This window comes from Thamnophis sirtalis, unplaced genomic scaffold (assembly GCF_051295495.1).
Source record: "Thamnophis sirtalis isolate CommonGarterSnake01/CBP01778 unplaced genomic scaffold, rThaSir2_p1.2 scaffold_7, whole genome shotgun sequence".
In the NCBI taxonomy this organism is placed as follows: Eukaryota; Metazoa; Chordata; class Lepidosauria; order Squamata; family Natricidae; genus Thamnophis; species Thamnophis sirtalis.
The window spans coordinates 64,394,642-64,515,881 of NW_028261387.1; the positions used below are offsets into that span (position 1 = coordinate 64,394,642).

General features: G+C 37.7%; 3 protein-coding genes across 8 annotated transcripts; 2 read left to right on the forward strand and 1 right to left on the reverse strand.

Moving 5' to 3' along the window:
• The first annotated feature begins 11,145 nt into the window (after positions 1–11,145).
• Positions 11,146–73,547, forward strand: ACSS2 (acyl-CoA synthetase short chain family member 2). Of its 2 annotated transcripts, XM_087720308.1 has the most exons (19): positions 11,146–11,376; positions 14,770–14,965; positions 34,005–34,096; positions 40,483–40,586; positions 41,569–41,641; positions 43,194–43,269; positions 44,372–44,486; positions 49,270–49,308; positions 55,499–55,636; positions 57,234–57,404; positions 58,188–58,321; positions 61,320–61,452; positions 61,948–62,004; positions 63,528–63,608; positions 64,889–64,997; positions 65,920–65,988; positions 68,890–69,066; positions 70,952–71,026; positions 71,647–73,547. In XM_087720308.1, exons 1-19 carry the CDS (start codon positions 11,247–11,249, stop codon positions 71,772–71,774), a joined length of 2,097 nt encoding a protein of 698 aa, XP_087576434.1. In that variant the 5' UTR covers positions 11,146–11,246; the 3' UTR covers positions 71,775–73,547. The 2 variants fall into 2 exon arrangements, with proteins under 2 accessions (XP_087576434.1, XP_087576435.1); XM_087720309.1 differs by lacking the exon at positions 49,270–49,308 and having other exon boundaries at positions 11,147–11,376.
• A 2,256-nt stretch (positions 73,548–75,803) lies between these two features.
• On the reverse strand, positions 75,804–94,536 carry GSS (glutathione synthetase). 4 transcript variants are annotated; one of them, XM_014073333.2, is made up of 13 exons: positions 94,439–94,536; positions 91,479–91,615; positions 90,621–90,766; positions 89,321–89,396; positions 87,132–87,271; positions 85,708–85,824; positions 84,064–84,144; positions 82,362–82,439; positions 81,296–81,362; positions 80,255–80,449; positions 79,916–79,997; positions 78,645–78,834; positions 75,804–76,428 (listed from the first exon to the last, which is right to left on the reverse strand). In XM_014073333.2, exons 2-13 carry the CDS (start codon positions 91,605–91,607, stop codon positions 76,305–76,307), a joined length of 1,425 nt encoding a protein of 474 aa, XP_013928808.2. In that variant the 5' UTR covers positions 91,608–91,615; positions 94,439–94,536; the 3' UTR covers positions 75,804–76,304. The 4 variants fall into 4 exon arrangements, with proteins under 4 accessions (XP_013928808.2, XP_087576437.1, XP_013928807.2 ...); XM_087720311.1 differs by having other exon boundaries at positions 94,335–94,439; XM_014073332.2 differs by lacking the exon at positions 94,439–94,536 and adding an exon at positions 94,223–94,432.
• A 148-nt stretch (positions 94,537–94,684) lies between these two features.
• On the forward strand, positions 94,685–102,026 carry LOC106554620 (uncharacterized). Of its 2 annotated transcripts, none has more exons than XM_014073335.2 (4): positions 94,685–95,171; positions 98,240–98,335; positions 98,501–101,265; positions 101,873–102,026. In XM_014073335.2, exons 2-4 carry the CDS (start codon positions 98,245–98,247, stop codon positions 101,957–101,959), a joined length of 2,943 nt encoding a protein of 980 aa, XP_013928810.2. In that variant the 5' UTR covers positions 94,685–95,171; positions 98,240–98,244; the 3' UTR covers positions 101,960–102,026. The 2 variants fall into 2 exon arrangements, with proteins under 2 accessions (XP_013928810.2, XP_013928809.2); XM_014073334.2 differs by having other exon boundaries at positions 94,685–95,060.
• The last annotated feature ends 19,214 nt before the right edge of the window (positions 102,027–121,240 follow it).

Consider the following 121,240-nt stretch of genomic DNA (forward strand, 5'->3'; position numbering starts at 1 on the left):
TAAACAGGATCTCATTTAGCTAACTGCTTGTGCAGGTCACCTCTCCCATTGGCTAATTTTCAAATCCCCCAACTCTATCCCAACAGTCATGCCAATGATAGTTTAATTTGGGGGTGCATTTCACCATTAGCATTGCAAGAGCTTTAATTTATGCATAACAGAAACTAGAGAAACAAATGGCACTAACAGTAAATATTTCAGAAGAGCACTTGCTCCTCCTTGGAGTCATTTTTGCCTCAAAATCACCCTTTCTATTTAACATGATGTAGTCCTAAAAAAAAACCCTTCCAGTTCCCGATCTTGCCTGAAATATGATTCATTTCTTTAATAGTCATAACACACAGCTATACAATCTTTATGTAAAAAATGACTCGCTGATCATCTTTCATGAGCTCGTGTCCTCTAAACCTGTTGACTACAACAATTCAAAGTGTCATCACATTGTTGGAACAGGAATCCAGAAGCCATGCAAGACTATATCATACTGGGAGGAGGATCATCTACAACTTGCTGGGTAGATGCTTACTGTATGTTTTGGCTTTTAGTCAACAGCCTGGCGTCTGCTAAAGTCCATGGATCATTTCATTCATTTATTTCACTTATTTTCATTTGTATTTTCCCCGAGGGGGACTCAGGGCGGCTCACAAGTTAAGCAAGGGAAAGGGGATACAAACAGTTTGACACCAACACAAAACAATACATAATTTAAAAGCGCAACAATCATACCATTTGAGATAGGGGCAACGGTTGTTTAGCCCCAGGCCTGTCGGAACAGCCAGGTTTTAAGGGCTTTGCGGAAGGCCTGGAGGGTGGTGAGGGTATGAATCTCCACGGGGAGTTCGTTCCACAGGGTCGGAGCAGCCACAGAGAAGGCCCTCCTCCGGGTAGTCGCCAGTCGACACTGGGCGGCTGATGGAATTCAGAGGAGGCCTAGTCTGTGGGAACTTATCGGTCTAGTGGAGGTAATTGGCAGTAGGCGGTCTCTCAAGTATAATCTTTCATGAGCTCGTGTCCTCTAAATCTGTTGACTACAACAATTCAAAGTGTCATCACATTGTTGGAACAGGAATCCAGAAGCCATGCAAGACTATATCATCTACAATTTGCTGGGTAGATGCTTACTGTATGTTTTGGCTTTTAGTCAACAACCTCTGCTAAGGTCCATGGATCAACAGAAGAGTAAACCACAACTGCCCAGCTGACAATACAGTAGTGACCCTTCTGAACTGATGGCCTCCCATACTATCCTTTTCTTCTTCAAGAACCCAAAAGTTGAAAAAGAACACGACCACTGATGGAATACAGTATAAATGGATCTGGAGGGCAGGGCAGTGCTAAGTTATATTCTGTATTATGCAAAGATTGAATGGGCTACTCTTACCTTATGGGCAACATGCTGTTCCCCCTTTTTCTGGTTCCCTAAGGCTGTAATACTAATCTTTGGTAGCAATGATTTAGTATGTGCAATGTAGTTTTTCGCTGAGTCCCAACAGGAAATAAAACAAATCAGTGTGTTCTGTTCTGGATCAGCTTAAGACAAATAGAGCAGATGTATGCGAGCAGAAATACAATCACCCAGAACTAGGAACATATTGATTTATCTCTCAATAGACATAATTATGTCACCATCATGGCAATTTCATTCCTTGCCCTCTAAAAGAGTGTTAAAATGATAATTCTGTCATCCAAAAGGTGTCTCTTCTCAGTGTGTAATGAACATTGTTAGACCGAAAGAGTTCCAAAATTAAAAATATTTATTTTCATTTAATGTGAACAGTCTGATCAACGTGCTATTCATTAGTTAATTTATACTAACTGCTATTCAGAGCTGACTAAATGCATCGTTTCACTTATAACCATATACAGAAAAAGAATATAGATTTGCACATGCCGGAGTCTGTCTGAGTTGCCTTCTCTGCCTTTTAGGAGGGAGACAAGGCATGGATAATGATGAAAGGATGCTCAGAATACAGAATGCTCAGAGCATTCACGCCAAAGTAGAAATCCAGGATGCAGTATAAGGAGGTATAACGTAATGGATATTTGGATAATGACAGTAAGCCAACATTTCTAGCACTTATTGGCCCTTTTCAGATACAGCCATGCAAAATGTACAGCCAAGGATATACATTCGCAACTGTTGTTGGACTGTAATGCCCTTAGATAAACAGGTCATCTTATATTGCTTATTAGTGGTATCTGGCATCACAGATTAGTGGTATCCGGCAGCAGTTCATCAATTCATTCAGAGTTGTTGTCTTCACTGTGGGTGGGAGCTATTCCAAAAGCTGCAACTCTGCAGGGCTTCCTCCTTCACGTCTGTTTCCATAGGAGCCACTAAATCTGTTTCCATGGAGATTGTGATGATTGTTTTGAGTTCAACTGTAGTGAAAACAAATGAGGAAAGGAACCGAATTGAAAAGCCTTGTGAATGGGAAGCATGTAGCAGAGGCAAAACATTGGAAAAACCCAGGCCAGCCTGAGATAATAGTACCACACTGGAGAGGTGCAAAAAAAGCCAAGGGAGCAGGGCCAATATCTATCCTGTTCCTTGATCTCCTTCCATTATGCCTAAGGGTTAAAAACTGAACGGTAATTTGCGCATTTGTTACGACTTCTTTGCAGCATGATTTTAATCTGAAAAACAAAATAAACCTCCAGGCAATTGGGTAAAAGGGAAAAAAGTGGTCCCACTCAGACAAAGAATACGCACTGAGAATCCGCAAGGACAAAATAGCCACAAGCCTTCTAGAGAAATATGATTTGGCAATAGAGGGGGCAAATCAACCCAACATGGATCTTGGAGGCACCTCTTTTATTTACTTCCTTCCTTCCTTGTTTTATAATTCTGGCTACTGACCTCTGGGGGTTTCAAGTGCAAAAAAATACAGAAACAGAATAAAGCTCGAAATGTGCCCTTGACATTAAACCAAAGGCCACAAACAAGATAAGAATACAGACAGGAGGAGGACAGATTCTGCCAAAGTGTAATCCAGAAAAGGGCAGAAAGGGGTAACCAATCCAGATGCTATGACTTGGTGACAAGGCGGATAGCTATTTCCTTGGGCAGCTGTCTTTTTGCTCTTCCTATTAGGTTGATGGGCATTTCGGTTGCTTGAATTGTTAGGGTATAATTTTGCAGCCGACTAAAAATCTGTCTGCATTTAGAAGTGGGTATTTTGACTTGCAGCCACTATGTTTATTCTTCATAGTAAGGACACAGTCTGACAAAGAATGGAGCAGCTGCAACCTGCAGCCTTGTGCACATCGGCTGCAGTGTCCTAAGAAACCACACTCCACAATATTATCTTAACAGAAGTTGTTTTTAACTAATTCACCAGTTTAATAGATCTTGAAAGAAATATTAAAGAGAAATATTAGAGGTTTGACTTGAGATAAGGCTTGGATGGAAATAGAAATATACATGTAAATCAGGGGTGTCAAACTCAAGGCCCAGGGGCCAGATCCGGCCCGCAGGGTGCTTAGATCTGGCCCATGGGGCCACCCTGGGAACAGTGAAGGACAGGCCCACGGTGCCTCTGCCAGAGAAAACAGAGCTCACAAGGGCCACATAAGGCCCTCCCAGGCTCTTTTTTCTGTGGCAAAGGGTTGCAGGAGGCCATCACAGCCAGAAACGGAGCTCGCGAGCCTGTTTTCTTTGGCAGAGCTGGCTACGCCCACCCTGGCCCCCCTGGTGAGGCCCTCAATGAAATCGAGTTTGACACCCGTGATGTAAATACTGACAGATAAAAAGGCTAATTGTGTTTTCATCTTAGTTTCTTTTTAAGACATCCATTTGAAAAGAGCTACATACAAACCTCATCTCTAGCTCTATACTGCCCCCTGGTGCCCAAAATTATTTTGTGTTTTGGTTTTCTGAAGGTTTGGCTAAATACTGTGAAGCTCTGTAATGTACATGTGACCTCATGGGAAACACCTTGTTTATATTAACATCCACTCTTGCAGTGAGCAGGCACAGACATACTATTTTTACCATTACCAAAGACAACACATTTGCTTCAAGCAACATTTTTCTGCATCTAATTTCTATTTTCTTAAAAATAAAAAAGCTATCCAGAGGAATGGATGTTTATCATTTTGCTTTTAAAATGTCTTTTTAAATATTTGACCATTTTTAGACTATAGGGAGACAAAATTATTAAAGAAATGGAAGACAATAAAAATCTTCCATCTATGCTGAGAACATTCTTTCCTTTGTTCAGGTTTGACCCAAACCACTATTATTGTTGCTTCAGCAACATATGTTTGAATAATCATACCTGATTTGCCAGAGAATATACAGATGTCACAATTATTGCTTTGGAGAGACAATATAGGTAAGGGAGAGTGTCACTGCAGGAGAAGTGAAATAATCTTATTCCGGCTTATTTCAAACTGGTGGTCTCTGGATGCATTTGTCTGAAATTGTATACGTTTTCCCTTTTGAGCAGGGGGTTGGACTAGAAGACCTCCAAGGTCCCTTCCAACTCTTTTATTCTGTTATTCACTGGAAGAGGCCATATAAAGTATAAGTTCTGGGACCAGTCATCCAGCATATCTGGAAGCAGCTGAGGAAGGCAAGCTGGGGCAGTTGCCAACTTGAGATTTAATGGCTAATTCAGGTTGATATTATGGATGCATAACATGCACCAAGCACAATTACTTTCTTTTGCATTCCTCTTTAAATTTCAGCCACATCTAAATAGCACAGAATAAATCTGAACTAATGTAGGCTTCATTCTGGAGTGGGTCCAGGGCTCATATTAATCTAATTGCTAATTAATCATTTTTGTTGCCCCATCAGAAAGCAGGAGAACATATTTTTGAATCAACTGAATCAGCTTGACTCTTCTCACAGAAATGTTATCTTTGCACACAACCTCTTTTGAGAGTCACTCTGCTTCCAGGATAGCCATTCTATGATTATACACACTCTTTAAAGTATTTTAGGGCCTCAATGTTCAGGATTTCATTCTAGAGACATCTACCAAATTAAGATCACAAGATGTTTTCTCAAATGCTTTTCTGTGAAAGAATGGAAATTGACTAGAAGGGAGAGAAGGGAAGAGTTACATTTAACTAACCTTGGCAGTGTCCTTTTATCTTCACTATCCCAATGGTAAGTTGATATCATCTCAGAGAGGCTCAGCTTGGCCTTTCAGTAGCTCATAACTGCCTAGTGTGCCAAGCATTGCTAATGTCAGCCTGAAGTCTTTCCTCTTCCTTGGATATTTTTCATTTACTCATGCGTGCTGCGTTCCCTGTGGTATTTGGGTTCAAAGTAGTGTATTTCTTCATAACATGCTGCAGTTTGTAGAGGTTTTTGTAAGCATCTCATAGGCAGGTAGAGGTCTACAGCAGATGTTCTGCTTCTATTAAATAGTCATCTTTAAATAGTGTTTGCTACTATCCAACATATTAAGTGACAGTTGTTAGTGCAGGTTTTGCAGAAGAAAAAATATAAGTGAAATGACAAGCAGAAGCTTTCACATCCACAGAGACTGAAGACTCTGAAGCAGTGATGAAATTCAATTTTTTTTACTATTTGTTCGGTGGGCATGGCTTGGTAGGCGTGGTATGGCTTGGTGGGTATGGCAGGGGAAGGATACTGCAAAATCTCCATTCCTACCCCACTCCTGTGGGAAGGATATTACAAAATCCCCATTCCCTCCCCACTCCTGGGGGGAAGGATACTACAAAATCCCCATTCCCTCCCCACTCCTGGGGAAAGGATACTGCAAAATCCCCATTTCCTCTCCACTCCTGGGGAAAGGATACTGCAAAATCCCCATTCCCTCCCCACTCCTGGGGAAAGGATACTACAAAATCCCCATTCCCTCCCCACTCCCGGGGAAAGGATACTGCAAAATCCCCATTCCCTCCCCATTCCACGGGAAGGATACTGCAAAATCCCCATTCCCTCCCCACTCCTGGGGGAGGAAAGGATACTGCAAAATCCCCATTCCCACCCCACTTGGGGGCCAGCAAGAGGTGGCATTTGCCGATTCTCTGAATTATTCAAAATTTCCGCTACCGGTTCCAGAACCTGTCACAACCTGCTGGATTTCACCCTTGCTCTGAAGATTACCTATTACAGAAAACCAAGGTATTTTCATTTGAAATTTTTAAAAAACAATTTAGTTTATATTCTCCATAACAGCAATGTTGATGAAATAGCTTGCCAAAAATTTAAAATATTATAAAGGAATTGAGATGTCAGCGTTTATCAAAGATCAGCGCACAGGATTTTAGATCGCACACCTGCTCCCTCAGGACCAATTGTGCCACCTTTCTGAGAGTAAAAGTGACACTAATAGAGAATCAGGGTATTCACACAGCATTCTTTCTTTGCTTCTGTCTCTGCATGTTTTGTCCCCCCTCCTAAAAGCCACTAGAGGGCAGGACAAGATTGGTAGCATCTCCAGTTGAGCCTGTGATAGCAATATAAAGCTCAGTATCAGTCTGCTGGTGGTATCACACCTTTAATGATTGGGTAAAGTCTCCTAGGTATTTCATATACTTTTGAAACAGTAAAGGGGAAAGGACTGACCACCATGGCACTTCAAAAAGGAATAGCTGACGGGGAAACCTTTCCTCTCCTATTAGAATACAGTACAGTAATAATGGAACAATTATAGAGCAATACCTCTGAATCAGGGGTTGGCTTCAAAACTTTTAGCAAGGGGTTCTCCAACCTGTTGTTGGGTGGGCGTGGCCATGGTGGGCGTGGCCTAGTCAGCCTCCTGCGCCATGGCAGGGGGAGGGGCTTTTTGCCCTCCCTGGACTCCAGAGGCTTTTCCCGAGCCTCTGGGAGGGCGAAAACAGCCTCCTCAGGCTCTGGAGGCTGTCTGGGGGACCAGAAATGGCCCCGTTTCCAGCCTTCCCAAACTTCCAGTAGGCCCATTTTTCATCCTCCCCAAGCCTCTGTGCATGCTCTGCATTTACCTGCATCCAAAATGGGCCGCGTGGGGACTCTTTGGAGGGGCAGGGCAGGTGAGTGGGGCCAGCCAGGAGTGGGATTTGGGGGTTTTCCAAACTGCACAGAATCTAAGCTAGAGGTTCTCCCAAACCCCTGCGAACCCCCAGTGGCCCACCCCTCGTCTGAATCTTCAACGCGCATGGGCAACCTAGAAAGATAACACAGTCCATTGTATCTAAACCTACTAAGATAGCTGATAGGACCAAGAGAGGTAGACTAACCTCATTTAATTCCCAATACAAGTCATTCATTGCAGCACCTAATGCTACATTCATACCATGCCCAGGCAAAAGTTTGTCTTATAAAGGCCTTGGACAGCCGTTCTTAACTGGATCAGGCTACAGCTAGATATAATACCTCTATGTTAAGATCACCACGGTATTTATCTAAGACAAACACAGGGTCTTACACAGAGTTGTCAAACTCACATCATCACGTCATTGTCACATGATGTATTGGGACTCCCCCCCTTAGCTATACTGGGGTGGGCGTTGCCAGCACATGACGCATCCGGCCCACAGGCCGTGAATTTGACACTGTGGTCTAACATATGATTAGCAGGATGTACTAAGCCAGAGAGGTTGACAAAAAGGCTGTGAACACATTAGCTTTCTCTGACTGACCTCCATGGACTCTTATCACCAGCTGGAAACTAGCTGGTAAGCAGGTGGCCATAAAAATTGAATAAATAATAAAGAGTTCCAGACAAGTTCAGGAAGCCTGAAGAAGCATACAAATGTGTAGCAGGGCTGTTACTACACTAGAAAGATACTCCACTTGTCCCTAAAGCCCAACTTAACAAAAGAGATATTCATATCCTGCCCCCTTAGAAGTAGTGCCCCTGATAAGTACCACTTGCCCCTCTGGCTTTAAGTCTATGATTGATCCAAGATCCAAAACCCTGGAAAGAAAGATCTCCAGAAGGTAACATCACTACTTTCACCCAACTAGATATTGGTAATATTTGATATAGATCATTAGGAAGAGATCCAGTTGTCAGGGTTCCAAATAACATCCAGAAGTAAACCAGAGTCCGAGGATGCCATCTTTTCTTTTGGACTCTGGGTCTGCCCCTAGTATTGCCGCCACCAGTCTGAAAATAAGAGTTCAACACTATGTTGCTGATCTCCCATCCTCTAGAATGTCCCCTCTATCCTGTGACCAGATTTTGCCATTAATATAAACAGGAGCCAAGGTGGCGCAGTGGTTAAATGCAGCACTGCAGGCTACTGCTAGATCAGCAGGTCAGCGGTTCAAATCTCACCGGCTCAGGGTTGACTCAGCCTTCCATCCTTCCGAGGTGGGTAAAATGAGGACCCAGATTGTTGGGGGCAATATGCTGACTCTCTGTAAACCGCTTAGAGAGGCCTGAAAGGCCTATGAAGCGGTATATAAGTCTACTGCTATAAACAGTCACAGTGTCAACAGCAAAACCTTCCGTTTGGCCTGTATCCAATCCAGTGGTTTTAAACTTAAGGAATAAATCTGCTAAATAAGATCATAAATTCAGACACATTTATGGGCTGATGCAAACTTTATGGCAGAAAGGTCATTATATCACTTGATTACAGCAACTTCAAATGATGACTCATATGTATTAATGGACCATGGCTGATTAAATCATTTTCTGATCACCTGATACTGTGAGATGTAATGCTTGCTAATTAACTCTGTTCACATGTTCAGTTTTCAGATAGCAACTGCTGAGCTGAGACTTGGGAACATTATGTGGTCTACTATGTTTGCATATATGCATGATTAATTATGCCTGTACTAGTGAAACTCGATTGTACAAATATTTGGTAGCTCCTTTTATGCTATTCCAGTCTTTTTTGAGCTACCATTAACAAATCCCTATTTGTATTTCTATCTGGAACTTTAGACAAGAAGAGATGATTATGCAAATAGGACAAGGAAGTTTTTAGTTATTGCATTCCTTCCCCATCACAATTTTTCAAGTTGATTTTTTTTCATTGTAGCTTGATTTATTTTCCTGGGGGAAAATCCTCAGCAGAATAATACGGAGTTTAAAGTAATGTTTTTTTAAACTATTGTTATGAATGTATTTTTCAGCTTGGCATTTATGAGCTGTGGTTTTTTATTGGCCGTGAATTGTAAATGTGTTATGGTGATTAATATCTTATACTTGAACCAGGAAGACCTAAAGTCTGTTTCTATTACTCACTGAGTGATTTTGTGCCAGTCACTTCCTCATAGCCCAAGGATTCCGGGGGAGACCCCATTAAAGCCCATTGGGCACACAGAGAAAGGCAGGATATAATTGCAATGAAGAAATAATCAAAGTAATAGTTTGGTGATGGAAATTTTTTATATAGTTTAGCGTCATGAAGAACCATTTTTCTCTGCCCAACCCTGTTAAAATTCTGCAACATTTAGATCTATTTAGGAGGAAGTACAGACTGTTCATTCTGGTATTAAATTTCAGTCCTTATCCTAAGTGGCATGATTTACAATTTCTTTTCACAAATGACCCATGCAGCTGCTGAATCATATAGTCAAGGAAGACTGATTGTAGGTGGCACATTGCTTATATAAGCCAAGTCCTTATGGCAGCTACAAGAATATGATATGCATTGGATAGATGAAACACTTCACTATAACATGGTTTGTTTGGTTTTGATTTAGCATGTTGTGTGAAGCCTGACATTGTAGTATATAAGCTATAGTTTATAGACCATTATGTGAACCTTAGCTTTGTAGTATGCAAACCATGTTTATAGCAGCAACTATAGTTTATTCTCTACCTCGTGGTTACACAAATTAGGGCTTAGGACAATGTATGAACTTATTATTTCAAAGCTGTACTCTGTTAGATTAGATTTCTTGTTCTTAGATCCTATTGAAACAAAACATTAATTATAACTTATTTATAACCAATTTATTTCAGCGAGAACCAAGTGCAGATAATACATGGCACTTCCAAACTATCAGACTTTCAGATTCCCAACTTTTCTATTTTAACTTGAAAAAGTAGATTCAACTGATTTTTAATTGTTTCCTATCATGAGCAATAGACTGAAACAACGGACACTATCAAATTAATATTTCTCAATGTCAGCAACTTTAACTTGTGGCCTTCAAGTCCCAGAATTCCCCAGCCAGGAGATTCTGGCAGTTGAAGTTCACAGGTCTTAAAGTTGCCAAGGTTGACAAGAAACACTGAGAAAAACTAAGCGTAGTACACAAAATTGTCTGCTGCAACGTACTACCTGTCAATGACAATGACTACTTCAGCTTCAACTGCAATAATACACGGGCAAAAAATAGATACAAAATCAAGGTAAACCGCTCCAAACTTGATTCCAGAAAATACGACTTCAGCAACAGAATGGTCAACGCCTGGAATGCATTAGCCGACTCCGTTGTTATGTCCTCAAACCCCCATAACTTTAATCTTAAACTGTCTAGCGTGGACCTCACCCCTTTCCTAAGAGGTCTGTAAGGGGGCGTACATAAGCGTGCCTACCATTCCTGTCCTACTGTCCCCATTTATTCGTACTTATTTCCTGTGTCCATGTCCATGTTTATACTTATACCTGTTATCTGGTAGGTTTGACAAACTAAAATAAATACATAAGTAAAATAAAATAAATAAAAAACCAGACAAGATTCCAGCTCAGAAAGAAGGGTCTACTAATTTTGCATCCATTTCGCAGAGCATGACCCCTGAGTCAGGGAAAATCAAATCAGCCTCTAAGGCAAATGAACAGGATCGGGCTGAATAACGAAACTAGATCGAGATAAGCTCAAGTGTGACTTTTTCTCGATTTGAGGCCAAGGACTTCATGGGCATAAATCCAGGGCTCCGTGGAGCTGAAAGACCAAGAGGGGACGTCAAATGCCGTCAGTTCAGTGAAGCAAGTGTGAAGTAACACGCGTTGCCACCTAAAGGGGACGGAGCTACTACCACCCCATTAAGTCCAGAGTCTAAAATTACCCAATTGAACCACCCATTAGGAGGAAAGAATAGGTGGCCGCGATGTGCTCGCGATGTGCTCGCAAGGGAGAAGAGGCGGTCGGGTCAGCCCAGCTCAAGCAATCGCCCTTCCTCGTATCTCGGGCCAATTCCCCCAGCAGCAGCCTTAGGCTTGGGCGGAGCTTTCCCCCGCCCCGGCTCCTCCCAGAAGCCGGAGCCTGGTAAAGACAGCTCCGCCGGGGTGTTTCCTAGTTCAGCGCTCGCCACTCGTTCGCTGCCTGCCAGCCGCGGCTTGCCGTTCCGCTCCTTCTCTTGCTTGGAGCCCGGAGGATGGTGCTGCCCAAAGCAGAGCACGCCGCCAGGCTTTACCGGGCGCCGCCGGAGCCAGCGCGGGAGGCGCATGTGTCTTCCTTGGAAAAATACCGCGAGCTTTACCGCCGCTCGGTGGAGGAGCCGCAGGGTGAGTGCCAGGCCGCGGTGGGCGAGGTTGGCGCGCCTTTCCCTGTCAGCTTCGGGGCAAGCTTCCAGGCCGCTCGCGGTTGCCTGACTTCCTGACCGTGGCAGGCGGGATGGGAGGCGCACCGTGGCTGGGGCCGGAGGGCGAGAGAAGGACGCTGGCAAGCAAGACGCCTCCGTCCCAAGGGCGCCACGATCCAGCTCCTCTCCTCTCGTCTGCTACCATGTGCTCGCATAGCTGTCCTCTTCCTCCTCCTCCTGTAATACTGGTAGTTGCCGATCCTTTGGATCGGATGCATCAAGGTCCCGAAGGCGAACCAGCCGCTGCCCCGGAACCCACCCGTTAGTCTGAGGTGGGCAGTCCGGGCTGCGAAGCGGGTTTCTCTGCTCTCCTGTGTGTGAGCAACAAGTGTCTCCTAGCATCTCTGCTGGAATTACTTTGCTGGGTTGTTTCAAGGAGCGGTGTGTGTAGGAAGGGGACGGTGCTTCCCTTGTTTGGCTCCAAGTTTCTGAAGTTACAACCAGCCACATGTTAATTATTTCTCCCAATAGAAGAAAAATAATCTCTTGTTGATTATAAAGTAAACACTACCTCACCAACCTCGACCATAAAAAACCCCTCCCTATTGTTTAACTTGTTATGCTAAAACAAAGAGCAGTTGAGCAGTTTCAAAGTTAGACATGTATAAATGTGGGCATACTGTAATCCACAAATATGTTTTCTTTTGGAAATTAGTTGTATCAGATTATGAATGGGACCAGCAGTTTGGAAGCTTCTATATTTGCACATAGGTTTTCCATGCACAATACTCAATACTAATCTCATCAGACTCCCCCTCCCCTAATTTATAACAATATGTAGTTATGGGTCATTTGCTTCCTTACACAGTTGTTTACCTAAATGAGCACGAGTGTATTTATGTGCTAAAATCACAAAACTGGTTAGGAGGGGGATAATGTAGTTAGATGGTGTTGCATATTGAAATAACATCCAAATGAAAGATGACAATACACTTCCAGCTGAGCAGCAGAAAAGGGGAAAGGACTTCAGTCAATCTACAGTGTATACCCTGAGTTCATGTTTATGTGGATCTTGAATCCTGCAATAACTATTGCCAGAAAAAAGACTTATTCACATTAGTCCTCCAGTATTTGGCTCAAAACTGTGCCTAGGTTATATGTTGTCAGTTCTAGGCTGTCAAAGATTTGGCTGAGGTTAGTAACATTCACCTGGTTATAGCAAGTTTTGTGGGGGTGTCTTTGAGTAAGTTTTTGATTCCTGGTTGCTGTTTGGAGTTCTTTCCGTTTTCTTGACAAGGTTTTTTTTGGAAGTGGTTTGCCATTGCTTGCTTCCTATGTCTGAGAAAAAGAATGTTCAAGGTCACCCAAAAGGCTGTGTGCCTAAGATGGGACTAGAACTGACAATCTCCAGTTTCTGCCTGAAGCTTTAATCACTATGCTAAAGTGGCTCTTGTAGCCAGATACTGATTACAATTGGGTGCCAACCTTTTAGCAATAGGTAAGCAGAGAAACGAAGCAGTCAGATTTTAATATCTAGGCCAGTGTTTTTCAACCTTGGCAACCTTTAAGATTTGTGGGTTTTAACTGGAGGAGTTCCCCTGATCTATGGAAGCCCCCTCCCCCAATATATTTTGTTACAATGTTTCTACCATATTGTCTATGAGGGCAGTGTTTGCAACAGGTAGTCCTTGTTTAGTGGCTGCTTCATGTAGCACCACTCACAGTTTGTATGGTTTTGGACAAACATAAAGGGATGAACACAAGTGAAGCTCATTGAGATTTGTAAGAGCTATATGTCTGTAAAGCTATGTTTCTAGGTATGACAGATATTTAAAGAAGATGACACATTCTTTTATTATTTTATTATAACATATACACTCATAATATGCTGTTCTATACCTCATTGGTACATAAGGAAGAGATTATATTAGACTTTTCTGCTACCACGAGAAGTGGTAGAATATAGGTTCACTGAATTCAACACTCATTATGCAGAAGAAAATAAGTAGTATCCAGAGAGAAATACAAGTGAAATACTCATTCATATCATATATAACTCATTGTGCCAAAAGAAATATGCAAAACTACAAACACACACTTTTAACAAAGGACAAAAAAAAAGCAGTAGATAAACACATTTGGTAGAAAATACTCTATTTCTCCCCTTTCAACCTCCCATTCTACCATGGTCTCCTGAACCTTTTCCCCTTCTCTGGCCCTGCTTTTTAATTTCCAAAAATGTCTTTGGGATTCATTTGAAGCCCAGTGGCATGCTTGAAAATCAAGATGACTTTAGAGACCACCTTTCTTCATTTTCAGCATGTCAGCCTTTCAGTTGATTTGATTATAGTAATATATTTTTATAGTCAGGAAGGGGCAGGGAGTTTGATGAGCTTCAAGGAAAAAATTGTAGTAAGGCTCCAAAATATATTGACGTTAACACTAGAATTGACAGAACTGAAAACAAAGCATGCAATTAAGAATTAAATGAACATGATTTTGCCAACATGTTTATTGATATTAAACAGTCAACTTGTCGATTGGTTTGGATTTGAAAGTAAAAAGTTGCATCGGACTGTTTAAAGACCCAGACATAGAATCACAGAATGCAGGATTATTGACCGCTGTGGGGAAAGGCATGGCTACTTTAAGGAGTTGCCAACAAGTACCAGGTTGGCTCCCCTACAGTTTGAATCTAAAACACCACAGAGCCAATACAAATTCCAGAACTAAGTATATAAAGTATAGCTAGCCCTCAACTTATGACCACAATATTTTTATTTATAAAACTGAGTAACGTTTAATATTGTGATAGATAAAAGGAAATTATTTAAACAGTTTTAGTAATATTTCAAATTGGGAGAAAAGATAATTGGCTGTGATTATATAATCGGTGCATTTATGAACATATAATGTAGGTTCTACTCAATATATTGGCAATATATATTTTCAGTTATAATGATAGTATGTAGTTAAATAGTAAATTATGACTGAATTCAAAATATTAACTTTCTGCTTTGTCCTGCTTGTGAATGTACCCAGAAACATCAGATTAGTTGCTATGGAAAACAGGATGTTAGCTAAAAGGATTTTAATCTGCCAAATTCTCTTATCTTGCCTCTAAATAAATGGCACGTGAATGAAATTCTATCATCATGAAAAAAAATCTTGCTTGTGGATCTTTTTTTTTGTGTGTGCCAAGAATGACTGTTAATATAAGCTTCAGAATATATCCAATATTTAGCAAAATTTAGACCTGCCTCCTTATTCCTTAGTAGGGGTTCATAAGATTGCAAGGTTGGTCTTTAGATACTGATATCTGATAGTATTTACGAATACTTTGTGTTTGAAACATTTTTTAAAAACTTTTTTGCAGAATTTTGGGGTGATACAGCCAAAGAATTTTACTGGAGGAACCAACACACTGGACCATTCCTGCAGTACAATTTTGATGTTACCAAAGGGAAAATCTTTATTGAATGGATGAAAGGAGCTACAACCAACATTTGCTACAATGTTTTGGACAGAAATGTTTACGAGAATAAACTTGGAGACAAGATAGCATTTTATTGGTAATGTTCTGCTTCTTACTTTGTTCTAGAGAGTTGCGATATAAATTTAACATTAAATTGTGGTTGTGGGATAAAATATTGGAGATGATGGTAAATGATGAATAAGTATTGTGTCATTAGAAACTCTCTTGAAAGGTGCATGAGAAAGGAGGGGGGATTATCCTCAGTTATTATAGATTTCTCAATTTTCATGATCTGTCTACAATGCAAATTGCAAAAAACCCGCTCTTTGTCTAGTGATTACCTGGTAACCATTCACTAATACAACAGTAATGCAAAATTCATTTTCTGACGTATGCATGCATTTGCAACCATATTTTACTAAACAACAAATGGGTATACTCTCTAAAGTATTTTTTTAAATCTTTGTGGTGCTGCTCTTATTTATCTTATTATTTCTGTTTAACAGGCTTCAGTTCGTTAAAGCAATGCTTTATAGCAGGACTGTCAAACCCAGGGCCCGTGGGCCAGACACGTTATGTACTGGCAATGTCTATGCCCAGTTTAGCAAGGGGAGGGGGACTTGCGATACGTCACGCTGTGACGCCATGAGTTAAATACCCCTGCGTTATAGTACTTTCAAAATGTCACATTTCTTCTAGCTGTGGCCTAATATCTTAGTCAAATAATAGAGCTTGAGAAGAACAGTAAACTATAGTTTGGCTGTGTGTAGTAGTCATAAAAGCAAATATTTTGCATAATAGATACTTGCTGAAAAAACGTTTATTACTATTTATACATTAGCATGTATTCCTTTTTCACAATGATTTACATATGCACTTTTTATTTTTTTGCACATTTATCTATTTAAACCTATGTCCATCTCCTTGCTTCTATAACCCTGAGTGACAATCAATAAATTAAAACTATAACACTGAAAACCTAACATTTTAAAAAAGTAACTGCCATGTAATAGCTTCATTGTTTCTTGTATTCAAGGATATTAATATCACTTATTTCCTCTTTCTGATAGTTCTAGTTTTTAGTTCCCTTTTGCTTTACTGAGCAAAAGAAGAATCAGGAAATGTGACACGAATCCTGTCAACATTTAGTAGGACGTAAGTCCAACTGATTTCACTCAGGTTATACTCCTGAATATTTCCATTTTTTGCAGCTATGATAGTATTGGTGTTTATAAAGCTTATGATTAACATTTATTTAGCCAATTGTTATAATTAAAAATAATTCCTACAGCAATGCAAATCAATAAAACTATATAAAGCTGCAAAAAATTAAAACCATAAAACAACAGCAAATAAATTGTGGCAATGCTGTTACAATTCAGTAACTGGCACACCAATGCAAAGTAACTTAAAGGTTATAAAAATAACAGGGTCTTCAGGTGATAATAAAAGTAAACTACAACAACCATAAAGGATTGTAAAACGAATTCCACAAGTATTCCACCTGGAAGCTCTTTCTTTTGGGTGGCCATATAGAGAAAATGTGGAAAATATGATAATCGAGAGGGTATCCCTTCTTGATCCTTTGCTAGAGAAAACTGCCCAGATATCCAAATCCTAAACCATATAATGCTTTGTATGCCAGCACAAGTATTTAGCCTTAACTTTTTAGCATGATGGCAGCTATCACAATTTTTTCAGATGATTTAACTTTATCCTAAAAGGTGGTCCCTGTTCTGATCCCCCTCATCCCACACCAAAGCACGCCAAGCCAAAGATACTTTAAGGAATTTATTAGCAGACAGTCAGGTCCTTGGCAGCAAACCAGCACAGAAAAGCCTTGGCAGCAATCCAGCCTGCCAAGCTAGCCACAAAAGTTCTCCAACTTTTAGTCAATGCGTTGACTCCTGCAACGGGGCGTGTGCACAAGCAGTCCTCTTATAGTCTTGAGAGGAGCCTAATTACCACCAGCTGAGTGCAATTATCTCCGCGCAACTATTCCTTACGCCTATCAGCTCTTCGGTGCCGGGCATCCAGGAACAACTCCCTTGGCTCCTCCCCACTGCTCCAATGCTCAAGTGTCTCCTGGTAGCCAACCAGCCTCTCTGCGCTCTGCTCGGAGTCGGAACCCTGTCCAGGGTCCTTCACATCCTTCAGAGCCAACTCATAGGGCCCCTCGCTGTCGGAGTCTGGTGGCAGCTCCAACGGCTCTTGCTGGGCCACAACAGTCCCTTTCAGTATCTTAGTTGCAGCGTTTCATACTAACGGTAGTTGTAGCTATTACTCTATCAGAGGCAAATCCATACTATGCATATTGAAATATTTTCTAAGCAGACTTCAGATTTCAAATTATTTCCTAAGTCAGATTTATCAGCCTATCTGAGGAAAAAGTACAGGAAATACAAATAAGTTGCATTTTTTCAATTCACATTTCAGAATCTGAATTTTACAGCTGTTCCAATATTGATTAAAGATGGTCTGGTAGCCAGTCATTTCTTTGTGAGGCAATGTTGCATCCTTTGGTGCTAGATATGATAGCAAACTATGGAAAGAAATTTCAATGTAATCCTTTTTGCCTTGAATATGCCTCCTGTTTCAAATTATATTGGATATACTCAAGGAAACAGATTTTTCGGGCAAAACTACAAGGGTGTGAAAAAACAGGTTCACTAAATGCAAGCTGGAAGTGATATGCCAATGCATCATTTTGAGGCCATAAATTTCTTTTAGTTTTTCTGGAACATTCTGGAACATTCTAGAACATTCTAGTTTGCCTCAATGCATGAACTTAATGGTATATTGTAATCTTTTTAAGTGGCATTGAGAAGGAGACATCTCCTCACAAAGGAGACATCTCTCCCTTCAAATTGCTCTTTTGCAACTCATACACAGATACCCTTTGTCTTTATATGGTCAATTTAATTATTATAGTTAATGCTTAATGGTAATATCCACAACCTGTCTAAGTTAGTGGCAATCACCCGTAGCAATGACAATACATTTAATAAATGTATTTGTTTATTTGTTATATGAATTGTATACCACTGAACTTCAAAATGACTTGATGATTTACTTTATAGACATGAAAATAGAAATTAAAACTACATCATCATAAAAGCATAAAAATAATAAGATGGTTAAATAATAACACATTGAATTAGATTTGCGTGATTAAGTACTTTTGCTTGTGTGAAATATGTTGGTAAATATATTTGAATTATTGTTAGTCTTATTATGAGGTTGCTTCTTTGTGCAAACTTTCTTCGCTTGCTCTCTTCCATGTGTAAATCTTATAATTTTTATAGCAAATCCCTAGTTTTAGTTAGGTATAAAAATGTGTCATAACTGGTACTGCTAAACATCAGCTGCATTGATCTCTCATCAGTGGCTATTCTTGCCAAGGTTGCTAGGAATTGGTGTTTGATAAACATCTGGAGGATTATCTTCTTCCAGACTAAAGCATTAAGGACATTTTAAGAGGATTATTTTTTTCTTCAGCTAATTAACAAAGCCATCTAGAGACACAGGGGTGATGGATGGCATAAAAATTCAATAAAATAAATTTAAAAAAATTCTTACTCTATGAAATGGAAAGTTACTCTGCGCACAGCTCCTGATTTAGAAAGTCATTGGGTATTCTAGCTCAGCAAAGTGACTTTATCTATTTTCTCTGATCTGGTTTTAGGGCTTGATGTTTGCTCTGCAAACATGAAAAAATATATTGCATACCTTTAAAGTAGAGTTTCCTTATGCCAAAGTTAGAAAATAGTATGTGCTGTGGTATGGACCAACCTCTCCCTTTCTGGACCTTAGAAATTCAGAGCTATCCTCCCTAAATTGCTTCCCTGCAGATGGGAGAAAAGATACGGTGTCCATGAAGCAGTCTTTCTGGTATAACAAAAGCAGATTGAGAAAGGCCACTTTGATAAAGAGTGAGAAGGAAGTAATCTATGGTATTTTTTTTCTCATGTTTTTCCTCTGGGAAAAGTAGAACCCGCTCTTTTGCCTTGACTCCTTTCCCCATGGATCTTTTAGTATACTTTTGGAGATAGCATTGGTGGTAATTTAATAAAGGGTTGAGGAAAGAGAGGAAAGAGAAAGAATATTTTATTGAGCATGTCTAATGTAGAGTCAGTCTTTTTATAATTCTCCTCCTTCCTCCTGTAATCTTTCTGTTCTTTGTTGAAGTATGCATATTTGAAACTATTCTCTAAAATACATATGGATTCTATGTAAAATGATGGGTGTGTAGGATTCCTTTATGTAGGTTTTTTTCGTAAGTTTGTTGGTGTCCCTCCATATGCTACACATACACCAGAGGTGGTATTCAGCAGGTTCGGACCAGTTCTGGAGAACCAGTACCGGTTCAAGAACCGGTAAATACCACTTCTGACTGGCCCCGCCCCCATCTATTCTCTGCCTCCAGAGTCCTAGCTGATCCGGAGGAAATGGGAATTTTGCAATAACCTTCCCCTGGAGTGGGGAGGGAATGGAGATTTTGCAGTATCCTTCCCCTGCCATGCCCACCAAGCCATGCCACACCCACAAAGCCATGCCCACAGAACCGGTAGTAAAAAAAAATTGAATCCCACCACTGACATACACATAGGATTATTGCATTTTGTTTTACAAGTTTGTTAATGAATGAATGAATGAATGAATGAATGAATGAATGAATGAATGTTGCATTTTTGTGAGGTACAAAACAGACAATACAGTGTTGATCCAAGCTGTTAAACCAGAAATTGGCAATATGGATACGTTCCAGCTGCTTTGGATTGCATCTCCAATAATCTTTTCCAATTGGCTAGATAGCTGGGATTGATCAAAGGTAAAATCCAGGCATCAGATTATCACTTTGTGAAAACTGTCTGTCTATCATATACATATACATATACATATACATATACATATACATATACATATACATATACATATACATATACATACACATACACATACACATACACATACACATACACATACACATACACATACACATACACATATACATGTCTTGTTTGTCCTATTTTCCCCACGACAACCCTGTGAGGTGAGTTGGGCTTGAGAGAGAGAGTGAATGGCTAAAGGTCACCCAATTGCTTTCATGTCTAAGGTAGGACATCAATCTACAACTGTTCAATTAGTAACCGAAGTTACAACGGTACTGAAAAAATGGACATGACCATTTTTTCACACAACCGTAGCAGCATCTCCATAGTCACATGATCAAAATTAAATTCTTGGAAACTGACTCATATTTATGACAGTTACAGTGACCCAGAGTTATGTAACTCTGTAACCTTCTGACAAACAAAGTCAATGGGGAAGCCATGTTTCTAACTTAACAACTGCAGTACTCCACTCAACAGCTGTGGCAGGAAAGGTCTTAAAGGTTATAAAATGGGGCAAAAGTCAATAACAATTGTCTTGTTTAGCAACAGAAATTGTGATCGTAAGTTGAAGACCACCTGTATACTCATTCAGACTGCTTTTATGCTTTGTAGATAGCTTTGCCTATTGCTCAGTGATTTGATGGTTTGGATTTAGTATAGGGGATAAATTTAGCCTTGTGATTTGTATACCATATTTTGTGGCTTGGCATAATCTATGAACCTCACCAATTGGGGCTTTATAGTAATTTATGCTAAGGTAACCATGATTTAACGTGATAGGTAAAGTAGATTCTTCTTTTGATTTTTAAAGAGATGAAATAGTGTTGATATTGGGCTACTACCAAAGATCACAAAGAATGGTGAATTGTAAATTTGTGTCATTTTCAAATGTTAAGGGCTACGCTGAGGCCTCAGTCACCAGGTCTACGGGGCAAATAAAGGTTGTGCTTCTTTTGTTGCCATGGGGACATTGCAGAAGTTCATTGGAAAACGTCATATTGACCCTTCTTTTTCTAATCACTCTGTCAAAAGTCTCAAAAGGGTTCATTAACACTCTTCAACTGCTTTTCATATAAGAATTTTTAATGAATCATTTTTTCTGTATTAAGAATTAAGCGCCCTTTGGGAGAAGGGCGGCATATAAATCCAATAAACAAACAAACAAACAAAAGTGTGCGCACACAGATACAAATTACAATATTTCTGTCTTAAAATAACATTTCTAATATATGTGCCATTGAGAATTTTCTCTTTCTACTTGGCTGTGGTTATAGTTTTGCAAGACTTCATTTCAGAAATTGCATTTCAACAATGCTGGTACCTTGCCAGGATGGTAATTGAGTAAGAAAAACGGATGGACAGATACCATAATCTCTGAAAAATGATTGCTCATACTCTATAATTACACAAGAGTGCTTGCTTAATGACTAGAAATAAGTACTGCTGTGTGTAAGAGACATGCTATTGAACAATTTTCCTTAAATATACATGACAATAATTTAAAACAACAGTGACCGGATTTTTGATAATTCTGTTAATTCTATTAAAATGGTATCTGCTGCATGCTCGGGCTGTAGTTTGCTTCAGATTCAGAGTCAGAAAAGATGCTTTAGCATCTGATTCTTGAAACTCCTTAAAGCAAAACTGCTTTAAACTCTAAACAAAACTTTTAAGGAGATGCAAAAAGATGACACAATTACTGCAGACGTTCTGATTTGAATGGTGTATATTCAAAACTGAAAGTGGTAGTGCTTAACAATGTTATCTATTTTTTGCATGTTCTTGGGATTGTCTCTTTAAGCTATGCTTAAAGAATCTGAATCTTACCTAAACTAAAAGTATTAAAAGTAGGAACACATAGTAGGTTTTTCAAAGATTATGCAAATCCCATGTTATTTTTAAAATTTAGAATATGAAAGAAAGCAGACTCATAATGCTACTTTAAAGAAACACTTTTGAGAGGAGATAGAGGGATATAAAGCTATCCACTGTCACTGCTGCTTTTTGTCACAGTTGTTTTTGCATTAATCAGTACATTCAACAGTTCGTATGCGGTGGCACAGTGGTTAGAGGGCAGTACTGCAGGCTACTTCTGCTACACTGGCTGCCATCGGCTGCCAGCAGATAAAAATCTCACCAGGCTCAAGGTTGACTCAGCCTTCCGAGGTGGGTAAAATGAGGACCCAGATTGTTGTGGGCAATATGTTGACTCTGTAAACTGCTTAGAGAGGGCTGTAAATATAAGTCTAAGTGCTATTGCTATTTTTTAAATGTCAAAACACATAACCTCTAGGATTTAAGTTTGAGTTATTCTATATTGGATGCAAGTTCACAGTTGCCAATAAATGAACTCAATTGTGAGAATTGCTACTCAGAAACATTATATCAACCCCAGAATATATACCAGGCCAAGAAATCAATTCCACCAGAAGACTTAAACTATTTTTTAATTAAAATTGGCTTTAATATAGAATCTTTCAAATCTGACTGATTTATCTCCACGCCTTCTTACACTCCTGAAAATTAGGGAGATGGCTTTCCGAGAGATTTTTACATACCTTCTGCATGACTTGAGTTTAGGCCATGTTTTTCACCTTGTTGTTTTGATAACAAATTCTGCTTTTCTGTGCTAAGATCATCTTCTTTACTCTCTACTTACCTGGAGTATCAGAAATGGTTTTATCTCATGTAGAGGAACTCTTAGGAAGAATTTCCTTGTCTATGTATTGACTATCAGCAATTCTACTGGTATGGTGTAATATCTGCTGTAGTTAACAAGAGACATCATCAGGAAAATCTTATTTTCAAGGAACTTAATTGACAGTGTATATTGCTTGCTTAAGCTATTTTGAAATAAAATTTGGAATTGCATAAGAATGAATTTAACCCTTAGATAACTAACATTATTCATTTCTAAAGCTGCATAGGAAAGATTCTTAGTGTGATAGTTACTAGGTAGGTAAGAACCATTAATTGCAGATAAAATAGAGGATTTCTTCCGGAACTATACAGTAAAAATCAATAATATGTCAATTAGATAAATAATACTTTTTATTATAAAAAAAATAAAGATAAAATATTACTTTTCACTGTATGGTTACGATTGTGGAGGAAAGAGACCTACAGCTTTTCAAATGCTGGTGAGTTGCAACTCCCACATTCTTTGCTATTAATTATAGTTGCTGAACTGTAACCTGACAGTAGCTGAATAATCATAGTTTTTCCACCTCAGATTTAGATGCTTAGATTAGAGCACACTTTTTTGTGAATTGTTTGTCTATCCTGAAAAGTGCATTCAGAATTCCATATGATAAACAATATTTCAAAATCAACATGTAGGGTAAGGTGACCAGATTTTCAGATTGGAAAAGAGGGACACCCTTGACCGGGGGGGGGGGGGGGGGGCTTGATTTAAAAAAAAAAAATTGTCAAAAGGTCACCCCAGGACACTGAAACCAGCATAAATACGAATCTGTTGCCAAACAAAATTTGGATCACGTGACCATGAGGATGCTGCAACGGTCGCTAAGTGTGAAAAATGATCACAACGGTCGCTAAGTGTGAAAAATGGTCTCAACGGTCGCTAAGTGTGAAAAATGGTCATCAGTCACTTTTTTCAATGCCATTGTAACTTTGGTCACTAAATGTTTTCCCCCTCCTCGAGACTCCTCACTTCTTCCTTCATTCCTCTTGCTTATCTACCTTCACCTTATCTGTCTTCTGCTCTTTCCCTCTCTTCCTTCCTTCCTCCCTCCTTCCATCCTCTTCTTTCCTCACTGACTCCCTTCCTCCTTTTTTCTCTTCCTTCCTCCTTCCATTCTTTATACGATATAAAATTCAATGAGGGTGAAACACACCAAATCTGGCAAAGCTGCCTTGCACCAACCTGGCCTGCCCATAGAATAGTAGCCACTTTGAGACACATAAACCTGGTCTGAACATATTGCATCACAAAGATTTGCAAAGATCACATTTGCAAAAAGGAACATTTCTTGTAGTAAATACATTTTATAAACAATTTAAAAGTAAAAATCCCCCCCAAATAATAAAAAAGGTATTCTATAAATAAAAGAAATCCTTAAAAACCATTGTTAAGTATTACACCAGCAATAATTTATACTGTCACCATTTCAAACTATCATCAGAAATACGAATCTGTTGCCAAACATCAACATTTTGATCGCGTAACCATGAGGATGCCACAACGGTCGCTAAGTGTGAAAATGGTCGCTAAGTGTGAAAAATGGTCATCAGTCACTTTTTTCAATGCCATTGTATCTTCCTGATTATTAAAAGTGCAAATTCACTCAGTGTCAATCATGACTCCTGAGTCCATTTCAAAGTATTGTGCATAGAAATTTTAAAAATGGCTTGTTTCAATTTATTTTGGATAGAATCTTTTTTTAAATAGTCTAAGACAATTTAAAAAAAGAATCAACACAGAATACCACTATTTTAAAAAATCATATGCACAATAAATAAAATATTATTTTAAAATACATTGAGCCTATACTCCTTACAGTAAATGACTCATCTGGAAACAAGCCAATAGCATTTTTTGTGCTTTCAAATTTACAGATGTTCCAAAATCAGCTTAAAGTCCAAATATTTAAAGACCACCCCCCTCAAAGCTATCTTACCAGAGCTTTAAATATCTTCTGGGGAGGCCCTGTAATCCCATTCATGACAAAGGTAGGGCTTTCTCAGGAGGAAGGTTTCAGTGCCCATCCTTTGGAAACCTCCTCCAGAGCAGGGAGCCCTAACCTGCTGTCCATTCAGGAAGGCTGTACAAATTATTCTGTCTTCTAGAGCCATTGGGATTTAATATGGTTTTATCACTGGATTTTCTTTTTATTGTTTTTGTGGAATTGTTACAATGATTTTATAATAATATAATTTTATTTGGCATTTTTGTTGCTGTAAACTGCTGAAAGCCCCTGATAGAATACAAATTATTTAATAATAAATTTAAAAAGCTGGGTGCAAGATATGAAAACACTGCAAACTATTGTTCAAGATAATTTGATACCTGTTGCTCTGGTCTTTAATGCAATTCTTGCTTAAGGCAAAGCCCTCCCCCGAAAAAATGCTTCTGCCGGGCTGCGAGAGCCACGTGGAAGTTGTCTGCACAGCTGAAAAAAGGACTGTTTGCTGGGCTGGGAGGAGGAGACAGCCCCCTGCCTTCTCCCCCTTTGGCTTTGCGGAGTTCACAGCCAGCACGGGCGGCAAGTCTGGATGGAAGTTCTCTGCACGACCGGCAGCCGCTTTTTACTCCTGAGTAAAATTTTTACTCGGGAGTAAATTTTACTCCCGAGTAAAATTTTTACTCAGGAGTAAGTAAAATTTACTCCCGAGTAAATTTTTTTACAAAACATGATTTATTTTACTCACCACCAGTAAGCGCAGCTGCAACCCCAACAAGAAAGACAAAATAAAATGGAGACTCCATGCGTGCTCAGCTAAGGAGTCCAGCCAATCAGTGAGCTGGTTGGCCAGCTCACTGATTGGCTGGAGTCCAGCCAATCAACTCAGTGAGCGGCAGGCTGGGCTGGCTTAAATTTGTAGGTAGCATAGAACAGAACGATGAGCCAGCCCAGCAGCTGATGGGCGGGAGCTGCCAGCGCCAAAAAAAGCGTGCCTTTTAAAAAAGCGGGCGGGATGCGGGAAAATGCATCAAAAAGAGGGGGTGTCCCGCCAAAAGCGTTATGTCTGGTCACCTTAATGTAGGGTTACATGAGGAAATTGAAGAATAGGATTTGGTGGAAGGAGAACATGTCTATGCTTGTATCCTAGTTTAATTTCAGAAAATACCATATGAACATGGTCACTGATGTTTAAGACAGCATTATGGTGATATATACATTTATACCTGTGCCATACTGCAGTTAATGAGATTTTATAATGCACAAATGAGGCCTTTTAGTATTCCCAACTCTCTTTATGACCTTGTGTGCATTTTTGAAGAGAAACTATAGAAAAAGCCTTTAGTTCTCTTTCAGTGATTAAATCAAATTTATGTTGCAGATAATGCTTGAATTGCAAATTAATGAAAGGGAGGGAACTGTAATTTGCTTAAAAGCTTTAGGCGGCCTTTCCTGCCTGTAAGCTGTTACATTAATCCAGAATTGTTTTTAATTAAGCTAACTGTGCGGGACTAATGGTGATGTCCTAAATCTTGATGCACAAAATGGATATTCATGCACACAGAGAAGCAGTGGCTACTTTAAATTCCATTTTGATGATATTGTACAACATGGTAAAAAGTGTTGCTGAGAAATGGCAACATCACTAGGCCATTGAAATACCGATAAAGACTGTATGAAAACTTGTGTGCAATCTTGTGTGATGCTTTCTGATCAATGTGGAATTGTAAAGAAATGGACTTTTCAACATATGTTTCCAGTCTGTTCAAATTAAACAATTCTAGATTCAATAGTCATGTGCTTGCAACACTAGATGACTTTAAAAAGTAAGTACATGAACATTATTTACGTTAGGTAAATAGGTATGTTCATATATTTGCTTAATACGTCTACATGGGAGAGTCCATATACCAGCTGGATATACTGAAATAGCCTTCTAATGACCTGCAGATTTAACAGCCATAAAGTTTATAGCTACCTGGAGATCAAAAACAGGTCTTTCTTCTACAACCGGGAAGAACTTTTTTCTAAAGATATGTTGCAAAATTCCTTTTGTCTAATGAAAAATGATTGTCTATGGCATGTTGTTGCCTTTTAAACTGAGTTAAATTTCTACTAAATATTATTGGGTTCATTCTATGAAAGCATGTAACTCTGGAAACTGAAAGCATATATTTATTAATATTACATTTTTTTTCATTATGGAAATTGAACTGGATTCTGAACCTTAGTTTAACATTGAGCAAAATAGTTTTCTGCATACCATCAGAAAATTGGTACATCCAAGAAGAATTTCATACTTAATATTTTTAGTGGATCTCTATGCTAGAGGAAAAAAATTGGTAGCAGCTTGTAGACATTTACAGTATGTTCTTAACTCTTGGGGAAGATGGAAATTTCTACTAATGAGAAAATATGTTCCCTTGATAAAAGTCAAACCTGCTTGAAGTTTGATTTTTTTGATGACTCCATAGACTATCCACACACCATTCCCTTCTTTGGGGATATTTAATCAGCTTTCCAGCCTACATGAGAACTTAGGATTTCTTGATGGTCTCCTATCCAAATACTAATCCTATCCAAGTGCTGAGGGCAGGTCTGTCAATTAAACAATGCCATCTATCAGGACCCTGGAAACATGCCTTCTCTGTTGTAGCACCTGCTCCCTGGAATGGGATTCTACCTGAGATTCGAATAGCTCCCGCCCTACCTGTATAGAGAAAGGTGCCCTGAAGATGTGGCTATAGTAAGCTCGGACCTTTGGCAAGAGTGATTGAAGCCTGTTTTCTTCTTTTTCTGTGTTTCTATCTGAATCTGTTTTCTCTGCCCTTTGTGTTCTTTTATTTATGTTATTTTTGGGTTTTTGTATTTTTCCTTTTTAAAATATTTTTATTGTAAACATTATTATGATTGATTGCACATTCAGCTAGATGTTCAGACTGGATTTTGAATTTTTATCCACTTACCGAGTCCTACCCATGGACCTGGGATAGGCAGATTTTGTTTGACAGTGTTAGAGTTACATCACAGGAAGTAAGCTGTTCTGAGTAAAGCTGCCTTTTGCAATTGACTAATGTGAATTTTTCAATGCTGCTGATGTTCGATTGATGCTCCAGGTGTACTTTGTGATATCCTCCAGTTCTTTTTCTTCTGTTCTGCTGTTTCTAGGTATTGCCACCTACACAATTTATACTTTTTTGTCTTTCTTAGTGACAATTAAGTAATACAATACAATAGCAGAGTTGGAAGGGACCTTAGAGGTCTTCTAGTCCAACCCTCTGCCTAGGCAGGAAACCCTATACTGTTCCAGACAAATGGCTGTCCAATATCTTCTTAAAGACTTCCAGTGTTGGGGCATTCACAACTTCTGGAGGCAAGTTGTTCCACTGATTAATTGTTCTAACTGTCAGGAAATTTTTCCTCAGTTCTAAGTTGCTTCTCTCCTTGATTAGTTTCCACCCATTGCTTCTTGTTCTACCCTCAGGTGCCTTGGAGAATAGTTTGACTCCCTCTTCTTTGCGGCAACCCCTGAGATATTGGAACACTGCTATTATGTCTCCCCTAGTCCTTCTTTCTCTTAAACTAGACATACCCAGTTCCTGCAACCATTCTTCAGGTTTTAGTCTCCAGTACCCTAATCATCTTTGTTGCTCTTCTCTGCACTCTTTCTAGAGTCTCCACATCTTTTTTACATCATGGTGACCAAAACTGAATGCAGTATTCCAAGTGTGGCCTTACCAAGGCATTATAAAGTGGTATCAACAAAGTCTGGGGATGTTATGTGGCAGTTCTTGTCTGTCTGAATTCTAAAGTTCCAGAATAATTTGGTTTCTTCAATTTTTATGACTTTTTCTATTTTATGGTCCCACCAGTTCTTGTTTGCAAACAAATGGCATTTCTTGCAGATTTTCCAATGCACCATTGTTGCTACTTGTCGTGCTGTTATTTGTAGTCCGCCTCTGCTGTCTTATTACAGCATCTGACCAGGTTTATGATTACAGTATTGACCACATTTGATCCCGTCTAGTTTCTAGGGTGCAGCCAAGGTTGGCTAGGTGCTGTCCCATCACTGGGCCCTCAGAGCAACAAGTAAACCTTCAATGACTTATTATAGAGCTGGTTGAATACCAGCCAATGCTTGCAAGTGAACTGTTGTGAGATTGGAAGAGGCTGACACAAAGACCTCATGCGGAAGTGCTACAGATTTAATTTAATGGTCCTCATATAACAGTATCCTAAGATAATAATCTCAGTTCTAATTCTCATTTGGCAGTCTGATGCCCTTTTTTCCAGGTTAGGTTCAGCTTTCAGTTGAAAAGTATCATCAGTTTTCATTGAAGTTTCATACTTTAACATTGGTTTATAGATTTGAGCTTGAAATTGACTGGAGATGTTTCCTGTTTCTCATTTGTTTGTTGTTGTTTATATCAGTAATTGTGTTGCGCTTAGTTCTGTGGGGAAGGCTGAAGGTCAGAATGGATACTGCAGTGAGACAAATTAGGTGCTGCTGAATATATTTGTTGGCAGCTCTACAATTTTTAAAAATTAGTTTGAGGAGGAATTTTTAGAGGGATATTATGATCAATCTCCTTTGATTAAGGTGACCAGATGTCCCGCTTTTGGCGGGACAGTCCCGATTTTTAATAATTTGTCCCGCGTCATTTTAAAAAAGTCCCGATTTTTGTAGAAAGGGTGCCCCGCCGCTTTTTTGGCTCCACCACGTGGCTTCCTCTTGCAAACATTTTCACTCATTTTTCCAGGTCTATCTTTGTCTATAGTGGCTGCGTGCCAGGAGGGCGGCCTGTGGGGCTGGAGGCTGCACGGCGGCTGCCCGCTGCCGAGCACTAACAGGAGTTGTGGGGCGGGCTGGCCGAGCGGATTTGCACGCAGCTCGCCTCGCCGCCCGATGGAGGCTGCCCGGCTGCTGGCGCTGCTGCTGCTGGCGCTACTGTGCGTCTGCTCCGCCGCCGAAGATGCTACCGCCACCCCCTCGCCGGCTTTTCCCGCCCAGACGCCCGCTGCCCAGGAGCTGCCCGAAGCCTTCCAGCCCACCCGCGGCGAATTGGCTGCGGTGCAGCCGATGGTGGGCATCAGCCAGAGGGCAAAGATGAGGCCAGGCAAGAAGAAGGACCTGGGCACGCTGGGCTATGTGTTGGGCACCCCTATGATTCCCCCTCCCACTTTTCTCCTTGAGTATTGAACTAGATAGTGAGTATTTTAACTTGTTGGGCCTAGAATGTCCTATCAACTTCCATAGACCAAATTTTTAATCAAGAACACCCCCCCCCATCAATGGTGTCCTGCTTTACCAATTTTAAAATCTGATCACTTTACCTTTGATCAATCTCCCATTTCTAAGTGTTTTTCTTAAAATATTGTTTTCAACAATTAGAATAAATGGGTCCTTAAGGTCCCATAAAAAGATTTGTGGTTGCTTGTAGCCCTGGGATAGGCTTCAGGTTATCTTTCCTCTAATTAACTTGTTCAAATAACTACTGTATCAAGAACCTGCATTAATTTGCCTTCAATATTTAATTTTAGCTTGCAGATGAAAAAAAAATGAAAGCAATTGTAGTAATTGGGCTGACACTAAAACCTAAAGCCAAACAATTTCTTCTTTATTTGCTTGTTCAATTAAAACTGGTTTTTCTTGGGTCCTTGTTTTTCTACTTCCTTCTTTGCCTCCTCTTTTCATTGCTTCTAAACTCCATTACATCTTTTCATTCAAAAGGTGGAGCCTATATATGTCTGCAGGTTTTGTACTTCTTTTTAATAAAAATCTACAATACGACCCCTACTTAATTAAAAAATAATGTTGACTTCGCATTTAAAAAAATATGCAGTTTTTAAGGTGAGGGACATGGAGATCATTGTAGAATTTTTTGAAACTTTTTTGTCCAGGACCATTTACTAAGAGCATGTGTATGCTTCAAAATGATCTGGAAGAAGTGCTTTGGATGATAGATAAATGTAGCACATCTCTGTTGTTTATAAAAGCAGCCTGACTCCCCTCCCCCCCCCCAGAGTTTGGCACAAGACTGAGAAAAATACTCAGCTGCTTTAACAACCACTGCTGCTTTAAGTTTAATGAGTCAACTCATTTTTGAATTCTACATAGTGCTTGTGATTATTGTGTAATGCACACATAATATGCTGCCTTGAACATTGTTTTTTTTCCAATTCACCTTTTAGTTTGTAACAATTGTGAATAAATAAGAACAGGTGTACAAGTTCCAGTTCTGATAATACCTGATTGCAGTTCTAAAGATTACTTTAGTACAGAAAGTAACCAGTCTTGTTCATGGGATATGTTGAAAACTTCTTGCAAAAGATTTTTGAGTCAAATACCCTTTCAACATCGCTAACATAATTGTTGTAACTTTTTAAAAGCAAAGATATTGGCATTCACATTTAATCATGTCTAGAATTTCAAATTATTATTTAAATTTATTAGCCACCCAGCTATAGAGCAGTGGACTCTGAATGGTTGATGAATGTGTTTTGGTATTTATAGATCCAAACATCAGAAATAGTATATGTTTTTGTAAACCCATCCTATTATATTTATAAGCAACCTCCCCCCCACCCTCTCTATATATATTCATACTCTATATATATTGATACTATAATATGCTATCTATATCTGGTTAATATAGTTTTGTGGGAAAGAAAATTTACAGATAATACATTTGTGAAAGGCATAATTGCTTCTTCCTTAACTGAGCTTGCAGTGGCTGCTAGTACCACAACTGCTTTTATTTGATTTTTTTGGTCTTCGGATTACTTTTGCTATTTGTTGAGAATGGTGGGATCAATTTTTCATGGTCTGTCTTCATTTGTGAGCTTGTCTTGTATTTTACTATCTGTCACCTTAGCTTTAAGTAAATACGTAAATGAACTTGCTAATATGATATTGCAACCGTTATCCTTTGTCCATCTTGCCAACAGAGAATGTAGTAACCTCCAATTACTATTTAGTAAAGAGTCAGATTTGTGACATCATGTTCTGATTATTGTGCCATCACCTTTCACAACAGATGAAAGGTTGTTGGCTTCTAATAAATGATAGCTAAGCTAATTTTACATTTTACAAGTTGACTAGTTTTGGTCACCTTATAAAACTAAATCAATGGTTCTGTTTAAGTGAATAAAACACATCATTTAGATTTGAGTTTTGTTTTTTCTTGTTCAAATTCATTTTGTGAATTCCATATTTGAAAGACTATAATTTTAATTTGTGCTCAGCTCAAGAGAACAGTTTGTATCATCGTAATTTTGAAATACCCTTCAGTATCCTTAATAATTTATATCATGTGCCAAGTCTTTATCCGTGGGCAAGAAAGAATGAATACCTTTCTCAATTACATTCTACAATGCCCATATTATGCCAAATGATTTTAGTGCTTTCCAATGAAGGTGAACTTTTTAAATGTTATGCAGTTATAAATCTCTTGAGAAAAAAATTGCTGTGGACGATCATTTTGAGCAAGTTCTCAATTAGGATGGAATTTGTGTCGATTTTAAGTAATTGTGGAGATACATTTAAGCATTGAAACCATGGAACATATGTTGCTATTATGTAAAAAAAAAATATCAATTGCAATTAGGACGATAGTGTCATTCTCTGCACATACATATATATATATATATATATATATATATATATATATATATATATATATATATATATATATATATATATATATATATATATATATATATATATATGTAATAAATTTGATTTGGAGATGGGTAAGCTGTGAAAGGAAATTTCACTGTATGGTATTGAAAAATACATTTGTCTGACCAATACTCTATGACTGCTCTGCCTCCTCCAGCTATTTCTTATTTCTGTTAAGAATTATAGGAAGATAAAGACCTAATGCAGACAGGACATTAGCAGTTGATGAAGGGGTTTGACTTGGTCAAGAGTTAATGAGTGATACCTATGATTACTAGTAATATTAATGGAATAGTCTAAAAGCCCTAAATTTATGCATTAACAATCTGGCTGCATTCCCATGTTTTGCCAATTGGCATGATCTTAGCTGAATCTGCAAAGCAGAAATATATGCCAGTTTTAATTGCTGACTGATTGCTGATCCCTCTCTTCAGCACTTCATAAGAGTCTGTATTCTTTGCTCAAGCAACTATGGCTATATTTGTTATTGTAGGAGCACTTGATATTTAGATTGAGCATGGGTAGAAAGCTTAATGCCATCTTTCATCTAAATTTATAAAAATCGCAAAGGTTCATACTGCATGTGGGCAATCTGGAACAAAGGAATTGTGCTTGGCTGATAAATATTTTCTGCCATTCATTTAGAAAGCAGTGCTATTTTTCCACAGAACAATGGCAGAAATTGCTTGGAAGGCTAAGCTAACATCTGCTACTATATAGGGCAGAATTATGCCTTTCCCATATGTTTTAAGGTGCCAGCTTCCTATTCCCAAATTAATGGCAGATACCTTTACACAAAAATAGCAAAATAATCTTTTCACACATTCCTATAGGACTGTTTGTTTCCTTAAGAAATGTGCTTGCAAATTCTGTGCATGGCTATTTGGAAGTTCCCTCTTTGGTTTACACAGGATTCCAGGTAAATATGTATAGGATTGCATTTATTCACATTCAAATTGGTGTAATGTTAAAATATTCCTAGTCCTTTATCCAGGCATATATTTCATCATTACCAACACATTCTTTGCACAAACTTTGAACATGAAAAGAAAGGGAAAAAAAGACAAAGACATTTTTCCTAAACATTTGACTTCTCGTATTTAGGAATTTGCCATTTGAAATTGGTGAATTAACATTTTGATAAATTGCAACCAATAGCAATAGCAATAGCAGTAGACTTATATACCGCTTCATAGGCCTTTCAGGTCTCTCTAAGCGGTTTACAGAGAGTCAGCATATTGCCCCCAACAATCTGGGTCCTCATTTTACCCACCTCGGAAGGATGGAAGGCTGAGTCAACCCTGAGCCGGTGAGATTTGAACCGCTGACCTGCTGATCTAGCAGTAGCCTGCAGTGCTGCTCTTAACCACTGCGCCAACCAGTCAGAAAGCAGTAGCAAATCTTACTATATCAGTGCAAATGCATACTTTGGAAATTGGAACGTATGGTTCCCTAATTGTCTATTGTTTTGAGGTCTTCTTCTATTTGCTTTGTGTATTTGTTAACTGTATTTCAGAGCTGTGGTTTTTCCAAGGTGGCATAAACTATTCACTCGCTATTTTCATGTAAAGAACACCAAGCTGCTTTAAGCTATTTTATTAGTTTTTAGTTATAGTAAAACATGTGAAGCAGGGGTGGTATTCACTTACCTTTGCAAATGTGAGCGCGCATGTGTATGCTTGCTTTGCTCACAATGCCACATCCGTGCATGTGCTCAGCCTTCCGCTCATGCACTTTGGCTAAAAAAAACTGCCTAAATGGGATGCCATAGAACCGGGGTCGGTGGGTGGGACCACCCACGATTTCCAAGGTTTGGGATAACTGATCCGAGCCGGTAGAATACCACCTCTGATGGGAAGTTTACATTTGAAATACAATTTTTTTTGCATTTATATATCTCTTTTTCTTTTCTTATAGGGAAGGAAATGAGCCAGGAGATTCCATGAAAATTACATACAGTGAATTGCTGAGCAAAGTCTGCCAATTTGCCAATGTTCTTCGGGAACAAGGTATCTGATGTTGTAGGAATTCACATGCTTTTTGTTGAGTGTTGCTCCGGATCTTGACCAGAATGGTAGTCACTTGTCCCCAACTATGAATTAATGGTTTTCCTTCCAAGCTATAAGACACAACCTTTAAATAGCTATCATGATTTTTTGTTTATATTTATATGTTCCCCATAAATCAGAAAATGGTTAAAATGTAACCATAAATTAAAGCAATATTATTAATAAAAGCACCAGGGTGAAGGAAAACAAATCAAGTCTATTAATCCAACATTCTTACAGAGATGACTTGAGAGAAATGATAAATCCTCAGTGCAACCAAAGGTATAGACACTTCTCTGGTTTTGGTGGGTTAGGAAGATTTCAGAGTACCGGTACTAGAGAAAATGGTTGCCTATGAAAAACATGAATGATGACACACTGTCAGCTTTGGCACAAATCCTTTCGTGGTAATCTTAGTGAATGAAGAAGTGAAGACAATCTCTTAGGTAACTTGAACCCATGTTTTTGTCCATATTTTCAGACCTGGAAAACAGAGAATTACCCCTTGAATTGTGTCCTCAAAATGCCCAACAAATTTGTCACAGCATGCCTCCAAGGGCTTTAAAGTAAAAGTTTCCAGAGCAAATGGTAGTAGTTCTTAACTGTTTTAAAAACTGTGCTACTTAAAGATACAATGGACATTAAAAAATAGCAGCTCACCTTCTAACTTTTGCTGCAGAGTCAGCAATTTGTGAACTAATGTGTATTGTATCAGCATGTGCTGAACCTTACACCATTTGCACTCATTTAATCTCTTGACTGGTTTCATCATCCAGAACTCTCCATAAAGCCAGGAAAAAACCTAATTTCACAATGGTGATTAGGACACTTAAGTATAATCATGCCAGTGGCCAGTTTAGTTTCTTTTCATAGGGGAGCTTTGATTGGATCAATGGTTATGGATTCTCTAGTGCATTTCTATAGCTCATTTGAAGAACTCATCATATTCTATACATGTCAGAATATTCATGAACTGGCAGAGACATGGTAAAGATCAGCCAATGTATAGACATGGCAACTGGGTCAACCAATGGGAACTATTTGGTGACTGAGAGCCATGCCAGACGTCTCAGAGCTTCGGCGTGACTTACTTATCTAGCTCAGAGTCTGTGCTCAGAATTAAACTGGTCTGCTGCTCTGATTTGAAACTGAAGAACCACTTGTTGGTATTGCATATTTACTTATGTATTATATTATACATAAAGAGAAGTTAATGAATCCTGCTGAATCAGATAGCTGTCTGTGCTTTCTGGATTTGATTTCTGCAACAAACTCTGACAATACATTTTAGGAGATAACTTTTTTTAGGACCCTCACTTGTTCCCGAGAGAGGTGATGACAAGAGTTTAACAAGTGATGGTTTGACCAGTAAAGCAGAGTGACCCCAGTATCTAGGTTGTCATCCTTCTCATGTTGCAAAGCAAAAGTTAAATTGAGAATATGTGCTTGCCTAAGTTGTTATTTGTTTCTGATGGAAGAGAGTACCATGATTGTCATGGAGGCTATGAAATCCCAGACTTGTCTTACTAGAGTGGCAACAGTCTCAATGTTGAAGTCCCATGATTAGAGTCCCATGATTAGAGTTCTGGAGTTTTCCAATCCCTTTCAGAGGCCATCTCAGAGCGTATCAAGGAGAACTCCAGTATGGCAATGTGGTATATCAAGCAGCATTTGAATCTGTCTTGTTAATTTAACACCAGTAGAAGCCCTTCCAGCAAAAGCCCCTCTGCTCTAATTTGGAGAGAGGCAATTGGTATTCTTATCTTTTGGGTTAATATTACAGTGAAAAAGATGGCTCTGTTAGGGACATATTAGGGTAAAATCTATGTCATCCAGATTATTTACCATGATCTAAGTCAGGGTGTCAAACTTAAGGCCCATGGACTGTATGTGGCCCATAGGGTGCTTAGATTTGGCCTGCGGGGCCATCCTGGAAACAGCGAAGGACCGGCCCATGGTGCCTCTGCCAGTAAAAATGGGCTCCCAAGCTCCGTTTTTGCTGGCAGAGCACTCGGGCCACCATAGGTGCCTCCCAACTCAAATGATGTTGAGCTGGTCATGCCTCCCCCCCCCCGGCCACCTCTCTCCCCGAGGTCAAACACAACCCTGATGCGGCCCTCAATGAAATCAAGTTTGACACCTGTAGTCTAAGCATTCAGCAGAGATCAGATTAGATGACTTCTGAGATTTACTGCAATTCCATTATTCTACATGTTAGGTCAGTTCTTTCATCCACAATGAAATTATTAAGTGTGACCTTGTTGTACACTCAAAATTAACAATATTACCTGGGAAGAAAAATCAGAAGCTTTGCCACTAGGTTCCTGATCATATGAGAATGGACTAAAGGAGGTTATGTCCCTTAAATGTTATCTTCTAATCCTCACCATCCATAACTGATGATCATCTGAATTTGAATTGTATTTAACTTATACTCTATAAGGTGATTTTGTGAGTGTACTGGAAATGTCCTATGTTTAACAATCCAGATCATAATTTTTATTATGATGATTAGCCTTATTTTGATGGTTTTACAGCCATAATTAAGACTGTAATTTTTATAACCACCAGTAGCTCTTTAAGAACCCAGATTGTGCTCTGCTTTTGATATATTGTTAAGTTACAAAAAGTTTAGTATTAACTTCAAGTTTGCTACATTGTCTCAATTCTTTTGAGTCCACATTTGAAACAGGATTAACACTTCTTTTTGAATTTAGTCAGATAAGATTTTCCACATCTTTGCAAGATACGTAGGTTAAGGAAAGGGTCCATTTTAAAAAATGAAGATGGCTAAGCATATCCTATTCCATATGCATATTTTAGTTTAGTTTTATTCTGTCATTATTTATCCTTAATGTCAATAATATTTATATTATATTATATTATATTATACTATACTATACTATACTATACTATACTATACTATACTATACTATACTATACTATACTATATACTATACTATACTATATACTATACTATACTATACTATACTATACTATACTATACTATACTATACTATACTATACTTATTATACTATGTTTATTATGTTTATTATATTATGTTTATTATATTATATTATCATGCCTGTGGATCTTTATAGAAAGTTCCACTCCTGAGATCAGCTGGTTCCCTGCATGCTCTTAATAAATTTATGCCATGAACTATTTTCTGTATTTGTTGAGATGCTCCATTCCTGGTGTTTAGCTTGAAACATTTAAGAACCAGGAGTGTAATTTTGACAGCAGTGTTTGAAGGGGAAATACCCGGATAGAGCATCTTGTCATCCATCTCTTCTGATTTTGTACACTTGTATATTTTGTATGTTTGTACATATTTTATAAACCAGAGTGTCTTCCCCTTCTGAGGAATGCTAAATATCACAGCTTACTATGAAAACATTATACACGTTGATAACTTTCCACCCTAAATGAAGCCTAAAATTTCTCAAGCAGTACGTTCCTAACCAGTTATACCGAAGTTTTCCTGAGTAATAGAATAGAAATATACTGATGAGTAAGGCAGTATGCATGAAGGCAGTAACTGTGTTTGAAATTATTACTGTCACCTGTAGTCTTCTTGCTATCTGGCACAGAGCTAGCAAATATATTTTCATGTTGGTAGTCCAAACAATTATTTTTCAAACTACAAGTGATTATAGGAATATCACTAGCTGTACTGATGCATGTAGCCATTATAAAATAAAATTATGTAGCATAAAATTTAAAAATTTAAGATTTTATCCTCATTTATTCTCTCAGTATGATCATTCCTCTTTCATGTTGGTCTCTCATTGTTAAATTCAGTCCACATTCTTTCAACATTCATTGATTCTTGATGCTGCCTATTTTTGTTTTATCCCATAAACTTCTGGTTTCTCCTTGAGTTACTCAGCCCTCACTTTCATATAACATAGTAGGTAGAAAAACACTCATTATAGTTTTACTTCTTTCAGCATTCATTCCACATAGAAGATCATTTTACTATCCATTACTGCCAGTATTTGCATATCAAAATTTCTCTATCTTCAATAAATTCGTTGTGAAGGCAGACACTTTCATCTACATGCTCTGTTTTTTTCATTTATGTAAAATATACAATAAAGGCAAAGGTTCCCCTTGCACATATGTACTAGCCATTTCCTACAATGGTTTACTCCATTTTCCTTTTCAAACACAATTAACTTGGTTTGTGCACATCCATTTTCAGAGTCATACTTTTTATTGCATCACACAACCTAACATTCATTGCATACAAAAATACAAATACATTCATTTCTCCAAGCAACACATCTCTCATATTACCATAAACACATCTTACACATTTATCCATAAATCTGATCCTTGTCCTACCATACAAAACATTCCATAAATCAAATTTATTATTTCCTTATTACTTATTCCTTATTACTTTCTTTAAATCAATATATGTACAATAAACTGCCTCATTTATTTCTCAATGACAAGTTGAAAAGCAAAGTTGAAAATCTAATCTATAAATTGCTTAGTATAAAAGCCACAATCTCTTCCTGAGTTTCACTCATTATCACCTTTCAGGCAGAATTCTGCCAACATTCTCAGGCATGTTTAACAAACAAATCCTCCTGTGCATTTACATTAATTGTTGCTACATTTCTCTTTTTATAAAGCAGTAATAACAGAATTCTTTCAATTTTCAGGTATAGATCTAGTCTTCACACATGTTAAAGAAGTCACAGAGCCACTCCATAAGCAAAACACACTGATATTTTAACACGTCTCTGTTATACCAACTGCTTCTGTAGCCCAGCATTTCTCAATATTTTCACAGCAATTACAATTTTGATTTTGCCATTTTTTTCCTTGGCTGTAATATTTATAGCATTAATTTCATTTTCACTGTTTGTCATATCACATGGCATATAAGTGCTGTTTGACCAGGGTCCACAGTATTGTCAGGGATGCTACACATCCTCTCCCTGACCGATTTGCTTGTTATCTTCAGGTGGTATCCAAAGCAGAACAGCTAGATTCTGTAATAGCTTTGAACAATATAGTATCAACCTTGTTAACTCTCAAGACTCTTTATACACACACACACACACCCCAGTGGAGGATTTCAATTTTTTTAGAACCTATTCTGTAGGTATGGCCTATTTTGTGGGAGTGGCTTGGCGGTCATGTGACCAGGTGGGCATGGCCAACTTGGAAAATGTGAAACTCATTTAATAACGCTCTTGCTTAGCAACCAAAATTTTGGGCTCAATTGTGGTTATAAGTTTTCTTTCTTTCTTTCTTTCTTTCTTTCTTTCTTTCTTTCTTTCTTTCTTTCTTTCTTTCTTTCTTTCCTTCTTTCACCTCTCTCTTCCACTTTCTTTTTCTTTCTTTTCTTTCTTTTCTTTCTTTTCTTTCTTTTCTTTCTTTTCTTTCTTTTCTTTCTTTTCTTTCTTTTCTTTCTTTTCCTTCTTTCTTCCTTTCTCTTTCTGTGTCTGTCTGTCTGTCTCTCCCTCCCTTCCTCCCCCTCTCTCTCTCTTTCTCTTTCTGTGTGTCTGTCTGTCTGTCTCTGGTTCCCTCCCTCTCTCTCTCTGTCTCTCTCTCTCTGTGTGCCTCTGTCTGTCTGTCTGTCTCTCTCTCACTCACACATACACACACAGACATACTGTGGTGACCTTGTTGAGTGTTCCAATCACATTTGAAACACTCAACAACCGGCCTACATTTATGGGTTTTTGCAGCATTCTGCAGTCATGTGACCAAAATATATGGTTAAAAGTACCTGGCAGTGGCGTTCTTTGCGGAGCAGGGCTCCGGAGTCATTGCCAGCTGCGCAGAGCCTCACTGTGGCTCCACTCCGTGGAAAACATAGGTGCACGCGCACACCCTGTACAATTATAGCCTCGGAGAACAGTGGGAACTTGTTCTCACTCACCTGGGCTTCTGCAGAAGTTCCCTCTGAAGCCCTTCAAGGGAGAAAGGGCCAGTTGGGAGAGGGGCTTTGGTCCTGCTCCGGGCTGTAATTGTGCGGGGTGTGCACGCACCTATGTTTTCCACGGCGTGGGGCCGTGGCCTGAAGATGAGGAATGTGAGGGGGACCAGCGGGGCCTCGTTCTTCTGAAGAAGTGTGTGTGTGTGTGTGTGTGTGTGTGTGTGTGTGTGTGTGTATGTTGAACATTTCTTTATTTCATCCTGATGCTGGCTTAAATCAAATCAGAGCGAAGATGCCTTCTCTAGCTCTGGGATCCTTAATTTAGCCAATGTCTATATGCTCAATAAGTTCATTTGATTTTTCAGGTATTATTATGATGTTTTGTGCGGTTGTCTAAAAAATTGTTTTAGTTGGCTGATCTGAGATATATTTTTTCCTTCACAGGCGTGAAGAAAGGAGACCGAGTTTCCATCTACATGCCAATGATAATTGAGCTGGTGGTTGCTATGCTAGCTTGTGCCAGAATTGGAGCACTTCATTCTATTGTGGTAGGAATATTTATTCAACAAACACATTTATTGGATTATAGCCTTAAAGGTTATGAGTTACTAACTAAAATTAGGGCTATTGTGTGTGGTCTGCAAATCCAAATGTACAGCAAATGATACAATTTATTGCTGCCAACTAATGGTTGTTTGTATTTTGCAGATCAGGTACTGTACAATAAAACCTAATTGAAATGAACTATGACATAGGTAGCAATTTAAACTAAGCTAGCTTTTTTGCCCCTGTGATTTTGAGTCACTTTCGAGTAGGTGAGTATGCCACTATGCCCTTTTTGACTAAGCAGAGGCTGCTTTATCACTTTGTTTTACAAAGATGACCTCAGGCTTAAATAATTTAATTTAAAAAAAAATCTCCCTAGATTTTTAAGGAGTTTAACCCAAAACATTGCATTAAATACTTCAACAGAATATGACAGATATGGACTTATGCAAAGCATGTTTATTTCCTGTGATGCTTTGAGTTAAAGGTTTGCAGTATTTGAACCTGAATTAGGCAAAGGTCTTCTAATCTAGCATGACTGCTGTTGCTATACTTGTTGGCTTCTTCTGAAAGGAGCCTTGCCTTTTTCTGGACTCATTCAGTAGCCAGACAGGGACCTACTTTCCTTAATTCAAGAGGGACTTTGTAAGCACATATCCTTAAACCTTCTTAACTCAACAGTATGTTTATACATTAGGAAAAAGGCAGCATTTTTGATCAAGCTAGGTTTCAATGAAACATGCCTATAATTTGTGATTATAATTATCTGTAATGCATTTCTCACTGATTGTAACAAAGGTTTTCTTCTAAGGAGTTCTGCTGTATTGTGAAACAGAGTTTTCAACTGCCTTTTAACTAATTAGCTAAAAACATTTATAGCTGCATTATTCCTACTCACAGTCAGGGATCCTATTCAAAATAGTTCCAGTTGGCATTGTTGCGGCTACTGCTGTTCGGTAGTTATATTTGTGATTATGATTTCAGTTTGCAGGCTTTTCAGCAGAATCTCTTTGTGAGAGGATTCTAGATTCCAACTGCTCGCTTCTCATAACTGCAGGTAAATATCTTTTTGATAACCTGTAGGTTCTTTAGTATATAATTAGCATAATCTAACTGGGTTTATAATTAATGATAACTTTATACTCTTCATCTTTGAAATAAAAACTAGCTGCAGTTCAGCAGTTCAAATCTCACCAGGCTCATGGTTGACTCAGCCTTCCATCCTTCCAAGGTCGGTAAAATGAGGACCCAGATTGTTGAGGGAAATATGCTGACTCTGTAAACCGCTTAGACAGTGCTGTAAAAGCACTATGAAGTGATATATAAGTCTAAGTGCTATTGCTATTGCTAAAGGAAGGAGCTATTTCCAGGTTAAAGCATGCAGGAATATGTTTCATCAATCATATTACAATATAACAATGTTCTGGTAATATGGAATTATAAACATTTTTAATTCATAACTTTTCATTGCTATGATCTAATGTCCAAAGTATTTTTTTTTAAATAATTTAGTTTTCTTAGCTGTCATAAAGCAGAAACATGCTCTAGTAAAAAAAGCAGGCCGTGGCTTGCTCAATTAATGCTTTTTATTAGATGATCCTTCTCTAATAAAATACATTGATTTCAGATTTGTAAGACCTACATTCATTTAATTGTTAGACCCATTATGTTTTACAAATATACATGTCCCAGGATAATATACATGGCAAATATACATGTCCCAGGATAATGTTGCAGGAGCCAATCGGAATTGATCATCCGGATCAGAGATTTAGTCTTCCAAGCCTTGGACTCATGCTGGAGCCCATCCTGTGGAAACTTATGTGCACTGGGCTGTTCTGTGTGTAGTATTTGTACTATTTATGTGTTGCCCGGTTGTGTGTGGCTTTTAGTTGCTGTTTGAGGGGTTGGTGACCAGCTATTAAGTCATTGGTTGTTTCTTTGTGCTACAGCATAACATCCCAATTAACAATTGAAAAACCACACATAACCAGACACCACATAAATATTACATATAGAACACCCCAGTGGACACATTTTGGAGAGAGAAACGTTCCCTGAGGATGAGCTCCAGCACAAGTCTGAAAGCTTAGAAGACTAAACCTCTGGTCTCAGTGTCCAACTCAGAATGGATCCTACAACATTATGATTTAATGTGCAACAACAGCAAAAAAAATTCAGCTATTCAGGTTGTTCAAGCTATTCAAGAAACTTATAAGACAAGTTTGGACAGCCACTTGTCTGGAATGGTACAAACAGGTTTTCCTGCTGGAGCAGGGAATTGGACTAAAAGACTTCCAACTTTGTTATTCTGTTAAGTTCTGTTAATTCTGTCATGAAATAATGAGGATGCCAATACCAGAACTAAGATATGACAAAGGACATCTAGTTTCTTCTGATTGTTCTCTAATCTAACCCTAACCTATATCCTTTCAAATTCCCTGAATTTTGAAGAAACTGCTGCTGTTACTGCATTGGCCTTTCCCTTAAATCCATTGTTCTCTCTTTCTTTTACTTTAAACTATTCTGTCCCTCCTTTGCGATGGACAACCTTCCAAGGACCTGGCCTATTCTGATGAGCCACTTTAATGATTTACTTGTTGTTTTAGATGCCTTTTATAGAGGTGATAAGCTGATTAACTTGAAGCAGATAGCTGATGAAGCCTTACAGAAGTGTAAAGCTAAGTAAGTAAGTTCAACGGTTCTTTTCAATGAAGGGAATTTGTGATATATTTGTTTCCTTGGGAATAAGAAAAGCATGTACTGTAGCTTTAAAAATACCCTAGCGTTCCAGACAGAAGGTCAAAGAAGCAAGCATTGCACAGATTTCAGTAGGACAGTTTTAATGTTAGCTTTGGGTAGATACAGAATCTTGAAAACTTGTAAAAGAATTTCCAACCTCATTTATTGTGAGTTCATTAAGGAAGAGTCTTGTGGAATGATTGGGATGCTTCTTCCAGGTTTCTTGGAATCTGAGTTGAAATGGCATTTATAAGAAGCTCCCCTGCTTTCCTTTCAATTACCTTCTCAGCCTCTCCATAATTTCTTACATCATGTATGAGGAAATATATAGATATATGTGTGTATGTAAAAATATATTCCCAAAGTAATAGTTTGAAATGACAATAAAAGTCAGTCATGATCTTGTCATGTTATGGGTTGACTTCATAGCAGAGGTGAAATGCTCTGAAGTCTGCTACCGGTTCGCTTCATGCGCAATCGTACCGCAGGCGCTAAGAAGCCTTTTCTGAGTCTGCAAAGGTAAGTAGAACAGTGAGGGGAGGGAATAGTTTTGCCACATGAATTAGATTCATTAGAAAGCAGGATTTCTTGCTTTCTAGCAAATATAAATTGCGTGGCACAGCTGATTGTTCCACAGCTGATCGTTGGAACTTTTTTAAAAACCTTTTTAAAGCATTTTTTACTACTGGTTTGGGCAAACCGGTAGCATTTTTTACTACCGGTTCGGGTGAACTGGCTCAAACCAGTAGCATTTCATCCCTGCTTCATAGGGTAACCACCCCAAAGATGATTTGGAATCTGTGAAAGGTCACTCGAGGGGATTAAGACCTTTTATTAAAATTCATTTATTCTGCTCGTTAATATGAGACTGGATACAATTTTAACCATGATTCAAGTATTTGGTGTTCTTTTAAATATTGTTGTTATCCATATAAACTGTCCTACCTGTTGAATTTAGCTTGTTTACTGAACTAAAATATCAGGGATATTCGAGATTTTCTTCAAGTGATTCATGTTTCATGGATTCATCTTTCTTCTATTTTAGGGGGAACCCTCTGGAAAGGTGTATTGTGGTTAAGCATCTAGGAAGAGAAGAACTAGTTCAAGATGGGTCAAGCAGCAAGTCTCCACCTCTGAAAAGGATCTGTCAGAGTGTGCAAGTGAGTTATTGTGTAAACATGGTGGATCTGTGGGGCTTGAGCAGACATTTTTGTTGTAAAGAAAAAGGAAAAAAAGTGATTGCATATCCTGTCATGCTGGAGGGAGTTTAGATTTTTGCCCTCAAGGTTGTGCTTCATTATACTGGGCAATTAAGGAGTAATTCAGTATTGCAGGTAGCTGGGATGGGAAGATAATCTGTCTGTTGCCAGTAGGATACTTTTGTGATAATAAATGTGTTGTGCTGTTATTGATCACAGAAGATGATATTTGTCTTTTCATTTTTATATAATCTTTTCAAGGTAAGTACATGTGGTCTATAACATACAACAAAAATGGTTAACAGAAATTAAAGTTACATTTTGTTTTTCCTCTCCTCTCCTCTCGTCTCTGTCAAGTTCTGGAATTCTTTAAAATTCAGAAACTCTTTAAAATTCATTTATCACCATAGCATATATAGAAAACCATATTTGCTAAAGATCAAAAAATATGTTACATTTATTTCCTTTTTTTTTTTGAAAACAGCAAGAATTCACCAACTAATTTGTACAATAAAATTAAGTCTGAATTTTCTCCAAGATCTAGACTGGGAGATGGGCTATTTTCATCAACACACTTAGGCTTGCAGGTGGCAAGCTGCAATTATGTGCTTTATTCCTTTTAGGGTATTTCCCTTTTTAATCAAGGAAAGTCATTTTTCCCAGTTTTAGCAAAAAGAGTACAACGGTATGTGAATGGTAATTCAGAATCTCTTCTGTTTGCATGGAGTTTTTGCTACTACTGGAAATAAGACATATTTTAAAATCAGCATCAAAAAATCCATTAAACCAAGCATTCCCCCAATCTAGTCCTACAACTCCCCAAATTGCCATGCTGGCTGGGAACCCTGGGGTTAAAATTCCACCATATCTGTCAAATATATTAGTATAAACATTGACACAATAATTCTTTACTTGTCTTTTTGATATCTTTGAGGACTTACCTCTGTTTGCTCTCAACATATATTATAGAAATATATTCTATGTCTTCCTTGAAGAGCCAAGGTGGCGCAGTAGTTAAATGCAGCACTGCAGGCTACTGCTAGATCAGCAGTTCAGCGGTTCAAATCTCACCAGCTCAGGGTTGACTCAGCCTTCCATCCTTCCGAGGTGGGTAAAATGAGGACCCAGATTGTTGGGGGCAATATGCTGACTCTCTGTAAACCGCTTAGAGAGGGCTGAAAGCCCTATGAAGCGGTATATAAGTCTACTGCTATTGCTATTGCTATTGCTTCCTATAAACTAATCAATTTATCTGTTTACTACCGTTCCTGATCTTGTGCTGCTTTATTAATAAATAGTAACTAGTTGCTCCTGTTACATCTCCAAAGTAGTAAAAGAGTTTTCTGTTTCATGGAAAGTTTCTATGAATTAAAAGCTACTTTCTCTGTTGCAGACATTTCTTACCCAATTAAATAACCACAATCTTTTACAATATTCATACAAGCCAAAGAACCCTAGTCTTGCAATCAGTGTCTTATTTTAAACATGCAATTATGTACCTTTATATTTTAGTCACAGTTTAATGAGAAGTTTGGTTGTTGACTTTTACCTAGTTCTCACTAAGCTAATAAGTATTTGGGTTGTATTGTTTCACAATTAATTAGTGGTGGAGGAGATCACATAACTGAATATTCCTCAAACCTAAATGTTGAAGTAGTAAAGAGGACTGTGTAATTTTCTCCTCAATGCATTGGTTTCATAAATGCAGGAATGGAAGATGCCTTCTATTATGTGAGCCCCAGCTTTCAGACTGAAGTATATTGGGTAGATATGGATGTACCATCTCACTGAGTTTTTGCTGTTCATCAAATATAGACCCTATTTTTAGCAAATTACAAGTCTTGTATCCATTAATAGCAACACTATAGCAAGTGCTTGTCATTGGCTTTATCACAACAGACTTCCGTGTCTTTTTACATGGACTTGTAACCAGAAGAGATCACAATTGGCAGCCAGGTGGGAAGTATGCATTTATTCACCATGCCAAACTAGTACCAGTTTTTAAAGGTCAGAACAGTAGAAACATAAGAAGCATTCCTGAGCTTTGACTGTACATTCTGACAGACACCGTTGATAGAAATGTAAGTCTGCTATATTAGGTTCTTCAGATAAGCTGTTGGTCACAACCCTTTGCCAATATCCTCTCCCTTATTGGACAGAGAATATTTATCTGTGACAAATAAATAAGCTGTTTCCCTGAACTCTTTAAAGATTGCATACTTCTTATATTAATGTATCTGTTGTTAACAGGAAAATTAAGTGACTGACCATCTGCTGTCCTTAAGAATTCCTAAAATATCCATTTTTCACATAATGCTTGATTTTTAAAATTGAGCCATCAACACATCACACAGTCTTTAATGAAACCCTTAGTGCCCCTCTTTAATTTTATAGATTCATTTTAGGTACACTATATTCCAGACTGTGAAATTACATGAATATTCCAATATGGTGATGCTTAACTTTGGTTGTAGCTATTGAATTGTATATAGCCTAATTGGATGTCTTCCAGATTAATTAGATAAATTTCCCATAATCTTTCAAAAGTTATAAGAAACATTGTCTGGTGCATCAGAAGAATACAGGAGATGGCTGGTAAGGGGTGTATATCCAATAGATAAAGCTTTTGCCATTCTGTAGCCATTTTAACTCTTGTAGAATAGATTGTTGCATCAGTTCTGATGATAAAGCAAATGAAGAAATATAAACAAGATTCAGATGTTTGCTACCTATTTCTTCAGATGGTTCTGGTGAGAAGGAAGCTAAACTATAATTGCAGAATCACTTTCTAGTTTTGTGTACTAGAAAGGATTTTACAATCTAAATCACTTTAGAATCTTGTACCAGAAAGGATTTTACAATCTAAATCACTTTAGAATCTTGATGTATTTTCTCTGAAAATACATCAAGATTCTAAAGTGATTTGGATTGTAAAATCCTACTGGTTAGTATCACTTTATGGTAAGACCACCTTTGGAATACTGCTACCAGTTTGGATCACCATGATAAAAAAAAGATGGTGAGACTCTAGAAAGAGTGCAGAGAAGAGCAACAAAGATGATTAGGAACTGGAGGGTAAAACATACGAAGAATGGTTGCAGGAATTTGTTATGCCTAGCCTAGTGAAAAGAAGGACATGGGGTGATAGGATAGCAGTGTTTCAATATCTAAGGGACTACCATAAAAAGAGGGGGTCAACCTATTCGCCAAAGCATCTGAAAGCAAGACAAGTAACAATTGATGGAAACTTATCAAGATGACAAATATAGAAATAAGGAGAAATTTCCTGATCGTTAGAACAATTAATCAGTGGAACGGCTTGTATTCAGAAGTTGTGGGTGCTCTATCACTGGTGGTTTTTAAGAAGAGATTGGACAATCATTTGTCTGAAATGATATACGATCTCCTGCCTGAGCAGGGGGTTGGACTAGAAGACCTCCAAGATCCCTTCCAACTCTGTTATTCTGTTATTAGCACCACTCTTTCCCTTAGAATGGCAAACTTTCCTTATTGTATTTATTAGAACATTGAGGTTCATCAGATTAGGAAAAAAATAGTGAAAAATGGGTATGTGTTTGCCTAGGAGAGACATTTGCTTTCACTTCTCAGACTAATCTCACTATCCTTTATACATGGCGATTTATATGAAAAAAATAATACCAACCACTGGATAATGTTTTTATTTTAAAGAAGAAAAGTTTCCTTCAAGTTTAACTCATGCTGACTAACTATGTAGTTTTCTTAGCAAAAAAAATATATGTAGTAGTGGTTTGCCATTAACCTTACTCCAGGATTTATTTTACTTTCTTGTCCAAGCCCACAGCTCTGAAATTTCTTGGTGGCTTTCTATCCAAGTGCTAACCAGCTTACATTCTTGTCAAGTCTTTCAAGATTAGTAGTATCAGCCAAAATGACAAAAAACATCAACTCCTCCAACATTCTTCATCAAGAAGTTGTTAACAAAATTCAGAAGACAGGGAGGAAACAAGACACATACACCCCACCACTGCTAGCCAGGAAGTATGCACGTCAAAACCATACATTTCAATTTTCTAACTTTTTTATTTTATTTCATATACAACTAAAAAAAAAGAGGGGAAGGGGACAAAAAGCTTTATTGTTGCTGTCAAACAATTGGAAAATCAGAAATCCTTGCAGATCCATTTCAGGATCCTCAGGAATCTATCAATCTCATGACTTGATCCTGTGGCTTGGATTTAATCAAGAGCCACCAAACTATGGCAAAGTGATTGCCTTGGCATGACAACACATTAGTTGGCTGTTTAGCTTTTTTTGGAGAAAGGAATAGTGGGAACTTTGACAGCTTAATTGATGGAGCCTGTAATATACACCTTAAATAAATAGGAATAACGCTTCATGGATCTTTACATTCCTTGCCAACTAGCAGTTTTGCTCTAGCATAGGAATTACCATTTAGGAATGGATGGCCTTTACACAAAACACAGACTCTGGATTAGAGGGTCAACCAGTCACATAGAAGAGACTGGTGGGAAAAATACTTTTTGAAATGGAATTGGCTAAGCAGATATTGATAGGTTATCAGATCCCTTGTGTGCAATTTTTCCTTTATGTTCTTTTTTTTTGTAAAGCACTTTATATCATGGTATTCAGCTTTCTAATTATACAACCCATCTTTGCTATCATGGCATTTACAGATAATAAGTGCCCAAGTTCAGTTTGATTGGTTCTCAAACATTATATCTTCTTTGTGAATTTTTGGCAGGAAAAAAAGACTGAGAGTTCAAAGAAAGTCCAGCCAAAGGTATTTACTGTGTGTAGCAGAAGTTTTTTTCACAGCATCCGTCTGCTCTGCTTACCACGTCCAGCACACCTCTTCTCTTGTCTGCTCTTTTGCTCTCTCACTGCAATGTGTGGCCTTTTAACCTCATTCCAGCACCTGCATGGTTCTTGGGGGTGTCACTGTTGCAACAGGTTGAAGGGAACTTGGAACCACATTTCAACAACCTGGATTAGGAGGGGTAGGGAAAATAAGCACTTTGTAGTCCTATTGTTATTGTATATCTATTGCTATTGTAAATGGGATTTATTTTTGTATTGAGACCACGAGGGAATCTGTATCCTTAAAGGTTGAATGCTTCCTTGGAAATAAGTTCAGTTGCAACTGCCAACTCATTTCCTGGATTCAATTATACTGAGATTGTGCAGAATGATTACATTCAGATTACCTCCATCACTCAGTTTTGCTTTCACAAACAACATACAAACTGTACATTCCTGTTTGAAAGAGGTTGAAAATTGACCCTGAAATTTTTGATTGCATTATTTTTTGTCGCTGACTAGCAAAACTTAATTGTGTGAAAGATCATTTCACATTTGTGATCAAACACAAACTCACATCAGCTGTGAAAAAGTATTGTTTTCTAAAGAACAATTCTGGAAAACTAACTGGGTCTGAATAATGGAAGTAGTATTGATAATGGAATTTATAATTACAGAACTCTGTGATATCAGTGCTAGTAAGTGAAGCAACTAGTTGATTACAAACTGATAACAGGCATAATTTACTACTGTATTGCAGCCTAGGGTTTATAGATTATAGTCAATTGGCATTGATTATACATCTGAAGATAATTGTTCTGAAACAGCCTTTAACCAAATTCCTTGAAATCTTCTATTTTTAGGTATGTGGCCTCTAAAATATTTTTAGAATATTTTCATATTCTATGCAATCATTTTCAACAAATCATCAGGGTAGTTATAAAGTGCAATGAGGCAGAGAGGGTGATAAAAACGGAGAGGAAAGCTTTGAAGAAATTCAGCATTTTTGCAGAAGAGGCAACATGAAAGTCATCTTCATTGATTTGAAGAGTTGCCATATAGATAGTGGGGAAGTGGGGAAGAGAGGGAATCTATCATTTGGAAAACATAGGGAAGCTTTCTAATAATGCAAACATATCAAACAATTTAAAAAAAGATTTATTGTTTACCTGATGGGTTATTCTACTAATAGATTTCCTGCATTAGGAGTTTAGATGAGTGAGATTATTTCTGAAATATTTTCCAATGGTGTTTAGATTCTCATGTTCCACTAAGCCATGGTTAGACTGACATGGTTTCGGCAGAGCATATTTGCGGAAATCAGCCATTACAGTTTGCAAAGGGTGATTTTAGCAATGTGATGTGTCATTGTGGCTTGCATAACAAGCCATGATTAGAAAATAAAATGGATTGATGAAAAGGGTAAACTCAGGCTATGATTATATTCTCAAGTTAGAAAAAGCATTGCCAATTAGGGGTTGCAAATTTATAGGAGAGGGTGGGAATATATATGAGGAAGGGATAATACAAAGTTTTCTCATTCTTTGGTATTAATTAGCATCATGATATTGTTATAGAAGGATTTGCTTTGATATTGGCAAACTATTTTTTTTCAGGAATTCAGTATCTCTGAAATAGCTTTCTGATCCCAATTTGAAGGTGCTTGTGCAAACTGTTTTTTTAAACCTGATATTGGATATTGGGATTATGTGGTGGAATGGGATAATTCATAAAGAAATTGTACATAGAGTGAAAAAGCTACATTATATCTATGAAATTGCTTCCTTTCTATTATAGTAGTTTTATTTATGCCTTATTTCAGTGAATCTTAGGCTTAGTGTAAAGAAGGTGAAATAATATTGCATAAGGATATTCAGTTTCTGGTATTGCTGCTTATATAAGTTTTCCATACCAGCCTTTTTGAATAGCCAATGTTTTATTTTTTATTTTTTTCAGCTACCTGAATTACAATGTTCAGAGACCAATTTTTAAGTTCAGTTGGAATTGGTTATATAATCCTGCATTTGTTTCCTTTTGACAAGGCTACAATTTACTTTAATCTTTTAAATGAATATGGCTGCTTTAAATAAAACCCAGCGTCAAAAATAAAGCTGGCATGAATAAGCCAAACAAATCAAGTTTGTTTTCACTTAAAAAATCTTTAGAATTTTTAATTAATTCAGATGTAATTAGAATACTTTCAACTTAAATACATCCTCTTATGTTCAATTTGCTTGTCCGGCTGTGTTGGTTGCCTTATTATCTGTTGGACTAATATATAATCTGTTATGTAGTACAATTATTACAGTAAAGTATTTCAGACAAGCCTATGCATCCTAAAACTTTGAATATCCAGCTGAGTCTCATTTGACTTACAGCTTCTACTACGAATGTTTGTTTCTGCTAATTTTTTGCAGGGGGGGTAGGAGGATTGGATTATTCAGAGTTATCCAGTTTGGGCTGCACGTTGAATCTCTCCTAGGGCAAAGCCATATCTGACAGCCATGCAAAAACAGAACAATTCTTTTGGAAGTTTTTTTTTCTTTTATACCTCCAAGTTTACATTTTGAATCGGTAGAAAGACAGTGCTTCCATTTTTGAAATGTTTTAGCTCTGGAAAATACTGGTTTGATTCTTTTGTGAAATGATAATGAATGTCTTGATCATGAATTGTTGCCAAGCAGTGACAGTTTGCTTAGCTCAATACTGCCTTCTGCCTGAGCATCTCCATCCAAAACTTTTGCTAATTGATATTATAACACTCAGTGGTTGTTCATTCAAAACACTATGTTTAGGATCAAAAAAGCTAATGTTATTAAAAACAGTTTTACACTTTTTAATACAAGAACTTCACCCAGAACTATGTTGGGCATTTCTTGTGTAGTTAAAGATGGTGGTTTTTTTCTTATTATATATAAATTAAAAAAACTAACAACATGGAGTTTTGTTGATAAAGTAACGTCTTGAAGCGGAGACTTCAGCTAGTACAGAACGCGGCCGCGCGAGTGATTGTGGGCGCACCGCGGTTCGCCCACATTACACCTATCCTCCGCGAGCTGCGCTGGCTGCCTGTGGATCTCCGGGTGCAATTCAAGGTCTTACTTACCACCCATAAAGCGCTCCATGGTAGTGGATCTGACTATTTGAGAGACCGCCTTCTGCCAATAACCTCCCTGCGTCCCATCAGATCGCATAGAGTGGGCCTCCTCCGTATTCCATCCGCCAGTCAGTGCCGACTGGCGACTACCCGGAGGAGAGCCTTCTCAGTTGCTGCTCCGACGCTATGGAACAATCTCCCCGTGGAGATTCGTACCCTGACCACAGTCCAGGCCTTCCGTACAGCCCTCAAGATCTGGCTAGCCCGTCAGGCCTGGGGATAAACTCTTCCGCCCCTCCCGAATGCTGAGAGAATGTTGTGTTTTTAGTATTTTTCAGTTATTGCACATTTCTTTTTATGTTTTGTCTTCACTCCCCTTCCTTGTTATTGTAAGCCGCCCTGAGTCCCCTCAGGGAAAAGGGCGGCCTATAAATGCTATTAAAATCCAAAATCCAAATCCAAATTCTTCTTCTTCAAAGACGTTACCTTTTGAGATGCTGCCAGCCATTTTCATAAGGGGGAATAGATTATCAGAGTTAAATAATTTATCTGACTATGGGGAATTACAGTGGAAATATACGGTAATAGAGAGATTTAATTTACATGACTGAATTGCATAGAAAAAACCCAAACCCAAAGATTAGTGTAATTTGCTAGAACTACTAATAAACCTACTGCATGGATTGTCAATTTTTTGCGGCTTAACTTTTGTTGGCTGTTCTTGGAATGGCTGTACCTTGAATGTTGGATCAGGATTATGTTGCAAATCCCTAGCCTCTGGTTTTGTCAGAAATGTTGGATTGCAGACTTTTCTCAGGGTGCATAGGCATTCTGAAAATTGTATTTCAACATATTTGGAGGGAGCTGATTTCCAAAGGGCTGCTCATATCCATGCAAAATGCTGTCTTTTAGCCTCAGCATCAGAGGTGGTATTCAGCAGTTCTGGCCAGTTCTGGAGAACTGGTAGCGGAAATTTTGAGTAGTTCAGAGAACTGGTAAATACCACCTCTGATTGTCCCCACCCCTATCTATTCTCTGCCTCTTGAGTCCCAGCTGATCCGGAAGAAATGGGGATTTCCTCCCCCTGCCACCCCCATCAAGCCATGCCACGCCCACCAAACCACACCCACAGAACCGGTAGTAAAAACTTTTGAATCCTACCACTGTGCAGCATGCTCTTCTCTCAGTAGAAAGATGGGACACTGTGACATGCTGCTTAGTTTGTTCTGTTTGTTTCAAATATTTATATCACTTTTATGCCACAGGTGGCTCCTTGAAACAAAGCAGAACTAATAGACAATCTTTCATTATGTGTAACATTGACAGAAATATTCTTCATGCAAAGTTCTTCTGACTCTTTTTAAAATTGTGTTGTCTTCTGATACCTACTGTGTGGTGAAGATTTTTCTACTTAAATGTGCACATTGCTAGAGAAAGGAGTTAAAATGCATGTTGTGTCAGATTTGCATGTTTTCAAAGTGGTTTTTTAAGCTTTTCTTGACTACCATAATGCATAATTGGAGGCTTATATGAATATAGTAGAAAAAGAGATCCGAAGAATCATTCAAAGGACCAATATTAAAATTGAAATTAATTCTGCCCTTAAAAAAACTAAAAACCAATTCTACATTTAATATGGAATTGGATACAAACTTAAACATAATTCAAATGGTCGAAAAGAAACAACAAAAACATGATTGTTACAGTGGTGGGTTTAAAAATTTTTTAGAACCTCTTCTGTAGGTGTGGCCTGCTTTGTGGGAGTGGCTTGCTGGCCATGTGACCAGGTGGGAGTCGTCTCTCTTATACTGATGTTGGCCAACTTGTAAAATGTGGTGAAACTCACTTAACAACGCTCTTGCTTAGCAACCAAAATGTTAGCTCAGAAACTCTGGCATTTGAAGCACGCAAGTCTTAAAGCTGTCAAGTTACAAGATCCTTGCACCCCATAACCTTTAGGGGAAAAAACTCCAGGGGTGTTCAAACTTGACAGCTTTAAGACTTGTGGACTTCAACTCCCAGAATTCCTCCTCCAGTCATGTTGACTCAGGAACTCTGGCATTGAAGCACGCAAGTCTTAAAGCTGTCAAGTTACAAGACCCTTGCACTCCTAACCCTTTAGAAAAAACAACCCCAGGGGTGTTCAAACAGCTTTAAGACTTGTGGACTTCAACTCCCAGAATTCTTCCTCTTGCTCTTCATCTTGATGATGTGGGGACGGGCAGGGGGAGGGAGCTGGAACCAGTTCTAAACGACACTGTAGATTTGTGGAACTTTTTCTAAGAGGTTAGAACTGGCAGGAACCCCTGGATTATTATAATGTTATAATGATTGTAGTGAAACCACTTGTGAGTAGTGTGCATCAAAATGTTTGGATGCTCACAAGATGACAAGAAAGGTGCCACCTAGTGGATGTCTGGATTTTTGGTACAGTGTGGTAATCCCTGGCTATCTGATTTTTCTAGTATATCTTAATTCCATTATGTTCACTAAAGACAAATGACAAGTCCAATGAGGAATATCATTAATATAATCTTAAATTTTCACTTCCAATGCTAACTCTTTAATCTTAAACAGATTTGTATGTCAGCCCCATTCTACATTTATACACCCACATTTTAAAAATACTGGCTCACCTCACTGGATTAATATGATGGGTACAGAGCTTGCAAAGCATGTTTTGAGAAATAGTGGCTTCTAGAGTAGTATATGTCTTTCTCTTTTATCAATATCTTATGTTCTGATTCCAGTAATACATTAATTTTAATAATAAAGCTAGTAGCTTCCCTTACATTTGGGGAAAAAAACCCATTATTTTCAAGAAAAACGAATGTAGTATTAAAGAGTCTCTCAGTAGCTATAGGAAATATGTTAAATTCAAGTAGGAAATAAAATTGTCCACAGGTTTAAGCAAGTGTTATTGTGTTATGAAGGTTTGTAGCAAATAATAAGGATTAGAAATAGTAAAACAGGACTTCTCAGCTACTGTGGAATAATTTTTCATTCAAAAATGCAAGAGTGCATTTTTTTCCTGGTTAGACTGCATTTAAGTATTATGGTGTGTGGTTTCCTTCAGACTCCTTGGGATCCAGAAGTTGATCTTTGGTGGCATGACATCATGAAAAATGCCAGCAAGGAGTGTGAGCCTGTCTGGTGTGATGCAGAAGATGAATTGTTTATTCTCTACACCAGTGGATCAACAGGGAAACCAAAGGTATGTTAACATTTTCCTGGAGTGGTATTAAATAGAAAGTTATAATACTGCTTTTGTCAAATTGTACTCTTTTACTGCTCTTGTAAAAAAAAGTGTTATGTCTACATTTCGTTTTTAAACTTCATTTGTTTATAGTTCTACTAGAGATAGATTGTTCATAGTTCTGTTTGAGATAGAGTACTGAATAAAGGATAATTATAATAATAAAATCAAATAACACCATGCTTTCTGCCCATTCTGTTCAATTAATTTGCAGAGCTCCAAAAACTCTGGAGCTGACACCCTAACACAGTGTTTCCCAAACTTTTGACATATGTGTACCGCTTCTATAATTTTCGTAACGCTGAGTACCCCTCATAACTACATAAAAAAATGTAGTTAATGATTTTCACGCTTTCATCCAGAACTTTCTGTAGATCAGCGGGCATCTTACGTGTTGCCAAAGCCTCTCTGTGTATGCAACAATGTGTGGATATGACATTTGGAGCAACATTTTGAATTCTTGCAATGAGTCCTTTATTAATTCCGACCATACTTTTTGCTCCATCTGTGCTTATTCCAACACATCTATTCCAATCAATTTTGTTCTCTTGCATAAATGTATTCGTAACATTAAAGATATCTTCTCCTGTTGTGATATTCCCACGTGATCCCCACCAAACTCCGGTGTAACGCGTACCCCCACCAAACTCTTCCCGTACCCCTGGGGGTACACGTACCACACTTTGGGAAACACTGTTCTAACACAATAGAAGAGCATGTATCTCAAGGTTGAACTGTGGGATCTTTAGTGCTTAATCCCTAAAAGGGAGTGAGGATTTTGCAAACTTCACTCTCTTATACTGATGTTGTTAACAAGTTTGGTAATGAAATGTCTGCAAGAAAACAACCAAGCGGAGAGAACACCAAGGACTCCACCTTCTACATTGCTCAAGAATGGTATATTGAATATTGGGGCTGGATTTGTCTTGGTTTTCTTACAATAAAACCTGCAGAGGATGCTATAATTCTAAATGTACTGTATTGGGGAGGAAAATCAGTAGCGTGATTTGTGTACTGTGGAATTCTGTGGAAGGTGGCAGAGTACAAATAAGAAGCTTGTATGGGCCACAAGTTATAGATACATGCACTTTTTCACCAAGAATTAATTGTGGAGTGATTGATAAAACTAAAGGGAACATTCCAGAATAATTATTTATTTATTTGAAAACTTTATAGAGTAGCTTATCATAAGCAAATAACCCTGGGCAAAAACAATACAAAATCAAAATAAAATACACATATGCAGTTAAAAATAAATAAGTACAAAAGACAAGGTGGCTAATATAAAACTCAGTATTCCAAATGAACATGTATGCTGTATTGCTAACAATATAGCCCTAACATCTGAAAGAAATACCAGGTTTTCATGCCTTCACTTCATATTTTTCTGAAAAATCTGATCATACCTTGCAGACGTGCACTGGAATATGATAAATTCAGCAAATTAAAAGTAATTTCCTGCTGGCTATTGGCAATGCTGCAATTCCTGGCCAATGAGAACTAATTTATATTTAAAATGTTCCTTTGCATGGATATTCTGTGTTCTGTATTTCAGGGTGTTGTACACACAATAGCTGGATACATGCTTTTCACGGCTGCTACTTTTAAATATGTGTTTGATCATCATCCTGAGGATATTTACTGGTGCACAGCTGACATTGGGTGGATAACTGGCCATTCCTATCTCACGTATGGACCCTTGGCAAATGGGGCAACCAGTGTCTTAGTAAGTTCTATGATAAAGTCTGACTGTATGGAAATATCTAGATTTAATTCCTTTGTAGAGTGAATAGCATCAGTCTATCTTACAACTTTCTTAACAGCAACGAGCAGAGGATGTGATTAAGCTAATTGAAAAATATAGCTCTCTAAATCATATTTTGACCTATATTCTGATCTGATACTGATTTTAAAAAAAGAAAGAGTTATTCCTTGTTTTGACAGGCTTAAAAGAAAGTTTCATGGAATTTCTTCTCCACTCTGTGTCAGGGTTCTGACAGATGCCCTAATTAAATCATGAGCTTTGAGCCAAGCTTCAAAAGAAATCCAGTTGTTTATTAGGAGCTCCATGTCAGCACTACCCAAGTGAAGCCAACTCTGACCCTACGTAATTTACGCCCCAATCATGCTCCTGTTTCCCGCCTCCCCCCAGGGTGTGTCATAAATCACATTCACCAACAGAGAAGTTTTGCCGGTTGTAGAGATCTCTCCCCTCCCACTGCTGTGGGTAGCCCTGGGAGACAGCCTTGAAGGAGATAAGGATGGAATGTACTTCTGTGTTTGGCTGCCATGCTGCTCCAGCTGTTTCCCTTCCCCCTTGCTTATGGCAACTCGAGAGCAGGCCAGGGATGCTTTGTAAGTTGACACTCTGTGCTTTAGTGTTGTGGAGGTTCTCCTCTGCTAAGCAATATTTCCTGAACTTTGGGAGCATAATAGGCTGTAAAATGTAGGTCCAAGTGCTGAAATTAGCAGTCAATATGGTGCACTGTTAATTGCTATCTCTTTTCAGTTTGAAGGGCTCCCTATTTACCCAGATGTTAGCCGTATGTGGAATATCATTGACAAGTACAAAGTGACCAAGTTCTACACAGCACCCACTGCCATTCGCCTCCTCATGAAATATGGAGATGAACCTGTCAAGAAGTAAGTATGACTTTAAGGAAAACAGTAAGGCTGATTGCCTGTGATTTCCAGGAAAATCCTTTGGAAATACATATGTAGCACTGGTTTAGAGCACTAGAGCAAAGTAGACTGCTCCAGTCAAATCCCTAGGCATCTGTGTTTTGTGTACATGTTTATACTTAACTTTTGTCCTGCATGTTAAAGCCAGGGGAAAGGGGAATACATGTGAGTAGGCTTGCTTTTAGCTGGAGCTCTAGTGACTGCTAGAGAATGCCTGCCTGAACCTCCTTCAAATTAAAAAAAGGTACATTGAAATGTCTTGGAAACATGGAAGAAAATGGGCACATGGCACTGCAGATCCCAGCTTCTCTGGAAATAGGACTAGAAAATATCCAGATTAGGGCCTCATGATATTTTTTCAGGCCAGTTGCGATGCCTGCATTCATATCAGGGCTGAACTCCAAGGGATATTTCATGGCAGGATAAAGGACTACGTATGATCAAGAAAAAAGCTAAATTTAAATAATGTATTTCACTATTGTTGCAATAAAAAATATGGTCTGGTTTTAAGAGAACCTGGGGATTGCTTGTAAGACACTGGGGACTAAATGTAATCTGAGACCTCAAATTGTGCATACTGCATCTAGACTAGATTAAATGTGCTAAACATCTTTATTTTTAATAAGCTTTGTTGAATGTTGTGGTAGCTGCTTCATACATAAACTAATTCATGATTTTAAAAAAGCCACAATGGCTAGGTTCATGTTAACACATTAAACCAGGCTCCATCATGTATTAGTGCAATTTGTGAACTCTGCCAGCTTTTATTATTCAATCATCTGATATAATATTCAGGATAGATACTGATCAGATCATTGAAACTGTCTAAAAGTTTTGGATTTCAGTTTTTCTTAATCTCAGGCAGCATGTCATTAGCACACAATTATAGGAAATTACAAGACATTGGAATTACTGTATTTTTCAGAGTATAAGACGCACCTTTTTTCCTCTAAAAAGAGGCTGAAATTCTGGGTGCTTCTTATACACCGAATACAGCAGTTTTTGCCTCACGAAGCCCCGCCCCTTCACCAAAATGGCTGTGCATAGCCTTATGGAAGCTTTCAGAGAGCTCTTGGGGGCTGGGGAGGGCAGAAATGAGCAAAAGAAAGGCCGTTTTTTGCTCTATTCTGTCTCCCCACCCCCCAGCCCCCAGGAGTACTCTATAAGCCTCCATAAGGCTATGCATGCAATTTGTTTGACAAAAAAGGGCCTGTTTTTGCAAAAAATGGGCTGGGTTTTTTTCCTCATTTTTGGCCCTCCCAACCCCCCAGGAGCACTCTGCAAGTCCCGCCCCCCCCAGGCTATTCATGCCTTTTTTTAAAAAAAATGGGCCAATTTTTGCAATTCTTGTTTTGGGGAGGTTTGCAAAGTGCAAAAACTTTTTTTTCCTCCCTTCAGAAAGCTGTTTAGTTAGAGGGATTGATGAGAATTACATTGGTCAAGTGCTGTGCCAGCAGAAACCAAGTTTGCTACAGGTTGTCAGCGATTTCCTTCTCCAGCACATGGATAAATGCACCTGGAAACATCTACCTACCTACCTACCTACCTACCTACCTACCTACCTACCTACCTACCTACCTACCTACCTACCTACCTACCTACTCCCTCTCTCTCCCTACCTTTTGCTGTATTTCTCTCTATTTTTCTCTTTCTATCCCTCTACCTAACAACTTACCGTATATACTCGAGTATAGGCCGACCCGAATATAAGCCGAGGCACCTAATTTTACCACAAAAAACTGGAAAAGTTATTGACTCGAGTATAAGCCTAGGGTGGGAAATGCAGCAGCTACCGGTAAATTTCAAAAATAAAAATAGATACCAATAATGCCATTGCCCATTGAATAACATATACAGCCTGCCTGTGCCCATTAAATATACAGTAGCCATTGTAAAAATTTGCTCTGGATAACAAATTATTATCACACAATACCGGTGTATTCAATGAAATACTTCACTCACCTCATGATGCTGATGTCCCACTGTGATGATGATGTCCCGTGCAGCCGCGGGAGCGATGTCCCGCCTCCTATGACACACGGCATAGTGATTCCTATCATTGGATCACTGTACCAGAGGAGGTGGGACATCGCTATGTGGCTGCTTGCCATAACAAGGAGGAGGTGGGACATCATTGCAGAGCGGCAGGAGGGGGAGGAAGGGGAATCGTAAGACAGCCCTGCATTACATTAGAACGTGAGGAGGGGGGATGGTGCGGTGCGCGCTGCGCGGCAAACTGACACAGAGGGAGGGGAAACTCACAGGGGCGCCGGGCCATTCACGAGCGTCACCCAGCGGCATGGCCCCGCCCCTTTTTCTCCTCCATTTCGGGCAAATTTTTCACTGACTCGAGTATAAGCCGAGGCGGCTTTTTTCAGCCCAAAAAGTGAGCTGAAAAACTCGGCTTATACTTGAGTATATACGGTACCTAATTTCTCTCTCTCTCTCTCCCTCCCTCCCTCCCTCCCTCCCTATCTACTGTATTTTTATCTCTATTTCTCTCTCTCTTTCCCTCTACCTACCTACCTATCTACACTCTCTCTCTCCCCCTACCTACCTACTGTATTTCTCTCTCTATTTCTCTCTCTCTCTCTCTATCCCTTTATCTACCTACCTACCTATCTACTCTCTCTCCCTAGCTACCTACTGTATTTTTCTCTCTTTCTCTCCCTCACTATCCCTCTATCTACCTACCTATTTTTTTTTTAAAAAAATTGCCTCTTCAAAACCTGGGTGCATCTTATACTCCAAAAAATATGGTAAATTGTTTATGTAAAGAATAGTTAATGTGTTTCTGCTTTACTTAAATCCACTTTTGACTAGGTAAAGGCATTGTGGATTTCTGAAAATGTTCTTGTTTATTCAGTAATGGTAAATGGCTAGCTTTGAAATCAAATTGTAAAATAAGTTTTCCTTCTGGAACAATTTTCTTTTTAAAACCTATACCCTGTTGATTCAGATACAGCAGGAAATCCCTGAAAGTGCTGGGAACAGTTGGAGAACCCATAAATCCAGAAGCTTGGTTGTGGTTTTATAGGGTAGTTGGTGAAGAACGATGCCCTATAGTGGATACCTTCTGGCAAACAGAAACTGTGAGTTCTTCATATTCAGCTTTCTTATTATTCCTTGTTCTCCAAGGCCTGGATTTCAAACTTGCCTACCAACTCATTACAGCATGTCATAATGTAGACGCCGTTCCTTTGCTGCTTATTTGTGCCATGTAGTCTCTTCCCGAAGCAATGACAACTTCTCCTTACCATCAAGGTTTCCAAAATCCTATTAGAATCCCTCAAGATCCCAAATCCTGTTAGAATTTGTTTTTTCTCTTTCTTTCACTACCCAAGCTCTCCCTCTGCTGTGCTAGGCAAGAATTATTCCTTGTATAGCCTTCATGGCGCTTTTTATGCTTTCTTGGTTTAAATACAATAAAAGAGACATGCATGTTTTAAAAATGAAAATTGAAATGATGATGGTGGTAATGTCTGGAATAAACGTCTGTGTTCATTCAATTCAGGCTCTGAAAACATTGTGTGAGGTATTTTTCATTGGTTTAACTGTTTCATTGCTGTTTTGGTTTCTTCCTGCAGGGTGGCCATGTGTTGACTCCTCTCCCTTATGCCACACCTATGAAGCCAGGCTCAGCTGTAAGTATAGTTCTGGCATATTCGCTTTGTATGCAGGAGGGTTATTGTACAGCTTTATCTTGTGTACCAATTGTGCCCCTATCTGGACCAGGAGGGATGATATACACAGACATTCATATATATAAGTCAGTAGGGTAGCTGGCAAGGAAAGTTGCAAGTTCCTGGGATTAGTCTCATCCACCTATGGATCCTCCCCAAGCACTCCGTGCTTGTTTTGCCCTAGCCCAGGCCTGTGAAACTGGCGGCTCATGAGCTGGATATGGCCACGCCCACCCCAGCTCAGCAAAGGCAAAAAACATCCCAATACATCACGATACGCCCCACAATGCAAACGGGTGTGCATCCTCCTTAACGTTACCTCTCCGCACTCTTGTGTTGCCTATCTGAATTTCACCACATCTCCATTGCAGCCTCACACACCTCCATGTACCCTCAGACGCAGTTCCAGACCTCACCACACACTCCTGTGCCCCCATGTGCCTATTTCTCTTACACCCTCCCTGACCCTCGCCAAATCTTCATCACCCCCTGCACACTCCCACTGAGCCTTGTTCTGCTTCCCCTTGCACACCCCCTTGTGCTCTTCCAATTTGACAGCAGACACCTCTATTTGCCAGCCTGCTTGTGAGCCACCAGTGACTTTCAATTTCCTGCTGGCTTCTCCATTGACTTGGCTGTGGGAAACTGCCAGAAAGCTGCCTCACAATGTGGGATTCAGTTAATCATGCAATTGGGATGCATTGTTTAGACAACACAATTGTGCTTTAGGACTGTATTGCTTAGTGTTGGAAATTCCAGTCCTAATTGCAATCATGAGTTGAGGGCTACCTATAAAGTATTTCATGGGTTATTTTAGGGGCCATCTTTTTCCAGTTGTCTTTACCCATGTGGTCAGTTACTTGACCACAAGTGGATTGGTTGCTGGTTTTCTCATTTGCCATAGCATGCTTGTCTCATGTTTTATTTGTTTCCTGGTCCTTTGGTTGTATGGTTTTTAAATTTTGTTGGCCATCTGTGGCCACATTTGCAAAATGGGCAGTCATATAAATCAATTAAGTGAATGAGTAGTCTTTAAAGAAAAAAAGGGTTAATTCCTGAAATCCACCCTGAAATCTGAACTTAATGCTAAAGCTACAGAAGTTTTTAAAAAAGAAATCCTTGGAAATCTGTTGATATAACTGCACAGGTGGACTGTAAGCCATGTATAGCTTACTTGGTGTTTCCAGCTCTCTTTTCTGTGGCAAACTTCTGCAAGACTCAAGCACCAAGTTTCCTCTTTAAACTCCCTTCAGCCACATTTTAAAAAAAGATTGAATATCTTTAATTCACCTTTTTCGGCTACACATTCCAGGAATCTCCTTTGCAGCCTCCAGATTGAACAAGGTTGCCATTCCTATTGTATAAATAGATATAAAGGGGATGTCTTCAGTTCTAGGTTGAAGTTCCTTTCGAGTCTAGCTGCCATCTGTCTGTAAGGATTAGATTTGATCTTTAAAATCTTTCTAAAAAATATTTCTGGACAGACTTTTCCTTTCTTTGGAGTGGTCCCTGCAGTGTTGGATGAATCCGGGGAAGAGTTAGAAGGAGAAGCTGAAGGTTATCTGGTAAGAGAACATGATGATGATGATGATGATGATGATGATGATGATGATGATGATGATGATGATGATGGATAGCATGATGTATTCACTATATGGAGTTTCATGGCTCAAATTCCAAGTTCATAGCAAGTTTTGCCTGGACTGTTTGTGCTTAACTCAGTTTCCTTACTGCATTTTGAGATCCTGAATGGATGCTGATGAGAGAACTCTACGTTTGGTTCTGTTATTTTAAAAAAAAATACACGTTACAAGTAGTCATGCAATGAAGACTGTTTTGCTTCAAATTGTCCCTCATAAACTTCTGTATTTTCCAATTTGTCAGGATTAGTAACTGTTTAATTGGATAAACTACAGGAAGATTTCAGTGAGAAATAAGTATAGAAGACATCACCTCTTTCTCCTCCAGTGTTTGAGCACAGCTTTTATTTAAACATACCAATCAATAATAATACATCCAGTTATGGGATTCTATACCACGGATATTTTGGCTCTGTTCAGCACTGCGTATAGTTTTGAGGGAGGGTTTAGGAAGTTCAGGTTGCTTTCTAAAAGTGGACACAGTACACTTTGTCTACTTGGGTTAATTTGCATGGCTTTTTACCCACACTTTTTATCAGGAGTAGGAGATCATGGATATCCCTGCAGAATAGACTGGTGCCCAGTAGCTGAAAAATAACAGGGTGAGGTTGGAGGACAAAGTTGCTTGGGAGCTATCCAGCCTCTGGGTCTGATTACCACATTTCTGTTTATCTGATATGGTATTCTTGTTTCTGAACTTAGTTATTAGTTTGACTTCAGAGTAGACTAGTCCTTATTGTTTGTGTTAATATTTATTCATTATGCTATCACCTAAAATTATAAAATAATACGTTTCTAAAAATCAGGTGGGGATGATATGAAACATTCCAAGGCCTATCACTGCTGCATTCCTGAACAGTGAAATATTTGTCAGTATACTGTATTGTTTTGTTTGTTTCAATTCTGTGCTTTGACATCAAGCAGACCTCTGTCCAAGTACTTTCTTAATATGATGACATGTAGTTGTGAACTTGGGCTATTCTTTTTGTCATACCAAAAACATGGTATGTGGAACAAACTACAGTTGCGTGGATCAGAGAGGGCTAAAACATTAACCATGATTTACAACCCAACTATTTGGGTTCATACATAGTACATCTGAATCATATAATCATATAAATCACATTATACTTTGTATTTTGCTTGAACTTAGCCAGTGAAGTTTTCTACTTTCCTCACATTTCTCACCCATAATCATTTTTTAGGTTTTTAAGCAACCCTGGCCTGGAATAATGCGCACAGTGTACAAAAACCAGCAGCGGTTTGAGGCAACCTACTTCCAAAAGTTTCCTGGTTATTATGTGACTGGAGATGGTAAGTCTTCACAAAGGAACTTTGACTCAAAAATATTATCTTATGAAACTTACTTCCTGATTAATTTAGAAATATTTAACCATGTTAAAAGTTCCCATAAATGTACTTTTCTACTATGACCTCCTCAGTTTCCAGCAGTTACAACTGAATTCTTCTAAAGCAGAACTCTTTTATAGAGCTCAGCTTTTTAAAGATATATTCACAGCCCTGAAATGAAGTACATTTTCTAATGCATGCAATCACTTGACTAGCTTTTCAAGTCTCTTCAAGCAGAGTTCTCAGCCTTTCCCATCATAATCTTTACTATCTCACCTCTCGCGCTCCTGGTGAGATCCTCTTGGGTAGGCTTCCATAAGCCACTCCTTGATAAAGTCAATTCTTTGTCCATTTTTACTCAGAAGGAAGTGTGTAAATTTCTGATTTCAACTTCCTTACCCTTTCTCAAGTTTATTAGATCAGCAAAGAAATACTGGATGTGAATAGTAATTCCAGAAGATAATACATGGTGTACATAAAAGTTAATAAATTAATTTAATAGTAAATGAGGGAAAGGAAAAAGAAAAATATCATGAATCATGCAGTGGCTACTATTTTGGGTAGAGGTACACCTACAATCAATATTTTACACACACACCTGTGCCAATTAGAACTTTTGTTTCAAAGACACAATTCAGCTCACCCCATGAAATAACCAAAGGAGTTTAAATCTCAGAAGTTTTTTTTAGAATTTGATTTTCCCAAACTGTTGGATTAAATAGTATGAATGATTTAGGTTTGTTTATAAATTCTTCTGGGTCTGAACCTCTTGGCCTGGGATTTATTCACATTCATTACAGACTCAGATACAAGGGCTGAAAAATTGAAGGGCAAAGATTGAGAGGAACTTAAAGTCTACGGGGCTTTAATTTTGTCTATTTTGCAGGCTGCAAGAGAGATAAAGATGGTTATTACTGGATCACAGGTCGAATTGATGACATGCTGAATGTTTCTGGTAAGAGCCAAATTCTTATGGAAGGATAAAAGTTGCTTGCACAACTATCTTGTTGACATAATAAAATTTTTAACATCTTTAGACCTTGGTCTTGGTCTTCACCCCAAAGTTGATGTGTGTTTTTTTTCAAATAAGAAAGAAGAAATGTGTTTGGAACTGTGCTTGGTCATTGCTGGAGAATACAACCCATGATAAATGAGAAAAATATCCAGTATTCACCCTTTGTCCTACCAGAAAAACTAAATCAGGACATGAACAAATTTAAGTAATTTGATGTTGATAGTTTTACTGGGACATCAGCCAGTCTTTACAAAATAAAAATGGCAAGAAATAAATGCTTATGTCCTTAAAATTGTGAACCAATAAAGAGGTTTTTTTACTTACATGTCTAGAGCACACAACTATACATTGCGTGTAGCATAATTTGTTTGTTTGTTTGTTTGTTTGTTTATTGGAATTTGTAGGCCGCCCTTTTCCCTGAGGGGACTCAGGGCGGCTCACATAAACTAGGAAGGGGGGGGATACAGACAACAAAATAGAGACAAATACTAAAACGGTAAGCAACATACATTCATCATTCGGGAGGGGACTATCCTTATCCCCAGGCCTGGCGGGCGAGCCAGTTCTTCAAGGCTGTGCGGAAGGCTTGGACGGTGGAGAGGGTGCGGATCTCTACAGGGAGCTCGTTCCAAAGGGCCGGGGCTACTGCTGAAAAGGCCCTCCTCCTTGTAGTTGCCAGCCGACACTGGCTGGCCGATGGAATACGGAGGAGTCCTAACCTATGAGATCTTATTGGTCGCAGGGATGTAATTGGCAGAAGGCGGTCTCTCAAGTATCCAGATCCACTGCCATGAAGGGCTTTATGGGTGATTAGTAGCACCTTGAAGCGCATCCGGAGATCGACAGGTAGCCAGCGCAGCTCGCGGAGGATAGGTGTTATGCGGGTGAATCGAGGAGCACCCGCAATCACTCGCGCGGCTGCGTTCTGCACTAGCTGAAGTCGCCGGATGCTCTTCAAGGGCAGCCCCATGTAGAGCACATTGCAGTATTCCAGCCTAGAGATCACTAGGGCCCGAGTGACTGTTGTGAGAGCCTCCCGATTCAGGAAGGGTCGCAACTGGCGCACCAGGCGAACCTGGGCGAATGCCCCCCTGGTCACAGCCGTTAGGTGATGGTCAAATGACAGCTGCGGATCCAGGAGGACTCCCAAGTTGCGAACCCTCTCTGAGGGGTATAGAATTTGACCCCCCAGCCTGAGTGATGGTATATTAGTCAAATCTTTGGGAGGAAAACACAACAGCCACTCGGTCTTTTCCGGGTTGAGCACAAGCTTGTTAACCCTCATCCAGTCCATAACGGCCTCAAGACCCCGGCTCACCACATCCACCGCTTCATTGAGTTGGCACGGGGCGGACAGATACAATTGAGTATCGTCCGCATATTGATGGTATCTGATCCCGTGCCTGCGGATGATCTCTCCCAGCGGTTTCATGTAGATGTTGAATAGTAGGGGGGATAAGACCGACCCCTGAGGCACCCCATAATTTAGGGGCCTAGGGGACGATCTCTGCCCCCCCACTAACACCGACTGCGACCTGTCCGAGAGGTAGGAGGAGAACCACCGTAACACGGTGCCTCCCACTCCCACCTCCCGCAGTCGTCGCAGAAGGATACCATGGTCGACGGTATCGAAAGCCGCTGAGAGGTCCAGGAGGACCAGGATGGAGGGATGTCCTTCATCTCTGGCTCTCCAAAGATCATCCATCAATGCGACCAAAGCGGTTTCTGTGCTGTAGCCGGGTCTGAAGCCTGACTGGAAGGGGTCTAGGTAGTTTGCTTCCTCCAAGGACCGTTGGAGCTGAAAGGCCACCACCTTCTCAACAACCTTTCCCAGAAAGGGAAGGTTGGAGACAGGGCGATAACTATTAAGGACAGCCGGATCCAAGGATGGTTTCTTCAGGAGGGGTCTCACCACCGCCGCTTTCAGTGCGGCGGGGAAGTTCCCCTCCCGAAGGGAGGCGGTCACAACCGCCTGGATCCAGCCTCGTGTCACCTCACTGCAGTCCCTGACCAGCCATGAGGGACACGGATCCAAAGCACAGGTGGAGGTACTTACAGCTCTCATGGCCTTGTCCACATCCCCGGGGGTAACATCCTGAAACTCAACCCAGAGCTGTTCTACTTGGTCCCCCAGTGTCTCGGCTGGAGCTGCAGGAATGGAGTCCAAGTCCGACCGAAACCGAGCAATTTTGTCCGCTAGAAATTGGGCATATTCTTCGGCTCTGCCCTGCAAGGGTTCCCCCGCCTCCCTTTTGTTCAGTAGTAATTTGTACATAACTTATATTTTTATATTTATATATCCTAATATTATTTGATATATTTTTATTTCCTCCAAGAAGCCTAAAGGTTATCCTTTATTTGTACCTCACAAATACAAATATGAAGAAAGCTGCCATAGAATATACTAAAATTATAATTATACAATTAATATTACCTATTTAAAAATAAAATCCTAGTAAGCCGTGCCGTGCCTCAAGAAGCTATGGATTATCTTAATGGCAGACTATTAAACACTGTTGGGAGAAATGGAAGTGCCTACTAATATTGCTAACTTTTATTCTGTATTGTACAACTATAAATTCTCATTCTCTATAAAATCGGCTTTTCTTTAGTGTCAACATTTTATAACCTCAACTTTTATTTTCCAACGTTTACAGTATGATAATTTCCTAAGAATAAAGAAAAGAAAACAAAGGAATTAATTAAAAAATGTGACCAGCTTTATGCTTTACATTTTGATCTATAGCTTGATTCAATAATATACTGGTTTTATATAAAAAGAAAAAAATGGTGGGGCACGACCAATTTTAGAAAAAAACTGTTTCTTGTTTTTTTTTGTAGGGCATTTACTGAGCACAGCGGAGGTTGAATCGGCACTTGTGGAGCATGTTTCGATTTCGGAGGCAGCCGTAGTTAGCCACCCACACCCTGTAAAGGGAGAATGCCTCTACTGTTTTGTGACTCTGAAGGATGGACATGATTTCACAAACAAACTGATTGATGAGCTGAAGAAACAAGGTAATTGTATTGACTGATGTGAGAGAAGCACGCTGAAAGTTGTACATCAATCCAGATAGACATAAAAAAACTATTAGATTGTGGGAAATAGGACACAAGGATCCTGAATATAGAATGTAGCAGGAATGAGCAATTTGTGATCCTGTAGATCTTGCAGAAATTAATTTGCAGCAGCACCAGTAATGGGGAAGGTTGGGATTTCTATTTTATGGGAAGGCTATGGTATGCCCATCTCTGTATTCAAGTCTGAGCGTAATCTAGTTAGTTAGATCTAGAACTCTACTAGAACTCTAGTAATCTAGTTAGATTACTAGAGTTTCTCCTGGTTAAACATAACAAATTCAGATTTTTCAAAGCTGCAGCTTCCTAGCCAGCATTGCCAAATTTGGGGGTTTGCCAGAATTCTGGATCCCAGCCTTGAAAAAAACTACCAATCTAATAAAAGAATCAATTAAATATCACGTGGGACCTTTGATATGTAAATTATGCAAGCTCAGTCTGATATTTTATGGAATCAAATGTCTTCCCCATTAGTGGAGCTGTTATAGCATCAACATGTATAGCAAAAAGGGAAGTCCTGTAATGGATGTAGTGGTCTCTATCCCATGGTTACACATGAGCTTTGCTGTGGCTTTTGTGGGAAAAATCCATGTCTATCAGAATGCCTTGTTCCTCAGTCTGGCTGAAAGAGTACTTTTCAAATCAAAAGGACACCTTTTGGTTCTGTCAAAACTAAATTTAGCCCTTGCCTTTCAAGATATGCCCTTGCTGCCAGCTGGCATCCACTTTCAGTACTTAAGAGCACACTGTACACCCATAAACACGGTGGGAATTCTGCAAAAAGTGTGTACATAGTGACTCTCCAACTGTCAGCAAGTAAAGAATGCATTGGCATACTTGGTGTTTATCTGGCCCAGGACTTTTACATAATTCTGCTATTTCTTAATATGCAGAGAGAAAGAATTGCTAGCATTTCTTTTTCCTACAATAGTCTTTTGGGGATAAGTAACTACTGAGTAGTCCCTTTCCAGTTAAAAATAATTTCTGAAAAATACTTGTGCCATTTGAAAGCATTTTAATGGGGAAGATTTTCCTAGGAAATACGTTTGCATTTGGATTTCTAAGATTTTTAATCTTGCATTTGTAACTACAAGAGCTTGTGAGAGTGGGAGTATCCAAGGTCATATAGGAAGAGGCTTGGCCAGGGCTCCAGGGGAACTATCACCAGATGTAAACACCTCCACCTCCCAAATTTTATACAACACATAGGGATCAGAGGTGGGTTTCTGCTGGTTCGCCCGGGATCAGGCGAACCGGTAGTGGCGGTGGCAGGAGGCTCCGCCCATCCACTCAGATGTTTCTGCACATGCACAAAAACGTCTGTGCATTCGCAGAAGTATCATATGAGTGTGCAAGTGAGCGCACGAGCGAACCAGTAGTAAAATAAATTGAAACCCACCACTGATAGGGATTCCATAACATACATTATTACAGTTGTAATGGGAGCAAATATGTGTAACTCAGAGGTGGCACGTTGCCTTGCTTGAGTTTTTTGAACTTGGTTTTTGGGTTATAGACATGTAATTCAAATATTTAAGGGACTGCCACAAGAAGCCAGGCAACGTGCCACCTCTGAGTTACACATATTTGCTCCCATGACAACTATAACGTATGTTATGGAATCCCTGTGTGTTGTATAGAAGAATATGTATCATCCTCTAGTGGTAGATTGCAGTTCTGAGACTGAACATATCTAAATAGAGACAAGACTCCCATTATCAACCATCTCATAGAAGAGGTCAAATGACTTTTCTAAACATGACTTTTAAAAAAAATACTCCTTTTTTTGTTCATAGGAACTAAACAGTCATTTTCTTATTTGCAGTAAGAGAAAAGATTGGTCCTATTGCAACTCCAGATTATATCCAGAATGCTCCTGGCCTGCCCAAAACCCGCTCAGGTATGTTTTGATTTTGATACCTGTTACTGTATATTGCAGGCTCTTGCTAGCTACTAAATGCTATGTTTGTTGTTGTGCTTCAGGAATCAGTGTAAGAATTTAAATCTTTAGAAATTAATGGGCAACTAATCTGTAAATTTACAGCTTGTAAATTAGACAGTCATTTTATTTGCACACATACATACTTACTGAACTAAAGGCACATGTGTTACAAGCTATGTGTAGGTGTGTATATCTATTACAGGACGAGGCCGAAGTTCCTTTGGCCAGAGTATATCCTTTTACAACAGTGATTATTCTCTTGGCAAAACATATTTGTACAACAAGGCCCCCCAAAAATTCAAACATTGGTATCTCAGTTTGGAATCTCATTATTTTAAGATCCATAGTCCCTGGGTGTATCCATTATGTGTCAAATTGGATTTGTGAATGTATTCTAATTGTCTAGAATCACAGCTGCATAAATCTTACTGTTTTGCAAATCATTTGACTCCAGCTTCTTTGCATGACAGATTTAGAGGGCCACAAATTATTATCTGTACAGGATTAATAATTAATCAATTCCCTCATTTCTTTCTCATAATCAAAGTCAACTTAAAAACTGTACTTTTTTTTTGTAGGTAAAATTATGCGGCGGGTATTAAGGAAGATTGCAAAAAATGACCGGGAACTGGGCGATACCTCAACAGTGGCAGATCCAGCAGTTATAAACCATCTTTTCAGTAACAGGTGTGAGACAATAATGTAGCGGGGCTACCCTACTAAAATAGCAGAAATGCAAGAATTTGATGAGAGTATGGCCCCTAAGAGACAATGACTTGAGATGGGAAATTGCTGTGTGCTGCTCTGAATAGAAGATCCTGAAGAGAAGACAAACTGGTGCTCCAACATCCAGTCCTTTCATGTTGTAAATCTAGCTTTGTGCCTCTAGCACTGTGTGTGTTATTTTATAGTCCAATACTCCACATATGAAATTTCAGCCTCATTCACCCAATATTTCAATTATTTTTATTTTTACACTTAACATGCTATAATTGGTGGAGCTTAGAACATGCAGATGCTGGTATGAAGAGGCTTTCCTCCTGAGCTGTAGTTATGAGCCTTTAAAAGGCTTGAGAACTAATAGATTAAGCAGTAATCCTCATGTTGAGGCAGTATTACTGAAATACATATTTTAACAATTAAGCATTTGTTTTAACAAAAATTATCCTGAGTGCCCCAGCTGCACAGCATAGGAAATGAGACATTTTAAAGAAAACTGTCAAATATGAAGCTGTGTAAAATTATTTTTCCAGTGTTATCTCTGTTGAAATGTAGACTGGAAAGGATGATTATACTTTTTTGTTCTCCCAAAGGAATAACACTATCTACAGATTCTAATTTTAAAAAATGCTTGTGTGCTTGAATGCACACATTTGAATTTTTGCAGTATATTGTTCCATGATGGATGCAACGTCAGCTGTCCTACTCATTAAAGCTGTGCTGTTTGCCTAGATATTCTGTAGAGGGAGGTGCTCTTTTTTTTTTTTGGCTAGAAATATTTGGTGCAATGTAAATGCCAGTTGAATCTGGGGGAGATATATCTATTATTTTCATTAACAGATGAGCAGCAGATGCTATAAATATTAAAGGAAGCCATTGTGTGACCAGCTTGTGTTCCACAATCACGTAAAGGAAATGAATAACTAAATATATTCAGAGATTCTGGACTGTTGGAATGTGCCTGGTTACGCTGAGGAAAAGTCTTCCAGAGATACTTAAATTTGCTCAAATTGATCCTGTTTTCTCCATGTGATCATTGTGTAGATCATGTGTATGACCAAAGTCAAGCTGCTTATGAAGCAAAACAAAATGGCCACCAAACAGCAGAGACACATTTTCTTCAGTTAGATGACTTTACTCATAGTTCATTAATCTTGCTTCTTGAAATTAGGGTGGTTCTCATTGAAAGAGCAAAGGCAAAATCAAATTTAGTTTTAGATACGATATGGGTACTTAAGTGAGGAAAACACAAACTCTTTAATCCTTGCAGATTAATAAATGTATAAGATGGGAAAGGTTTGTTTCAAAATTGCCAAGGCATTACAGCACTTAGTGCTATTTACCTTGGAATGTTTTTATATTAGAAACTGCTATTTACTATCTGAAACATTTTTTTTGCCTGTGGTAATCATGTTGTTGCATCCCTGAAGATGTCTGCATTTTCCTTAAAACAGCTTACAACTGTATGCCCCTCATACTGTGTATTTGACTACTGTGACCATTGCTTTATCTTTGCTCATGGGTATATTTCTCATTTTTTAATCTGCTGGTGGTAGTCTAAATGTATTGTGTGTGATCTGCAACATTGATATGCATATAACTATGTTGTACAGCACCGATAGTAGGCCAGTGGCTTACTAAAGAGCTGTTGAAACAAATTCTGTATTTTTGGACGCAGAATGATATAAATATGGTTGGGAAATGGGAAAAATGTTTTAATTGGAATAAATTAAAAAAGATTAAGCCTATAATACAATAATAGTTGGTGTTTTATGTTCCTTGTTTTGAATGATAAACTAAGATTCTCGCCTGTTCTGCTTAACATTTCTGGTATTGTTTCTTCTGTCTGCATTTGTAAAGAGTTTACTAAAGAGGCCCCAGCATAACTGGTTCCATAAAGTAAGACTTTTATTAAACTGTTTACAGATAGTCCTCAACCTACGACCACAATTGAGCCCAAAATTTTTGTTGCTAACTGAGACAGTTAAGTGAGTTTTGCTCCATTTTACGCTCTTTCTTGCCAGTTGTTAAGTGAATCTCTGCAGTTGTTAATTTAGTAAGTTATGTAAATCTTGCTTCCCCATTGATTTTGCTTTTCAGAAGGTAGCAAAGGGTACCTTAAATATGACTAAAATGCCAAGGGGCTGAATTTTGATCATGTGACCATGGAGATGCTGGAATGTTTGTAACTGTGAAAAATGGTCATAAGATTTTTTTTCAGTGCTGTTGTAACTTTGAACAATTACTAAACTGTTGTAAGTTGAAGACTACCTGTTTTCAAATTGGGACTCGTTCTAAGGGTTGTGCATTGCTTTGGATTCAGAGGCAAACAGGTGATTTGGAGCATGTACCATCATCTGGCTGCATCTTCCTAAACCAAGTACATTTTTTTCTAGGCATGTGTTGCAGTTGCAGACATCAACCATGCACTCCCAAGAAGAGATGACTGCTTTAAATAATTGCAAAGCTGTGTTGTGTACATGTCACTGTGTCCCAGAGCATGTTTTTGCTTTGAATCCAAAGCATATCTTTGTTATGGTATCTATTATTAATTGGTTGCAGTAAACTTTTATCAACAAGGACAGATAAAAGTACATATAAAATGTGATCTATTGATTTCATTTGCTTCAAACATAGTGAAAATGGTCTACTAACCATTTGTAGTTGATTCTAAATTACATAATAAAGCTAAAGGAAAATGCAGGCAAAAATCAGTAACATTTCTTCTGCATTATGGAAGGGTTGTACTGGTGGATTATGAATTTGTCTATTCAAAGCTTCAGATTTGAAGTCCACTTATTCTTTTTCAAATTGTGACTATATAAATCTACAGTTTACACTTAGTAAGGCCATACAGGCTATATAGTCATACCAAATTGCTGTCTTTCATATATGCTGATGACAGTAACTAGACTTGCTGGTTTGTTAATAGCAGTAGACTTAGCAGTAGACTTATATACCGCTTCATAGGGCTTTCAGCCCTCTCTAAGTGGTTTACAGAGAGTCAGCATATTGCCCCCAACAATCTGGGTCCTCATTTTACCCACCTCGGAAGGATGGAAGGCTGAGTCAACCCTGAGCCGGTGGGATTTGAACCGCTGAACTGCTGATCTAGCAGTAGCTTGCAGTGCTGCATTTAACCACTGCGCCACCTTGGCTCAATGTAGGATTTATCATTGCATATCAAATATCACACTATAAAATATTTCCAACTTTACAAATATAATACTGGTAAACAGGTCAGAATGTTATGAGCCCCCCCCCCCCTAATAAAACCCCCACTGGTCCTAGGCTAGAACCTTAGGAGGAAAAGTGGGGGTAGCAGACACATAATTGTTACCAATTATTTTTCAGAATATTTTCCAATCGATATCAAGTATATTATTTAGAAAATTATTCCACTGATTCTTAATGCTTATGTCCTCATATAGCTCCATTAATTCTCCAGGGCTGTCCTCTAAAATGCACTGAGTAAGGCTGTAGTCAAGATATCCACGTGCAAAGTGAGATAGTGCTCTTGAATAAAAGAGACATATATAGAGATGTCATCTTTCTAAAGCAAAGTGATAAGGTGTGAAAGGCTGAAAAGATAGTATACGGTCAATGCTATTACAAGAAGAATATTCTGCTTTCTGCCACAAGACAAATTCCATTGTTTCACAGCATTTGGAGATTTAAGAATCTCAGTTAAAAAACACACTACATTAACACATATGTTCCTCACATCAGATGATCTGTTTTCTAAACTTATTACACATTTGCTATTTTTTTCAAGAAGTATTGACACATTTTTTTGTAACCTATCAGTTACTCAGACTTGAGATAGTCAGAACTGATGAGTCTTTCACTATTATTTTTAGCTCAAATTAGTTCTAGCAAAGCTGGCTGCAATAGACGTTTTGCATGTTAAGAGAAGGTTTTGAAATGATTTCCTACTAAACACTCCTTTCACCTTTTTCTTAGGTTTGTTGCTTTATAAAACACGGATGGGTGCAGTGAATCACTGAAACTGAAATGATTTTATGCTTTTTATTATGTCCCTTTACCGAATGTTAGTGATTGTGCATCTTTCAAAGGAGCTCATCAAAAGCACCATAAAAACCAACATGAATACACGATTCTTATTTGTTCTCAGGTCATTTTCAGGCAGAAACAGAGTGAAACAGGAAGTTTCCCCCCAAAAAATGTAATTCTGAAAGTATTTCATTCCTTAATGCTACTTTGAGAAAAATAGAATTACATCTTGAATATGTAGAAAGTTATCAATAATATTTTTTGCTATCAGAAATCCACATGTTCTTTCAGGAGATGCTTATCAGCCAGTTGACCATGATTGTTAAAAGCATATTAGGTCCATGAGGTGTTATCTTTGACAGGATATTGTAGAAAATTTCAATGTAGGTAATTTAGAATCCTCTATTTTCTGAGCAGGACTGCAAATTATTAAAAAGAATTGTTATAAGTTTGATTACAAAATCTGCTATTTGGCAATCATGCCTTTAAAAATGTGTCCTTTTTATATCACATAGGGAGTATCCAAGACAGCAACACCAGCTGCTACTCCACCATCTGCATGTTCCATAGCCTTTGTTCTCAAGAGATGGCCCACATGCTTGTTCATCACAAATTTTTGACCCTGTCTGCAAGGGGAAAAAAAGTATATGTAACATTGTTCAACCTTTTATCTGTAATTTTGTTAGAGTTCCATTAAGCAAAGCTGCTTGATTCTAAGCAGATCATTTGTGTATGTATACTTGCTCAACAATTCTGCAATGGCAAGCCAAAACACTTTAGTGTTCTTATAATATCAATGAAGGTATTTCAGTTGTAGGCAGTGGAAGAATTAATTTATTTAAAGTATATGGCTTAATGCAACATCTGGTGACTTCTAGCACCTAGTTCATCTTTATAGTCGGGAGGTTGATTTGGATCACTCGTTTATTTAGCTTGCTGTTGTCTATTGTGAACAATTCTAGAGACTCTAGTATAATAGTATCTAGTAAAGTATAATACTTTAAGCCACAGCTTCAGATGCCAAGAACTAAAATGTGACTATTTGCATACAAAGTGTGCTCTATCACCAAATATTTTATTAAAGTGCTAAATTAAATTTCACTTCAATATATACGTATATAGTTCTGTACTTGGCACATGATTCAGAGTGTCATACATTATCAATAAACAATCCACTATCTATGTAAGAACAATATAATGAACAAATAATTTACAAAAAGAACAAAAACAGAGGATGTAAAGCAGTGGTAGTCAACCTGGTCCCTACTGCCCACTAGTGGGCGTTCCAGCTTTCATGGTGGGCGGTAGGGATTTGCTGTAACTCTGCTTTATAAATTTTATAAAGTAAAGTTGCTTCCCTACTTTATAAATTACTGTGGAACTGGTGGGTGGTTAGAAAATTTTACTACTAAGAGATACAAAAGTGGGCAGTAGGTATAAAAAGGTTGACTACTCCTGATGTAAAGTATTAGGAAAAATTCAACTAATAGAATCATGCTACTCCTTGACCATGACTGGCAAAAGGACAGATGTTTAATACCTTTCAAAGATAAGCAGTCTGGGCTAATGAACCTCAGGGGGCGGCTGTTCCATCCTCCCCAGAAGATATGGTCTAAATAGGAACTAAATACACCAACCCTGTAGGATCTTATAGCTGAGCAGAAATCATTCAAAATAACCTGGCCCATTGCCGTGAAGGGTTTTATAGGTAAGAATCAGTACCTTCAATTGCAACTGGAAGCTCATAGCAGTGATAATGATAATCAAGGGTAGCCCCATGTAATGCACATGGTAGTAATCTCTCTGAGATGCCCAATGCATGAGTGGTCATAAGCAGGGCCTATAAGTTAGAAGGACCCATATATTGTGCACTACTAGTTCTACTTGAAGAGAGGTGATCCTATCCAGGAAATCTCTGGATCCAGGGAGTACTACAATCGCTAGCTCTTATGAGGGTAGAGTCTGTTCCCCCCCCCCCATCCAAGTCCTTATAGCTTTCACACAATAGTATCACAAGATACACAGTGGAGCCTACTGTCAACTTCTTACAACTGTCATCAACATCTGTGCTGATGTATGACCTTACCCAGCAGTCCAGAAACAGAAGTGGGAAGACAACTGAGCCTTGAGATATTCCACAAAACAAGGGTCTCCGGCTACAACTTTCTCTCCCTTCATTAATGCTAACTGAACTCAAGAGGAAGGAGGAATACTACCTCAATACCATGCCTCCCATTCCCAAATCCCTGAGGTGGTTCAGAAGGATATTTTATCAAACCACCAGATTAATAGATTGGATGCACCAATTTCATTCTGCTTTTCTCACAAATCATCATCAAATGTGATCAATGTTGTCTTCATATCATGTTCAGATAGGAAAACCAACTGAAAGGGATTCACATAATTATGTCTCAGCTAGAGCCCTTTGAAACTGTAGCCTGACCATGTTCTCAACAAGGAGACGGCCAGAGTTGAATCCAGCAATGAGACTTATGAGAAGGTGACAGGCCTGACTTATTCTGAAGTGCAGGTAGGTCCAGCCCCTCTCAAGGAAGAATTCTCCATTGCTTAGACCCAATCTCATGCTACCTCCTGGAAGGTCTTACATGAAACAGGAGGGGCATGGATCTAACATACAGGTGCATGCACTCAACAACACCCAGGAACTGTCCATTTCTTCAGGGCCAACAGGAACAAATACTTCCCAGATAATCACTATTCCTTATGAAATCAATGTGCAGATTTTATCCAAAGTATTAGCAAAAAACTATATATTTTTTACAAATAGATAAGTAGGAATGTAAAATTTTAATATCTCTAGGAATTACAGCCAGTTTCTCACCTGATATAAACTCCAAAGATTCCCAATTCAGACACACATTCTGATACTTTCAGTGGACAATGAGCCCTCAATAAATAATTTAGTGTTGGGAGAACCTTTATCTTATCCATGAGAATATAAGAAGTCCTCTCAGAACTGTCCTTAATTTTCTCCAGAACTTGCTTGAGCTGATCCCCATAGAGATTATTCCCTGGCAATGCAATAGAAGTTAATATTAGACAAAACAAAGGTGCTAATTTGTATGTTAGGTTCTTGTCCTATCCAGCAATATCAAATAATGAAGGACAAATGGAAAGGATAAATAAAGAGAAACTATTAGCAACATTTTACATGGCCAGATTTGCATTTCTCCCCAAAACTGTACAGTACAACATTTGTATGTGTGATCTGATAAAGCATTTTTTTGTATTTGTGGAAGATAACTTCAAAGTGGAATGCCTTTTTATTGCTTAGTTAATGCTAGATTTTTTTGCAGTTTAATAAATGATATTAAGTATTTTAGACAAGACTGCAGATAAGCAGTGATTATGGAATAACTAAATTCTTCCAGCAGAATTATCTTTTACTTAAACTATCAGCAAGCAACATTCTCATTCTTTGGAAGTTTTTAGAATCACCAGTCGGAGATAATTGTGACTGTTAAGTATTATAAAATATTAAAAATTGATAAATTACTCAAGATTTTCTACTTAATATTAGCCCTATTCAGGAGTTTAATTAACTGAAATTGTACAAATAAACTATAACTTTAAAACAAACTATACAAATAAACTGTATTAACAGATAACAGACAATGAAAGCTAACATCCATACCCCTGCTATTGGTTTGCTGAAAAAGATGTGCATATAATGAACTTTTCTGCATTGTGTATGTGTAGTTGTGTATGTGAAGGCTCTCTTCAGATATTTGCATATATGCACATTGATTACAGAACACTTTCTATCGTAAACATGGCATAAATGAAGTTTATGTGACTTTTAAGCTGAATGCCTAAATAGCTCTACTGTTCTGCTATTGTAGAATTTATGTATCTGAAAGTGATTCTGTTTCAGACTTTTGTTATTTGCAATGAAGATATTACAGATTTTTAAAATTAATTATTAGATTTTGGAGCTGAAATTCTGATTCTGAACATATTTAAACCACTACTGGTCAACTCTTAACTTAGATATCTGATGATTTAAGTGGCTGAGTGGTTTTAGAACCAAAACATTATGATTAAAAAATAAATTATTAGAACTTTCATTATACAAGCCCAGCAAATAATTACCTCCTCCTTCTCTTTGTGGTTTTAACACAAATCGGTCTGGGTCAGCAATAGCTGTGGCAACCATCTTATCACCTTCTTCATCCTTGAGAAAAAGAAGACTGTTGCAAAGTAGCCATAGCAAATGCTTAACTTTGGTTTTTAACAACAAAATTCTAGTACGTTTTAAACATACATAATAGCCCTAAGACAAAAAATAAGATTCCCAATTTACCAAAAGATTTTATTAATGGTATATACTTTATATAGTATGTATTATTGCTACTGTGCTCTCCAATTTTGTACTGCATTATAGCATTGCATATATTAAATCTCCAAGTCCGACAACATATTGTTACTTACCATTTCCAAGGAGTAGAGACCTGTGAATGTTGCTCTCAATCGAGCCACTGCTTCTGGTTCACTGGGCAAGAATCTTTCCAGGATTCCTGGTCGGCTGAGCTCCTGCTGAACTTTTTTGGTTCCAACCAGCTGTGTAGCTATATCAGGACACTTAACTGCTCTGGACTTTTCCAGCAATAACCGTGCCTCCCAGTTCTTAAAACAAACAAGGTATCTCACTGCAGATGCTTTTGTAACATATAGTATTTAAGACATTGTACAATGGTTGTTATATCATGCAGCTGAGGAAACGTATATGTTCCTTCTCCCCCTTGCATCTCCATCTCCTGCAATAAACTAAGTAAGAAAAATTAGCACATCTCTACAGAATCTTTTAGTATAAAAACTGATAAAATTATGTATATATTATTACTGTTTAATTAGGTGAAAAGAAACACAGATAACCCTCTGGCTACCTGAATATTAGCAAAAGATATACATAAAATAGATATTTGCAATAGTCGCAAATATCTGTAGTTTGGGTGAAGGATAAGAGTGGAGGTTCGTTCTCCAAGCTCGTGAGAATGAACCTTCATCCTCCTAAAAATATCTCTTTATCCACTGAAATAGCCAGCCTGCATTTGACATGTCAGTCAAAAGTACCCTGCTATTAAACTTAAAAATTCCTCCTCCCCTCTTCCAATTGAAATCACTTCAGAACTTTTCTCATTGTTTTATGAATAATTTAGAAAGTCATATGAGCATTCTAGCAATGTTTTTTGAAATGGCAATGAACTATTGAAATTAATTTAGAAAAAGACAGCAACTATCACAGGAAGAACTGAATAATTTTCAGTGAGTTTATTTCATAGCTCATGGTCCCAACTCTGTTTAGAATAATTTCATTTTAATGTATACAAAACTTCTGCATTACTTCTATTTAATTATTATATGATTGGTATTGTTGCAGTTCATCCTGAAATATGTGATAATTGTCTAAATGGTCCTTAAAATAAATTATATACCTTATGCCTAGCTGCCAAAGATCATTACGGTACTAACCTGTTCATTATAACTTCCTGGCATATAGCCTTCCCTGTAATATACCACTGCTACTTCCTCCCCATCTCTGAAACAGAACAAAATATATAAGTACTTTGCTCCATTTTTAAGCCCTCCATTACTCAAGCTTCTCTCCCCCACCCCACCCTCTCTCACCCACACAAAAAATGTGCAATACATTCCATTACTGCAAAGTAGATTTCTATTCATTTTGAATGCTTTGATTACATCTTCAAAAACATTACATTCAGTTACTGAAATATTGTAAAATCAGTGTTATCAAACAGATCATTCTTTTATAGTTCTACTGATAAATATAACTGATGTCCAACCTTTCAGGGAATTAGGGTACAACTAGATGTATTAAGTAACTGAAACTGCTTTAATAGTAACCAGGATATCAATCACTTAAATCCTTGAATGAACTCTATTTCCACCAGTACTAATTTAGCCATTCATTAGTTACTTATTTAAAATTTTATTTCACATATCAAGTTAAAAATAATTTTTGATTTATATTCTGGTGAATGTGATGTGAACATTTCCAAATACCTGACATTATTTTTTAACAAATGCAACATAAATATTTTTATGCTCAAAGACTACAGATACATGAAAATTAAGCTCACATATGAGCTATCCATGCCCTAATAATCTAAAATTTTAGTTTAATCCTTGTTTAACAAAATATTTTGCTTAATCCTTTCTATTCTATGTTGCTGGGAGAAAGAATTGGGAAATCACCATCTGTTCCTATGAGGGATACTATTAAACATGTTATCTGGCTGATAGTTACTGCTCTGTGCCAACCGCAAAAAACTGCTTTCCATGTTGAGGAAAGATCTTTGGAAGGTGAGACACTGCAAAGAAACTGGCCTTCTCAAGCTATGGAAAATGTCAGTTAAAAACAGGCTAATATGTTGTGGCCTTGATTCAACAAAGCTTTTCTAAAATGACATTAGAGGCTGAATGTAGGCAAGATAATTTTCCACCTAAGATAATTAATATATTGTATTACCACTAGGGTTTAACAAAATTCAGCGGCAGACCTATGGGTGCTACTTACATATACAGTTTCTTTTCACTGTCCAAAGATGCTTTTTCAAACACATCTTTAAAACTTTTTCGGATCACCTTGATATTCCTTAGGGTGCAAGAAAGACAAGAAGAACTGGAATTTTAAACAGAAATCAAGGGCTTCCATTTTATGTGGAAAAGATAACATATTTTCCTCACCTAAGTACCCATACCAAAAGACAAGATTGCTGATGAAGAATCAGAACAGCTTCTGTAAAGGTAAATCTGACCCCATTTATCTTTTAGAATTAATGGGACATAGTGGGAACATCAAAGAGAAGACATTTGTATTACGAGGAGGGACAGAGTGCCTCTTCATAACACAAATCTATTATCTAATCTATTGATTACTAATATGTTTCATTTGATAACATACAGATATGCCTATTATTGGGTTAAGTTTCACTTGGCCTGCATTAATGAAATAGCTTTTCTTTGGCCAGAGTTCACAATCTTTTTACTTACTTGGAAAAATTTCACATAGGATTAGGATGAGTTTGGCCAGGCAACTCTAGCAGTGTAGGTTGACTCTGACATGTTGATCATAACATTAGTTGACAATATTATCTTAAGATGTAGAACACTGATATGCTTTTCTTCTAAACTTCAGATGACTATTATTTTCTGTAGTAGGCATCCAATGTAAACTGGACTAATATAAAACAATGTTTTGGTTAAATCCTGAGCCACAGCTGCCGAGGAGGAAGTTACATGGCCATGTGGCAGCACTAATGTCCCAATGGCTATGTTCAGCTACTATATTTGATTTTGGAGGTCCTGGTAGCTGAGAAATATCATACATTGTCATCTCCCTTTCTTTATTAATAAAATCTATATGCATTATCATCACAAAGCATACATTTTTTTGTACTTTTGAAACAGGAAAAAAAATTAAAAATCTTTGCAGACAAAAAACAAATAGCTAGCAGAATTCAAGCTGGAAAATGAAACTGCTCTTTGCAATGAAGTGAGAATCTCCCAGGACAGAAAACAGTTAAAATTCTGGGACTGCATATCAACTCAACATTCCAAAATCAAGGAAGATGATGAGAGCAAACCATGTTTGTATTTTTCACAAGAAACTGAATGGCCTTGTTCATAGACCATACTTTTATTATTATTACTTTGGACAGCAGAGAGCTGTTACGTATAAGATAGTGAAGTTATTAAAAGGAATGTGCCTGAGATTTTGGAAGAGAAGGATATTGGTTGTTGCCCTTTTTATTTTATTTTTTAAAGTTTGTTACTTAGTGGCTTATTTCCCCTCATTTCATAGCATAATTCCTGGCGCTTCAAAAAAAAGGTTTAGAAGTTGCATGAAGCTATGAGTTTCTAAGCCTTGTTTTAATAATTTTAAATTTTGAACATTTATCTTCAAAATATATTTTAAGCAACCAAATATAAATGGTGTAAGCTCTCACAGAATGAATTTAATAGCAGAGATATATAAAGTATTCAGATTTGAAATACACCATTTCAATTGCAAAAAGCATTTCCACCTTAAGTGTAAAACAGCTATTTCAAGTACAAAGCAGGAATGTTTGGGGAATTTTTAAAAGTGTTTCTAGATCAGAAAAAGGAATTCTGTTTCAAACTCAAAATACCTATTTCAAATTTGAAACATTCAGCTTAAGATATTTTGCCCAGCACTACTGAATAGCATGATAATCCTAACTATATGAGACTGTTACCTTATCCATAGTTCATTTTCTATACAACGTTGGTCAAAAATATTTCTCTGAGCCTCTTCAACCAGAAACATCACCATTGCTCTGAAATAAAAATATATTATGTAGTAATTGCAGTAATTAAAGTATTCTAATTTTGAAATACATTATTCAGTGTTTATTATATGTTGTGCAACACCCAGAAACAAGGATTGGCAATCTGCAAGAATACAAAGGCAAAATGTGCTTCTACAAATCCAGTGCTATGTTCCTAGAAGCAGTGCAATTTTTATGCTCTTAAAAAAAAAGTAAATATAAGAAAACAGATGCAGTAAAGCTAAACTAGACGTAATACATTAATTTTCCTTAAAAATAATGCGTCTCATCCTCCCAGTATTATCAGTCTCATATTTCTTCTAGTCCTCAATCTTTTAAAATTGTTTTTGCCACCCATAAAAAACAATCTACAAAAATAATCTCCTCTTTGTACACTTATGTATACATAATCTCAGTCTTTATGCAATCCTCTGGGGTGTTTGGGATCGTCTCCTATTTGTCTCTTTGCTTACAATATGGTTGTCCATCCTTTACATATAATACAATAAATATTGCATGGCCTCGCTCCACTTCCTGTTTATTTCCACTGATTTTTTTGAAGCTCCAGGCATAGTCTTCTGTTACTGTTCTACTAATATTCTACTTGCTGCCTCTTATTGCCTTCAATCGTGGTTTCAAAGATCACTACTACTACTATTCATGGATTATTGAAATGCATCCTAAATGGAGCTACCCTTGAAGGTCATGTGGCGGCTGCAGCTGGTCCAAAATATGGCAAGGTCGGCAGTAAGTAGTATGCTATGATATGCCCAAAGCAGTTGACATTTACTGATTTGCAAACTACACTGTTACTAGATGGCGTCCAGGTACAATTATAAAGCCTTTCATGACATAGGGCCAGGTTATTTGAGGAGTTGCCAATTCCTCCAATGGTTTCTGCCCATCTGATGAGATTAGGCAGAATGGGTGTACTTTACGTTCCTTCAATTAAACCTAGGAAGCATGCCTTCTTTGTCACAGGGCATCACTTATCGTATTTTTTAGAGTATGAGATGCACCTTTTTCTCTCAAAAAAGGGGCTGAAAATCTGGGTGCATGTTATACACTGAATACCGCATTTTTTGTCTCCTGAAACCCTGCCCCCTTCACCATGGTTGTGCATAGCCTTTTGGAGGCTTTCAGAGTGCTCCTGGGGCGGGCAGAAATAGAGCGAAAAATGGACCAGTTTTTTTGCTCAATTTTGCCCCCTGAGTCCCCAGGAGCACTCTATAAACCTCCATATGGCCATGCATGACCTTTTTTTGGACAAAAACTGGCCCTGTTTTCATTGAAAATGGGCCGTTTTTGCTTGTTTTTGCCCTCCTCTCAGGAGCATTCTACAAGCCTCCTAAAGGCTATTCATGCCCCCTTTAAAAAAAAACAGGTCTGTTTTCGTGAAAAACGGGCTGTTTTGGGGAGGTCTGCAGAGTGCAAAAAAAATTTTTTTTAAACTTGCCTCTTCAAAACCTTGGTGCACCTTATAATCCAGTGCATCTTATACTCCCAAAAATATGGTATTCATAAAAATAACATGCACAGCTATGCAGATATTTTATAGGCTGCTTATCTTACTTATCTGAGCCATAGAGTTCCCAAGCTCTTGCAATGCCCATGGCAATTCCTTTCGATGGATTATTGGAAAGCAATTTTGAGGCTTCCTTTGATTTCCCCAAAACATTCAGCACATGCCTATGATTGGGATACATAGATACAGAATTCATAAAGATTGAGAATACACAACTGCCAGGACAAAGCAATTAGAGAGATAAAAGACATAAACACTTTTTGAAACACACACTGTAAAAGTCCTTCATGAGTAATGCACATATATACAAAACATTTTCACTTGCAAAATTAAAGCAAGCATGGAAAGATTATCATTGCCATATATTTTGTAGTCAAAGCATCAATTTATTCAAGGTTTCCATTCATAAATGTCATTATAAAATACATTCTGAACTTGGCAACATGTTTTATTAAGGAGAAAACCACAACCCACCAAAATGGCAGGGCAAGCTACAGTATATAAACAGAAAACAAACTCATTCACTCACTCTGATTTTATCTAGTTGTACAATGAAACATCTCCAAGCACAAAATCAACTTCAGAGAGCACCAAGGAGTTTAAGCCTGAGCTACTTATACTCCATTGTATTGAAACTGTCTGTCTTTTATAACTGCACCTTACAAGCACAGCAACAATAATTCAAGGCAAAATTCAGATGAAGAATCTAATTTTTTTATTTTTATTAAAAGAAGTAAGCATAGAGAATCATTTATGATATTGATCATTAGAAGGATTCAGAATTTCCTCTGATGCCTTTGCACTTGCAGTGGGAATATACCAAGAGAAAGGACCTCTGCCATGGTGCTTAATATATTGGATGAGCAATGAGCTCACAAGCAGGTTGTTGTGTAGATGAGAAGATGGCAGCTTTGGATTCAAGTTTTTATTTATTTATTTATTCCATTTATATACCATCCATCTCTCTGTCAAGTGATTCTGGGTAGCTCACAATATCAAAAAGCAAGTACAAAAAATTAACAACCTCTTCAGTGCCCCAGGCCAAATGGCAGAGCCAGGTTTTGAGACTTTTTCAAGCCAAGAAGATAGGAGTGGATCTCATCTTGAGGGCCATGATGATTCAGAGGGTGGATATAGGTAACTTACATTTTCAGATGGATCTTGACTAAGGCATTTCAACTATGCTTTCCCCATGCACTTCTGCTCTATCTGAGCCAGCCAAAAACTTAGTGATACATGATAAATGTATAAAATGATAAATGTATAAGAATTGAAAACTTGCTGGATGAAATCCACAAGGTGAAGGGCAAATCTTCAGCATTTTACATAGCTTTAAGTCATCCCTATTACAGAATAGAAATAGCCCTGAATAAATATTAACAAGCAAGCAAAGCAAAACAGAATTCCAGTCAACTTTGCTGTGCTAAAATCATACACAGTGAAAGAACGCAAGTTTGCATGGCAACCTTACCGGTGTACTGTAGTGGTTCGAGATGTGAGGCCTCCAAAGCTTGCAGCAATGGTGTTTATCTCTACTTGTTTTAGAGCTGGAGAACCATCTGCGCCATAGTCAAACATGTAATCAGAGCGATTGATTCCTAAAACCAATGACTAAGTAAGATAGAAACAGAAGTAAGACAAAAAGTTGCCACTATAGCAGAAGCTATAGTGTCAAGTGTTCCAAGTATTCCAAAAGGACATTTACTCTGCATTATTATTCATCGAACATCAATTTATTTGTAAGTTTATTAAATGCATTGAGCACTTAACCATAATATAATCCACATAGCAGTTCTGGTACTAGGTTCATGTTTCTATTGGGACTGACTGGCAAGGGAAGTTTTAAAGGAGAGCTTTTCTAATGGTATTAGGATGAAGGTTTAGGGTTAGGTGTCCATGGGATTGGCTGATATAAATGGTTACATTGCTTTGTACAGCACATTGTGCACTGAGCCAAGGTGGCGCAGTGGTTAAATGCAGCACTGCAGGCTACTGCTAGATCAGCAGTTCAGCGGTTCAAATCCCACCGGCTCAGGGTTGACTCAGCCTTCCATCCTTCCGAGGTGGGTAAAATGAGGACCCAGATTGTTGGGGGCAATATGCTGACTCTCTGTAAACCGCTTAGAGAGGGCTGAAAGCCCTATGAAGCGGTGTATAAGTCTACTGCTATTGCTATTGTAATAATCCATATGGGAGTGGACTAGTGCATGAGCAACTGTGAGACTCTCCAAATTTTAGATCACTTTCCCACTGCTTTGATAGGAAAACTGGATTGGGTATGTGACCACTATCTTGTGTCAGGTTCTGGATCACTTGGGATAATCCAAACCGGGCATGGATGCCTGGAATTTCTGAGCCACATCAGATCCCCTCCCAGGAAATGCAGACTGAAATCACAGGATAAGCAACCATTTATCATTTGCTGAAGTTTTAAATCGGTCTCTGATTCAGCATGTATGCTAGTTTTATTGTAAGTATTTAGGGTAAATGGTAGTCAGAATTATATAGGATAACTTGTTTCAATAACTTGGTGGTTCAGATGATCCTCAATTAGCAACCACTTGTTCAGTGACCAAACTTATGACAGTGCTGAATGAATGTTACTTATGATTGGTCCTTGAAAGTTCTAGCCATTGCAGTACTCCTGTAGTCATTTGACTGTAATTTTGGAACCTTCCCCGCTGGTTTCTCACAAGCAAAGTCATTGGGGAAGTTGGTAGGAAATCAGATGTTGCAATCTTATGAGGTCCTCATTTAATTGTCTGTGATTTACTTAATGCTAATTGGAAACAGTCAGAACTGCAATCACTACGTGGCATAGTCATGTAAGGTCAAGCTTTATGACTGCCTAACTTTGCAGCAGGAATTACTATTTTTAAGCGAGGACTACCTGTCCTCTGTTATGATAGGGATTGCCTGACAAGATAACGTTTAGGGTACTTTCCCCTAGAATTAGGGTTAGGTTTCTTTTTTGCTTTACACTTACATTTAATGTGAAGGTTACTTTTTTAGTGAATGTAGAAATATTACAGTTATGTTTAGGAGCTGCTTACTAGTAAAATTTGTAAGTTAAAATTCCGTATTGGCAGGGGTAGGAGAAATTAGGGTCACAGTTAGGGATTTTTGACAACTTGGTTTTATTTTCATGTGAGGATAAGCTTTAGGTTGATTTACTGAACTCGTGTCAGAACTCCGAGGCACTTCCAGGTGGAAAGGATTAGCCGGTGACATTACCGTTGCCTGGGCAGTGCCCAGTTGAGGGCTCCTTTCATGTCCCCAGCAGGAGCTGGCGTGAAGGAAGGGGGTTTGCTAACCTCCAACCCAAAATACTAACCACGCGAGTCACCATGCTCCAGACTGATTTATGCGAAATGGAAATGTTAGGTTTATGTTACATGAGGACTATCTGTCAAGGCAAAAAAAAAAAAAAATGCTAGTAGGGCAGTAATCTAGGGTTAGATTTCCTTGAGGTCCAAGATTGTATTTAGTAAGTGGATAAAACATTCATTTATTCCTCTTATTTATGTAGCTGCTCATTTCACAATAAACTCTGGGTGGCGTTGGGGTGAGTCATCATTATTATTGATATTTTTAAGTTTAATGCTATAAGGATGACGTATTAGAAATAAATCAGCCGCTTTAATCGTTTTTATGAAATACCTGAGCAATTCCTTCATCCAAAACCTGCTTGTAAATTTTAAACAGTTGAGCTGTAAAGTCATCCACTTTAAGGATACTAGGAAGAAGTAGAAAACAGAGATCATATGTAGAATGTATAAAAAAGACACAAAGTAACATTGAAATTTTCAGTTCCCTAGAATTCTTCACAAGTTAAGGAATTATAAAAATACAAGGGACAGAGAAATCCAAATATTAGACCAAATAATTTAGAGTGATGTTTTTTCCTCCATACCTTTTTCTAATATATTTGTGGAGCAAAGTTGCTCATTACATAAAATAGCTTATCAGGAAAAGAATTTATACCATATTAGGAAAATAAGATTTATTACTAGGAAGATTTTTTTTCATCAGTTTTTCCTCAGTTTACTGCATAATGCAGCTGTTATTTATCTTAAAAATCCAGTTTTTCATATTTCTGATGCTATTTGGACCTACAGCAACTTATGTGCAAAAAATTTATGTGTAAAAAAAAATCCCCTCAAAATGTACACATGAATTTTCAGCAAAAACATAATGCCTGGGAATTCACATTATGTATTTCCAACTGTCATGTAACCACAAGAATCACAAGACCATTCAGGTGACAGTGTATAGCGATCTTGGAATCTATAATATATATAGTGCTTAAACATAACATAAGATGAAATGAAATGCTAGTTGATATTATTTACTTAGAACTACATTCATAACATGTTTCCTTAGTTTTGCAAACAATTAGACAAATATCACAGGAATAAAATAGGCAGAGAGAGTAGCCTGATGGTGAGCAATGAGGAAGAATATATGAATGTTCCTTCCACATTCCACTAAATCAATTTTAATATAAGTTGTCCTCACTTAATAGCCATAATTAATTAGAACCCACAACTGAGTTGCTAAGCAACATATGGTCATTAAATGAGGCATCATGTGACTGTGCCTGACTTATGAGATCAGTTCCACTGCAGCTGTAATTCATCTGCAATCATTAAAAATAATATGTGATCATGACTTGCAACTGCTGGCTTCTCTCCATTGATTTTGCTTGTCAGAAGTTGGCTGTGAAGCTTGCAAATGGTAAACACGTGCCAGTTTAAAAGCACCTAAATCAAAATCACCTGACCACGGGGCACTGGAACAGTTGTAACCTCAAGGACCATATGTAAAGCTACTTTTCCAGCACTCGTAAATTTGAAAAGTCACTATACCGGGAAGTTGTTAACTGAGGATTACTCATCCAGCAACTATGAAAATTGCAACCGAAACACTATTTTTCTTAATATGCGATGGGCAGACAAACCTGGCAAGAGTGCACTCTAGAAATTCTGTATCCTGGCTAACTTTATCCACTAGGAGGTTAAAATCTTGTTGAACGGAATAGGCTTGTTCAAGCAGACTTGCTGGTACTGGAGATGGGAACAGTGTAAAAGGTGCAAAATTCACAACCTGTTAAAACAAGGAAAAACAATGAATATGCTGCCTTTGAACACTTTGAACAAGTAATGAAATGGAGCTCTTTCTAATCTTGAAAGCATACTGGAAGTATGTAGGGGAGGAAACTTAATATCATTATAGCAGAATTATATTGACAGCATTATGTACAGTACTTTCAGAAGCTGAGCTTTAATGGAAACAAGTGTTCCCTAAATAATGTAGCTACAAAGGAAAGGAAAATGAAAGCAAATAAAAGAAACAAAGCTTTTGATGTATGTTGTGTCACTGTGGCCTGCTTGCACGCATTGGATCACTACATGCGGTCAGATTCGTTAATGGTACCATACATGAAAAAAATTATCACATGTAGACAACTTACTGAGAACTTTGCTTTACATGCAGATAATTGTCAGCTATCTTCACTGACCAGTATATTATCTACCCATTAAGGTTTGAAAATATATAAAATAATAGTGGAAAATGAGCAGTATATATAACAAATGTAAAATAGATATGTTTTCTATAGAACAAACAAGTAAAAATCAATCCAGTAATAAAGGATGTATAATTAATAAAGTTGTAGGGGGTATAGATATAGTTAAATAACTGCTGAGTAATACTACAATATTGCTATACAATAAAATAAATACTTGTTTTAAGATCTGTCAAGTAGGTACATGGTATTACAAAGATTTTGCAACATGAATTCTAGTTTTGAACTTACATCAGAAGCATTGGGGTCATCTTTAGTCCTCATTAGAACACCTTCAAGTAATGCTACGTCTATTGCAATAGGAGCCACATATTGAATGAGCTGCACATTTTGCAAAATATCTTTCCAAAGCGTAGTCATTGCAAAGACTGAAAAAGATACAATAAAATTCTAAAAATATTATTTTATACACGCACACCCCACCAACATGATGTGTATTAGAAAAACAAGATTCAATATCCATTAAAAACATCATACTGTAATTAATTAAAAAATCCAGGGTGAAATCATGTAATATTAAACTGTATAACACATTTAAAAAGTTCAGAAGCTCGATATTTAACAATGCAAATGGTTAGCAAAAGGCAGATGGGAACATAATCAAATTTTAAAGATTGGTTTAAAATTTGCACAATGTGTTAGAATGAATTTCTATAGGTTTGAGCCATCACCAAGAAGTTGATCTGATTCATAGATATAATTATGTAACTTAGTCCTAAAAACACACCATCTATCTAATATATACCTGGGAATACATCCCCCCCAAAATATAGTGGTACTTTATACAGGAGAATCTAAAGTCTTTTAGTGAACTTCACACTTGATTAAAGACATGAGAGTACATATCTAACTCTCAGATCCAAGATATAAGTTCACAGAGAGTTAAGAGGCTGATCTTTAAATCTGATTATTTTTACTGAAGTAAATGTAAAAACAAATGAATTACAAAATTCATGGGTGGCATAGATAGCAATTTTCCTTCCAATTACACACAGGCACATACATACACAAGAGAAACATTGTTTTACAGAAATATACTAAATGATTCCTAAATACATAGTTATGAAGCACTTCAAAATGAAATAGTATTGTAGATAAAAATCAGATTTTCATGACTACTAGACAACAGAATGAGTAGAATACACTATTGAAGTATCATTATATTCTCTCCATCCCCAGAACTTTCCTCTTTGTTAGTATAGATTTCACATAGTCATCAATTTATGCTGCCTTTTGTAACAATGTCTGTGCCTATGTAACCTGCATCTGAGCTCCAACAGTACATTTTTTCACGTATCTCTATTTGTGAGATACAGAAACATCCTATAACAATCATGCTAGAAAAAATGCATCAACTGAATATCTTTTTAGGGGAAATCCCCAATTTCTGATTATTTTTAGTGTAATAACAAAGTTCATCTGGCAGTTATTCCTCTGGGCAAAGCAGTAATCTATTAACAATGTTTAATCTATTAACAATAATTATGAGGCATATCTCCATGAGCCAGTAAGTAAAATAATGAATCTCTATAGGTATGGATCTTGACAGTTTATGTCAGAACAGCGATTAAATCTTTTAAACAGAAACCCAGACTAATGGAAGTAGTTTGTTAAAAGGGAACTTTATGCTAAGTAATGTAACCACTCGATAATATTAAGTTACTTTAGAAAGAATTTAAGTTACTTACTTGAACAAGTATAAACAACTTTATCAGGTTAGTAAAGTACCTATTATAACTTGCAACCTTATGCCTTATTGGAAGAAATCTGGATAGCTACACTGTAATAAGTTAAAACCCATCTCTCTCCTAGAAAATGAAATATCCTAAGAAATACTGAAAAGGCAGAATATTACATTTCCCTGGATGTGAAAAGGGAGAAACATGTTTTAATGACAAAGTAGCTCCCTGCAGCTTCCTGCCTATCCCCCTTTGTTAATGGGCCATTAAGATGCCCAAGCCAGTCCCTTTACATAATAAAGAGTTCCCCCCTTCAGTTCTGGGGTGATGGAATCAAGGCATGCTAGTATTAGCCCATGCTAGTATCACTACATGGCATGTGAGAACTCAACCACACCTGGACTCAGCCTAGAGAGTTGCCCCTGCATGGCCCCATGGGAGTCTGACAACCAATCAGAATACATTTCTTACACAGGAACAGGAAGCAGAGAGGTGGGGCCGAACAGAGTATTAAAAAACCTAGCAAGCCCCTCCTCTCGCTCTCTTCTTCACCAACACCTGGAAGCATGTGATCACCTTTTCCCCCAGGACCTCAAGCCATGTGGTCCTGTCCATCATTAAACCATCTTTCTAAGCAGCCTCCATGTTTTCAGTGTCTTTTTCCACACTTAGAACTGAACTCAGAAGGACATTTCTTCCAACAACACACATTGCAATAATTCATTTTCATTCTGTTACAAAGGAAGTGTGAAAAAAATACAAGACCAATTCCATTTATTAACATAATATCAAATATCTGCGACTGATACCATGGAAGAAAAAATTCAATTGTTTGTGAAACACACTAGTATTGTTTTAACACCAATTAAAATAAACGAAAGCAAAAAAAGGAGGGGGAACATCTCAATTGTCGGTAAGCAAATGCTGAATCATCTATGGCCTGTCTCTAGTTAATAAGTGTTTTTAATCACTCTTTTCCGCATCTTTTAGAATAGAGCTCCCCCATTCCCAGTCGGGAACCTGTGGACCTGAAGTGCCTTCCTTCCCATCATGATGAATTGACAATTCCGTTATGGTAGTTTTTAAAAACTCTAAAGCCAGGTTTGTCTTCCATGATTGACCTCTGCACCCCAGATACTGGCTAGCTTTGGCCCCGGTCCACTTCTGTTTCCCGAAGCCCCCTCGGCAGAGGCTTAACTCTTCAGACACCCGCCCATCCCGATTCATTGTCAGAAAGGACAAGCGCTGCTCTGCGTCCTTCTGCCCTCAATAGTCCCGCACCCCTCGTTTTGTCACCTGAGAAAGGCTGTGGGTTAATGGGCACCACTGGGTCCTCCCATTTCTCCCTTCCAGTGGGTGAGGAAAGGCGCCGGTCGCTACATCCTCGGCTCAGAGCACTGATACTCACTAACACACCGCGCCCGTTCCGCGGATTTAAATTTCTACGCAACCATTGAAAGACAGAAGACATATATCCCGCCGCCCAGGCACCCCACCTGCCCACCACGGTACCTGAGACCACTCTGACCGGAATCCACAACTATGTCCGCTCAGACAGGCCCTCGCAGATTGGCTACTCTTCCAGCCTATCCACGAACACCAATACCCTTTGCACTGATTGACAGGAGTGTAATCATATCGGAAAAGCACGCTCACACAAAAAAGGCGAATGCCGAGGAGAAAAGGCGGAGCCTCTGCAAATTCGGAGGCGGGTCCCGGCGCCTTCCCCTCCTCCCTTTTACCCGATGCATGTTTCTCCAGTAGAGGGTTGTTTTGCTTACGGGCGCCATATTTGAATGTTGAATGTATATGATGGCCAGTCCGGAGCAAAGGAGGAAGGGACTGGAATCGGGGGCTGAAGTCGAGATAACGGGATGGGGAAATGGTATTGCAGGCCATTTTTACAACCGGGAAGCCGTCTGTGGGAGCTGCTGCCTTTCTTGCAAGGACGGCTGTATGTCGGGAAAGGTGACCTCACCATGTAGGGGTCCGGTCACAGAGGGGTGCAGAGCAGGTCACGCGTCGGACTCGGCCGTGCCCTTGACATCACGTCTGCTGCCCTTGGGGTGAAACAACAACAACCCTGCATGGATGAACTGCCGGAAGACCTGCGAAGGGGACGCCCTGCGAAGGGGTGAGAGGACAGGCGTCCGTCGTGGAGCGAGATGACCGCTGCGGAAAGGAGGGAGGGCGAACAGGAGTAAACTTTCCAAGAGGGCGTTCATGGGTCCTCCAAACGGTTGAGGTGAAGTTCAAACATCGCGACGGAGAGCCGCTTTTCTGGAACAGTATATATGCCCCCAGGCTCTTTCTTTTTTACTATCCAAGGAAGCATTCATTCCTACAACCCTCTTATTTATCCATATCACAAATGTACCTTATGTGTGAAAACAGCCCTTACTTAAAAGATCCTTGTTTCTCCTTCTCTCCTCCCCTCTTTCTTCTTGTCCTCTTTTTAATACTGTTTCGGACACTTTCAAAAATAAACAATTCCATAGTTTCCCACCTGTTGGGTTTCCCTGGCATGGTCTTATCCAGGTCGGAGTAGGCATGACCCTAGCTAGCTAAGAGAAGTTCAGCCTGATATTGATGCCTACTTCTTGTTTCTTCTGCGTAAAATTCGAATTATACAGTCTATGGGGCAAAAACGTTTTGTAAGCAGAAAGGCATCCTGCAAAGATTTGCTAACTTACAATTGGTATAGTAATAATGGAATTGAGAGACTCGGTATTTCTCAATTTTTATTGAACCGTGGCACAGCAGCATCTTTTTTTCTCCTGTTACATTTATATCCTCATAACAGTGGCCTTGTCTTATGACTAGCCAATCAACACGGCAGTCTTAAATTATTTTTAATTGACCCAAATTAAAGTCTACAGACAGTAATGTGTATTACAGTACCTTTGTCATCCTTTATTTGTAGAAGAGAAGACTATAATTTCAGACTATATAAGCAGGATACAGATCAATAATAGAACATATCATGTTTGTGTTTCTGTCAGTTGAATAAGTCATTAATACAGTTTAACAAGATAGGACATTCATTTAATGTAATTAACAAGCAAAGTTTGTGGAGTGTGCTAAGATTAGTGCAATCTTATCATTTAAAAAAATATTTTGCTTATTATTTTCCAATAGGCATGTAAAGAAGTAGATTCCTAGAAAATTGAGAATAACCTGCAGATAGCAGTCTTTCAAATGCAGTTTGTTTTGGACTTTAATGTTCAAATTGATGTAGTAAGTGCTATCAAAAAGTAACAATTTTTGTTAGATCACTTTAGGCTGATGAAATCTTGCATATTAGTTTATTGATTTATATTGGTCCAATAAAATATATATTTGCCTACTTATTTTAAATATTTAATTATTTAAATTAGTTAATAGTGTGATCCTATACATATCTATTCAAAAGTAAGCATTATTTCGTCTATGAACTTTAGTCCCAGGGAAGTGTGTATATATATATAATTACAACATAATTTTAAATTCACAATACCAATTTAGTTATTAAGTAAACACTCCAAAACACGCCAGGTCCCAAGAGAGAAATTATTAAGAAACAAATAGCAACCCACTCCAATATTCTGCCAAGAAAACCAAAAAGATACTCTCAGCCAGGATAAAGTTGATATGATGCTGAAATTCGACACTCCCCACCCCCAGTTTGGAAGATATCCAAAAAGCTATTGGGGGAGAAGACAGAGCAAGTATGAAAAGCACTAGTGCTTTTAATGTAGCAGGATTAAAGCTGAAAGAACATCCAGCCGCTGTTGTAGCCAGAGACAAAAGGGGACTTAAATACTGTACTGTTAATATAAATGTTTACCATCGGTATGTGGAATGTCAAATCCAGGAAATAAGACAAACCTGGTGTGATCAAAGCAGAAATGTCAAGAGGAACATTAACATTCTGGGTATCAGCAACTAAAATGGAACAGAAAGGATCATGTCACATCAGAGATGCATCAGTTTTTCTGCAGACCAAGGAAATGGTGTATCCATTATTACTAACAAAAGGATGCCAGTGTGTCCTTGGATACATCCCCAAAATGGATAGATTGATCTCCGTTCAAATCCATTACAATATTACAGTTATGTGAGTCTATACTTCAACCACAGATTCAGAGTGAAACAATGTTCTATGATGACTTCTGATGCAGTGTTGACACAACACCAACAATGTCACATTTATTATGGCCTGAATGACTGCAGCTTGGGTCGCAAACATCTTGCAAAATTATGGCTTAACTAAAGAAAACAAAGTCATGAAAGCAATAAGATACAACAGCAACATTTTATATAGTTATGCAGTGAAAATTACAGATTAAATAGATTGGATTAGATGAGATTTGATAAATAGAATACCTAAAAAGCACCAGACTGAATTTCGCGACATTAAAGTTCCCAATGTTCCCAAAATGGGAAAAGCAAAAGAGGGAAAAGGGATGCTCACTGATATCCTGAAAACAACTAAAGAAAGACAAAAAGCAAAAGACAACAGGCAGAGGAAAATTTGTTGAATTAAACACTGAATTTGAGAGAACAGCAAGATGAGAAAAGGAGATGTAAATAATTGCATAAAGATATAAGGATAACAATTGAATAGAAAAATCAAAAGTTTTACAGATTGGACTTGAAATCATAAGGCGTGACACTCGTGTTGATAGCTACTCTAAAGAGACACTGAAATAGTTGTCATTATGCAAAATAATTGTGGAAGACATGAAAATCTCAAAATTGGAAATATTTAAAAATAGTCTGATATTCAAAGTGGTTTCTTTTTCAGAGGATAAACTTACATATGGAGCATCAGAAAAGCAATTCAAAAACAAAGAATGCTTTAGAAAATGTAGGATTGTATTCTAATTTATTGCTTCTTAGAGAGATAATATAGATAATATATCAAAATCCTTCTATATGGTATAAAGATAAATAAACATAAACCACTTAGTACCATATATGTTATAAACCTTATATGTTATAAACTTACATATGGTATTAACAAATAGGATATTTCTATCTCTTAAAATATTATTATTATTAATTGCTGATTCTGTTTAATATTAGGAACATTATAATTAAATTTATATATTGTGATATGTACGGTAAGTAAATTAATTATATGAGTTCATTACATCCAATCTATTGATTTATGTGAATACATGAATAAAAATATAAATGGGACAACAGATACTAAAATTAATTCTTTGCAATATTGAGATATGATTTTTAGTATGGAAATACTGTCAAATACATTTTAAATTTCATTTTGATTTATCATAAAATGTATATCATACTATATTTCTGTTTCAGATGCTATGTCCAGCAAAAACTTGGCAGATTGTGACACAGAAAGTGAATGTGATTTTTATTCTGATTGTTTGGAACAAAGTGTTACATATAACAAAGGTAAAGATGCCAGACAACAAGGAAACTCTTTGGTATTTTCACTGCTTTTTCTAAGTTACTACATCTATTGTTTTTAGCCAGGCTGTTTACATTTTTGTTCTAATGTTGACAAATGTTAACAATTGGAAAGCAAACGTTTCTGTATTTTTCCTTTATTTTTCCTAGATTTGACTGACTCTAGCACTGAAAATTACTTCTGTTTTGATTCATGCAGCTTGTTTGAAAAAGAAAAAGGGGAAAAGAAATTCCATGGCATAGTGCTTATATTGGAAAATAGCCAGGTGGATAGTACAAGTTTCTGCAAAGACAATCCTTTGCTGCAAGGAGAAAAAGTAGAGTGCACTAGTAAATTGCAAGAAGAATTATCACTGGAATCTATATTGTTTTTCAAGTGTAAGAACTATAATACAAATGGCCAGTCACTGAAATCTTTTTCAAGCAAAATAGTTCCATTCATATACAGTAGCTCTTATGGAGACCATTTGTGTTTAAATAAAGCAATCCCTCAACTGAACTTTACTGAAAATTCCATTGAAGAACAAATAATTTATACAGTGAAAGAAGCATGTGCTTTTGATAAATTCCATCAGAAGCAGTCATCAGATGGTAACCCTCTACCTTCAAAGCAACACAAAGCAGTACAAGTTCCTTCTTCAGAAATAAAAATAGAGGACAATATTTGCTATAAAAGTTTCAAGCAATCACCATTATCTACTGCAAAAAATAAAGACCTGAATAAATCTAAAAACATCCACAGTTTTGAAAATCATTTAGTAAGTAGCCATTCAGAATACTCCTCTGAATATTCTTATCAAATTAACCAAATTACTGAACAGATCTACTCACATTCCAGCTCAGAAGAGCCTATTTCTTTGACACTGGAAGCAACCCATGTATATCCAGATGGTTCATTAGCAAGCAATTCTGAACTTTCAGATGTGAGTGAGGATAAAGATTTCCAGAGGCATGCTTTAGCCTTTCAGTGTAAAGACGCTGAACATAACCAACTGTTTAAGAATTTGCATCTTATAATAGTGCCACGAAAACAAGCCACACATTTTAAAAAGCAGGGAGAACTTTCTCAAATTCTAATCGATGAAGCCAATTACCTTCTAGGAACTCACTCAGATCTATCAGAATCTAGTTCTTCCAATGAATATTCCGATCAAGCCTTACCTCCATCAAATCTTTGGTCCTCATATGCATGTTTCCCACCCTTCAAATATTCACAGGCGAATCAGTTACCTCCCTTTTTTCTTCGGTCATCACCCCAAAATCCAGTTAAATCTGCTTTTCAACAAAGAAAACCAAAAGTGTCCAAACCTGTAAAATCTGCTGTGTTTACCAAACAGAAAACATCGCAACGAGACCAAAAATATAAAAGCAATCCACATAACTTCTCCAAATTTCATTCATTTAAAACATTAGACTTTGAACCTATTGACAAAAATAAAAGAGTAAAAGAACAATATTTGTATTTAAATCAGACATCTAAATGCCATTGCAGCCCATTGCTTGACTTAACTGTTGATCTGCATTCTGAAGACAAAAATTCTGAAAAGTTTCTAACTCTTCACAGAAGTTCTCACAAACAAACTCGAGTTGGCAAAGTCACTCATAGATTTTCCTCCTGTTATTTACGAAGTCCTAAAAACAGTCTTGAAAGGCTTCACTATATTTCTCCAATTAGAAAAAAAAATCATTTGAAGATGCAAAACATACTGAATTATTTTTTAGGCTGGACAGGGAGACAAAACAGAGTTGAAAAATATGAAGAGGATATTTCTCCCACTTCAAATATACGGGCAAATGGGACTTTTATTTCACATATGCCAATTGACAGAAGGAACTCAACTGTTCCACTTCATCCACATTCAAATAATTATTCTGTTCCATTTCCTACAACATTGCCTTTTGTAGATGAGATGAGACATTCACAAATTCCTTCTTTGCAAAGAGAGAGGAGTCCTAGAGCATTGCATATTTTTCCAAATGAATGTAAGCATTCATCTGCTCCCTGTGTGGAAATGGAGAGGAATCCTTGGAGTCCTGTGGAATCTTATGGTAAATGCAACACCTGCTGTTCCCCATGTTGTGCAAATTATAAAACACAACAGCTACCAAATAAATTAAATATGTGTAATAATAGAAGTATGGAAAAACTGAATTTTGGAACTAGTCATATAGCAGATGAAGGCTTCGTCCTGAAGAAGTTTTCAGTGTGCTCCTGTGGAACTATGCCGCAAAGTGGTTTGTTTCCTAACAACGATATTTCAGAGTCAGGTAGAAGGAAAACCAGACCAACCCCAGATAGTAATTGGAAAGCCAATAAGACTGCCTCAAACAGATGGAATTCAACTGCAGGAAACTTCAACACAGAGAAAGTGTGCTGTGGTTGTCACTGTGTCTCTCCAACATGTTCTTCGCACAAGCTATGCAAGCACGAAGTTCCAAGAAACCAGGTTACTGAAGTAGCATCTTTATTTGAAAATGGATTTCCCATAAGAAATTTGAAAGAGGCTGTAGAAAAAAGTGAAACCATGAAAAAAGGTGAAAGAAAAGTCAAATTTCATCTAGGTTCAGATGCTTTACAAGCGACTGACCTTTTAACCACACACATTTCATCACCAACTAATGAATGTCATCAAGTACCAAAATTTTTTGTTTATCAACCAGAATGTTCATGCTGCCAGACTGCTGTTAAAGAACATCTCAGCACATCAAAAGTGTCAAATTGTCTTGGTTCAGAAAACCATGTGTCAAAGAACTACCTCAACAGAGAGAGTATATTTCTAGTGGATCCTAATCGGCAAATTAAAAGCCAGTGTAGATGTTCCCATGAAATCTCTCTCTTCAAGCCCGAACAAACTGATGTATATTCAGGAAACAGACCTGAGATTTCAAAGAGGAAGGATCCCAAACTTACCCAGGTTTGTAATTAGTCAAGTAAACACACATGCATGCACACACACATGTTTAATTTGACTTAATTTGGAATAATAATGCTGCAGTACAGTGTTTACTTAGGAATTAGCCTATTTTTTTTAGTTAATACATAAACACATGTGCTCATATTTGCGAACCGGTAGTGAAGGTAAGTTGATTTCACCCCTGGACCAGATGTAAATGGTAAAATATTATTTGTTATCTTAAGGCTTTTCATACAAAAGATATACTATATTTTATAGCTAGAAAAGCTATAAAAGAAAAGGTTTTAATTAAATTAATAATGTAATATATATTTCCATTGTTTTTGTATTAAATATCTGGATAATGTAGACTATATTTGTATAATAAAGTGCATTGTAGTCTTGTGTCTAAAAGTCATACTAAAAATACAGTATTTTAAAAATATGAAACATATTTTTAAATACCATATTTTAAAATAGAAATATAGTATTTTTAGAGATTACTGAATAAACTAAGCTCTAGTTTTTGATACATTTTGCAAAATCATAAAGTAACTGCAGTTCAAAATGAAGCAAGTAATCTGTATTTTAAGGTCTTTCATTATTGACATGTTTTTATTTCTCTTAGGAGTCTTCAAAGTTTAATCATGGTTGGAAGAGACCTGAACAATGTAAATGCTGCCAAGAAAAAAATCAATACAGTCATATGCAGTAAGAAAAAGATGATTTAACAATAATGATGTCAGGTTCTGATGTAAACATGAGGAAAAATTTCAAAAACAGTTCTGAAGTGTGAATTTTATTTCCCTCACAAACACCGGCACGAACTGACATCTATCAACAGGAAATTCAAAGTCAGGACTAACCGTCCAGTAACTGTCCCACTGTTTTAAACTTCCTTAGGTCTGCCCAGCCACCCACGCGCGTGTCCTACTCCCATTCTTCCCTAAGCCAAGTCAGACATTAAGCAGGGAGGCGAGCAGAGTTCCATTGTCAGCCACACTCAGTGCGCATGCATGCAAGCGTCCACTTTTGTTTCAGCCGCTTAGCCACCCAACAGCTGTTCGATGTTGATGTCAGCAGTGGCAACAAGTCTGGTGTGGGCTCGGTCTGATTGGTTTAGCTTCACGGTCATGTTCTCGGGTCCCCATGTAAAAAGCAATCCCAGTTTCTCTGTTCTCCGCTGCAATGGCAGCCCTGGGCCACCAGGCACACCAGGGCTGACAAATGAAATATTAGTAGATCTTGATATGACCTTCAGAGAAAACCCATTGAAGTACCATCAAAAATAGTTAGAGGCGTAAACAGATATAATTTCACCGATGAATAATATACATTCCGCTGCAAAGTATAAAGGGTCAGAATATAAAAGCTTCCTACAGAGATATGACCCATTACACTCAGTTGAACTTATTTCTAAATAAATTATGCATCTTAAAAATGTATACTAAATGTATACTAAATAGAAAATGTCTATGATAAATTTCAGAGGGGTAGATAACATTGGCCTCTTACAGCAAAAATAGTAAAAAGTATCCCGAACTAGCATATTAATAAGAGCTTACCTTTTCATAGAATAGATATCTCAAAATCAGGTATTTTGTGCTGTAAATCAAGCAATGGCAATTCATTTTAAAGCAAATTTGGTCATCATCATTACATATACAAATAGTCCTCACTTAATGACCATTCATACAAGTTATAACTGCTATCAGGTTCAAGCAACCAAAACTACTCCCTTACTGGGTCTAAAATAGTTTATTGCTCATCAATAAAGGACAAGAATTTCAGCAGATGCCCTTGAGAAACAGCAGGCATAAGTCTAAGGGGTTTGACCTTAGAGGTGTCCTCCACCAAATCAACTCCCAAGTTGGAATGTCCCCTTAATCCTTCTAAATGATCCCTCTCTATCAGACAGTGATTCCACATCAAGTGGTGAGGGAAAAAGTTCTAGCTGTTGCAACACTCCTGTATTCACAGCCAGGCCAGGAGAGAGGCAATAGAGTGATGCTTATGGAGCAGGCAAGATGGCAGCATAGACACATGAACCCTGTCTTGTGCTGGTAGGACAAGGGGTGATAGCTTGCAAACTGCAGAGTGCAAAATATAGCAAAATCATAACTGCAAAGCAAAATATAGACAGGAAATAACCATGGATATGGAAATAAAACAAGATATAGTAACATTCAGTTGACAGTAAATACAAAACAAAAATTCACAATCTTTCAGTAGTTGAGAGCCCCTTATCTTCACCAGCTACAGATTATTCTGGCAAGCATATAGCATCTTTCCCAACTAAGTTTTTCAAAGTATATATAATTACTTATCCTCTTAATTTCATATGTTTATATTTTGTTTGATAGTTATCAAAATTAAGAACACCAGCTCATCCATCCTGTTTTCCCAGGCAGGTGGCTGTACTTAGTAAATAACTTGAACTAGCCTTATAAACACACAGAAAAGCCATTGTATATAGGAAAATGAAGTACACCATTTGCATCACAATATTTGTTGCTGTCCTACTATTTATGTCTTGGTCTTCTGCTAGAATTTATTTCAGCAGATTTAGTTGGAAAAGAGAGCTAGATCTCCACCCACATGGTGAAAAAGGCAGTAAAATTGGGGGTTTTTTAAAAGCCAAATATGCAACATGTAATGTTGGACATACAGACACCTGAGATGTGATGTATCATCCCCTCTTTCTCAAGCTTTTCTCCTACGATCCGCATTACAATTATCAATACTCCTGTAGACAGCTTATTATATACACTGTCACCATTTTATTCCATGGAGGGGGGGGGAGAAATATTGGATTTTTACAGGAGAGAGGGGAATTACCAAGGCTCCCTCTGACTTTTTCCTGTAACTTAGCCAAGCGGGGGTATGCCAAAGAATATCTTTCATTATAAAAGTGCTGATTTGGTAAAGAAAGTTGAGCCTTTGTATCAGGGTTAACGGTTTACTGGGGATAAAAGACATAAAGAGAAAGAAATAGAGGTTATCCTCTAGTTACAACCAGTAGTGGGTTGCTAACCTATTTACTACCGGTTCACTTATGCTCGCTTGCGTGTGCTCATGTGCACACACAATGCTTCTGCACATGCACAGAAGCATCGCAGGGGGGGGGGGTGAGCCTCGCACCGCCGTCACTACCGGTTCGGTCGAACCAGGAGCAACCCACCTCTGGTTACAACCATTTCTTTAGTAACTGAAGTTGGAATGGCACTAAATAAAGTGACTTATGACTGTTTTTCACACATGACTTGCAGCATTCCATGGTTATATAACCAAAAGTGCTTGATACCTGGCATGTACTTATGACCATTACATTGTCCCAGGATCATGTGATCATCATTTGTAACCTTCCCAGTCAGCTTCCAACAAGCAAATTCATTGGGGGGAAGCTGGATTCATTTAACAACTGTGATTCACTTAATAACTGGCAAAAAAGGTCTTAAGTGGGGCAAAACTCATTTAACTACTACATTGGTTAGCAGTGAAAATTTTGAGCTCAAATAGAATTTTCCTATTGGTTGTTCCTCCAGACATGGTTATATCCACATCAGTGGTGGGATTCACTTACCTTCCCTACTGGTTCGCAAGTACATAATGTGAGCAGTACGTAAAGATGTACTGTTTATAGGAATCCTGCTATCTTAAAATCTCAAACTAATATAAAATCTCCAGATAATTCAAAAGTAAATTTTTAGCTTGGCTATATATTCCTTAAAGGACTAGTGAGTGAAAAACTCAGTGTCTCCAACAAAAGAGTCAACATGTTTGTAAGATTAACGTTCTTTCATTAATTCATGAATCACTAAATGTGATAATTTTTTTCGTAAACTCTGTGAAATAAATGTGTTTTCTATTTAAACAGCCACACGATGGCAGTATTTTATGGCAAGACATTTTTTTTACTGCAGAATGTAGATTGCAGAAAACTATTATTTGTTACCTAGAAGTTCAGGAAACCATTCAGATTTGCTGGAATATTTATGAAAGTTTAACAATGCAAAGTTTAACAATGCTTTGAAGGTCACAATTTTTTTCAGAAAGATGCCGCTTTTACAGTGGTCAGCTTTGACCATTTTCTTTATTCACATTAAATGTTATATCCTACATCTTAATGCATTTCTATGTTAGACTGAATTTTTAAAGCTTGGATTCATATCCATAAAATAATCTTGTTTGGTTTACTAAAGTGCAAAAGTTTAAATACACTTGACAATTTATTAATTAGTTTTCTGACAAATTATAAAATAGTCTGTTACTGGCACTTTAAAACCTCTGGATAGTTACATTTCTTTCTCATCGGGCTGTTAAAATGTATCACTTGATGAACCTTTACTGATAAGCAACTGAGCAAAGTGTCATTTCTCTGAAAATTGCCTGTTGGCTCTGTGTCTCCAAATAGAAACGTAAATCTAGAGTTGTCTATACAGCAGAGACTGACTGATCAGATTTTAATATTTAGATGTATTTATAAAGAAAGCTGTTAGAGACATATTTTATGGACACGTCATAACAGAATAAATAAGTTTATAATCTTTGGAAGAGCAAATGTACAGAAGTTCAAATCAAAACTAAAAAGCATGTTAATAATGGCAAAACTTGGGATTTAATGTTGGCAGAAATTATGGCAGAAGTTGGGATGTAATGTTCTAGTTCACTAATTTGAGAATAAAAATTCTATCTATATTTAATTTTTCTCTTCCACTTTTTTGGGAAACGTGACCAAAGTTTTGAGAATGGGAAAAATGTATAAGCACAAGCATATTAATGTACAGGAATTCTGCATAGGGACTTTTGTTCATAGCACAAGGAGCTGCCTATCTAGAAACAATCTGCAACATGCAGTTAATTTTTAAAAACTATTGATTGTTTTTCAACCATAACAAGAGGACAGTCGATATTAAAATCATTTATATAAAGGGGGAGGGTTTGACATTTGTAGAAATAAGTAAATGAGATTTGATGATCTGCTATATTTAATCAGTTGCTTAGATCCCAAATCATAAAATTTGTGCACTGATGTCACCAACTAATTAGTGCCATATGTTTAAAAGAAAATACGAATTATTTTTTAATTAACCCTGAAATTATAAATACATGGATCTCAAGAAAAATAATGGGAAAGGCATTTCCTGTTTTATATAAGATAGTACATGCTGTGAAGTATGAAATCTTTAAATGCACATTTTTGCAGATTTTACTAATTAAATATGATTATTCAGTTGAAACTTTTCAGAGGCAGCAGTAATTTCAGTTTGAAACTTTTTTCTTGGAGCGAGATCACTTTATACCGATAATTCCTGTTAAATGGTACAGTCCCCCCCCTCCTTTTGTAAAGTACTAAAGTTTCTTTTTAAATCATTATCCTGTGCTTATAATTATATCACATAAGCCTTTCTAGTTTGAGATTCCTGAAAACATTATAAACATCACAGAACATATTGATCTATGTTCATAAACATTTCTGGACCTAGTGATAAAACTGCATTCATTTTGATTTAGTAGAAAACCCAATCTCCGATAGCAAAGCCTTTTAGAAAAAAAGTATGCAATGGGATATGAGAAAATACTTTTAGATTACACATAAAGAGTATTAACTATAATAATTAGCACTATTAAAAAACTAAATAGAATCCATACAATCCAATGTTAATTAATACTGGGAAAATGTTATGATATATGATATAATTGAATATTATGGATGTTTAGCTAAAATAGAATCTAGATTGGATCACTTCAATTTGTAATAGATATAGCTGAATAATGATTGATATAGATAGCAATATATATAATTTGGAATTGGTTGATAGATTGATGAATATAACTGAAAATTAGCTAAATCTAATTGCTTTTTTGTGTAACAGATATTGCTGAATAATAATTGATATTAATAGTAATGTATATAATGTGGAGTCGATATGATAACTAACAATTGGATATGAGAAATACCTTTAGGGTATACATAAAGAGTATTAACCATAATAATTAGCACTATTAAAAAATTAAATAAAATCCATATAATTAAATGTTAATCAATATTGGGAAAATGTTAGGATATATGATATAATTGAATATTATGGATGTCTAGTTAAAATAGAATATGAGGATTTGATGATAATAGAGGATTTTACAAATAAGTAAATGAACTGCCAGCATGTGTTATGGACTAATTCCTTAGCATAACTAAGGATGAAGGATGTTTAAATAATTATAATAATTAAAACCGGAGGTATAATGATGTTGATATGGCAAATATTCGAGTTAAGATACTTGAATTAATAGGAGTCAATCGAAGAGAAGCACCAAAACATGTTGTAACCAGTTGATATACTTCCTATTTTTTCATAATAGATACCTGTGTTTTGTTTTGTTTTTCTGATTGTTGTCTTTGTTTTTTTCTGTATTATCTGTAATTGATTGATATATTAAGAAAGATGTTGTACCAGCTTTAAACTAAAACTAAAAAAACATTTAATAAAAAAAAAAGAAAAAAAAGAAAAAAAGTATGCGATATAACAGGATTTCCAGGGGATAACATTCACATTTATTTTGTTTCACTGTTGCTTCAGTTCATTAAACATGTGCCAAGTTTTGAAGCCTAAAAAATTAGCTCAAATCCAGACGTAGTAATACCTGATTAGTGTAATCCTGTTGAAATCAATGGGAATTAACTTGCCATTGCTAATAAGCCCATTGATTTATATGCTTTTGGTATGCAATGTCTGGATCTGGTCCATTGTAAACAGGATTAATAATGGAATCATGAGTTTAAAAAAATGTGTGTAGGAAACAGTCTGCATCTATAACTTTAAACTTTGATTATAGCAGGTAGTGTATTTAATAACTGAATTTACTTGAATAATAGAAATGTGAGTTTCAAGTAAAAGCTTCATTGATGGAATATGACCTTTATTATAAGTAATTCTGGGAAAAATGAATTATCTCATTGTTTTATCAGCTCAAAGGTTGAATGTATGAATCCTATTAATTTGCAAATACAATTTTTATTTTTGGTTAATACTGGAACTGTAGTGTTCCTTTGTAGAAATAGATATTCCTAATAAATATAATTTTAATAGAAGGGTATACATAAGCCTGACTGTATTTGCACAAGTTGATATGATGTCCTCTGATATATTACCTAGGAGTAAACAAAAAAGATATCAAATATATGGAGGTACCCTATTTTTTAAAAAACAAATTGACATGTTGTAGCCCATTTCTAATTTCTACTTCTATTTCAAAATCCCGGAAATTTGAAAATAAGACAGACTTTTGATCATTCAAGGTGGCGCAGTGGTTAAATGCAGCACTGCAGGCTACTGCTAGATCAGCAGGTCAGCGGTTCAAATTTCACCAGCTCAGGGTTGACTCAGCCTTCCATCCTTCCGAGGTGGGTAAAATGAGGACCCAGATTGTTGGGGGCAATATGCTGACTCTCTGTAAACCGCTTAGAGAGGCCTGAAAGGCCTATGAAGCGGTATATAAGTCTACTGCTATTGCTATTCATGCTACATGAGTAATAAGATCAGTAACCATGTGTCCAATGTTTTTAGGTTAAAGTGCACAGTATGCTTTCTATAGCTAATTGTAGATGATCTGTGGTGGAACTGGATACACACCTTGGTTTTTATGCTTCTTGATCTCTCACTGGCTTTTGATGCTCCTGATTACGATATCCTTCTGGATTAACTTTAGGACTTTAGAAATTGGGTGCACCATGGTTCTTACTCTTCCTGCAGGGGTGATTCCAATCAATGTTGGTTGGGTGGAGAGAGAGGTCACTCCCTCAACCCTGACTCAGGGCTTGACTCCTGTTCAGTAGCTACAAATACTGACCAAAGTATTGGTACTTTTCCACTTTCTCCCAAAGAACCCCACTTTGGCTATGAAATAAATTGAAACTGGAATAGGTCAGTGGTATTCACAGTTTTTCATTCCAGATCTATGGAGCAGAGACCAGACTAAAAAGAAACATACCAATATACCATCCACCAGAACACTGCATCCAGGATTGGGAAATTACAATGGTAATCAGAAGGCTAGCTAGGGAATTCTGGGAGTTGAAGTCCACACATCTTAAAAGCTGCCAAACTTGAAAATCACTGATTTACATGAATGTCTTTGCTCAATTTCAAGCAATAACCACTTACTCAATTGCATCATTAAAAAAAAGCTTGTCCGGCTTCCACTTTCCTTAAACAATAATGCTTTATACACTGTTGTAAGTGGAGGACTACTTGAATAATGCTCAAGCATGTTATAAAGGTAAAAAAAAACCATTTTCACTTGTTTATCCCTGGTTTCTGATATTTATAGGCATATTTCTTTTGGATTCCTACCTATACTATTTATTGGTTGTTCTTGATTACACAAATGTTTACATTATCCTTTCACTAAATCCTAATTTAGATAAATGAAGTTACAAGTGTATGTGCAATTATATCTCTTGACAGAATAAAATTAAATGATATATAGTAATGTTGCTTACCCTAGAACTCTTTTTATTATTATAATCCTATAAAAGGGTTCGTTAATGAAGACCATTCTCATCTCTATTACACTCTGAGAGGCTTGCCACACAGCTTAGTGAAGGTTAGATGGTCTTTAAAAATGGCAGTCATGGTAAGCATTTGGCACATATATGCTATGAGATGAACAAGACCATCTGTGACATTATCTTTGTTTGCCAAAAATAGCATCCTGGAAAGTCTAGAGAAAAGCTTATTATGCTTGTTAACCTCTCCTGTGTCTACTGCAGAACCATCAAAGAAAGATTCTGTGGCATTAGGATGCAGCTTCCCCTTTCAAGGGCTGCCTAAAGCTCAGACAATTGAAACCCAATACACAGTCAGCAACAAAAGGGAAGGAATAAATAGCTTTGACATGGCCCTGACTGAGGTGGTATTGAAACCTGGTCCTATGCACATGTACTTGCCCTACAAAAAATAAAGTACTCAGCAAAACTAAACTACTTTCATAAGCAGCCTCCCCACCCTCTTGTTTTTCATATATGGCAGAGTAAGTAAGGACGATGTACTAAACCACTAGGTGTAGGCTATACAATACCACCAATGACTATTGAACTAACCCATTTTTTGTATTTACATAATACATTGGACCTTAAACTAATAGACTGGGTTTGTGCAGCATACTAAGAAGACCCAAAAAACTACAGTTAAAACTAAAGGTAAGTTTTAGCAAACTTAGCATATTGTGTGAATGCAATCTTAAATATGTAAACATCTGATTAGGTATGTTGTGTGAATATAGAAAATTAAGGCTTAAGAAAATCAAGGCGTGAATCCATTAGCTTCATATTGCCACTCTGGGCCCAGCAGAAAATGCTTCCAGACTTTAGTCCCAGTGCTTGGAGGCTTTTGGGTCTGGTAATTGGAATGAAATAGGATAATGGCTAAAGTTGAAGCCAAGCAAGACCAAATTGCTCAGTTTATGAGCTTCAGCATTGCCCCTGAGGGAGCAGGCCCATACTATGGGGGTTCTCTTGGACTCCTGGCTGCTGCTAGATGGGCAGATGGATTCTGTGACCAGGAAGCATTTGCCCACCAATTGCAGCTCCTTGAGTAAAAAGATTTGGCTGCAGTGACTCATGTCCATATCATTGTACGGTTAGACTCCTGCACTGCACACTGTAGTTGGTATAAAACACAAAAGCCTGCTTGGTGACTGCACTAGTTGCTGTAATCCATTATATGTATCTCTCAGATCCTGCATCTCAGATCCAATAGCCCTCTGAGTGCAATTTAAAGTACTAGTTCTGATGAACAATGTGACTTCAAACCAAACTTCTTCTAGAATTACATATTACATACATATAAGCATCATGCCCATTATTGTGAATGAAGGTGACTGAGGTGCTTACGCTATGGAATAGTTTATTATATCTTCAATATTTTGCTGTTTTGGGGGGTTTGATTCTAAACTTTTGATAGTATTAGGGTTGCAAGTTCATTTTATTTCATTTTATTGCACAGTATCTGTTTTTGTAATTGTTTTTATTGTGGACATTTTATTGTATTTTATTTAGTAAACTGTCAAGAGCATTTAAAAAAAAGAAATATATTTTAATAAGATTGCTAATATTCAGACTTCGTTTTTAAATGCTCACTCATATTTAAAAGCTACTGCAAGCAGCTTTTTTTTTAATGTGAAGGATCATCTTTTTTAAAGCTGTGTGTGTTATTCTCCCATATTCTGAACTAGTATAGTCCGCTATGCTACTGTAGGATTCTAGTATCCCAGTCTTATTTTCTTTGTTGCTTAGGGGAAGAATCAGAATAAATTCAAGGAAAAAATATTTCAAGCCCTATAGCTTTCTGGTGTCAACATGATTTTAAAACTATACATTTTTCTTTAGAAATGTTCCTTATTTCCAGTCCATGACAATGGAGCTGCAGTAGCAGAGAACTAACCTACATAGTAAAGCTGCCTTGCAGGTTTGCCTATTATTGTTATAGATTATCTTACCTTGGCACCTCTTTATAGGTTAATACCTTTTTTAAAACTTTAGACACTTCAGTGATATGGACATCCAGTTCCCCTGATATACAGTAGTTAACAAGGCATTGATAAAATTAGTATAAATGAAAGGAAGAAAATAACCTATAGGGCAATCCACAAATGGACTATTGGGATGATAGCATCTGATTTAGCTAGTTCCCTCTTATTATTTTCCAAATCTGATTAACCCTTTGGAGCTGTTATTGTTTGTCCCTAGAACAAAATATACAATTCCTGGAAAGGGAGAGCAACATGTAGAGCATTTGATGACTAGCAGAATTAAAATGAAATGTATATGGGAAAATCGGCCTTTGCAGGTAAAACACTACAGAATTTCACATTGTCTTTGTTCTCAAATGCGTTCATTTGTGCATTGCAAGCTACCAAATTTGGAATTGTTAAGTGAGCTACGTCATGAATATATGAAATTGCACTGATGTCCCAGGTGTCACATAGTGTTACAACCTTTGATGTTTTAATGAGGTAGCCTTTTATTATTCTAAGATGTATAATTGAGAACCAACCAACTAAAATTGGAACAAAATTTCAAATAATGTATTGTTTCCCAATTATGTTCAAGTTACATATGTTACATGTTAACTATAGGCTGAGATGAATTCATCCTAGGGCTTTGTGACCCATTAATGTTGACTATAACAAGTGGGGATTTGTTTCAAATGCATTGAAATGGCCATATAATATGAGATGACTATTTAGATTGAAACACAGAAGAAAATAATGCCTAGCCGCCCTTGAATTCAAAATTTCCCTGTGGTCACCAGCTTCAAGGAAAATATAAAAGACAAACTCCATTATCTCTAGCTTATTTTCAGTAAGAAATGCTGCAGTTAAAGCCAGCAAAGCTAACCCCCCTAATGCATCCATCTATTGTTCAAAGTACAGAACAACAATTGGAGGGTGTTCTGGCAGGCTAAAAATAGAAAGGCAGCTGCTGTTGTCGGTTTCTGAGTAACTGAGAATAAAACAATGCTCAAGTATTGTCTGCATTACTGGAGTAGTGACATTGGAATCACTTCCAAACGACCCAAGGGATGGATCAGCAAGTTATTTATAAATGGATGTCATTTTTTCCCCCAAAGTCATTCCACTTCCTTAGAATTCTTCATCAAGGTTTTTTTTTTAATCAATTATTTTCCAAAAGATTTGGTGGTGGTTGTGATGGCCAAATATATAATGAATGAGGTGAGATTAAAAAGGCAACCATTTCAAATTAGGGATAAACTAGTGGATTTAAGAGAACTCTCAAGTCATTTTTGTGGGGAAGTCAAGAACATGTTTATGTAGATTACGAGAACAGTACAATGCCTTTGCCTTCTTCCAGAAACTTTGTTCAATTTTCTAGACTAATCCGCCACTCTGGGCTTTCCTAGTAGTCTCTCTATTCAAGCAAATATTAAACAGATCTAACTCTGCTAATCTTTTTTAAAGCCAGCCCCTTTCTGCCTTCTGAAATACAGATACTCCTCAACCAACAACTGTTCATTTAGTGACCATTCAAAGTTACACCGGTACTGAAAAATGTAACTTATGACCTTCTTTCACACTTACGACCGTTGTGGCATCCCCATGGTCACATGATTCAAAATTCAGATGCTTGGCATCTGACTCATATTTATGACTGTTGCTGTGTCCTAGTGTCATGTGATCACCTTTTACAATTTTCTAATAAGCAAAGTCAATGCGGAAGTCAGATTCACTTAACAACTATATTATTAATGTAACAAATGTAGGGATTCACTTCACTGTGGAAAGAAAGGTCGTAAAATGGGGCAAAATTCATTTAACAAATCTTACTTATTAATAGATTTTTGGCACAATTGTGGTCATAAGTCGAGGACTACCTGTAGTCCTCACATTGTCACATGTGTATTGTTACATCCCCGGAGAATCCCAAATAAATTACTTTAGGAAGAAAGACTGAAAAAAATCAGATAAATAATATCAAGCACAAAAATTCAATAGTTCAAATCGTCCGAATAGTTAAAATGAGGTGGATTTTTCATATATGGTACACATTACTTTCGGGGTGGCATGGTGGCTCAATGGTTAGGATGCTGGGCTTGTTGGCTGGAAAGCTGACAACCCAGATTTGAGTCCTAAGTACCTCGTGACATCTGATCTTGATGTTATCCCTTTGTTGATGCAGCCCAAGACTGCACTGGCTTTTTTGGTAGCTGCAGCACATTGCTGGCTCATACATAAGTGATAGTCTACCTAGATTTTTATGAAGAGTTACCTGTATTTTTCAGCATATAAGACGCACCTTTTTTCCTCTAAAAAGAAGGTGAAAATCTGGGTGCATCTTATACACCGAATGCAGCATTTTTTGCCTCCCAAAGCCCCGTCTCCTTCACCAAAATGGCTGTGCATAGCCTAATGGAAGCTTTCAGAAAGCTCCTGGGGGCTGGGGGAGACAAAATGAGCAAAAAACCGGCCCATTTTTCGCTCATTTCTGCTCTCCCCAGCCCCCAGGAGCACTCTATAAGCCTCCATAAGGCTATGCATGCAATTATTTTGACAAAAAACAGGCCGTTTTTGCAAAAAAAGGGCCGTTTTTTTGCTCGTTTTGGGGGCCCCACCCCCCGAGGAGCACTCTGCAAAAAACCCCAAGGCTATTCGTGCCTTTTTTTAAAAAAGAAAAGAGGGCTGTTTTGGGGGAGGTTATTTTCCTTTCAGAAAGCTGCTTAGTTAGAGGGATTGATGGGAATTACATTGGTCAAATGCTGTGCCAGCAGAAACAAAGTTTTAGGTCCTACAGGTTGTCAACGATTTCCTCCAGCACATGGATAAATACACGAGGAAACATCTACCTACCTACCTGCCTGCCTGCCTGCCTACCTACCTACCTACCTACCTACCTTCTCTCTCTCTCTCTCTCTCTCTCTCCCTACCTACCTACCTACCTACCTACTGTATTTCTCCCTCTCTCTCTCTCTCTCTATCTACCAATCAGTGACATGCGGTGAGCTTTATGGCTGGTGAGGCAAAGCCCTGGTGCGGCTTTCCAAAAGCCCCACTGAAGCCCCCCGCTGTGTCCGCCATACAGGCAGGATGCATCCTGCTCTATGGCGGACACAGCGGCAGGGCTTTAAAGCCCCGGCGGTGTGTCTGCTATACAGGTGGGACACGTCCCACTCTGTAGCGGACACAGTGCTGGAGCTTTGGCAGGGCTTTTGGAAAGGGCAGCACTCCGAACGCAGCATAAGCCGCGGCCAGGGCAGAGGGGAAAGCGGCGGCAGCGGAGGAAGCGGAAGCGGCAGCCAATGAAGTTCCCACAACGCAAAGTGCCCCGCCGCCGCCGAGGCCAACATTCAAGCTGCCGCTGATGCCGTGGGCGGGTGGCAGCATTGGCGGCGGCGTGAATGTCAGCCTTGGTGGCGGTGGGGCACTTTGCATTGTGGGAGCCGCCAAGACCCTGGTCTGCAGCAAAGGTGCTTGGCGGCTCCCACGATGCAAAGTGCCCCGCTGGACAATTATTTGGAATACATTCTAACATCTTATCATTTTCCATAGCCATGGAAATACTTTGAGAATCATTCTCTGTAAATATTAATTTAAACTAAAATAGATATTGATATATAAAAAAACTTGTAAAAAAATATTTCAGTACAAATTTAAATGTATATTAAATGTTAGCTAGTTAAAGATATTGCAGGTTAATGGGGAAATAAGAGACCTCTAAGTCTTCTGATGGTTCTGCTCTTGGCGCCTCCCGCGATGCAAAGTGGAGAGTTGAACTTGCTCACACAGGCGCATTTTACAAGCAAGGCTCCTGCTGCTAGATTGCGCAGTCGCTCAAGTGCAAGGCATGATTTGCTGCTCCCAGATCAGGAGGCGGGAGAATCAGTGCCTCCTTTGCATACAAATTTTTTCGCTTTTTAACCCTTGCTTAACTTTTAAAAGGCGAAAAATTCCTTATGCAAAAGAGGCTCCTAGTTCTCTAACCTCCTCCTATAGTTAACACTAAGCAGACTCTAAGCCACTGTGACTTGGAGTCTGGTAGCAACTACCTTAGCTTTAATTATTTTTAAAAAATTCTTTAAAATTCTCTCCTTTTCCTGAGGAGACTGGTGAGGCCCCGCCTCCCCTATCTCTAGTGACTGCACATCCCTGCTACCAATATACCTACTACCTACACACACACACTCTCTCTCCCCCTACCTATCTACTGTATTTCTCTCTCTCTCTCTCTCTCTCCCTTTATCTACCTACCTACCTATCTAACTGCTCTCTCTCTCTCCCTACCTACCTACTGTATTTCTCTCTCTTTCTCTCCCTCTCTATCCCTCTATCTACCTACCTACTTTTTTTTAAAAAAAATTGCCTCTTCAAAACCTGGGTGTGTCTTATACTCTATAAAATACGGTAGTCCCACATATTCTGCACCTATGCATTTGGTTTTTCCTGCCTGCATGTAAGGTCTTTTCTCACCATTGAACTGCATCTTGTTGGATAGGGTTAGGGTTAAGGTCATAGCCTTCCAATATAAATACAAAAGAAAAGAAAAGAAATCCCTATCCCTAGTTAAATATGTGTAGAAATATAGTTTCTCCTTGATTTAACATTGTACCATGTTGATTATTGGACTTAATCACAATTTGTTAAAAGATCTGGAAATTTAGGAGTCTTTCATTGTGTTTGCATATCTCAGTCAGGATAATAGTTTCATACTGTATGTCTTTCTAAAAACAAGTAAAGTCAGCGTAGAAAAAAGCCAGTCTGAGATAATTGTTTGAGGGAGTGAGGTGTAAGTTCAGAGCAAATAACAAGAAGAACCATGGTTCATTGTGCCTCGTGTTTGCCCAGAGGTTAAATGCCCAGAGCTCAATAAGTCATGTTCTGGCATTGCATGCATGATAATCTACAACAACTGTATGTTTTATACGGGTGACACCCAGCTGCACGCCTGGAATTTGACACGTGCTGCTATTCAAAATAGCACTTAAGAAAAAAGACCTTAGAATAACTGCGGTTCTTTAGAACAACCAGTAGTGCTAGCTACAAGTGTCTAGTATACAATAAAGGTCTTAATTACACTGTCCAGAAAGGATTTTAAAGACTAAACAGAATCCCAATGATCCCCTGCAATGTAGCTAAGACAAGGCTTTCTTCTGTATCTCTTTCTGGTTTACTGTACATTCCTTTGGAAAAATATAATACATTCAGCAAATGCAGCTCATCTCTCAAAATATAAGCTGGAGAGATGCTAGTTATAGCTAAAACTCATCTGCTTTCAATACAATAATTTATTTTGTTTTATTGTTGCATGCAATAGTTTTATTGTGCCAATAATATTCACAGGATGTCAGAAAGTTCATCTAAATTATCCCACCTTTGGAATATGTAACAGAAAAGCTGACCATAACAAATAAACGATTAGTTTATCTAAATCATCTTAGTCCCTTTCTCTTGGGACTATGCATTTAAACGAGGGCAAGCTTTTCTTTTCTTTTCTTCAAAATGGATGTAGAATGTAGCCAAATTAAGGCATAGAATAGATAAGATAATGGAAGCTATGAGTGCATGATCTTCTTCATTTAATTTTTTTCTAATAATAAGTAATAAATAATTACTAGGGCTGGGTATTGTTTTGTGTTTAATTTCATAAATATGCTTTGGAATACAGTGGTGGATATATAAACAACGTTCTTAACTAGCTGTGACTTTTCTTAGAACTTATGATAGTGTAGGGTAGCCCCTTGGAAAAAATTCTGACAAGTGTTTCATTCATGCTCAGAAAAATATTTTGGAATCAAATATATAGAGCTGCACAGCTCTAGAAAATATAAAAAAACAGTAGATATGCTAATTATCTGTCAAAATTCAGAATGATATCTGTTGATATAGCAAGTTCTTATTCTAATTTCACTATATTGCCCGGAGAATGTTAAAGTATCTATGTTAAATCAATGAGACCTCAGTGTGATTATTTTCCTGGGCTGTGCCCGAGGAATTTTAAAACACTTAAGGTTATCACCAGAAACAGCTTCCAATATGCAAAACCTTGCTGTAACAGGAAGCAAAGCTGGGTCTGGTACAATGTATAATACCACGTAATACTTCTTTGCTGCCATCACAAATCAAAATCCAGTCATTGACAAATACTATAAGAATGTTTGCCACAGAAATAGCAATGGAATTTCAACTAGAGAAATGTGCTCTGGTAGAAATAAATTGAGGTAAAATCACTAACAGTAATGTAATTGAAATGCCAAATGGTCAAAACAGTAGGAGCCATCAAGACGAAGCCTACAAGTATCTGAGCATTTTACAATTGGATAAGTTCAAGCATGGAAAAGTTAAAAGGTGATTAATGAAGAATATACAATCTACACTATTTAAATAATCTTTAGGCCATTTGAATTAGAATAGGTCATTTGAATTATTCATATCCCATAGTTGCCTCATACATTCCACAATATTCTCCTTTCAATCCAAATTAGGATAATTTTATTACTAAACATTTTTCAATTTATCCTTTTCTTATAACTATGGTTAAGAAATCTGTTTCTTTCAATTTTTCTTCAACATTAGGAAAACATTTAGCAAATTATCAGGTCAAGCCAAGTCATTTTGCTACCTGAAGCCACAGGCAAATTGGCATGTCTCCACATCCATGGAAGTTGAATCTTGCTTGTGTTAGGACAGCATCCTCCATACAACCAAAGAGTAGTTTAGGAAGTGCAAAAGAAATTCATGTAGTCTATAGGGACATTTCCTCCAATGGAGAAGAATTGTTGAGGGGGTTCAGGAGGAATGGTGTGTAGGATTCTTGACCTTCTGAAAAGAGGTCAAAACATGGCTCTGCAGCCTTGTGTGGGGAGCCCAAAGGAGTATGCAGTCATGGGGCTGTTTGGTACCATAAGAGCCCTCCCTTGGCTTTCATAAACCAATTTTTAATGGGATTAAAATTGCCTCCTCAAATATTTTCTTGCCTCTTCAAAAAAATTTGTAATTGTATAATCTTTTAAAAATATTTTTAAATTTTAAATTATTTTAATTCTCATATACGGTTTTATATATTTTGATACTGTGCTGTATAAGACCCTCTTTGAAGAAAATGGATGGTCCAGAAGTGCTAAAATATAAATAAATATAAATATTGCAATTAATTTTCCCTTCTTATCCCCCAGAATCTGTCTCCTGAGCATAAAATACTACAAAGTTAGAGGAGTCATAGTTGTTCTTGGTACCATTAATATGTCCCCAGGATTGAGGGGTGAGGAAAGGATGAAAGGATGTGAGATCTCTGAACACTGCTGGATAAGTGTCCAGTCTTACAAAATGGAAACATGCTTGAAATAGCTTCTCCATAGATTGCCTCTATCTAATCTCTGAGTTAGCCTCCTTGCTCCAGTCACTTCTCACAGCAGCTGATAGGCAAGGTCTGTTGAGTGCAGAACCTTTCAGCAAATGACCCAACAGCTTGCAGTTGTCTCACTTCCTGCATCTAATCAGAGCTTCTTAGCGGAGAAATATTTCTTCAGAGGGGTGTCTGGTAATTAGCAATAGCATAACAGTCCACCTTGGGATTTCATACAAACCCATGTAACCTGAGATGGAATTCTCCATCCATAAAAGCCTTGCAAACCTTTGTTTCCCACCTGGTATGCTGCCTTCTTTAAAGAAGATGTAACTGCTGTGGTTTTAAGGTGCTATATTTAATTTGTGTATTATTTATTATGTGCAGTGCATTTATGTCCAGCCTTCTTCTTGAGAGCTGAAGGTCAGTTATATGGATTTTTCTCTAATCTGATCCTCATTACAATAACCTTGTGAGCTAAGTTGGGAAATAATGACTCACTGAGTAATTATGAGGTCCATAATAAAGTGGGGACTAGAACCAGTCTCCATGTTTTAAATGGAATACCTTAACTAGCACTGCACATTTAGTATACATAGGTATTCTATACATGTGTCATTCTCTCTATATATACCCAATTACCTTATGTATTTTGTTGTATTTAAGTACAATGACAATAAAGATTATACTTACGTAAGGTTTCTGGATTTCTCAGATTAACTCTGTTGATGTTTATGCCACTGCTACTATAGAGACCGATGTAAAATGTAGCATAGAGCAAAAATATCAACGGATTTATTCCCAACAGATTATCCTCAGAAAGGATATAAAATTCGCTTTATCTGAGATGAAATATTTAAAGTTAATCATGGATCCTATATATGCTAAATGCATTCATTTATTTGCTTGCCTATCCTTGTATTATTTTAAACCCATCATTAATTTACATATATACTCATACAGTATATAAACCCATCTGCAAATAAGTTGAACCTGATTTGTTAGGTACATTTTGGTACCAAAAATTCCTGGCCTATTCACAGGTTAATAAAAATAAAACCTCTAGCAGAGTTGAAGGCCCATGTCCACAATTATTTAACTTAATGAAATTAAAAGTCTATATAACTCTCCTATTCCTATTCAAGTTTCACCCCAACTGGAACATTAATTATGGTTTTATTTGATTTTCAAACAACACTATCTGCTACCATAATACTTAACAATTCAACAAAGGCCATATGTTTTATTAAATGTAGAGCCAGCCAATCCTTATGACCCTGGATACACAACAGAAGCAAAAAGCCATTCACTGTTTCAAGTCTTGTCAACATTGTCCAATGTCAGACAAATAGCCATGATAAGTATTAAGCCACTGTGCTTATCTGAATGTTGTTGGCTGCCACTAATTCATTTTGTCATTTAAAATATAGCAGCAGTAGTGTCAAATCAACTTTTGGGGAAATGTTTTCTTTTGTTCAACTCCCTAAAAGGGAGAACAAAGTGCAATCTCAAGATTGTTTGCAGGTTACCTATCAGAAATCAGATTTACTGGGATCTCTGCTAGACAAAGGTCTACTCTAAATAATAATACATGTTCATATTCACCCAACTGGGAATGTTTCTAGAGTATGTTTCCCCCCCCCCCCCTCATTCAATTGTGTCTGATGCTTGAAGACAGCCTAGTCCCTATAGTTTTCTTGGCAAGGTTTTTCAGAAGTGGTTTGCCATTGCCTCCTTTCTAGGGCCAAGACAAAGTGACTAACCCAAGATCACCCATCTGGCTTCATGCCCAAGGAAGAACTAGAACTCACAATTTCCTGGTTTCTAGTCTGATGTCTTCACCACTATACCATAATAGTTCTCTAGAAGATGTTTAAGTTTAGAGTCTATAAAAGCTTTCAAGGGAAAAGAGTTTTTTCAGTAGTCCCATGTGTATTAATTTATACATACTCATTAATGCTATCCAAACATATTAAGGAATTATCAAGAGTGTGTACCCTCCATTTATAAATTTGTTAATTTCCCTACAAATTAGAAGGCGGAATTAGTACCATTGGTTGAATGCCAAAAAGCAGTTTATTTTTCCATCTGCACACCTCTTTTCCTTTGATACAGAACTTTCTCAGCTGCAGCTAGTAA

Excerpts from the sequence above, each read along its gene's own strand:
- LOC106554620 (XM_014073334.2), top strand. The coding sequence starts at position 95,018 with ATGAACTGCCGGAAGACCTGCGAAGGGGACGCCCTGCGAAGGG. Across the intron at positions 95,061-98,239 it reads AGGGGACGCCCTGCGAAGGG|ATGCTATGTCCAGCAAAAAC; the intron begins GTGAGAGGACAG and ends TTTCTGTTTCAG. Across the intron at positions 98,336-98,500 it reads AAGTGTTACATATAACAAAG|ATTTGACTGACTCTAGCACT; the intron begins GTAAAGATGCCA and ends TATTTTTCCTAG.
- ACSS2 (XM_087720308.1), top strand. The coding sequence starts at position 11,247 with ATGGTGCTGCCCAAAGCAGAGCACGCCGCCAGGCTTTACCGGGCGCCG. Across the intron at positions 34,097-40,482 it reads CAATGTTCTTCGGGAACAAG|GCGTGAAGAAAGGAGACCGA; the intron begins GTATCTGATGTT and ends TTTCCTTCACAG. Across the intron at positions 57,405-58,187 it reads ATGGGGCAACCAGTGTCTTA|TTTGAAGGGCTCCCTATTTA; the intron begins GTAAGTTCTATG and ends ATCTCTTTTCAG.
- GSS (XM_014073332.2), bottom strand. The coding sequence starts at position 94,397 with ATGTCTTCTGTCTTTCAATGGTTGCGTAGAAATTTAAATCCGCGGAAC. Across the intron at positions 80,450-81,295 it reads CAGGAAGTTATAATGAACAG|AACTGGGAGGCACGGTTATT; the intron begins GTTAGTACCGTA and ends GTTTGTTTTAAG. Across the intron at positions 79,998-80,254 it reads GTCTCTACTCCTTGGAAATG|GATGAAGAAGGTGATAAGAT; the intron begins GTAAGTAACAAT and ends CTTTTTCTCAAG.